Source organism: Anastrepha obliqua, chromosome 3, assembly GCF_027943255.1.
Source record: "Anastrepha obliqua isolate idAnaObli1 chromosome 3, idAnaObli1_1.0, whole genome shotgun sequence".
NCBI classification, from domain to species: domain Eukaryota; kingdom Metazoa; phylum Arthropoda; class Insecta; order Diptera; family Tephritidae; genus Anastrepha; species Anastrepha obliqua.
This window is the reverse complement of record NC_072894.1, coordinates 130,515,957-130,649,623: the sequence shown is the minus strand read 5'-3', so window position 1 is coordinate 130,649,623 and position 133,667 is coordinate 130,515,957. Positions and strand designations below refer to the sequence as shown.

Below are 133,667 nucleotides of genomic sequence, written 5' to 3'. Positions count from 1 at the left end.
CGGACGCAAACACCGGACATTTAATTTCAATTCTTGCAGGAGCTGCGTTTTATAGGCACGCACGTCAAGATCCTCACGTGAATTTTTCCACGTAGTCGAAGCGCAAAGCCCAGCAAGTTGAGCATGACGACGACATTTCGGCATTGTAGTTGTTGTGGTTGTAGCAGCATAAACATTCCCTATACATATACGGGGAATGCTGCTGAAGTGACAGTCCCTGGTCGGATATAAATCGGGCTCGCTCCGGTTACGTAGAGCCGACTTTCGCGTCTTCTTCAATACTTCACGCAATGAACTTCGCGAAAAGATTAATTTTGTTCCCAGAAAATATCCTCAATTTAGAAGCGTTGTTCTAGCGTCAAACGACTCACGATGGCTTGCCAAGCCTTACTGAACAGAAATGTTAACACAGTTTACCATTTTCAAATGTCAAATCATAGTTATCGATGTCGATAGTTGGCATGCAGGTAAAAAATACATAGAAATATTAAACAAAAAAAATTTTTTTTTGCGAAAAAAATCTGTTGCATGCAATTTTTCCGTCTTCCTTTAATTTCAGGATGTTTTGTAGAGAGTATAAATTTTTGTGATGAAATTTTTTTTAATGCACAAAACTCAATTAAAAAATACAAATTCCAGTAACAGATGTTATTGGTGAATGGATTGCGCTATCGAGAGATGATTAACGATTTTTTATGGCCGGAATTGGATGGCATTGATCTGGACAGAGTTTATTTTGAACAAGACGGCGCTACGCCACACAAGCAACGAAGCTATTGATCTTTTACGGGAACAGTTTCCGGACCGTGTTATCTCTCGAAGAGGTGATCACAATTGGCCACCGAAATCTTGTGATTTAACACCATGTGACTTTTTTCTTTGGGATCACGTGAAAGAGAAGGTCTACGCCAACAGCCCAGGGTCGATTCAAGACCTCAATGATGGAGTTCGTGAGGCTATCGAGGACATAGGGCAGCCACCTTGCAATTCGGGTATGGAAAATTTGATGAAAGGGATATTGTCCTGTAAGCGTGGTCGTGGTGGACATTCGCCTGATGTTAATTTCCACTATTAACGGCATACCTTCCTCTTTAGAATGAAATAAACACCCGATCATTTATATTAAAAAATAGCATTTTTCTTTGAATATAAAAATAACACCTCTGTTTACTTTTTCTATATTTACTTTTTCTGATAATTTTTTTTTTCAAAAACTTAAGCAGAAACTACAAATTATATTCATATTCCGGCTTTCATCCATTTTGTCTTAATTAAAATGAAAAATTACTTTTTTGTGTAGTTACTCCTTTGCCTATGGGAAATACCGCAGAGTCCTGTTTTCGAACAATACAAAACATATAAAATAAATAAATTGCCATTACCACCAAAAACATCTCAACTCACACAACTCAAATCAAAAATATTATTAAAATTCAAACCAATTTAGTGAAGCTATTAAAAAAACGTAAAAACTATAAAAAATATAAGAAAACAGTGTTTATACACATACATATACACGTAAATATAAGTAGGACTAAAACGATAATAATAAAAATTAAACAACAATAATGGAAGCAAAGAACTGTACTGTGAGCAAATAGAAATAAACTGAGAGCAACAAAAACAAAATAAAAAATTATCTCGTGCAAAAAACAGCACAAAATACAAAAATAATTTTATTTCTGTTCATAAGCAGCAAAATGAAAATATAATAATAAATAAATAATGGAGAAATATGAAGGTAAAAGTAAAATGAAAAGCTGCACGCAAAAGCGGGCAATTGGAAATGAATATTTTGCAAAAACAAAATAATAATAAAAAATGCAGCGCAAATTTATAAGAAAACCAATAAATATGGTAACATGAAAATACCTACACCTAAAATTAATTGGATTTTATCTTACCCCTTTTACGTAATTTTTGTTTTAAGAGTAGACAAGGAATAAACGAAGTTGAGACTGTAAACGTAATTAAAAAAGGAAACAACGATTACATTTTCAACAAAAAGTTGCAGCAATCAGTTGAGAATAGCAAAAATTATAACAAAAAATAGTAAGAATTAAGTTATTCGTTAAAAAAGTCGATGAGAAACAATTGACATAACCTAATTTTAGCAACAAAAACATTTTTTAAAAAACGAAAACTTGAATTGATTAAATAAATAAAAATTACAAGCCACAACTAACAAATTTCAATAAAAAAGTAAACGAAAACTTGCAAACATTCATCCTTCAAATGCTCTTGAAAACCTAACCTAGAAATATACGAACTCAATAAGTCCCGAAAGGCAGCACAATACTTATATATTATATATGTATGTATGGATTATGTAAGAGTAGTGTTTATGTTTATTGAAAGCACGAAAAAATTAAGCTGCAACAATAACAACCTTGGAACAAGAGTATATTGAAAAATAAAACTTTTTCAACAAAAAGTAAGGGAATGACGAAATTAATTATCCAGCTAGGAAAGAAGCCCAAATCAAAATTCATGTTATTTAGCTATGCGAAATTTAAGAAATTGTGAAGCGAAAACCAATAAAACATTAAAACAAGAGTCAAGTGCTGTAAAGAGGAGGTAAACGCTGCTGAAGTGATCTCAGCAAACCAACAAGAACGGCTTTGAAAAAAAGAAGCTTTGACATAAAAAGACGAAATGTAATGAAGCAGCAAGCAAATGCATGAAATCACAATTGAAAACTGAAGAAATAATAAATAAACGAAAACAATAAAATACTTAGAACACAAACAAATAAAAACTAAAACACAAACTAAATACCAAAAATTAAATAAAACTAAAAATTTATTGGAAGCAAAAAAACTGACTTTCTTTTATTTGATTACACAATTTTAGAATTTTTTTTATTTCTTACACAGCAACAATGGCGTAGTATTGCTGAAAGAGCATAACGCGTTGACCAGTTTTGCTGAAGAAGCTCAACGTCCAGTGTATCTGAATTTTCTTTAAATTCCATTCAGAGGTTAAAAGGGTCATAGTAATGGGTGTTTGTACCGTAAGTGCCAAATTTTGATGAGCTATAAATCTGCTGTTTGAGAAAAAGTTATTTCCTATAACCCGCCAACGTCTCTCTTTTCCACATATTTTTAAGATTTTCATGCACTTTTCTCAGAAAGGGTGTTTTTTAGCTGCATAAGAACTATCGACAGCTGAGAATGGCAGGCTGTGTTGACAATTCTGATCAGTAAGTTTTGTAAAGTCATCATGAATTGTTAGAATTTAACGGCAGAACAACGCTTCTGAATTGTGGAAACTTACTTTGAAAAAAAAAGATCTGTTCGCGAAGTTCATATGGCGAAGCGTAGAAGAAGGCGCCGAAATGGCGTTTCCTCGTTGTCCTTCGACTACATGGAGAATTTTACAAGGACCTTCGCTTACGTGTTTATAAAATACAACTTGTACAAGAATTAAAGCCAAATGCTCAGCAGCGTCGTATTTTTAGCGGTTGAGCTCATTTAGATTTAGTATTCAGATTTATTGGGAAAAGTAGTCAAAAATTGGACTGATCGAAAGGAGCCTTGAAAATAGGTGAGTACAAATGCAATACTTGGTTCATTTCCATACTTTTATATTATAAATCAGACCATTTTTGAGTTATGAAATGAGACAAACAAAAATAATTTGAAAAACTGATATCGGATTTCTAATTAGCGACTGAAAAAATCGCCAAATAATAATTTTTGTTAGCTTAGCGCATAATAATTTGCAGTTAGATAGTGATCACTGGACCCATTTATTCAAAATCCTTTATTTTTTTTTAACTGGAATATATGATTATAACGTAGGGCTTACGCTACAGTTTGCAGTCTCTGTCAATTTAAACTTTTGAAAAGATTGGATTAAAATACCAAAAAACTAGTCCGACACTAGACTTATGAAATTAGCTGCATTTCAAATCTGACATCAGTGCACGTGAAAAATAAAAATCTGCTACATTTTCAATTCGCTAAACAAATGAGGCACATTTTTCCTTGCTTTTATTTTTATAATAATTTTATTTTTAATAATCCAACTCAAAACAAAAGCAATAAAATTGGTTTCCAATATAAAGCGGAAACAGCACTAATTTCATAAATACAAAATATATTTTCAAACTTAGATCAAACTTGCAATGTTTCAACATGACTTAATACTTTTTCAAAATTTGCCATCGAAATTTTTTTCGTGTTTTTTTCTTTGGGAACCCAACCTCAGTATCTTAATCAGCGAACTTCAACTTCAATATATTCTAAGTTTCAGACTGATGTAAAAGTATTTCTCAATTTCTTTTGTCATTTTGAAATTTGAAAATTTAAAGCAAAAAGCGAATTTCAAAAATATTTCAAACTTTTTCCAACGTGAATCTATTAAAGGTGGTATCGGTAAATAAGCTGATTTGGTTTTTCTCTTTCGCCCTGCCCATGTGGCTGTCAGCCCAGAATGACTTTTTCTCAAAATTTTTTATCCGCCACTTTGTATAGAATATGTTGAATTTTGAAATCTAAATCTAAACTAGTGCCAGATTATAGAAACATTAAAGCTTCAGCATCCTTTTCGAATTTTATTTATTTCGAATTCATCAATTTGACTTTTGAGTATTCCAAAATACCAAAATCGGCGGCACCTCTTTAGAATTAGTAAATGAATTCTGCTATCTCGGCAGCATAGATCGGCGTACTCTGCGTAAATCGCTGGACGACGGCACAAGAGCTGTGTTGTAAAGGGTGGCAGCCATTTTGTTTTGGTGACATCTGTCAAACCTTTTGTTTATTATTCAGTTGTTTATGCCAAATCATCATTGCAAGTTACACGATTGAACAGCACGTTCAAATGATAAAACTTTATTATCAAAATGAGTGTTCATTAACGCAAACGTTGCCCGCATTGCGCCCATTTTTCGGTATACGTGGTGGCCCTTCCAATTTCTTATGGCCCTTATTGAACCATATGGACCTAGACGACATGTGGTTCCAGCAGGACGGCGCTACGTGCCACACAGCAAATGCCATTTTATTCCATTTCAACATCTACCCGCCCCTATTGAAAAACCCTTTATTAGAACCCCTAAGAGAGTCGCAGACCAGCCTCTGACTTGGAGATGGCGACAGATGGATGCAGACGCGCAGAAAGCAAGCTATTCGTGGAGTGAAATAAAATTTCTAAGTTCAAAAAAATCAAATTATTATCTGTTTGTTGAGGCCCTATGTTCCAACTAGGAACCACGGGAAAAAAATATATATTTATATATATAAGTTTTAATAAAATAATGTAAAAAAATATAAAAAAATGTTCTCGAGATTTGAACGACATATTCAATAAACCACCTTGAGTACCGGAAATCTATACCTTTTTAGGTTCAAAAATATGAAAATTTTGATATAAATACATTTCGGACCAGCCATTTTGAAATTTGAAAATTGACAAATTTCGAGTTTTGTATTCTGTGTTTTTAAAAACTTCAGCTCTTTATAATAACTCAACGACAATCGAACAGTCAATTTACCGAGTTTCAAATAGACCGCAAAGTTTTTCTCAAGTTCGACTACCATTTTGAGACCTCCAATTTGGATTTCGAAACTTTATATAGAGCAAGACAATCTCTTCAACCCAGCTCTACAACCTCAAGCACAGCTCTACACACACCTACTAAATCAGCTTTTATATTTTCGATTTCTTTCGGACATTGCATTATTAGGCGCCTCTTAATTCATTTCCATAGTGAAACAAATTTAGAAGACGCAGCCACTAACAGACCGTTAACCGGCTCTCAGCGAACTTGAAAGAAGCAGCTGATTGGCCGACGTAGTTTGTTTACGAAAACGATATACGAAAAAAAGCAGCACAGTCCTTGCTCATCTTACTTCGATGCCGTCTGAACAACGCCTGATTGGACGAGTGTGAGAATACGTGTGTGTGAGCGAGCAGAATTCTGCTACGGAGAACTCGGTGACGTGGTTACTCTCTCAATTTCGTTTTTTACCATAGCTGAAGGCCACAACTGATAATCTATCGTCCATGACTCATTCCCATATTACCATACCGAGCGTAATAAAAATGCAGTTATATATTTTATGCCTCTGTGTTTTAATAATTCATCGAATTTCTTGATTAATAACATTTTTTCACATTATTTAACTTATAATCGTGTATTTATTTATTTTTCTTTTAATTGTGGTTTGTTATGTGTTTTATTATATCCTGTCCATTTTCATGTATTTAATACCATTCTAAAACATGTGGGTGTGTATATGGTGTGTGTGTGTGTGTGTATGCATACGGTACACAAAAGCGCATTCGTCGATACACACATATGTAAGTGACTTTTTTATAATTTTTTGTAAGTTTTGTTTTAAGCTAGTTTTACTTTTTCGGTTTTTATCGCTCTAGCAATTAATTGCATTTGGTTCAACTATTTATTTTTAATAGCTAAATTAATTTGTTGGTATTTTTTAAATTTTACCAGGGATTTTTAACTTTACTGGGTAGTTGTTGTTCTGCAGCTGTAACACTAAATACAATTCTTTTTATCAATAATAATTTAAAATATTATATTTCTAGTAACGAGTTCATTTTCCTTAAGAGTGACAACTAAATAATTTGGATCTTCACTTTTTTTGTTAGTTTTTTAAGTATTTTTCGTTTATATTTTTCAATGCATAACATTTTGTCTTTCTTTTCTTTTTTGTTTTTTGTGAATAGGTATATAAACATTTTATTCATTTTATTATCATTTTTGGTTTTATACTTTTAGAAAGTAATTTTTAAACACGTGTTGTTGTTGTTGATTTCTTTTCAAACACATTTTAAAAATAATATTTATATTATCTTTTTGTGTAGTGATTTACTATGGGGCTTATTGGCTCTTGTTGTTATTTCTGTCTACTTGCCTCCGTAATTTTGCGGCTGAGGCATTTTGCATACAAACATTTTATATAACTAAATTTTTCTTAATTAGCCGTTTGCTTATAAGGGAAATTTAAACAACGATTTTTATGAAAATGAAACATTTATGTTAATATAGAAATTAATTCAGACATTTTTCGAAGATCTTTTAATCTTGTCGGAACCCTTTTCTATGTTAGAATCCTGTCACTGCATTATTCTGCACTCCCTTGAGACCATCTGCTTGGAATAATCACTCGCTGCAACGTCGATATCTACGAGCAAATTTATTATTTCAACTCTCTCTCTCAATTTTTGCTTAGTCAGTGAATAAAAAGCTTTTCGCTCAGCACAAATGTGAGGCTCAGAGCAGACGAGACGATTTTTATGCGAGCATAGAAACCAATAGTGGCGGGTATCCACAAACTCACCATTGCCCATGAAACCAGTTTGTAAACAATTTCAAACGGTTTAAGTTGCATTGTAGTTTCTGTATTGAACTGAGCTTTCAACTTATTATTTTTTATAAAGTACTCTTACGTACACCAGTGGCATACTTGTAAGCAAACATTTTAAGAAACGACAAGTGAAGCATACAACTCTTAGGTTAGGCTAGATTGAATTGGCTGCCGATAATTCTAGCCCTGAAAAACTTTTTATCTGCCTTAAACCGGCTCATGGAGTCAATGCGTTGATAATCATTTAAGAAAAGAAATTACTGCAGATACTGGTAATTGGTCGAGTGAATATGGCTGGAAGGGAAAGTTCAGTAAATTATGCCATTTTATATTCATCCGGAAACTGATTTCGACATAAAAGAATCAGCCTTGTCTGCGACTTCAAAAAGTTCAAAAGTTCCATTCTGATTGAGAGCTGACTGTAAATGATCCCGCTTAACAAATTTGGGGCAAAACAATTCCGTCGTACGCGCAGAGCCTTAGCAGATTGTTTTCAATTATAAATAAGCTTTGAAAATGAAATGAATGAAACTCTGTGCCCACATTTTTAGTTGTTTTAAAAATACTCTCGTCAGAGGGTGCGGTCGTTTATCATCGCATCATTCCTGATAATACTAGCAAGGGAGATTGAGTCTAAGAACAATCTAAGGGACCTGTGCCAGCTTGCGACATCTAAAGCTTAGCAAATTTTCAATGTGTGAGAGGCCTTAGCAAAGATTACTTGATATTGGCTAAAAAGGCGCGGTTGATCTAGGCGTGCGAACTTTAAAATTAGTTCCAAATTTTTCGTAAACTTTAGGCATTCCAAAAATTAGTCTGAATGATTGTTTACGAAGTAGGACTTTAATTTGTTTTTAATAAAGAGACAAATTCAGTACTCTTTTCCATTGTTCGATTTATAGTATGTAGAATGAAATGACTAAAATTTTGATAAAAAGTGGAGTGTGAGATTTTAGTGGAATTTTAATAATTTGTGTGTGGATTTTCGGTGCATTTTAGCTCATTGAATTGGTAGGATGTGAAAAGTGGTGAATACAGAGTTTTTATTATTAGAGTTATGCCTGCTTTAGTGGTAGGTTTTAAGAGCTTTAATCTTTACTTCTTCAATTAATTTTCTGTTATTATCAAATAGCTGTTAAGTTTCTCATTTTCTACACATTAACATTTTAGTACGTAATAAGATACAAGTATGTATGTTTATACTTTTTGCTTTGTAAATTTTATGTAGCTAAATTGATTGGGTGATTTTGTTGGATTTTGAGGCCGCAGCTTAAAACCTTAAAACGCATGTTCGTTATTAAATTTATGCTCACTACTTATTGTATTCGATTTCTTCTTTCATTTAATTTGTATGCGGCCAGTATTACATAAGTCTACAAGTATAGATGTGTTATTTCTAATTTTTTTACTTGATTTGTTTTTATTAGAAAAATATTCTTTAGTTCATCAAACTTTCTACTACACACATTGTTTCTTTTTTGTTGTTATAAAGTTTTGAATTTCATTAGTGTTGTGATTTTTGTTAGCTACTTAAGTGGTTATTTGTAGTTCAGAGAAATCTTATGAGATGCTAGGAAGTGTGAAAAATTAGCAAATGATTGTGCTAGGGATTTGGTTTCTTGAAAATGGAGCGTTTTTATTAAAATAACGATACAAAGTAAAGTAAGTGCTTCTTAAAGCTGACTTGGCTTGTTTACAGTACAGAAGTAAATTTTGTTGCCTGCTTTTAGGCGTGCATCGAAAATTCGCTACAATCATGGTCATTAAACTCCTATAGTAATTAATTTTTAAATTGGGTGTTTAAGCACCTCTTAAGCCTTGAATGGGTTTATGAAACAATTTATTGAGGCAGCAACAAACTAAGGGCGCTTGTTTAATTGCAGCAAAGAGGGCACTTTGAGCCGCTGATATTAAAATAAATATTTGGTGAACTGACTCTTGCCTGTATTTCTCATTGCTAAGAGGCTAATAAGCTAAGATGTTAATAAATTTTACTCAAATTTAACTAGAATGAGTGTCGCTAAGAAAAACATATTGAAGAAGCTCAAACCCTATTTTGATATCTAAACAGATTTCGGGGATAAAGTTAAGAACCTTTTAGGTTCGGAAAAATCAAAATGGTGCGCCTTATGACGGATTGAGATCCAGGCATTGCAATACAATTGAAAGTTTTTTTAGACAGCTTTGAAGTGGATATATTGTTGAATAGAGTTACCATCACATTTTTAATAAAAAATATAAGAAAATAATTTCATGATTAGAGGAATAGTTAGAATTCAGTGGAAATATAACATGTTTAAGCTTTCATTATAGTCAAGAAATTTGAGTAGGGTTACCATAAATTAATAATACAAAAAAAAAAAACTAAAAAGTAATAAAAGTTTTGCAATATGGCCATCGAACGAAATGTATTTAAGATTGTAAAAGTATTTTTGAGAGCAGTTGCCTCATAGCTTTGATAAAAAATTTTATTACGGGAAATATTAAAATGCAATGCAGCTAATGAAAGATAACAATTTGCAATTTGTATTAAAAAAGGTTGCCAGCTAGTTTTTGAATACGAGAATTGGTTTTGGAAAAATTACAATATATTTTAGCCAACAAATTAAAAGGCGGAACAAACAAGCCATGAAAAAGTTGTAGAAAGCTTCGAGAACTGAACAATTTATGTAGTTGAGGAAAGGGTTGTATTAACAGATTTAACTAAATTTAGTTATTTTAAAAGTAATAATAAAAAAATCTAGTAATAAATTGTTTAAATTTTTAATTAATTATTAGATTATATGAAAATACTTGAAATGAAATAGGCTATTTTCATTGAATTTTTTTATGAAAAAGGGTAAATTAATCAAAAGGGTCTTTTTACGTTCAAGGAGGAAATACTCATTTATTTTACATCTGCCATGCCTGACAAGTGGATAAGTATAAAAAATAAAAGAATTGCATTTTTCTTAATTACAATGGCACTTGTTCAGAAAAAATTATGCTCCAATTCGTCGAAGCAAAGCGAACTGATCAGCTCGAAGGGAAGTCTAAAAGATGTATGTATTGAATTTTTCCGTGTGGCAGACCTTTGCTATCGATCACTCTATAGTCGTTTATACGTTAGCGAAACGACACAGTCTTATGTCTAGTCAAATACAGTCCTTTAACCATTTGTGCATCATTCGACGAAATAATTCGCGAACAAAAACTATATCTGATCACCAAGAAGGGAATAGTCCACGCGAACAAAAACTACCAACTATCACCAACAACGAAATAGTCCTCAATAAATTATTTTTTTCTTAAAGTTTGAGGAAAATAAATAATTTTAGTAATCCTGTAACATCTTTTACCTTAGAACGAACAGTAAAAATCTTGCCGACTCAAAGTATTTTGAGTACATCGCACATTTCGACCGTTGATGCAAAAGCGTTAAAACTGTGGCGAGTTTTTGTGCTGGTACAGCAACTTACAGCTTATTTTAATGCACGAAAAACGCCAAAGGCCAGAGGCAGTGTGAAAGAATGATCACTAAGGAAATTGGCGTTCAGTAGTAGGCCAGTCTAATTTATAGGATAGCATAACTTGCTGAATAACAAATTAGCCAATGCAGATGTAACTTTAAAAAGCCTAATATTTCCACGTAATACGAACATTTAACACAATTAATAATTTCCTACCTCTAAGCACTGCGAACCTACTTCCTTAAGGGAAACTATTTAGAACCTTTGAGCATAAACGGCAAATCTTTAGTCTCAAATGGTTTAGTTAAAAAAATCACAATTAAATTTTGCCATGCCAATAATACCCTCCCACACAAATGCGACTCGCTCGAATAGGCCTGCAATAACCAAAAAATAAGAAACAAAACACAATTTGCTTTTTTTATTTTCTCTTTAAAGGAAATAGTGAAACGTTAGAATTTATTTACACACAAAACTAATCTCGTACACGCTTTTCATTGTTTATTTATCATTTTTTACTAAATTAAATCAAATGTTCACTTTTCGTTTAATACTAATAAAATTAAATATATTTGCTCTTTTACGCATAAAGTTTTAATTTTTGCTTTGCTTGCATATTATCACTACTAACTAACGAATAAATTCCATAAAATTAAATTATTAGTAGAATTTCATCAAAGTGCTAGTTAGATGGGGGTGAGGGGATGGGTAATGTATAATTTGTATAATTGCATAGATACATATTTATCAACATTTCAAAAGAACATAATAGGTTGTTTGTTTTTGTTTTTTTTTATACACATGATTTTTGCTTACCGCAGTTTGCATTATTTAAATTTAATTCTTGTTTTTTGTTTTCCTTTTTTCAAACACTTAAATAAATTTTGTTTTTCTAATTTACACAAAAAGTACAGAGCGCGCATAATAAACTGCATTTGGTTGAGTGCAGTGAGTTTCGATTTTTTTAATTTTATTTTCTTTTTTTGTGGGTAAAGCAAAGTTAAATAAAATAATTATTAAATGAAATTTACAAAAACTCGAAAAATAAGGAACTTTTCTTTTCTTCTATGTTTTAAAGCTAAACTAATTTAAGTGTAAAAATTAAAGAGAATAACTACGTAAATAATAGCATAGTTTGTGAGAGCAGGAAATTATAAATAATTTTTTTTCAGCATTTTAAAATTTTTTCATTTGAAATTCTAAATATTAAAAAAAGAGAATACCTCACACATACATTTATACATATGTGTTTATAGACCTATGAACTACTTGTGGTAGTGTGTCTGCTTGAACCTGCTTTGAGTGAGCTGAACGCGTTGAAGCCATGTGAAACCTGAGTCTGCCACAACGTTCAGGGCACAAAAGCCCACCAAGTTACACAAGGAAGTGCTGATAAAACATAAACGAATAGTAATAAACATTGAAGTAACGCCTTGTGATGATACATAAACATAGAACGGTAATGTAACATGATTTTTTTTCTACTTTTTGGGTAAATCTGCCGGGTCAATGAATGCGGAAAATTGCACCCAAAATGCGTTTGCCAATTAAATAAAACATAAACTTATTAAAAATTCACAGCGCTATTTCGCTTAGAAAAATACACCAGATTCACACTGACGTGGAAGCTAAAATTGAATGATTTTCAAAAACAGCGATTTTCAAACCACACATCTTGTTTAGATGCTGAAATTTATCACCTCACTGTCATAGACTTGACACGCTGTTCACTACAATTACAATGTTAGATACTTAAGAAAAGTTTGCACAATTTGTGGATAAAATGTCGCAATACTACATACTTGAAACATACATACATACGCACATATTAATCATAGTCGGATGCTTATTAACTTTGCTTTGGTTTGTTCGTTGGGCTTAGCAGAGTAGAGTAATTAATTAAAAAAAAAATTTAACAATAGAAGCTGCTGCGAAATATTATATGTAAAATTTGAATTATTTTCAGTTTTTTTTTTTTTTTTTTTTTTTTAAGAAACAAAATTGCAACTATCAGATAAGTAAATAAGTGGCAGATAACTGCATTCTACTGAGTTGAGCACAACACTGCTACATTTAAATTTTTTAGTTTTTGCTTTAGCTTTTTTTTTTTTGTTTTGGTTTAAACACATCTCTACACTTTGACAAAGCCGAATTTAAATCATTATTACCAGTAATAACAACCTAAACTGAACCAACAAACCAATTTAAAAAATTTACAAAAATTAATTATCGTGTTTTGAAGTTTTTGCGAATTTTGTTGTTCTTGTTCGGTCTCAGTATATCGATAGCTTAAAATTGTTTGAAATATTTTTCATTTTAGAACCATTGCACTTGAGAATGGAGTTGAGGATGGTGAATATACTCGTATGAAGAATAATTAGACACAAAAGAAATTTAAAATATTAAAATTAAAAAAAAAAAATTTATATTTCAAAAGCTTTCGTTTCATAACAAATTGTAAATACTTTAAATTTATGTAAGATACAGTTAACATTGCCTCCTCGAAATTAGTGCACGTAAATTTGCTTTTGTTCGTGTACCATTTCTGTCTGTCTAAAACTAGCGGCATTAACACCGAATTCTTTGTTTTGCTACGCGTTCCTTAATAGTTTTTCCCGGCGCGCATTTAATTTTCGTAAAATTTTCGCCCTACCAAGTCAATGCCACAGGTGAACCTGAATTGGCTTAACCCCTTCAGACCTGAATTATTGTTAATGGATAATAAAATTATTTTTTTACTAATTATTAGTAAGAAGGACATCATAAAAACAAATGTGTGAAAAATCATACATATTTATTAAGTTTTCCGAATTTTTCGGCATGTGCACAATTATCCACATTAGGTCCCAAATGTTGTCGACAAAATAAAATAAAAATATTATAAGGCTTTAAACATTATGTGCATAATTCTGCACATGAGGTCCGAAGGGGTTAAAGATTTAAAAAGAGTCCGTTTTATTATTTTATTTTTTTTATTTTGAAAATCAGAACAAACCAAAAATAGTGACAAATTCACGCCTGCTTCTGCACCAGGGCATGGGAACTTCTATTTAAAAAGCTTCAGAAATATTAGTACACTTTTTTAGACATTTTCAAGTTTTTAAATATTTTCCAAATATCTCAAGTTTATTTTTATCACAAATTTAACGTATTTTTATGTAAAACAAAAACCACCAACGCCTGCGCATGCATAAGTAAACGTGAATGGGTCTAATGATATAAACAAAACTTTGAATGGCTAACCGCAGGTTGCGTTTTCTCAGTCCCACTTCACTATCTTCACTTTTCATTTCAAAACAAAACAAAATAAAAACAGCCAAGCCGGCTCAGCTTCGTCCCAACCCTAAAGCGTTGCGGTTCTAAAATATTACAGTTAGCTTCAAGTGATGCATCAGAACATCAAAGAGGGGTGTGCTAGGTTAAAAGTGATTGGGTGTGTCAATAAGTGGTTGGCTGCTCAAAGATTTTTATCTCTAGTTTTCTAAAATGTTCGTGATTTGTATTTCTTTTTGTCAAGTAAGTGATTTTGCTTTTTTGCTTGTACAGTGCATAATAATGCTAATAATCTTTGCCTACTTCTTAGCACATTTTACTATACTTTATTTATTTTCTTTTAGGTTTGTTTCAATATGTTTGTGAGTTCCATTTAGTGTTTGCTTTGTTCTAAGTTTTTTGTGTTTGTTTGTTGGTGTGACACCAGATACAGACACAATTACAATCATCAATATAATTTTGTTATTTTTGCATTTTATACGTTTAATATTTATTATTATGTTTTTCATCTTTTCTTTTCTTTTCTTCAAACATTTTAGATTTTAAATTTTAGGTTTTCATTTTTCTTTGCTTCTTTTGTATTCTTACTTTTTAATTAACACTACTCTATATATTGTAAATATAAAGCAATAAGCGTCATACATCCTTTGCGGCCGCAACGGCAACACTTTTAACATCGTTATCTTTATCATCTTTGTTTTCATTATATTTAGCTTTGTCTTCAATTTCAACTTCTACCTCAACATCTCCCTCTTCGTCTTCATCTTCATCTTCGGCTTCAGCTTCGACGTCAACATTAGCGGCGTAATTCTCGTGCACATCGTCGTTTCGTCCAAGTCCTACGCTAAGGGCAACAGCAGCGGCAATGGGTGCGGCAACATCGGCGGTGTGGTTGACAACAACGGCGGCAGCGGTGGCGGCAGCAATAACAGTAGCGCTTGCTTTAGCTTTAACGGCTGCAGAGGCAGTAGCTTCTGTCGCCGATTTAGGATAACCAACAGCATTCACATCAACTATTTCGATGGTCTCATCAACGACATCAATTGCATTCGAATTTGTTATTGCTATTGTTGATTTTGTTGCATTTGCTTTTGGCAACTATGCCGTTGTTGTTGTTGTTGCTGTGCTGGCATTCGTTGCTGATGCCGCAGCAGCTGCAACTGAGGCGTTGACGGTGTTCGCATGCGGTGCATTGCTCGCATTGCACTGTATGAGGCCACTGTGCTGTTGGTGCTGTTGTTGCTGCTGCGTAAAATGATGCGCCACCTGCTGCTGCGCCGCGTGATGATGTGCATGTGGGTGCTGGTGATGGTGATGGTGGTGATGATGGTGATTATTATTGAAATTCAAGTGCAGAGCTCCCGCGCCGCCATTATTGCAGTTCATTGCTAATACTGCCGCCCCCGGGCCCGCTCCTGCACCACCTACCTCAGCATTTTGTTGTGGCAGCGCCGAGGTGCAGTAGCGTGTCGCCGTTTCGCCGAATTCGCCGCTGCTCAAGTCGCCCAATATGCCACCAATAAGGCCACCACCGCCGCCAAAAACAACCGCTGCTGCTGACGCATGCGTATTGTTCGTTTGCTTCACGTGCGCCTCCGGTTGTGTGCAAATGGGCGGCGCTCCCGCATCGCCATCGATGACCGTTGTGCCCGTCGTTAACGTTGCTGACTGCTGCTGCTGCTGTTGCAGTAAATTGACATCCTCTACTCCCGAATGCTGCTGCTGCGAGTGGGCGTATGTTGTTGCCGTAGTCGCGCCGCTGCCGACACCGCTGCTGCTGCTGCTGCTATTCGCTATACCACTATCAGTTGTGGAGCTACTGCCGCCACCACCACCGCCGCCGCCACTACTGCTGCCACCATCCGTCGTGGCTGTAATTGTGGACGAAGCAAGCGAGCTCTGGCCATCGTCAGTGAGGCGTAACGCCACCTCCAGATCGCGCAATACGTCCGTCTCCTTCTCATCGATCAGTGTGAAGCGTCGATGCAGAGCGGTTAGGTGCGCAAATGTCAAATTTAAGTGGGTGTGCAGTCCCAGCAGCGCAATTTCTCGGAAATGCGCCGCATAGAGATGAGCTATCACATGAAATTGCAAGCGTAGTATTTTGCGGGCAATCGATTCAAACGAACTTGGAAATTCGTTGGCATATTTGGTTGGGAATATCGACTCGTCGCTGACTGTCTTTTGCGTGAAGGTCATCACATAGTCGATGTATTGGGGAGCGGCGACGCGCGTCTTCTTGCCTTTCTCATCGAACCATAAGTACGTTCTGCGGGTGGGAGAAAAAAGAGAAAATAACATTAAATAAATATTCAGACGAAAAATGCCTGTCTGATATTGTAGAAAGCAGTGCGAGTTCTTTGCATACCTGTTGCCTGGCCCGGTCATATCCGGACAACCAGATGGCGTACAAAATTCACTAATAGTTCCATATACCAAATTTACATGCTCGAATAGAGCCAGAGCTGCAATGGTAATAAAGAGAAAATATATTTTATTTTGAGATGCATGGCGTGTAGAAATAATTACAAACATTGAAAATTTAGTAAAAATTATTATAACTGTGTAACATTTTTGCTATTCTGTAAAGCGTGAAACAGTGATCGACGGTCAATGGCGCAGTTCTGATCATTGCATAAAATTACAAGCAAAACAGTCTTCATCTTCTTTTTTTGACAGGCACCGTGTGACAGGTGTGTTATGTTGTGAGTGCCCTGGTCTTTGTGCTTGAGCGCATTGGAGAGGTTGCTAGGCCAAATTTAGAATCTTAAGGTAACAATAAAAACAATAGAATATCGACAAAAAAATACAAAATAATATCTTTGACTTAATAGGTCTATGAATAAGTTCGTGCGGTTTTTTTTCGAAATTTGAATTTCGGATCATTCCCATGGCTTTTAAACGTTTGGAAATGGTTGATTGATCAACTCCCAAAGTTTTTGCAACCTCTTCTTGCGTTTGAGCCGGATCTTGATCGAGCAATTCCTCCAATTCGGTATCCATGAACTTTGGCGGCGCGGCCAAAATCACCACTTTTAAAGCGTGCAAACCACTTCTGGCACGTTCGCTCAGCTAGAGCATGCTCACCATAAACTTCCACCAAGATACGATGACTTTCGGCTGCTTTTTTCTTCATATTAATTAGAAAATTTATAATAACAAATATTTTTAATAGATTTCTTAGCTATAATATTGAGAAGTATCTAAATTTGTACGATATTTTATAGACGAGTTTCAATGAAATTTAATGATTTTTTATTCAAATTCATTGCAACAGAAAAGAGCGTTCTGCAATCAGGTGATTTGAGCGGTTGGCATTTTTAAGTGTTTTTACTTACGGATCTGTACAATGGTTCTGAGCGCTGGTGAACGATTGATTATTACAACAAATTTTGCGGCAAGAAATCAATTATGTTTGTAGATTTATAATAATTTATATAATAATGATAATAAATATTTGCTCTTCAATCCTAATAAAAATTATTTTTGCACATTTTATTGTATTTGAAAAAAAAAAAATAGCTAATGTTTGGACTATTCTTTGTGTATGCATTTTACAACAGTAAATAGACATTTGCACATCAAAACCGATTTTATGGCAAAAATGAAGATAACGATTATTATGTGCCCTAAAACAGTAAAGCTTCAGCCCAATGCGCTCCAGAAATCGTTAATTTTGCGTTTATTTAAAGCATTGAATTTTGTTTCCATATAAAGGTGACAAGGTGCCTCCCCGCAAAGTAAAATTTTCGATGCATTTGAACTTTAAATTAAATTCGCCAGCTAAATAGTTGCGCGTCTATGTCACGCAAAATGTGTAAGTCTTTGTTCAAGATCGAGAAGTGATCGTGACATCATGCGTGTAAACTGGCATCTGTTTGTAATATGTAAATTAAAAACGCAATTCCTCTAACTCATTTAATAACAATAATGGGCCGCCATCAGCACGAATGATGTATGCGATGGGATGGCAACCGCCGATAATGACGGATGGTTAAACACAAAATGCTGTGATTGCTTGCTATCGGGTGATGTAACCACAAATAGTAGGGTGGAACTAATATTCACAACAGGCAGATAAAATATAAATGCTAAAAATATTTGCTTCCAACAAAAGCAGTATTATTTTATTGTCAACGTATGACATAATAGATCATCATACCACCTTGATCAAAAAGATCCCGCGACTACCGCCAGGTGACGCTCTAAGTCAATTGATTTGAGTTTTGTTTTTCACAAATTTAAATCCGAAAGTGAAAGAAATTAACAAGAAATTTATGCAAATTAACAATCAGAAAGCTGGCAGAGAGCTTGAGCATTGCTTATGGATTCGTTCAGGTCATTGTAGTCAATGATTTGTAAAGTTGATCCCAAAAGACAGGTCCTTTCATGAAAAAAGTAACTACGTTGATATCGCCAAAGACATGATTTCCAAGGCTGAATCCGACCCAACCTTCATCAAACGCAGCATTACTCTATCAAAGACCGAGCAATCTTTACCTACCTAAAGTAGAGGCGTGATGGTTGCCTTTGGGAAAATATTTTGAAGCCAAATTGCGATACCGAGCAAGATTGCTAAGCAAATTTTTTATACTCTTGCGATGTTTGTTCAGATTTCCAATTAACAATAGTAGCACTTTGGCCACAAAAACTGGATTATAAAACTATTTTTACTAACTCAAGTGACTAAGTGAATGCGTCACTTATTTATTAAAGATTTTTATTGCCTAATCGAATGTTTGATATTCCACTTAAGCGGTTATTGCTTGTGACTAGCGATGTTTTAACCTTTGAAAAGATTTCGTAATTTGTTTATTTCTTAACTACTTATTTCAAATTTCTACTTGAGCACTTACTATGTGACGCCAGCCATTCGTTATAGTCCAAGCCAGCTGGAAGATCCACTAAGGCTTTGAGATCGGCTTCAGGTAGCTTACGTTCTAAAACGCTTTCCTCCAAATATAATTTGGTATCTGTTGAATTTTGATCACCATCGCGCTCCTTACGACGCGCTTTTCTGTAATAAACAAATAAAACAAAATGCATCTAATTAGTAAAAAGTTGAGAAAGGGCAGGAAGTACCCACTTGAGTACAAGAACAAATTTGATAAGTGAACACAAATGTAAGCACGCCAACAGATTACACTAGTTTGCAATTTTTTTTTTTTACAATAATTTTATTTATTTCAAAAAATTTTAAAAATGTTTCTATAGATTTTATTTATGTTGTTTTTTTTTTGTTAGTTTAATTTATATACTTTTTAAATTTTTTAATCATTTTTTTTCTTAATTTTTGTTCATTATTTTTTTTAGTTATTCATTTTACTATTTAATAAGTATTTAATTGTTGCTGATCGGAGGTGGCGAGTGGAAACTACTTGCGTTACGACCAGACAAATCTGGCCATCCTACAATCTGAAACAGACAAAAACCCTTATAAGCCTTTCGAAACACGAACTAAGGCATATAATATCTCTTATCACCGGCCACTGCCTTTTGGGCACTCACGCACGTCGGCTCGGGGTTCCTCAAAACGACCTGTGCAGATACTGCGAGGACGAAGATGAGGAAGTATCGAGCAGACATTTGCTGTGCAGTTGTCCCGGTCTAGCCAGAAGTCGACTCGTTCTTCTAGGCTCTCCAACAATTGACAATCTTTCAGTACTCTCGAACCTGAAAATCGAATCTCTCATATAACATAATGAGCTCTAGGGCAACACAACGGACCCAACTTGTGGTCTATGTGGCACTCCGATGCGGGGTCACCCTTAAACCAACCAACCAACCAACCAATTGTTTATTTTGCACATTTTTTAATGTTTCATTTTATTTTTATAATTTTTATTTATTTTATTTAATTTTTAAAATTTTTTAATTTTTTTTAACTTTTTTTTTACTTTCATTTATTTTTTAATTTTTATAATTCTTTTAAATTGTTTTTATTTATTAACTTTTTATTTATTTTGCTAATTTTTTATTTTTCGTTTTATTTAATTTTTTTATTTATTTTTTTAAATTCCTTTATTTAATTTTTTATTTCTCTATTGTAATTTTGTTTTTTTTAATATTTTTTTCTAAATATTTTTTTTTAATATTTTTATTTTTGAATTTTTTGTATGCATTTTTTATTTAATTTAATTTAATTTCATTTTTTTTAATTTAATTTAATTTTTTTTTATTTGATTAAATTTTTTTTTTACTTTTTTTATTAATTGTTTTTATTTATTTTTTAATTTTTTTCTTTTCCTAGTTTTTTTTATTTTTTTTTTTATTTTTTAATTCTTTTTCGTTTTCTAGTTTTTTTTATATTTACCCATATGTGGGCTACAAAAAGTGAATATTTTGCGATGAAATTCAGCCAGGACTGAGTTCTATCATCCAGAAGCACACTCAGAAAATGTTGTAAAATTCCAAATAGTTTTTCTTTTATTAACTATCGAAGTTTTTTGCAGCGCTTGAATAATTATCACATTTCTCGTAAAGTAAGTATCCGATTTAATTTAATTTTTCTTATTTAATTTAATTTTTTTTTTACTTTTTTTTATTTAATTTAATTTTTTTTTTTTTAATTTTTTTATAAATGTTTTTTTTATTTATTTTTTAATTTTTTTTTTCTTTTTCTAGTTTTTTTTATATTTTATTTCTTTATTTAATTATTATTTTATTTGTTTTATTTGTGACAATTATTTCAAAAATTGCATTTTGTGCTAATATTTCGATGACGTTCCTTTAGAAATAATGAAATGTGAGTAACCTCAAAATAGGCTGAAAAATCCAGGTTTTTGTTTTTCGAAGTATAATTCTTCTGTTAACTAGTATTAACATTTAAGCCAATAAATCAAGTACGAACACATTTTTTTACATTATCATGGCAGGCTAATCGATATGGAACCATTTACCGTGATAATTACTTTATAGAAACTAAAGTTTAATCTAATTTTCACCATCATTTTATTGATTCTAATGAAAATATATACATTTATTATTAAAACTTTAAACCCACCACACCTGGCACTTGTTAGCTTTCCAAACGCATAACATAGCGATAAGCAATTATCTATGCGCGACATTTTCACAGTCATCAATTTTGCTAAAGTATATTATTTTTTCATTAACAAACGCCTATAGGCGCAGGTGATTGCGGTTGCTAAAAGTGGAGTACTTTTTTTGAAATCCAACATTTCACAGCAAGAAAAAACGTATGAATGAAGTCCATTTACCTTTCTGCCAACCACTTAGGCAAACACAATTTGAGGTGAACAAATATCAGACAGGTTTATAATTTTTTTAAGTTTTTTATAAGCTGATAAGTAAACAAAACTTCTTCATTTTGCGAGTATATAAGAAGTGGTCACTTGTTTTGGAAAATTTTTAGAGGAATCAAGTATTTGATTAGAAGTGTGCTAAATCGCGATTATTGCTAAACATAAATTGGAAACGATTTTTTATCAATAAATTAACTAAATCCAGTTCTTTGATTTATGATCTATAATTTTTTTGTTTTTATGATAAATTTTGCCCAGACATCGATCTATCAAATATTAAGGAGGTAAAGAATGGAGAACAGCGACCGAAAATGTTTTCCACCTGGTTTTTAAAGGCTCAATCAGATTTTGTTTTTCAACAGCAGACTACGAAAAACGATGTTCTGCTAAAAGGATTCAAAGATGCACGAAGAAAACTATGATGCCCGAGAACGCAGTGAAAATACCAAATTCAGAAGCAGCTTTCTTCACACACAGTACGAATAACTCTCCAAAGGAGCGAACATCTGGCGAAGTATAGGGTGGGCCATGTAAAATTTGTTTTTTGAATCGGCTATAATAAAAAAAAACTTTTAAACCTTTTGTTTTTTATTTTGAAGATTGAACATTGCCATTTATGAATGAAAACTAATATCGTTCAAATGACTGCCACGACTGGCTTTACAGTAGGCCATTCGATCAAAGCAATTTTTAAGCACATTTTCGATTGTTTGGGCTCCAATTTCATGAATGGCAACTTCGATTTCGTGTTTTAAAGCATCTATCGTCTCTGGATGGTTCGCATAGCATTTGTACTTAACGGCTCCCCACAAAAAAATAATCCAACGGGCTTAAATCACAGTTCCGAGGCGGCCAATTGATATCGCAATTTCGGCTGATTATTTGGTTTTCAAAAAAGGTAGCCAAAAGTTCGAGTTTAACTTTGGCAGTGTGACAAGTTGCACCATACTGTTGAAACCAAACGTCGTCCATGTCATCCTGTTCAATTTTTGGAAACAAAAACTCGTTGAGCATGTCACGGTAAAGCTCGCCATTTACTGTAACCGCGGCTCCTCGCTCATTTTCGAAAAAAATGGCCCGATGATGCCGCCAGACCAAAAACCGCACCAAACAATGACTCGTTGGGGATGCATTTGCTTTTCTACAGTAACGTGTGGATTTTCTAAGCCCCAAATCCGACAATTTTGCTTATTGACGTAGCCACCGATGTGAAAATCAGAAAAGAAGAAGAAGACTCACCAATTTGGAAATAGGTTTTTAATATTTCCCAATTTTGTTCAAGCGTATAGCGTCCCATTTCGTAAATGTCAAACCTTTAAGTAAATTATGAACACATTTGTCATTTGTGTCACCATTCTCAAAAAAATAGGTGGTTCAAAAAGTAAACGCTATATGGTCCACCCTGTATTTTCCTCCTTCGTCAAAAATGATAAGCGACTGTAGAGCAACACATGATGTCACTTCAAGCACCATTGCACTGAACAGTTTAAGGCAGCTTTTAAAAGCCTTTGCAATAATAGCAATGCCATATTACAAATGGATCGCAGCAATTCTGACAAAATATATTAGTAGAGCTAAGCAATTGGCTTGTTTCGAAATTCCTACTCCATAAGTCAGAAGAAGCATGTTAATTTGTATATTAGGTACTTGAAAAAGTTACAGATCGAGGCAAGCAGGGTACCCTAAAGGGAGAGGACGGCTTTTACACACAAAAGAAAATATGTATGAAATATATGAAAAGAACCAGCTTCGTGCCAAATAATTCAGTCCTCTCACCCAGAAAATAAATCGTATCCGAGCCACCTCAGGTGTATTACTTTCATTCACCTACACGATTTTCTTCAATTTTCACCAAGTTTATAAAACGAATAATAGGTTTTATGTGTGTTTATAAACCATATGGCCTTTAAGTGAGATAACCTTCAATAGCCTCTCCAGAAACTAAGCTAACTGCGCCACGAAAGCAAATGCCCCTTCGCAATCAAACTCAAATAAATATATTTTGCTGTCTCTGCACTCAATAAATAAAGATTAGTACACTCAGCAACAAACACTAAGACATATATTTCGCATATTACTTCCCCACTTCCCCTCTTTAGCCATCCTACTCTCGAATTATTTATATTCGAATCTAACAACCACTCCCTTTTGTGAATGCCCTTTTTCCTATATAATCAAAAGGCACTCAAATGGTGCACAGATGCACCTAGAAATGCTTAAAGTAGGTGGAATATTTCAATCATAAAAGTATGAAAACGAAACACGCAATTTTGTATGCTGCTCCTTCTTTTAGATAAGCGTTCTAATACCCACCTTTTGGCAGATTTTCGCGCGCGTAGAGTACGAAATATTTTACGCTTTTAGAAAGTTGTCCTAATTTCAAAAAAAAAAAAATTGTATTTACAATTTAAAACACGAAGGTCTGACCAGCCTCATTCGCCAGGAAATGGGAAGTGCGCCCATAAACCTTAATTTTTCTAATATTCCTATCACTTCATTAAATCGCTAAACTCACCCAGCTACGCAGAGTATTGTTTCGACCGAATCATGTGCGTATCTATAAATGCTGCCGATGGTCTCACCGATTTTCATCGGTATCTCCGTAACCTGCCACATAAAACGCACCGTCTTCCACAGACATTTAACCACAAACGAACTGGCTGCGTTGGCAGGACTTTTATGTTGAGTAACACCTTTTCGCGCTGTGCTCGATGAAGACGACGGTCTTGGTGCTGCTGCCTTTGTTGCTGCAGCAACTGCTGCCGATGTCTCCGAGAGTGCTGAGGAGTAAGTTGATGAGGAAAAGGATGATTTGGCACTACTTCCGCTGCTATCACTGCTGGAGTTATGTGTCCAATGCGCGGTGAAAGTGGTGACAGCTGGATTGAATGTTACCGTTGACGTGGCGCCACAGCTAGTGGTAGGCACAGAGGCGGCGTAAGAGTGAGTGGGAGCAAAAGTTGAAGTGCCAATCGGTGTTGTTTGTGCGCTGGTGGCACTTGGCACCACTGATGGTGGTGATGATAGTGACGGTGTTGAAAGTGTTGTGTGTGCCGCCGAATTTTCAGCGAAATCTGTCGGTATTGTGCTTGTAGATGCAGTAATAGCCCGGTGAAGTGAAGTGGCGGTTTCATCGGAGGTCTTACTGTTGGCCGAGGCGAAACTCATCGATGCGAATTTAAGTTTATTGAAAAAGTAAGCTTTTTTTATTTGGCACTCAAGGTGGTGATATTCTTTTATTTTATATTTCGCAGCTTGTAACCATTTATTTACGCTTGTAAATACATTTTTTTTAATACTTTTTGGTGTTTCTTACATTTTAAAGTTTTATTTTTAATTTCTTGTGGCACTTTTTTAAATTATATTATGTACTAAATATTTTACAACGCATTTCAACTTTTTTTATTTGCTTAAAATGTGCAAAAATCTTTGGTGGGTAGTATCGCCAGCTGTGCTGCAATAAAATTTTTATTTAAAAAAACATATTCGTCATAATTTCAGTTCACTGTTTGTGGAAGCATTGCCTTGAAAACAACTTCCTCTCAATTCACTAAAATTTCACACGCGCGCTTCCATGGGTTGTACAAATCCACACACATATACGTATAAGTCCAAATTTAAACACCAAATTTTCGCTTCTTTTTTTCGGTAAACTTTAGACCCAAATTTTATTTAATCATGCCTCTTTGCACTTACGCTATTAACTAAAACGCTCAAATAAAATTCAAATACAAAAGCAGTAAAGTTAGAGAAAAAACGAAGAACGAGCATTTCTTATCTGAATCAAAGCCATAAAAAAGCACCGCGAGTTGTCGCAAGTAATGAGTAACGAGCGTCATGGGCCGAGGGCCACTGTTTTCCTCAGGGGGTGATTACTTTAAACGAACTATTATGTACAGGTTAGTTGGCAGGTTCGTCGCGCACTGAATGAGTGGCGCAATTCGAGCGCTCATTGAGGCCTACTCCAGTCTTCCCCATTGATAATAAAAGTTGTGGTGATGGGTGGAGCATTTCGCATACACTACACTATCAGCGACCGTTATGCCCCTAACAGGATAGTAGGGGAAGGAAGGTAGAGAATCGGTGCCGAATGTGGGAAAGCGCACAATCATGCCCATCAATAACTCATACAACATAACACACACACACGCAGTGACATAGTCGCATTGCTAGTTACTAAACGGTAGCTACGATACACAACAACTACGTGCGTTGTACTACATGGCGTATGTGTAATATTTTTACGTTTGAAAACCATTTTTTCTTGCTTGCCTGCGGTTTGAGTCGAATGTAGCGTGGTCGGTCATCGCCAATCCGCGCTGCCAGCGCACAAAGTTCCTCCACGTCTGACCGTGAATGTACGATAGAGTGTTTGTGTGGCCATGCCAACGAGTGATATTGACACACCGTCAACTTTAATAGTAGTGAATAGTAGGCAACCATAAGTGCTACAATTACCCAAAAAACAAAGCGAAAAAGGAGGAAAAAACAAAAGCCAACTAGCAAACAAAACGCACTCGTAGATACATTCAAATAAACATTAAGACATACATACATATATTTATGTAGCTGTGACTCGAGCAATCGCAAATTTGAATGGCACAGCGAAGAGGCAGCGGCAGTTTCGGTATTACTTTTTGTTTCTTTTTTGTTTTTTGCTGCTTGTTTATCATATCAGCGCAATTATTTGCCTTCGTGGTTTTGCCGATATTTTTGCCATTCTTTGTAATTGTCATGATTATATCTGCCTTTTGTTCTGATAAACTGCCAATAAATCGTCTGTCATTTGCAGCCAATTTCGGTGTAGTACCGACACAAAAACACTTTTGTTTATCAAAAATATGGAGTAGGCAATGTGTAGTGGATAAAATAAAAAGGCACAGTCGTAACTGTAAGGGTTGGTGCATGACCACCATTTGGTCGATTGCGGATTCGACGCCCACTGCCAAGATAAAACATTAAATGATTTAAAAAGGTTTTCCCAAGAGCAGTTGACCCCCGACCGGGAATGCCAAGCAAGCCTCATAGTGAAATCTGCCAAAGTTTCCCTTGACAACCATATTTTCTTTCAAGAAATATCAGTTTTGCGACCTCCTACTTAGCAGAGGAGCCGAGGGAGGCATTGTAGAGTTAAATACTTCTGGATTTTCCAAAAGGGCTTCGAAAAGTCAATTACGAAGCTTTTAAAATTTTCGAAATAAGTTTTTTTAATGCAATGCACTTCAGCTTTTGAAAGTTGGCGGATAAAATACGACGAAATATTTTTCCAGAGGTAGTGGGGAACTGTACTTTGAAAAAATACGCCGTTCCATGTTTGGGGTTGGGTTCAAAAAAAGGTAAACGCGTACAAGCAAAACACGTGCAAAAATTTTGTAGGGTTAAAGAATAAGGTTCCACCGACTTCGTTGGCTGCGTCATGTTGTCCGAATGGATACAAATTCTGCGGGTCTGAAAGTATTGGATGCGGTCTCAGCTGGTGGTAGCAGAGGAAGAAGAAGGCCTCCTTAAACACGGCCAGAATCGCTCAAGCGCCAACAGAGAAGCTTTTTAGGGTGTCACAGCCGTCGCTTCGTAAGGAGGATTTGACTGCACTTTTTAATATGACTGAACTAAAAGGTATGAACTTAAGCGATATTTGGTTTCAGCATAAAGGTAGCCGAAGACTCACAGACCCTCAATCAATCGATAAAATATCGCACTCTAAGTTCAGTAAATGTGTTTTCAGCCATCTTGGCGAGGTCAGTTCAACATATATTTGATGGAAACCTCACTAAAGTCAATGTTATGCAGAATCCAGCAACGATCGAACCTTTGAAGGTAATATCGCCCCTGTCGTTCGTGGGATCGAACCAGATAATCAAACCAAATCGCGCTTCATAGATATGTTTATGTTTCCACTTAATAGACTTAATTTACTAGAAAAATTTACTCTTATACATATCATTTTATATATTTCAAGAATAAGTTGAACCACCCTTGTAACACATACCACTCCCATACCATAACAATTGCTTTATTTAAACTACGAAACTGCGTCAACTTGTCAAAGGTAATTATTCCAGCAAAAGTAGGATTCCCTTGTTTTATGGTACTTTTCCTAGCTCAGCAAAAATTTAATTCAAAATCAAATAAACACAACGTTACGTACATACTTGCATACATTTATAGATAAACATGTAAGATTATTTGGAAGAAATATGTCTTTAGAATTAGCGAGCCACAGACGAGTTGCACGCAAATTTATTGTTCAAATCAAATCCAGCTGTCAGCAAAAATGTAAATAAACATCGGGAGCGAACAAGCACAAAATGCAAATCTTTATTGACTCAAGCAAGGAAATAAAAAACGTTTTAAGCATAAATGTTTACATTACTTTTGCATTTGGAATAAAATATGGCAAAATGTCAATCGGCATGGAATCAACAACATATTGCCGAAATCAACAGAGTTGTGCTAAATAACCAATTTCTCCATTTATACCAATAACAATAAGTGATGGCAAGCCGGCAAAAAAAAAAAAGAAACCATAAAATGTGTTTTGCTTATATGAAGAAGGAAATCTGAAGAAGAAAAGACCTTTTTAAAGCGAGCGTGTAAATTGCGTAGATGACATTTTATACAAATTTAATTTATACATTTTCACAGGTAAATAAATAAAAAAACATAGAAACGAGAATGAAAGTAATTCATGCAAAATTGTATTAAAATCGATATTTATACAATCAATACTGGCAATTGAGGATAGAAAATGGGTTAATAAATGAAGGGTATTTTGAAGAATTGGATTTGGGGTGTGACGGCAAAAAATACGGAAGACTCTTCAAATAATCAGGCATACTTAAATACTTATTTGGCTAAGGTACTTCATGGCATCAAGGATTGTTAGCATTATAGTACCTCTCAATACTTTTCAGACTTTTTAATAAAACTAAGAATTCTGCTGAGGGAAAATGTAAAAATGTCTTTCAACTCAACTCAACTCCCAAAATTTTTTCATTGCCAACCGAGTCAGCGCATTAATTAAATTGTACTCCATAGATAAAGGCAATGATTGGATTTTTTAATGAAGCCTTAGTATACTGAAGAAACTGACTTCCTGTTTTAAGAGAATAACTCTCATTTGTACCACACTTTATATCTGACTCAAAGATTTCCCAACAAACTAGCGAAAGCCAGACAGATTTAGAGAAAATTCCTACTATAGCGGCCGGTGATACTTACTGGTGCCAACCAGTACTCACTTGTTATTTGGAATCCGAAAATAAGCACCAAAAAAAATTTTTTTATTGGTACACTTTTGTTAAAAAGCATAGCAGCTTAACGCCAGAAATTATTGTACGCTCTTATAAAAAATTATGCCTGAGCGATTAAGTTCTGCGGTTCGCACGATCTGTTCCAGCATCAGGTTAGAGAAGTCACACGACAGCAAGTCACCCTGTCTGAAACCTCTTTTGGTATCAAATGGCTCGGAGAAGTCCTTCCCACTTCTGATGAGGCTGCTGCTATTGAACGTCAGAGCTTCATATGAAATAACTATCACAGCAACAACAGACCAATGCAATAGAACTGAATGCTTAAAGTGCAGAAACCATAACAATCATACCGTTAAGCTAGGCTAAGCTAAAGGTAAAAAATGTATGCGCCTATCTGTGCACTCCAGTTTGGTGCGCTACTTTGAGTTTCGTACCGATGATGACATTATTAACACGCCCACGCGCAGTTGAACAAAAGCCACACAGCCATGTACAAAACAAAAAAAATGAATAAATACCCCAGATGATATGATTTTTCCGAAATTGTTGCTTTTTTCTACTCCTTCCTCTCTTTCTTCACCGTTATCGTCTGCACATGCGAGTGTACTTTTTGCCCAACTGGGCCATGAATATTTATTATTTGTTGTAATTTATTCCCTTAACGGTCGTAGGCAACAGCAACGAAACAATAAATACAATTGTGTCACAATGAAAACAACAAAAAAACAATAGCAACTTTAACAATAGTAGTTACAACATAATAAGAGCTAGAGCAGAAATGTAGTTTGTAGGTGTTGAGTTGGATGAAGTGAGGTAAGGTGAGGTGATTTTAGGCGAGTGGAGTATAAGTTGCTCACGAGGAAGCTGAAAGCAGCGCAACAACAGAACAGAGCAACTATTACTAAAGAAATTGTATAGCAATACGTCTGACAGCTGGTGGAGCCAACAGCCTGCCTATCTGCATGCAGGCAGCAAGTATGGATGTATGTATGAATGTATGTGAGGTAATGAGTCAATATTTACTTATACATACATACAACATAGAGCGACTGTGCACAATTTAAACGATATTTACACTGGTGTCTAGAAAGCCGTATTTGCTTTAATGCAGACAATTTTCGTGATAGGATTCTAATTTACTTAAATACCCACTGTAAAGTAAGTAAACTGGGAAAAATTAGGCTACCGCAATAGTAAGGCTGACAGAATATGCTGCTAGTTGGCTTAATTGTTTAATATAAGCATTTATAATTACATTTCATGTAAATAAATAAACAAATATTAATTACTTACTGCCAGCGCCAAAGTAATCCAGAGGGCCAAGAAATATATTTTGAGGTTAACCAAATTTCATTAAAAACCATGAACTTCAAATTGACTTTTACGAATAGAGTTAACTAAAGTGCTGAACAGGAGATTGTGCGCAGGAAGGAAGGCTGAATAATTAAGAACGACACAAATCGATTTTGATAAAAAAAAAATTGGTAATTCTAGTAAGATTTTCTATTAGAAATTGCAAAAATCGATCTTTCAGTGAAGTACAGTCGAAAATTGGAATTTTTGGGCTATTAGAGTTCATTAGCAAAAAAAATTATACCTATCTATGTACAAGGTGGCGCAAAATGAATCACCCTATCGAAAGATTTTCTAATTTGTGCAAATGGCGTCGTACGTCAATCATATTTAACACTCGTGAACAAGATAGTTGCAGTATACAAGCTAAAAAGCAAGCGTGTAAAAGTCAAAATAAATATTTCCATCACTCCAAATGTTGACTTTTTTTTTCAATAATCTAAAAATGCAGTTTTATTACAAACTGTGAAAAACAGATCAATGCTAAATAATTTAACAAGATATAAAAACTTAAAAAAAAATAAACTTATAATTTACTTATTTCGTTTTAATATAGGCAATGTAACATTTCTTAAGGTTTACTAAGAAAAAATTTTTGACAATAGTCTAAAAGTATTAAAAAAAAACATTGGATGATTAATTTTGAATTCGTCTTATTCAGCTTCATTTGTAGTCACAGAAAGTAGAAAATCGACATAAGTCACTACGTGAACTAAAAGCTCTTTGGAAAATCGCAGGCTACTACTTTGAAGATATGGACGTCAAAAAGGAGATTCAAATTAACCCATCAAGTATGTAAATTTATCAATAAGCACTTAAATTCATAGCTACTCCACATAATGACACATAAGTAATTGTCATCTTGCTATCACCCGTAGTTGTTTGTCATAATGAAAACAGAAAGGAAAACAGTAGCAATGCTCAGCATATGGAGACTAATTATTTTTAACTGTGAACAAAATTTTTTTTTGTCTGCCTATTTTCTCTGGCTATACCCGCTCACCTCCTCGGCTTTCCGCGCTTCCCACTCCTACTGCGACAGCATAGCTTATCAGCGAGCATATGGTCGCTCCGTAGTCTGGCCGCCACATGACTGCCGCCAGCACTGCTGTGACACAAAAAATAGGTAAATAACTCACACAACAAACGAGAACAAGGCACAAGCATACAGGCCTACAAAAAATTCTCAAACAAGCGAAGCAAATGCATGGCTACATACCTGTACATATGTATGTATAAGAATACACGAGCATGACTACAGGCCATTCTTATCTCTGCACGCATGAAATGCAAAGCGCTCGTAAATTGCAACTAACCGAAGGAGTGAACACGAGTGGGCGGGAGTGGACACGGCTGTGGTTTGCTGCTTTACTCCAGAGACGCAACAGCTTGACAGCACAGTGATTGGCACCTCAAGGTCCTGGCGGTGGTTCACATGCAACACATAACATATGACCAATATATGTAAATGCATACGTGAATGTGTGTGTAATAGATTTGTATAAACTGATTTACATGAAAATTAATAGGGAAAGCAGCTGCTCATCGATATGTATCGCATGTTTGGTATGCGTCGAGGCACAAGTGTAAAATGTGAAATGCATTTTTGAAACGAAACAATGTCAGCAACAAATGTACAAGCGTGTGTGGGTGGGGAAAGGGTATGGATGGATGGTATGTGCTGAGCAAAGTTAAACTACACGCAATTGCATAACCTAAAAATAAAGTGAAAATTTAATTAAATAAAATTAAATGCATAACATATTTTCACTTTGAGTCGCGTCTTAACGTCACTACGAAATTTCGCTAAAAACCTGTTGGCTCGACTGTCAAAAGACTTGCTCATATTTTGCCGCTAAGTATATAAATAAATGCAATTATTAACTTGAGGAGTCTGGTTTATTTCCATGAAGTCTTTAAGACAGCAGCTCACAAACCAGTTGCAAGCGCTTATATCTTATTTTACAACAAATAATTTGCGCAAATTAGTGAAGGTAGTAAAAATCGAGTATTTAATGTATTCTTCATTTCATGCATACTTCTTATTGTGATGAGGCAATACAGGGAAATACTGAAAGAAAATTGGTGTCGCATTTAGCACGCCAAAGCGTATGAGTGACGCTGGCTGAGTGACGTGAAAAAGCAAGTAATCGTAACGCGAAATATTTGCTGGATATGGGAGGGGTTTCGAGTACTGTGCCGAAACGCTTTAGGGCTTAAAACTTTTTTTTCTGCGCCTGGCAACTTCTGTTTTTCTAAACCTGTGGCATGCACGTGAGTTTTGAATAATTATTAGTATTTTTTTTATTTGTTTTTTTGTATGCATTTGTTCAAATAATATTGCTTAAATGGAAACAATATAAACACCATCATACGTTATACGCATCTGTGGTCACAATCAATAACTACTAATACTCAAACTCCTATCTCTCTGGCCCACATTATTACAAAACGTTAAAACACAGAGGTGCACCCAATAATAGCACAGCGACATTTTGCAAGGTCTTAGCTGCCTATTTATTTAAATTTAATTGTTGTATTTTTGTTTTTTTGCTTTGATAAAAATGTAGGTATATGTACAACAACAAAGGCTATATAACTCACAGTTTCACACTTTGTGCACAATTTTACAAAATTCAATTTTGATATAATTTTGTTCAAGTAACCCAAAATTCGAATGTTTTTCGATACTTTTTTTTCTTTTCTTCTTGACGATGTTATGCATTTTCTTCAAAGACGAATGCTCGATATTTGTTTGTGGAAGAAAATAAATGGGCTCTTCTGCATACCCAGAATGTTCCTAAAAATTCCAAATTTTGATGAAAATTGGTGTAATTTTTTTTTAAGAAAAAATACAATACGAAGTTTTGAGTAACATAATTTTGTTTGTGGTATAACCTACATTTTCATTAAAACAAAAACAAAATTAAAAAAACATTACAAAAAATATTTTAAAAATATAAAAAACATAAAAAAAAATATTTAAAAAATCTAAAAATAAACATAAAAAAAAATATTTAAAAAATATAAAAAAGCATTAAAAACACTATTTAAAAATATAAAAAAGGAAAAATATAGTCAAAACTCGCTTTCTATTGTTGTGAGCCCCTCTGTATGCTTAACTTTTCCCTTCATTAATCAAAGATATAAAGCAAATATAGAATTCTCGAAACACTATTTTCGACTCACGCGATTATCGCTTACGACAATATGGCTATAGATGTGTTAGTTTATTTATAAAATATTCGCAACTAAATCTTACTGAAAAGTTAATGAATGACAAATTGTTTTGTTTGAGGAAAAGTGCTTCATAAAACCTTCGCGAAAAAAATACTAATTAAAAACATTAACGATAGCGGTGACTACAAGAAAGCAGCTGCACAGATGTTGCCAATTGCTTTGAAATTGACAACAAAAAACAAACAAACAAAGATCAGAGATTCATATCGGAAAACACGCGCTGTAAAATAGTAATTATTGAAATGATTTTTGAGAAAATGAGCACAAAATCGAGATACACTTGTAAACTACAATACACACAAAGTGACACTTTGTAAAGACCCAGCAGGGAAAGCTTGAAGTAGCGAAATAAATTTCTTATACAGCACTAGTACGATTTCGCTGTTCAGGCACACCCCGAAAATAAGAATACACCACATATTTACAATTTTTTTTATATATATACATAGTTCATTCTATATTAGAGACCTTAATAATCCAAGTTTAAAATCTTGTAAAAAAATTTATAAAAATTCATCGAAATTTCAAAATTTTTAATCAGAATTTCTTAAAATAAATTTGTCAGCCTAATAAGCTTCAGTATAGCAAAGTGCTCTAAATTTTCTTTAATTTTTTTAAATTTTTCCGCGTAAAAAAATTTAAACTGGTTCGGCATTAATGAAAAAGGCCTGCGAGAATAGTAGTTAACATTCGTCGAATTTAAGACTAGTTCCGAAGCACGGAAAAATGTATGCAACCGGGCATGATTGACTCTTCCTTGGACAGCATTCCATGAAAAAGAAAAATTAAACGATTTAGTCGCGGTTCTAAATTCACTAGATACAACCCAGTACAGTTACGGTGGACTTTCCTGCAGGGCATTGCCCTGAAAGCAGTGACAGTTCAGTTTGACATGACAAATGGCGTAGGAATGATTCAAGGAAATAGCGAGCAATAAATACAGACAATGTAAATATCGAAAAGCACTACACGCGAACGCGTGAGCGATAGGAAGCCAACTAAAATACTGAAGTACTTAAAAAATTGTACAGGGGTATTGGCGTGAAACAATCGCATGTTCTCAATTCGAATATTTATTTAGCATTATTTGTAAGTAATACTAGAAGGTCTGAATAAATATTAAGAGATAAGATACCAGTCATGCTTGTGTCTTTTAAGGGGCACGGACGCCGACTTACAGTGCAAAACATTCTTTTAACGCAAAAGTAATGGAAACAAGTAGCGCAGAGTTTAAGTTCAAGCGAAATCAAATTTACGATACCCAGCGCACTTTTCAAATAATATTTACTTGAAAGTAGGCGCTGTACTTCCCATAAGCGTATTTCTTTAACTTAAATGGTATGTTACAGAAAATGTAAGAATATTTGCTTTATTTACTATAAATTTTTTTTTTACACTTTTGAAAATTACTCAATGTTCCGGATTTTCTCTTTTTCAGTAGCATTATATTTTTGCGGTCTAATTTCTTGTGTTTAAAACCGTTATACGGCGCTATAAGCGTCGAAAATTCAATTCCTCTTAATGACATCCACCCGCCAGACTAGCGGCACCGACTTTTACATCTATTACTTTAAGACTAATTACATTTAAAATGCAAATATGTACACGAATTTTTCAATTACGGTTTTTAAATGTCACGCCTTTCGCCAATGTAATGGCAGTAACTCACGGGTAATATTTTCATTCGCACGACTTGTTTTGCTGAAGAAAGCATTGGGTTAGCGAATAAGTTCGTAGCGTTTTTATGTTTTGTTTTATTTTACAACGCTTTGTTTGCTGTTTGGTAAATGGTGAGTATTTATTCGATATAACTCTTTCTGCCCTACAAATCTACTATATGTTAACAGTATTTTCGAATTACTTAATTTTTTAATTTAGTTTTGAGACTTAAAAATGAAGTGCGCCGGAGACAAAAATCAACATTTTCGACACCTGCTTTTCTTTGATTTTCATCGAGGTCAAAAAGTTGCCAAAGCAGCCCGAGACATTAGCGACGTGTATGGAGGTGTTATAGACGATTATACAGCACGGAAATGGTTTGCGAAGGCCTTCTGAATTCGATGAAGAAACTCTCAAATCACTTTTGAAAGAGAACGGCCGCAAAACCAGTGGTGCATTGACGGAAAAAATTAATTGCGATCATAAAACGGTTCTCAATCACCTTCATTCAATTGGATTTATCGAAAAATTTTGTGCCAGGGTGCCTCACGAGCTCAACGAAAAAAACAAAGACAGTCGCCTTCAAATTGCTTCTCAGGATCTCGCCCGCCATCGACCAACACGCAGTCACAAGCAGCGCTTTTTGTACCGAATCGTCATGGGAGATGAGAAATGGGCCATCACCTTCACTCAGGTTCTTCAAGTCAGTTAAACTAAGTTTAAACGCCCATTTTCCTGGCCACCACCACAGTTTAACTGGCACTGAAAAACCGGCTCTTAGGAAGTTTGATGCTTGAAACTACAGATTATTTTGATTTATTTCCATAATACATAGTATACAATATTTAAATTATGGAGCAATGACTAAAGTAAAATCTTTACAAGAAAGAAACACACTACAGAACCTCGTCAAATAGTCTAGACTTCAGGATTTACATTGAATTAAAGCTAAAAAAAATACAGAAAGTCTTCTATCATACCCGACTAGAAATTGTGGTAAGGAGGTGATTAGGCGCAAATAAGGCAGACAGCATTCCAAATTTGCGCCTCATAAGACAGCCAAACTAGGCCCAAGTCCCGAAAGGTATCGCCACACATCTGCGTCATTAGGCGCAGGTTCGAAAAACCGAACTTCGGATGCCCTTCTACAAATCAGTTAAGGATTCCAATTTATGCCTAAGTGAGACACAGCCACAGATTTTCGTGACCACAACCAAATTTGGTATTGTTCTGGCATGCCAATCTTTGTCTTGCCTAACGTGGGCCTGGTAAGCTAATAGTGAGGCGTGCCTCAGTAAGGCCTGCCTAATTCGGGCCTAACTGTAATTCTAGTCGGGTACTTGCAAAGCGGCGCGGATATATATTTTATTTCTTATACGTCGTATAGTTCTTTTTGTATTCAATAACAACAGACATTGGCGACTAACGTCAGTAAACATTTGCATTAAAGAAATGACAGAAATGCAATATAAAAATATATGAAGAAACAAACAAACGTTCAGGTGAACAGATCCATGCCTACACACACAAAGAATTGAAAATAAAAAGTTTAATATTTTAGATTGACACAAACATGAAAACGCAATGCGGCAGTGATAAATAGAAAACACAGACAGCAAACGAGGAAAAATATTTGCAAGCCCAATGCATTGACGAACTACGGAAAGCAGCAGCCATTGGATGGCGGCAGCACAGGTAAGGTCAACCAGCGAAGAGTGAACGGGCGGAGAGCGAGTGAATACAGGAAAAAATAAATTTTAATAGAAAATTGTTGACATTTCAATTGAAAAACAGCTGAGCAGCAGTGGCGGTAGTGGTTCGCATGACGTACGAGAGCTTTAATTAATGGCAATTGCGTGGTGTCATAAAGGTAAATTGGACTGCCAGAGAGCGGTGAGCAGCAAGCAGTTGAATGAGCGCGCGCACTAGGAAGAGCACAGCTGAGACGCCAAGAGACGCGCAGAGCGGCAAGTGCCCAAGTAAATTAAACGAATCGAATTCAACTAATCAGGCAGTTGAAAGTTTAATTAATAAATACGACAATGTCTTGTGGTTGTGTAAGCAAAGACAACAACGCAGTACAATAGTGGAAGCAGACAAAGAAATTCGAAGAAGAAGTGGCATTAGCTACGCACAGAAGTCAGAAGAAAGCACAAACACTTGTAAACGCTGAAGAGCTGTGTAAGAGCGATTAGCGCACAAGACGTGAAACAAATGTAGAAAATATTGTGTTTATTATTATTTTTTTCACTCTCCTAGGCCTTTTCACATGCACCCGAATGCCGAAGGTGTGGGCTAAAACAAAATAAACGAGCGACGTGTAACATTCGCGACAAGAGAATAATGGCCAAACGAATTATTGCCGAAGAATTATGCGTCAGAGTGGCAAGAAAAAAATAGAAAAAGCAAAAAGAAAAGTAAACAGTGCTTGACAAAAACTGTCTGCATTTGTACAACATTTAATTTACACAGCGGACATTTAATGAGTAATGCCACATGCCGTAAATGCATTCCCTATGTGCCTCCCCACTTTTAATAACCCACACGCTTTGGGAACCTTACAAAATCCGTCCTGAATTTGTCTGCGTCTATGACGTGCGAGCGACGAATGCGGAAGAGACACGTTAAGTTTCATAATTATTAGCAAATATTGTAAGTAGAAGAAAAAATAAAAATAAAAATTGTCGATTCACACTATGCGGCGACGCTTTTATTACAACACGGATATTGGCAATAAAAATTCGAGTGACTTTTAATAGGTTACAGCTTTTATGGATAGCTGTGCACGATATTGGTGTTGGTGAACAGAAATAAATTAGGCCCGAAATGGCTGCACACTTTTTAGTCACTTTTATTAGTATTTTTTTGCATTTATTATTATTATTATTTTATATTTTTTATGAAATGTGATGGGGAGATATGTAGCTCTTCGTAGTAGCAGCAATGACTACCACCACTCGCTTCAATTCGAAACGCTAATCACTTATTTTTTTTATTATTCTTTTCCTGAATATCACTTTTATTGTATTATTGCTCGGTTTGACATTGATTGCACATATTTTTAATTAAAAAAACTTCCAATCCACTTTCTCGCTTAAGTTACTACACTTTTTATTTTTGTCCAGCAATTTTCACCACTTTAGCACTGTAGATCACTTTTTGCTAAACGCACGTTTGCTCTCCAGCTGTGTATATAACTTTTACTCTTCATACCTTAAAGCGTTTTCATTCACTAATTCAACGAATCATATAGTATAGGAATTTTATAGCAGGCTTCATCGGGCAAAGAAATCACAGAACAATTAGCAGCATTATTGTTGTCATTACCAGCGTGAATTCGCACTTGTTAAGTCACGTGATCACGAGGTCTAGACAGCTGCTAATTTTTACTTTTCTATTTTTTCATTAATAATTTATGATTAGGAAATTGAAATAATTTTGAGGCGCTATGTGGTCAGTAATTCAAATGGATTTAGAACTCAAATGAATTAATGTGATTTTCCCGGTTCAACGAGCAGTGATCAACAATTATTAGGTCACGTGATCAAAGGTCTGGACAGCAGCTTTTTTAGAGAGTATATTTCATTGAAATTTTATGATTAGTGAACTGGAAAATTCCCATAAGCACCCATAGATAATATTCCTAGGTTCAACGATTAGTGATCAGCTTTCGCAGGAAAAATTATGAGACGCATTATTAGTGAGTTCAAATCTTTCATGAGGTCACTAGTCACACTTTCACGATCAGTAATATTTATGCTTTTCCCACTTCAAATCACTGATCTCTGCTGTAATTCGTTGTGCGGAGGTCAGATTAAGTGGCCTACGATTGCTGAATTATTGACATTCTTGAGGTTAGTACTCACTAAGCCAAAGAATACAAGCCCCGGGCATACATAGGCGTGTATAAGCTTGTTTTTTTGTATTCAAAATAATAGGATGCAAAATGTCAGAAACATTATCAAAGATTCCGCCACAACAATGGTATGTGGGCATGCTCCCACTAACACTATATCATTCCTTCACCTCCGCTAATTTCCTATTTCCTGTGCATAGGCTTCTTTCTGTTGAACGATCAGTGATCTTTACTATCATCGGAGACAAAAGGAAGATACTTTTTTCGGGGAGCAAATACTTTGACAATTGCTCAGCAAACAATTGTTGTTAAAAATGTTGAAATTTCATCTCTAGAGCTTTAAAACAATTACATTCGTTTTTTACTAGTATTCGATTTTTCAGTATTTCTATTCCGTTTAAAATTATGCCAATCCAATTTAAAAATATATATTTTTTATATATAACATTGAAGCTAAGTAGATAATGGCGGTGCTCAAAGCAGGCGATTTATTTGTTACGCTTAAATTCTCGTTATCACTGTTTTTATTTTAAGACACATTATCATAGGCGTGTAAGTAGCTCAGCCGTGTTCGCGTATAAATTTACTTGCATACATTTCCTTGTGCGATTTTCGCATAATAAAATCTAATTTTGTCTTACTCGTTTCTAAAGCAAAGCACGATTATTACAAATTTCAGTATATTTAAAAATGTCAGCAGGTCAATTTATGCCACCAAGTGATTCATTTCATTTACTTGTACGCGCACTAATATTGTCCAGACCGCATTCGATCGACGGAGCACTTGAAGCACTCTACACTTCACACTTGGCTCAGTAAAGTCATTGTGGTAAACAGGCAACGTGCACATTCAACACTTATCAAGCGGATTTGATTTTCACAGCTTGTTGCCTCTCAGAAGTTTTGTAAATATTTGCAAAATTATGAAATTAAACAAAAAGCACAGCGGCACAGGTAGTACGGTACATTACACACCAGCTCTCGTTACTGCGTTGTTAGTAGATTAGTTTAATATTTTTCTTCTATATGTTTTTTGTTTTTCGTTTTTTTTTTACTTATTCTTCCTCTTATTTTTGTTCTCACGCTGATTTTGTCGCGATCGCCGTAGTTATTACATGGTCGTATGTACCAATAAAGCAACTAGCCGCTCGACCGACCGACTAACTAGCACTACTAGTGTTGGACGCGTTGGCACGGACGTTGAGCGCAACACCGCACTGAACAATTGTTGAATTTTTGCAGCCCCCGCCCTGACAGCTCACAATATTTGCACAACTTCTGATCGCGTGTGTGTGTGTGACACACGCGCGTCATTCAATCGCGATTGCGCTCACGATTAATACTAGCGTCAAACTAGCGACTACATACTAGTACATGCATACATACAGCCTTACATACATACACATGTTTGTTCATAGATCGCTGAGCTTTGTCGCAAACAGCAGTTCTTTGAGCGCCATCAATTTTCTTTTACAGCTAAGCTGGCTGGGTAAGCGAGCCCTCTATCGAATGAGTGGTTAGGTGCTTTAATTGATATGTTATCTTGCTGGCTGTTGATATGTGTATGTGTGCTCAAAAGCAGAGAGCTTTGACTATTGAACATTGGGTGGCTTCTACTTGCAAATAAACAAAACAAAAAAAGTTATTTTTACCCGATGTATTTCCTTTTTATTTATTTATTGTGCTCTTTCTTTGCATTCTTTTCCACCTTTACGTTTTTGGGCTTTAAGCTTCACCATTTACTAACTTACGGTTGTTGTTGCACTCACAATTATTTAAAGCAATTTTAATTAATAACTTTTGTTTTTACGTTATTGCTATTGTAATGGGCAGCTACCGTTCGATTTATGAGCGCCTGTGAAATACACGACCACTTAGATACACACGAACGCCGTGCTAAGTGAATGACGTAGATCGGCGTTCGGCAATTTCTGAGCGACGTGACCACCAAAACAACAAACAGCAGCCATCCGCAGTGTACTCGTTAGCAGGGGAAACACCGATATTTGCAACAAATATCGTTCAGCGCGCGCGCGCGTTATGACGGCAACGACAATGTCATTACAGAGCACACCATAACTGGTCGACAAGTGCAGCGCTGCAATGCTGGTGTGAACGAGTTTGGCAACGATCGAGGCAAACGTGCAGTCGCCACCAATGGGGCGAACAGGCGAGTACGTACATATATATGAAAATATGTGCACATACTGACTGACAGGCAAGTTCAAATTTGTTGAAACAATTAATTTTAGATTTATACTGCTGCAAGTTTTGTTGTTGTAAACTTAATTTTTGCCTGTCATTGTGTAACTATATGATTTGTTGTGTGGATGACCACAGCTGATCGTGCAACTGATCGTCACTGCAACAACAATCACAAGGCGCAAGCAAGTGACCAGCAAAATGGACATGTGTCCATGTCTGTGTGCATGTATTTTATTTAATTAACCTATACAAGCGAGGAGTAGGAGGAGGCCGTAGCAAGAGAAAAGAAAAAACAGCAGCAAAAACAACAATTATAAAATAAATAATATTAGGTATCGAGCGCTTTAAATGCCTGCTGAGTGACATCAATTGATGATCACGTTGTTTGTGTTGTTCTAGTTGATATTTTTCCATATTTTAGCTGATTCTATTGCTACTGTTTCTGCTGCAGTTGATTGCTAGTAATAATTGCGAATCATAAATTTTGATGTTACAAAAATCAGGAGGAAAACATGCGGAAGAAAGGTTGTAAAGACGCGGTGTGTTGGAGTTTTCAATTTACGAAAATTTATGTAAATTTTTATTGAGATTTATGTGTTTTAGTACTTTTTATTTATTATTATTATTTTTTTTTAATTTTTACGCTTCTTTTTTGTTCTTTTCTCTCTTGTTTCTTGTATTTTAATTTTGATTTCATTTTCGTACTTTTTCTTCTTTATTTGAGGTAAAAATTTTTTTTTTATTATTTTTATTTACATTTTTCATTTGTATTTTTATCAATCACTTCAGCAATCTACATGAAGTGACACGTTTTCTATAGTGTAAGCAAGCAGAGATTGTATAATTTTCAAAGAAAATTGCAAATCAAATATTTATAAGGAAACGAAATTAATTGCCCTTTTTTCAAACTACATCTTTATTGTAATTTATGCAGCCTATATGCATCCTATTATTTTTAATTGTTATTTGTAAATAATTAATATTAAAAACTCAGAGTAAGTTCACACCCTCACTCATTTAATACAAAGTGTGGATGTAACTGATGATTTAGATGATATATATTTGTATATAATTGGCACCACGATTCAGATTGTATAACAGTACAATCTAAAATTATGCATTCAAATTTAAATAATCAGTTTTCTATAGAAATGGTGTGATTTATTTATGAGATGCAACGTTAGTGAAAGTTTTAAAATAAAAAATAAAAATTAGAAAAACACAATTTTTTTCACACAATCCTGCCGGAAATTTAGTTCTCAGCAGCAAAATTTATCGACATAATTCTTAATTTAAATAGTTAGCTTCTACATTCGCTTTACAGAAAATACATGTAATTTTCTACGTCAACACGGAAAATGTCTAGAACAAGCCTTGTAGAATCAAGTTTTCATTTGAAAATACAGGGTGGCTGATGAAAGCCGCTACCAAAAAAAAATTGAATAACTTTTTTTTTTTTTAAGTTATCTGTTCCATTTTTGTTTTAATTTGCAGATTGATCTTTAAAATTTATTAAAATGGATAACTTGGACACGCAAACAAAAATTTGGATAGTCCGCCGCTATCACGCACTGGAGTCCGTAGTTTTGGTACAGAGAGAGTACAGGCGGATGTTTGGCGGGGATCCCCCGAGCAGATGGACCATAATGAGACTGGTGAATAATTTTGCTGAGCAAGGAACAGTCGCAAGAAGGCCTTATCATCGAAACCCACCAGTTCGGACGGAGGAAACGATCGCTGCTGTAGCTGCAGCTATACAAAGCAATCCAAGGGTTTCAACAAGAAGCTTATCTGCTCAACTTGGTGTCAGCCGACAGTCTTTGCAAACAATAATGCACAAAGATTTAGATTTATTTCCCTACAAAATTCAAATGGTTAACAAACTGAATGCAGCAGACTTGCCGATTCGCTTGGAAACACGTTAAACTGCCTTTTCATGTCTGATGAGGCCCATTTCGATTTAAACGGCAATGTGAACAAACAAAATTGTCGAATATGGAGTACTTCTAACCCACAGATACTCCACGAGACGGAATTGCATCCTCTTCGCGTGACAGTGTGGTGTGCGGTTTCTTCACGCTGTATTGTCGGGCCTTATTTTTTTGAAGAAAATGGTCCCCTCGTTACGGTTACTGGAGACCGTTATTTGAAAATGCTGAAAGAATTTTTCTATCCAGAACTACGCCGAAAGAGAATTCCTTTCAACTCTGTGTGGTTTCAACAAGATGGGGCAACGTCTCACATAGCCCAGACTGTTATGACAGAGTTGCGACGAAAATTTCCCAATAAACTGATTTCAAGAAACTCCGAATTTCGTTGGCCCCCCAGATCGCCTGACCTTACTGCACCTGACTTTTTCTTGTGGGGTTTATGTAAACAAGAAGTTTATAAAACAAAGCCAACAAATTTGGATGTACTAAAAAAATCCATTCGGGCAACAATTGCGACTATTCCTGTCGCAACTCTCAAAGCAGCAATGAACAACTTTTTACTAAGATGCCGCACTTGTGTCAACGAGCATGGGGGGCATTTAAATTCAATTATTTTTAAAACTAGTTAAGCTACATTTAATAAAATTTAATGACCTTCAACTTGAAAAAAAAATAAATGAATTCCATACACTAAAAAAAAAGTTATTTGAGTTTCTTAATGTAGCAAAATTCATCAGCCACCCTGTATTTACTTTTCTCGAGAATTTATTGTTTTTCTTAATTAATTAATTAATTTTTTTATTTATTATTTTGTTTATTTATTTATATTTTTTTCTTTTTTTGATTTACTTTTTTATTTATATTTTTTTCTTTTTTATGTATTTAAAAATTTTTTATTTTATTTTTTGATATTTATTTATTCATCTTTTTTTTTAATTTAAAAAAACATTTTAGGAGGGAAAATTTTAAGAAAAGCACCATCCCTAAAATTGTTTTCTCATGTTTTTTATTAATAGCTGGGACTACAATCAGTATTCCCTACAATTTTCGTAATCGGATTCTCATAACTTACCGAGTTATATTCAAATGCGTGCTGCGAATCAGCGAAAAAACTGTATATCTTCGGCGCTTCGATCAATTCACAAACGGGCGGGCGCTTCGTTACAGCAGTATTTTCCACTGATTTGCTGTACGTATCGGAATATAACTCGAAACTAATTTTTTTTGAATCTATTACCAAGGTTCACACACTTCCATTATTGTATACGTATAGGAGTATATACAGGGTTGGCCATATTAAACTGACCCATGTGATTATTAAAAAAATATGGAAAAAGAAACATTTTTTTGTGTTTCATTGTGAAAAACATTTAATTTAGTTCAAGGAGATTCGTTTACATCACTTTTTGAATATGATATCGCGCAAGTGGTCGCCCTTAGCACGTATTTGGATATGTACAGGGTTGCCCATCTTAAACTAACCCATGTGATTATTAAAAAAATATGGAAAAAGAAACATTTTTTTGTGTTTCATTGTGAAAAACATTTAATTTAGTTCAAGGAGATTCGTTTACATCACTTTTTGAATATGATATCGCGCAAGTGGTCGCCCTTAGCTCGTATAGCGTAATGTGCCCGTTTTTCGGCGTTTTCCATAGTTTTGGCCAGCGTCTCGGCCGATATGGCGGCTATTTCCCGTCGGATATTGGCCTTAAGTGCGCCTAGTGTCTTTGGCTTGTTGACGTAAACCTTAGATTTCAAATTACAGTAAAAAGTTATAGGGTTACTCAATGGGTCAGTTTAATATGGCCAACCCTGTATGTACAGTCGTAAGGGGGTGTCTGTATGAATATACGTCGCATCTCAAGCTTACAATTTGAATATTGACCTTGATACACTCACGAAGCAAAAGTGTAAAACGCGATCAATATTTCAATTTTTTTGCCACGCAATCAACCTCAAAACCACTATCTTTCTATTGTCAAGAGCTATAATCCAATTTGCCAGAGCCTGCCCAACTACGTTTCGTGTTGTCCTTTTATGACCAAACAACAGAAACAGGAGCAAAGGCAATGGCAGCAGCAGCAGTTTGCATGTCATTTCATACTTTGCGCCATTATAATCCAGATGACCTTTCACTCCTTTATGCGCAATACAGTTTATGCTTTTTGAAGCCAATCCTTAATATTATGTCCTTTTATTTCCAGTGCTGTCCTGGCGTTCGGCTGTTAACGGTATCGCATATCCTGTTTAAATGTCGTCTTGCGTAGCAATTTATGTAAACTCTGCGACGGAAATATGATATGGTGAGCTACACGCGCACCCATACACTTACACGTTTACGTGAAAGGAGAGCTGCATAATTGTGGTTTTTGCTGTTTTTCTGTTCAATTTTCTTCTTTCTTGCCGTCGCTGTTGGCCATATTTCTATATTTTTCTTCAGCTCTTCCATTGTTTCAAGCTTTCACGAGGTTCAACGCGTTGTGGTTCAATCATTTTCGTCATTTCGTCGTGTTTTACAAGTATTGATATGCAAATTGGTGTGTGTGTGTGTGTGTGTGTGTGTGTGGGCGACTATGAATAGGTGTGTATGGGTATGTACGGGTCAAGGATACCAGCGCCATTAATTATTTGATTTACGACTTTGTCATTGTACACAGAAGAATTCAATTTTTTATAATTTCTTTTTGCTGTCGGTCATTAAACGGATGAAGAATATTAAGTTGACAAAGGTGAGTGGTTTTTCTTGCTTGTAATGCAATTAGAAAAGTGGAATTGTGTAATGGTGTATTGTACTTGAGAAATTAGAATTTGCATTGCAGATTGAAAAGATGAAAAAGAAATAACTTAAGGATTACTTTGTTTAGCATACAAATAATCTAAAAGACGCTGTTCTGACCTGGTTGTGAGTATGAGACTGAAAGGTTTGGCAGGAGCAGTACTGGAAGATTATATGAGTCCTAGAAATTTAGAAAGGCGAGAGAAAGGCTTGCCTTCACTTAGTGCTTAGCCGGTAGGCACTTCGTTGAATTCAGTCAAAATACTTTAGGCGGTTACTGAGCCCAGCAAAACGTTTCTTAAAACGGGATTACATTTTATTATTAAATAAAGTTATTATATTATATTATATTAATTATAATAAAGTTATTTAATTGAAGCAAAAAGATCAGAAATTTTGGTAAAAATTATCAGAAACTTTTTAAAATTGGATCAAAAAGTAACGATGTATTAAAAAAATGTAAGTTGTGAACAACTTTGAAGAAAAAAACATTAACCCAAATACGACACACTCGGGAAGGTAGGTTCTGTAATTTAATTCCGAGTGATCTTCATGGAAATTGCTATTGCATTAAAATTCACACCAAAATAAATTACAAAACCTTCCCAACTAATTGGTGAAGATTATATGTGCCAGTTTAGGTTAGGTTAGGATAAATTGGTGCACACGCGAGGGGCCCACTTGCGCAATGAATCAAAATTCGTCCATTGTTATGCCATACAGAGAAAAGACAGAGCAAAAAGAACCAAACTGGAGAAAGAAGGAAGAAGGGGTTTTGGATTGTAGTAAGACGACCAACCGTGGCTTATTACATTCCCATTAATCGCTTAAAGCTACTAATGAAATTAACCAGGTGTATGATGTTTAAACCCACAATATCCGCAGGTGTCCCCAAAAAGTAGGAGCCCAGATGTCTGAATCTTAGAAGAAGGTGCTGAGATGATGTCCCTTCACCTTCAGACAGCTTTTGCTGAAAGGACTTGGGGCAATTCCAAGATGCACCGCATGAACACCTAACGGGCAATTCCCGATAAACTCGAGAAGAGCTGCGGCTTTGTTAGCCTTGGAATTTCCCTCGAGCGTCCCCGATCTACCCGTGGCTAGAAAGATCTGCGACTTTGCATGTTTGCGCACTAACACAGCGCTCGCTGAGTTTACGTGAGGCGCATTTTTCCATCAGTAGACCACATGTTTTTAAAGGAACCCCAATCCTCTAAATCCTCTGACCAGGGTCCCCTGTCTAGCCAGCTCATCAGCTCATCAGCCAGCAGTTTCCCGCTATGCCACTGTGACAAACTACCCTAATATTGAAGTATTCTGATTAATTCGTCTCGTCTAATTTCGAACGCACAAACAACGCGTGCAGACTCCTAATTGCCGCCTGCGTATTTCTTTATTTTATTTATTTATCGTAGTATCATATGTGCTAACTGATGTAGAGAAAATATCTACTAAGACTTGATTTTAATTCAGCTGATTGAGTGTCAGCGTAGCTTTTTTAGTGGACATCAGCCAATCGCCCATGTCCAATTTGACCCAATTTACTTTTTTTTGGCAATTAATGCTTCAATTTTAATTTTCTGTTATATTTTTACTTTTTTATTTATTTTCCTTTTGCTTTTATGCACCATCAACACAACAAGACAATTCACTTCCAATTTCGAGCCATGCCGCACAGAACAGAGTCAGCAAACACGTCGTACAATTGAAATTTGTAAATTTAGCGCAATGAAATTCGCTCGTACATGTGCAAAAAATAAACAAATATCAAGCAGAAAACGAGTTCTTGGAAATTAAATAAATTAAGAAATCATTCTAAGACAAAACAAACAAGTTGGCGTTGAAAGAAGCGATGCAGTTCATAGAATTTTGTAGCAAATCGTTATTTGGCGAAAATCATTTAATAGTAAATAAATATAAGAAGAAAAAATGGAAAAAGTGATATTCGAAACAACAGAGGGAAGATGAAATCACTTAAGAATAAAAACGCTGACTAAGGCAAATCAGCAACGTCAAAGTCATACGACTTTTAACGGATTTGACTGAATTATTCTGCGGAAAGTTTAAAAATTGCAACCAATTAGTCACTGATGCACAGGCTTCCCCTCTTTCGGTCACCAATACACACAGCGCAAATTGCCAAAGGAGTGATTATGAAATATTACTTGCGCGTATTTTATTCGCAGGGCAAAAACAAAAAAATCGCCGCTTGGGGGGGCTCATCAAAAAAACAATGCATTCACATACACACTCATACATGCCAATGTACTAAAAGCAAAAACAACATGTAAGTAAGTAAACAAAAAATGCAATAACAAAAACGCCTGCTTCATTACAGTGAATTGACAAAGCGTTCGCACGGCAAAATTAATCGTCGTCGTTGAAATCCCGTTGGGACGTTATGACAAAACATAAAATTAAATCTGTTATAAAAAGGGAAAATTAATAAAATTATGCACAGAGTGGCACGTACCAAAGACAACAACAACACCGAACAAAATCAAAATAAAACGGCACACATGACTTAAAACGTGTTTGTCAAGCGCACCTTAGTTTGTCTGTAGCGATGAGTCAGCGTCAGCACCCCACCCTGCTGTGTAGAAAGGGGGGACACACCGAGTTATATGCGCGATGCCGTAAGCCAAAGAGAGCAGGTAAACACATGCGTGTGCATGTATGTATGCAAACGGAAAAAAATGCCGTTAACTTATTCAACATTTAAGTGGCCAAACGCGCTCCCTCCTTCCCATGCACACAAGCGAATGTTTGTTTAAAAGAAATAATACCACAAGTATTAGCTCATCCTGCTGAGCTGGTTTGGCAATTAAAACTTAATTTGTGAAATTACTCGCAAAAAACAAGCAATAAAAAAATTAATGAAAAAAATTAAGTCATCCATTTTGATTTGGCAAAGTGATTTTTAATATACTCTATTATTTTCTATTGCATCGATGATCGCATCCAATAGTGAATGGATGGTCACTCTTCCTCCCATTCCAAACTAAGTGCAAGCAATTAAATATTTTGGATTCGACTACAGCGACAAAATACATTTCATATAAACCTCAGTAATTTTTTTGACTGCTAACGATATGAAGGCCGCCACTTCGAAATTGTAGGCCCGCGATATCTCCATATCTCTATGATAAATGCGTCTATAGTAGTTTTATGTTCATCAAGATTTTTTTGTCCGAATCGCAGCAGTGTTAGCGGATGGCAATTGGCTAGGAAATCGCAACAGTTTTAAGCAGCACAGCTTGTCGACTTGGCAGAACTGTCAACAGGTTCGTCTCAAAATCGCTTACATCGCAAACAATCAGCAATTCCATTGGTGATAAAAACTGCTTAGCGTTCCTGATAAAGCCTCAATTGAGCGTAAGCAGGGATTCGCAAGTCTATGGTGCCAGAGGAGAACAAGTGAAATGTTCGGAAACCAGCTCAAAAACTTCTTCAGCGCATTTAAAATAAAGAATACATAATTGGTGCGTAAACTTCTGTTAGGTGCTTGGCCGAGCTCCTTCTCGTATTTGTGGTCTGCGTCTTGATGTTGTTTCACAATGGAGGACAGTTTAAAGCCGACTCCGAACGGCAAATAATTTTTTATTAGAAGCTTTTCGATGGCACAAATACACTCGGAGGTTTTCCATTGCCTGCCAAGGGCGACCGATTTTAGAAAAAAAAAATTTATCATTTTGCTGCGCATTTAAAATAGTGTCACACAATTTTGAATGGAAACAGATGACTCGGAAATATTTATAAATAAATATTTTCGTTCTAGCCAAAACTTGGAAAGTGGAAGCTTTAAGTCCTCCGCACGCTTTTTAAATGGAACCTTCCACACCAGCTCAAGTTTTTTAAATTAAAGCGTTCATTCTAACTCCAACTTTTTAAGTGAAAGCTTTCAAAATGAATCATTTTTAATAAAACAAAATTTTCTTCTCACACACATAGACACCTCTTTTCGGAACTACATATGTACGCTTTCAAACTCTTTTCAACAAAAACATATTGCCGCAACTTCCACTTCAGCCCAAGCTCTATGACATTTTCATAACAAATTTTCTTGTAGCACGCGTAATCATTGAGAGTAGCCACCTATCTAACGCAAGCACTCCATGTCGCAGTTTCAGCGCCTGTCTCTCATAAGCGTTAGCGCTTAGAAAGCTTGGTATGTAGTGCTAGCTTAAGGTTTCATTTAGTATGAACCGCACCTTGTTAGAACTTCACAGTTTACGCTTGGCTAAAAGAAAAAACAAATATGTAAATTTCCATCGAGCTGGGCATTTAGAGCTATGACAAAACTAATTAGAAAATTAACCACTCAAGCAAGAATCTCTAGGCCACGCGGTCAAATCCACAAGCTGGAGGTAAATATATAATTTGAAACTGTGCTGCGCTACTTTACGCTGTTACAGCATCCCACCAAAAATAGCTAAGCAAATTAAATGAAATAAGCAACAGAAAAGATGAAATTGTAATGTGGAATAGAAGAACGAAATAAAGCAAAATTTAAATGTATGTCAAAGTGTTTCACCTTTACAATTATATCCGCTTGCCTGAAGGTACTCTATATGGCTAAGCACTGCAGCACAGAAAAAAAGCTGAGTTAGCGTTGTACTGGTTTCTGGCAAAAAGTGGACGTTCCAACGGCATTGTTAATGAAGGTGATTGGCGAGTTGTAATTGTAGTTGTAACCGTGGTAATAGATCTTGCAGACTTTGTTGTGCTTGTTGACGTTTGCAACAGTTAGCGCATGCGCAACGATCTCACCACAACGGAGTGGAGTGGTTGATTTAGAACACAGAAACACCAGAAGTCGCAACGACTTTCGTGCTCGAATTGAGAAGCGAGTCAAATTTAAGGTAAACAAAAAAAGGTAGCGGGGAGCAAATAATTCCACGTTGAGAAAAAACAGATACGCGACAAATACGCGAAACAAAAAAAGGTGAAAACAAAAAACCGAAACGGATGGGGTTTTTCAAATAGTCTGACTGCAACAGCTGGCCAATAATATATTCTGATGTCTAAGGTGTTAGCGACTAAAGCGGATTACTACGTCGGGAAAAAAATTACACAGATCAGCTGATTTTATTGTAATAAAGAGGATGTGATATAATCTTGTTTTTTTTTATTTTTTATGGTTTTTTTCATCGATTGCAGTGAGGTAATGCGCTAATATATAAAAAAAGGGATACCAAATAAAGCAACTTGTGCTGATGAGTTAAAAATCACGCGACGCTCAACACGTTACAGATCCTAGTGCAAAGGTAATTTTGTAGTTGTAATAATTGGACACTTAGAAATTATATTATTTATAAACCGGTTCATGCCGAGCACCTCACCACTGAAATCCACAACTGCCCTCTATAAAACCCTTTTACACGCAAGAGTAATCAAGCGCTGCGCATTTTCACGACAGAAGAGCAATAAAAAACGGGGATATACCTAATTCGAAATTCTGGCTAATTTTCCCCCAACAACGTATCAGGCTATATATTGTCCATTCCATCTGGGGTATTGAAACGTAAAAACCAACAAAGTATCGATTTTTTGCAGCAGTTGATTGGATTGGACGGAGTTATTTAGAGCCACCTAATTATGTTTTTTTTAGAGGTTAGGTTTTCAAGATGAAATATTTTATTTAATGTTATGGCCAAGAATTTAGCTTTATTATAAAGATAAGGGTTTGCCATTATGTTTTAAAAATGATTTCGGGCAAGTGGCCGCCGCGGCTGGCTCAAATAAATTCCAGCCGAGAGGCCCAATTTTCGACCACTTTTTGCAGCAATTGGGGCCGTATGTCAGCAATAACGCGCCGAATATTCTCTTCCAAGACGTCAATCGTCTCGGGCTTATCTGCGTAGACAAGCGACTTCACACATCCCCACAAGAAATAGTCCAGCGGTGTTATATCGCACGATCTTGCAGGCCACGCCACAGGTCCACGGCGCGAGATAATGCGCTTACCAAAAGTTTCCTTCAATAAATCGATTGTTGCGTTGGCTGTATGGCATGTAGCGCCGTCTTGTTGGAACCAAAGGTCGTCCACATCAACATCGTCCAATTCAGTCACGAAAAAGTCATTAATCATGGCTCTATAGCGCTCTCCATTGACTGTAACATTATGGCCGGCTTCATTTTTAAAGAAATATGGACCAATGATTCCCTCTACCCATAGAGCACACCAAACAGTGACTTTTTGAGGATGTAACGGCGTCTCAGCAATGGCTTGTGGATTATGTTCACTCCAAATGCGACAATTTTGCTTATTGACATACCCATTCAACCAAAAGTGAGCTTCATCGCTGAACAAAATTTTCTTGTTTTTTTTTCGAACCGAACCATTATTTTCGTAATAAATTTGCGCGATTTGCAAACGTTGTTTAGGTGTAAGTCTATTCATTATGAAATGGCAAACCAAACTGAGCATAAATCAAGTGACAGCTGTCGAAAAGACCATCTACGAAAAAAGTAGTGCCAACTTGAAAACCTAACCTCTAAAAAAAACACCCTTTATTAAAAAAAAAAATTGTTTAAAAAATAAAAAAAAAAATAAAAATTAAGTCGTCAAATATCATGAATGTAAACAAATTAGCCTCACTAAATCCTAACTGTCTTTCTGTATGCCTTTCATTTCACTCTGACATCACGCCGAGAACTTTACACTCGCCTGCCTCGTAAAACTTGGCCCAATAACCAAATCCAGACATTTAGTAGTTGCTGCTATTAACAGACTGCTGATGACCAGCGGCACTGGCAAAGCAACTACAAATGAGCATAATAGTTTTACGATCTGGCTCATAAATCAAAACGGAACGAAATAAAGCGCAAAAAATCGCCACAGCAAATATCTATGAGATAATCTTTTTTTATGGAAAAGCAGAGTGTTGCGGCAGATAGCAAAAATATTAAAAAATAAAAAGTGAAATAGAAACAGCGACAACAAAATCACTAACGATTTCAGATGTATAGCGTAAACTGAAATTTGTTACATTGTTTACCGCTGCGATTATAAATACAATTGGCATTTAAAAATGCTGTAAATATCGATGTAATTTTGTGTGTACATACTGAGTCTTTTGTGCCATTTTAAAGGTAATGATTTCATTTTGAGTATGATGGAATAATACAAAAACAAGGAAAAAAAATATTAGTGACATAAAACTTGTTTAACCCTTCTGTACAAAACATTGATTAACACCTTAAAAGGTAAGACTTCTATGGAATTTTTTTATCATTATTCGGGAAAAAATGTTTAGAACTGCCTTTGACTTAAACTTTATTTTTGAAAGTTTAAATGCGCTCTTCTCGTAACGGTGTCTTCAAAATTAGTGATTAGTTTTTTTTTTCTAAAAGCGGTTGCTCCACGGCAGGCAATGGCAAACCTTCTTCTGCCATAAAAAACTCCTCATAAAAACCATTTGGTAAAACTGTAGGACCCTGCATTTGTGGAACAACATCAAGACGCACACCCCTTAACAGAACTACACGCACCAATTATTTATTTTTATAATAATGTTGCTCATTATTATTTCATTCATGGCATCATGATTTACAGTGAGTCACAAAAGTTTTCACATAGTGAGCTTTTCTTGCAATACTTGCAATGTTACTATGTCAATTTTTTTCGTTAGTTTTATATCAATCAATCAATCAATCAATCAATCAATTCGTAAATTCGTTAGTTTTATATAAAAATATAGTTCAAACTACAATAACAAATACATTCATCAAATTCTCAATAAAATTTCAAACCTTTTACTCTGAATTTTTTTTGTTTTTTTTTTTTTTTGTTTTTGTAACAGCATGCTAGTTTGAAGTTGCAGAAAATTCTCGTTGATTTTTAATAATCTTTTTTTACTGACTGTGTTGTGTATACTCTTCCACACAACGTGAAGCGAGATTCTATAAATAAAATGAATTTCTGAACATTTTTCGAGAAAATCAGCTCAGATAATAAAAGAGTTTGAGCTTAAAAAATCTGGAGGTACGTTCAAATCGATTCAACGCACGTAAATTAGGGTGGTCCAAGATCCTATGGTAAAAACTCAAGTTGGATGTAAAAGCCAAGGGACCCCCCAATTCTTTTCTATTTGATATAAGAAGTAAAGAGCTAAATTTTCAAGGTCATAAGTCACTTGGAAGGCAGTGCTCAACGCTGTTTGTTGTAGGAAGTTGGTTCTTCTTTGTTAAAGGTTCTAAGTCCTTAACACCAATTAAGTAAACACTGTCCGCCTGACGCGTCTTAAGAGCAGTCATTTTGATTGAAATATAGTTCAAACCTGAAACAAAAAAAGGCGTTAATTACCCGAAAGTATGAGTTTTTTATAGAAATTTATGAAAACTAAACGTTGTTGAGCACTGCCTTCTATATGTTCTAGGGTGCTAAGATTTTGCATAGATTATTATTTTATTAGATGTAACAAAATGAGAGGGTCCCTAGGTCTCTAAAAAAAACTTGAGTTTTTTGGACCACCCTAACGTAAATCTTAACATTTTTCCAAAATATTTTGGTGGTAGTGTCGATATATAAAAAAAAATTTCAAATCTGATGGAAAAACAGTAAAATCGCATAATTTTGTAGTAAGTGAAAAGGAAATGCCTTTCCCTTTTTTTATTCGCTTGGAATCACCAGTCGACTTCGATTCACCCAAAAACAAGCAAAAATCGTAAATATATTAACTGATACAGAACTGGGATGAAGAGATCGTAAATTTCACAAGAAAAAAACACGATTAAAAAGTTATACAAACAAAAACAAAAACAATTTATGTAAACGAGCGTGTAATTCTCGATTTGTTTCTACAAAAACACAGCTTCAGGTAACACCAACTGAATAGAAAAAATATCACGATTATTTCATCACTTCTATTCAACAGCTACGAAGTGTGAAAGTAACGAGAAGAAATATTGATTACACAATTATTAACACCTAACAGGACTAACAGATTTCATAACGAGGATGTAAGTGCGTTGGTAAGTTCAACAAAGTTTCCGAGAAACAAAATCAAAAAACTTCAAGTGCAAAAAGAAAATAAATCCATAGAATATTTAACTCAGGAAAACTGAGCAGAGAAAATTAAGGCAAAAAACCAAGAGCCGAATATAGAAAAACTATTGGTAAACACGCAAGAAAAGTGTGAGAAAAACTTTGAGTGGCAACAGTAAGTTTGCAACAGCAACAACAACAACGAAAAGCATACGAATATGAATCAAAGAAAATATAGTTGGCATTGCTGGCAAAGGGAGAATGCCGCCGAAGAAAAAGTAATTACCAACTATTGCTAACTGTGCTGAGCGGCAACAACAGCAAGTAACAACCAAAAGCCAAGCAACAATTGAAAAGAAAAAAACAATGGCCACAAAAACAATAACAGTAGCACAACAAGCCGGCAAAATGAGTTACGAAAGTAATAAGTCACGTTATTGGCGTATTGCCACAGCTAAGAGCCAAAACCAAGTTAGCAAGCAAAGACTGCAAAAGTTGGGACGTACAATAAATCCTTTGCAAAGCGCTGAGCCACACCGAGCGCCAGTCAACCAACTACATCGTAGCGAAGCCACCAAGTGGTTGTGGCATGGTGACGGCACAAATACTGTATTGCAGGCCTTCCCTCCCCGCGTGCAGTGAAGAAGCAAACAAAAATAAAGCAAAAACAAAAAAGCGACGACGAACGCAATAACAAGTCAAGAAAATCAGCGCGAGTGAAGGCTGTTGCTGATGCAATGGCGAAAAGTAGCAATAATAATTCAGATTGCTGCAATAACAAAAAACAAGTCATCGCTGCCGCTTGCTAGCTTGCCACAACTCATATACGAGTTAGTTGTACGCTCTGCTCGCATGTGGCATGAATGGAAAGTGCGGCACTCTGCCAGCGGTAGCAGCAACAGCAATACCAACAACAATAAGGCACATATGTGGCTTTGATTTCGCTATCGGTTGGTTGATAGTTGAACTTCCTGTTGCAAGTTATAATGTTTGTATGCGAGTGAGTGAGTGAGTGAGTGAGTGAGGCTGCCGCACGTCGATCTCTTGGTGCTCCCTTAAGTGTGTGCAGCAGCGCAGATTGCAAAAGCAGGCCATTATTTCTATTGTTATAAGTAATGTTTTTGCCATGTTGTTGTTTACATTTGTTTTTGTGTTTTCTTTTTTCTATCATTTTTGTTGTTACTGTTACTGCTATTGCTGCTGTTGCTTTACTGTTTATTAGTTTTTGCTTTTGATTGCCGTTGTACAGCGCAACTTAACTTATTTAATAACCGCAAATAAATGAGCAAAGTTTGTACCTCAAGCGCCACCGAACGTCTCAGCTCCAGCCTTAGCCGCAGCCAGCGCCCACAACCTTCGGCTGTCGAGGCAAACGCCAAGGCATGAAAGGTTGCCTCTAGTTGCCAATGAAAGAGGAAGTGCTACAGCAGCAATAAAGATTGTGCGAGTCTTGAGACAGGAAGAGGCCATAAACAGTACAATGCCAGCAATGGAATTGATTCGAACGGCATTCGAGGCGATGGCATACAACTATAACAACTGCGTTAATATGTATTTATAACGCGATTACTTTTGCTATTTATTGTGTTGTTATTGGTGAAAGGGTATTACTTTAGTGAGTTTCGCGAGGTCAAAATCTCGGTAAGCTGTATAGAGAAACAGATTTATATTTATATTTTAAGTTCGAAAAAAAATTTACCGAGCACAATTCCATCCTTTTTAATCAAAGAAAAAACCACTTTGTAGAAAGAGAACGGATGTAAAAAATATTGAGGTTGATGCTTACAGTTGCCGGATATTTTACTAAAAGCAATTTATTATCGAATATTGCAGGGTAACCTACTTTCTGGCGCATGCTTTCAGCGCGTTGTGGAATACATCCAAGGATGATAAATTTACAAGGTTTGCTCCTTACCTATGGTGAACAGGAAAATTGTGAGGGGAACTTCGGATGCCACGTCATATGGGAGATTCGGCAACCGAATTCTGCACGATCATTTCACACAAATTCGCGCACTCATCCAAACGCATATTCACACACTCGTCCAATCAGTCGGCGTTCAGACGGCAACGAAGTGTCATTGGTTGATTTTTTTTCGTATATCACCAACGCAGTCAAAATTTTTTTGTAAACACATCCCAAGTGACGTCATTTCATCAGCTGATTCTGCACAATTCTCTCAGAGTCGAACATCAGTTCAAGAACACACCTCTAAAAATCTTTTCACCAAGGAATATACCATACAGTGTGGCAAAAAAACCGGCTCGTGTATCAATCCCTTGTTCGAACCGAAATACTAATGTGGCATATTTTTTGGAGCAGTATCAAATCACTTTATCGATGTATACAAATGGCCCAGACTTCTTCGATTTGCCACTTCTCTGCTCGCTACGGTTGGGCTCTTCTCGATTGACGAACAATTTTCAGTGAGGGCAACTATACCTAATACCACGAACTCTAAGGCTGCTTCTTTTCTGATATTCAGCAAGCTTCAATACTAAAACTCATTAAATGCTTCCAAATTTCATTTTTGGCAACTTTTTTCCAGTACTGCCAATATATGTTTGCTTATGCCAGCTGGTTCATCTATTCCCTAACGCGTGGCGAATGGAAGGAAATGTATTCGATCCGGTACCGATGCGGCGAATTTCGCTGCAAGCAAAATTTTGCGTGATTGTTTCCCTCAGGTTCAAACCTCCGTGCATGGATCACCAAAATGATAAAAAGGGTTTTTTCTAATAGCAATCGCGCCTCAGCAGACAATGTCAAACTTCCGAGTGTATTTCTGCCATGAAATAGCTCCTCATAAAAACCCATTTGCCATTCGGAGTCGGTATAAAAGAGCGATTTACGGAAGAAAAAGTTATCGAGTCATATCCAATACAATTTGGAATTTCAGCCTTTTTCTCAAATATTTCGTGGCATAAAATATTATCATCTCTAATTAAAAAATGTCTGACTAAGTTGAGAAAGTTAGTCGTTGGAACACTGAGCTCCGGTGAAAAAATATGTTAGCTTTTTGCTAATTGTCTCGAAGCAAAAGCCCTGCATTCACATAGGTCAAGTGTATAACGCCTTGAACCCATTGGTGTGCTCAGGAAGGTAGTATTGATAGTGAGTTTAGGCTGATTCTTCCAACAATCAATAGAACTAAATATACTTTGACAAAAGCGGCACAAAGAGTGGCATTTATCAGGAGCTGAACAATTGTTACAAATAATTTATATTTATTATTCACTCATACATTTCTATTTATTTATTTCATTTATATACTTCTTTTCAAAATAGCCAACTAACACAAATAAAAAAAAAGCTTTGCGCAGACGAGTGGAAGATAAAAATAGTTTGTGCAAAAAATTAGCACTGAAAACAAATATTGATTACAACCTCGCCAAGGCGAATTGCAAATAAAAAAGTTATTCATATTTTGCTACCTTTTAACGCTAATTGGCAACAAAACACGTCTGGGCAGTAACTACAATTAAAAGTAAAAAAATTGTAGTTACTAGATTGACTTGAGTTTTGAATAATTTTCATGTATGAAGAAAAAAATGAAGCTATGAAGAAAAAATAGCAAATTTTAATAGCAAACACTAATAACCAAATAAATAGAAATTAACAAACAGCAGTTAGCCGTGCAACAACAGCATCTGCTACTGTGGCCGTTAACGACTGCTGCTGTCTTCGAAATCTTCCGCGAAGAGTCAGTCATAAAAGTAGGCAATAACAATTACAATTGAAATTATGAACTACCGTAAGCAAATGGCCTAACTGACACCAACAATAAATGGCTAAATGCTTGGCTGACTGGGTGACTGGGTAACTGACTGGCGGCTAACTGCATCAGCAATCAGCTACCAACCACTGCTGACCAACTGCACTTGACAGTCGCTTTGGCACACCAACTGATGGCAAGGAAAGCCGGAAAGCTAGCAACAACAAGAGGAACACAGCCACGGCAGCCACCATGCGGCGACGCACAAAAGCGCAAGTCAAGTTCCATTGCCGAGGTGAAAAATTATAAAAAATCGCACAAAAACAAATGGCACCAACACCACCACTGGCAGACAAACAAACAAAATTGTTAACAAATGAGTAACCAACCACAAAAGATGTGACTGAGCATAAAATGGCAACAGCAACCACAACAATGCGGATAGCCTCGAAGCCAACAACAATAGTGCGCCAGAGGGAGAAAAAGTGAAAAAATAAAACTGAAGGCAAAAAATGGCACAAAAAAGTACCAGTCATAAAACGCGGTCTAACCAAATGGGAAAAAATTAAATAAAAAGTACTGCGAAATTCCAACAGTAATGACAACTGCTGCCGTTTTAGTGTTGCTGTAAATACAAAGCAAATAATGTGAGAAAAAGCATAGAAATCTGCAAATATAGAAGAAAATAATATAAAAAACCAAAAAAAACTTCGATGTGTTGTTACCCACGCACCTGATAGCCGTGCAGTCAGGCCTTGATGCAGTTCAAATACCCGGCTACTCTAAAAGAAGTTCGCACAACAGCACTGCGGCACTTGTAATTAGACCCACAAAAAAATAAATACACAAATACCCGCAAGTAAAAGAATAAAAATAGTAGACACACTTGAATATGAGTACTCATAGCGCTTGTTGTTTTTGTTATTTTTGCTATTTCATACGCCTGCTCACCCAGTTGTATGCGACGATGCACAATAATCACCAGCATCAGCAGCAGCAGCATCAGCAGCAACAGCGCGGCGGCTCGACAGCCAGCGGCGCTTTGGGGGCAGTCAACTTTAATTGAATTACCAAGCCGCGAGGTGCGGTTGCCACAGTTGCCTAGCGTCAGTCGTTGCGTTGACCGCTTTAAATGCGAGTACGTTTGTATCTATGCGCATACATTGCGGCTACTTTTGTCTGTATGTAGTTCAATGCCTTGACTTTGCAATTTAAAGGCAGTTAAAAGTTCAAAGCAACGTTAAATGAATGAATGAACCTCCATTACTATCCTCGGTGCCCGGTTGAGGTGGGCAAATGCTGTTGCAGCAACCGTTTGACAATTTATTTTACGACACTACATTCATAACTTAAAACATAAAAGTTAAAAAACAAAAAAATACAAATGAAAACGACGAGCGCAGGTCAAAATTCAAGTCAAAAGTTTTGAAGCTTCTACTGAAATGTGATGCAATCCTTTGAAAAGGCTTTTCACTGCAGCCAGCCGTCAGCCACCAGCGCGCTTTCTCCGCTTCATTTTATGAGACGCTCTAGATTTGAAAATAACGGCACTACTTAGAAATTTTACAAAAGGCATTTCTGAAAGTTCAAGACTCCAACAGCCTTGCATAAAGCCAGCTTGGGAAATCTGCTGTTGTGGATTTTTTTAGTAAAAGACAAGTAAAGCCTAAAATAGTTGCACATTTTCGGATCTACTCTGAACTACATTTCATCGAGGTAGGTAGGTAGGTAGGGGAAATGGTTGAACTACCACTCGGCGCTCCTCCAGTAGCACTAAAACGTAGTTTTAATACCATTCTGAGACCTCCAAACAAGCAGATATCTACAGCAAACCAGAGCTATTGTAATGGAGAAAATTGATGGGATTTAGGTTGGCGCACATTTCATATGCAAAAGTAGACCTTTTCTAATTCGGACTCCCCTTAGAGTACCTACACTGGTATAAGAGCAGAATAAATAGATTAGATAGCATTTTTTTAGTAACGATTCCTCCTCGACAGACAATAGTAAACCGCTGATACTCTGCCATAAAATTCGTCTACTACCAAATGTACGCTTTTGAAATTGAAACTCACGCATAGATGGCGCTAACTGCCAATGTATAAATTTTCAAGACGACAAGTTTGTCACAAATGCATGGCGCATAAGAGCAATAATTACACCGGGAAGCAACCAAAAAAAGACAAAAATCCGTTAGTATAATTATGAGACGGGAAATGCTGTAGAATATTGGTCCCTAAACGTGCCAATTTTTTTGTAGTGTACTAAATATTTTCTAGCTGGCCTTACTTTGATCTAAATGAATTGAGAAACCTCTTATAGAGCTATTCTGGCAAACAATATTGCCTTTAAGAGTCTAAACTAAAAATTATTAGCGCATATTTTTGCGAAACATTTTAACCAAATATTTTTCGCCAATGTGACTTATTTTGACCTTCATTTTAAAAAATCGGAAAAATATTTAATTTTTAGACACGATGGAGGGTTAAAATATCCCCGGAAAATTTCAGCAGGGGCCTGCTCAGGCGAAAACAGTGTGCCGTAACAGACAAAAGTGCACCATTAGTTTGTTTATTTCATTTTAACCCTCAATATTTGAACCCTAAATATTTTCCAGGTAGTAATTTTTCTTGACGACAATGCACCAACATTACGAGCAAAACGTGCCAAAGACATAGTAGAAAGCGCTTAGCAGAGAAGCACTACTTCTTGCAAGATGCCACCAATTATATTTTTTATAAAATTCTGGCTTGTTTTCATCGACTGGGTGCGCAGGCACTTCGCTTCTTAAATAATGTGAAAGAAGGTACTGATGACGGAAGATTTTTTAACGAGGTGTTACAAATTATTTGACTCAAATATCTTCCACCATTTCCGAACAAAGGGTAATTTTTATTGGAAAAAAAATCCGTTTTAAAAAGTGCACACCAAACCAAGTAAGGGCTTAATGCTCTCCAATAGATTTGCAAAATGATAATTTTCTACTGTGATTAATAACATAAATTAATGAAATCATAAATATACAGACTTGAAAAATTAATTAAATGGAATTTAATTATAAAAACTTACGCCACAAGTCCGCCTAGAAAAGCGACTGGTCCGCCACCGATTAGGCGTATCTTCCGATGACACGAATCGAACAACGAGGTTCTGGTTGGTGCCTGTGTTGTTGGCGACATTGTAACGACCGATGCGGCCGATGCAACACTGGAGGCGTTCGAGTTGGTGCCGGAGGTCGCGGTGCTTTGTGTGCTGCAACTAATATTGCTCGCGTTACCTACACTTGCGGCCGAGGCAGAAGCGGAGAGCGGCGCTACAGAGAACGCCGATTGATTCGATGACGCCGTCGAGGAGGCGGTCGAGGATGACGAAGATGATTTCACCAGAGGTGCTGTGCTTCCAGTAAGCGAAGCGATTTCAGCTTTTAAATAGTTATTATTATTGTTGTTGTGATTACTGTTGCTGCTGCAAAGTTGATAGTTGTTGCCAGCTGGCGATTCGTGCTGCTGCTGCTGCTGCTGCTGCGACGGTTGACCGTTCACTGTTGCTGCAGCAACCGACGCCGGTACATAAACGTGTTCCACCACAGCAGCGGCGATTAAACCATTCGGTTTCGAGCGCCCTGTTGATGATGAATTCGTTGTTGTTGTTTTCGATTTTTTGATACGCTTAAACGAAATGAATGGCGTCGATGACAAGAGGCTTCTTGCAGCTGATATCGGTGTGGACGCTGCTACACTTGTTGCTGTTGTTGTTGTTGTAGTGCTTGCTAAGTGTTCTTTTGCGGCCGAGGATGATGTGTTGATTTTCATGCCCTTGGCTTGAAATCGATATCCAGTAGTTTGTTTTTGTTGTTGCTGCTGTCGATCATTGAAAAATTTGTTAGATGTTTGCTTTTGTTGTTGTTGATGTTGATATTGCACTGCAGCCACAGCCGCAGCCGCCGCTGCTGCCGAACAGCTGCCCGCCTTCACTCCGACGGCGCTCGAGCCGTTCGTAGAGCCACCACCGTTGGGGCCGTTATTGACGTGGAACTTTTGTAGCAATGGACTCGTCGAATTCGTACTCAGTTCCACGATGTGTGTGGGCGTTCTCAACATAATTTCAAAGGTTTTTGTGCACCTCGAAAAGAGGTTAAATCAAGTCGGATTGGATTGAAGATGAAGCTGGTGAGAGGACCACAAGATTGAGACGCTAATTCGCAGGTAAACGCAAGGGCAACCGTCGTCCCACTTGCGCTGTTATTATTATTTTATGAAGTCTTTCGTTGTTATTATTATTCTTTGTTTAATTTTTTTATTTTTTTGAATTATTAACGAATGTTTACTTGGTTGCGCACTTTTTATTCCATATCACACTTTTCTTTACCTTTTTCTTGTGCGATGCCGTCTTTATCGTTGGTTTGTTTTCTTTTTTGTTACTTTTTTTTGTTGGATTTATTTTTCCCATTGAATTGTTAGTTGTTGTTTTTTTGTTTTTGTGTGCGTGTTTCTTATAAATCTTTGAGAAATTTTCCAAAAACAGAACTAAAGAGGAAAAGAAGTATAAGGAAAATTATTTTGGCTACAACAACGTCTGGGTCAAAAAGTCAACGCTTTGACTTTGTTGAATTCTTGAGCCAGCCGTTTGATAGGTCATTCATGTCATCATTCATTCATGCGTCCATTAATGCAATGACCTCGCTGCTTCCTTCCACAAACCAACCATTGACCACCACCATTAGTGGAGGTCAGGTAAGTAACAAATAAATATAATTTTTTTACATGCATTTATTTTTAATTTTGTTATGAGTCACAGCACCCTGTATGGCCGCAGTTTGTGATACTTTGTTTAATTTTTTTTGTTTTATCTTTGTTTTTCTGCATATCATTAGCACAAAATTTTGGAAAATTTATGCTAAGCACAAAAACAAAATCACACGAAAAAAAACAATAACAAATAAGCGCATTCAGCAAACGAAATCCGATAAGTCAAAGCAGAACGACGCTAGTGGGAAAATTTATGAGCTAGCTAAGTGGAAGTGTCGTCCACCAACTAAGCAAATGTACTCGAAAAAATATACCTGTAGGTGAATATTTCGATAAAGGGTGCCCTAAAAAGTCCTCTAATATAACCATGACGATCGCTTGACGAAAATTCGATTTTTCGAATTCGATTTTGAACTCTACAACCGAAATTCAAGCACTCAGAGCAAGAGAGCTCAACATTTTCGAAATTTTAGAAGCTTTTGTGAGAATGATGCTTTCGACATGGTTGTGTTAGGACCCTCAGTTAGGCGTAATATGAGCCGGCTTGAGTTAGAATTTGGACTTCAAGCATACTGAAATGTGTTTGAGGATGTACAGTGGTCCGAATGCATATATTTTTCCGGCCAAATAAGATGGTCAAGCGAACAACAATAAAACAATAGAAAATTAAGTAAAAGATTTTGGGAAAAAGCATGTAAACAAACAATTAAGGCACATAAAAAATTAGAACAATGGAAAAAACTGCGTTAATTTAACAAAGCCACACCAGCAATCACACACGGTCGGCCAAACCGTGAAACCAAAATCCGCTTATTTCTTAATGGGTTTTATTAGCCACTTAGTAATGTAAAATAATTGTACGTTACTTTTTCTGTTTACTATATTATTAGTTATTAGTTGCTTTGCCAACCGCAAGTTTTGCTTCAATATTTCGGTGATTAAACGAACAACACAAACATCACAACAAACAGTACTAGCGACGGACGGAACGGAACTAAAATCCCAGGGTCTGTGTGACTAAACAAAGTAACTGACTGACTAACTGACCGACTGATTGGTTGACTGCTCATGACTTACTAAGTACACGTTCGATCCCCTGAATTTACGTGCGCACATTTTTATGCATTTAAATACATTTGCGCGAAATGAGTGCCACTAAATCGCACCATATTGTCGAAATGGATTATTATTCGTATTCAAAATGGGTAATTTCTCACAGCAGTCGCGTCAATTGTGATCGTTTATATTATGGAAAATTTCGCGCATTACAGAACCAATAAAAACCGCACACGGACGGACTGAAGCATGAAAAATATAAATGAAATAAAAATATACAAATTACAAAAAAAAAAAAAAATAAAATATGCACAGACCAGCAAAATAAAAGCCAGCATATCGCTCATATAAATCGGCATTCGAACAACGTAACTGAAGCAAAACATTTGTGGAACAGCTGTTGCTCGATCTCTGACCACCAACCAATCTGCGCGATGGCCTCAGTGCGTCAGCGTCACATTTGCGGTTTCAGTTGTTGATAAGAATGTTCGCTTGCATATAAACTATTCACATGCATGCGCATATAGGGATGTGTGTAAGTGCATATGTATGTGGTACGTAGTACTTTGTATTCGCTCATAATCTTAAAACTCAATTTCATGCGCTTCAGTTGTTGCATTTTGTATGGAAAATTATGTAGACATTTAGAGTAGGATTACATACTAACTACATATATATGTGTATGTATGTGTGTGTATGTTTGTATGTACACATGTGCGCCAATGACCAGCCGCTCTGCGTCGACTGACGCATCGGCTTTGCGTGCGAAACAAGCCGAGCGGCACAGTGCGGAACGGCCGAATAACGCTGATAAAGGGCCTTGAAGTCGCCACACCGACCAGCCCAATGAGCCACTAAGCCAGATAAAGTAAGTTGAACTTTCAAGGCGAAGTAACCAGTAGCAGTACTTTGCAAGTATGTACGTATATACTTTTATTATTTCTTTAGAGGTCACTTTAGTTGCTTTGGAAAAATTAGGCCTCGAAATTAGAACAATCAGTGGCAACACGTACAGCTAATGGCTACTTATGTATGATTTGTAAATTTCATGACTCATCTCAAAGATATTGCAGTGTAATGTGAAATGCCTTACTCGAAAGAAAGATGTATGAAATCAGAGTTGGCGCAGGTGGGTATAGCGACCGTTTTAGAAGGTTTTTTAAAATAATGATTTTAAGTGTACTTTGAATTTTTTCACTTTACCCGGTTTGGCGAAAAAATGCAATTAGTTTCCACATGACACCCGACATGACAAGCGCTGAGTATCTAATTCGCTTGGATAGCAAATAATTTTTAGATAAGCAATTATTGTATTCACCTTATACAGTTGTCATCCAGGGGCACCACGAGGAGACAGTATGGAAAGGAACAAAGATCGTTTTTGACATTTGGAATGTTAAATATATAAACGCACTTTGTTTTGTATTTCAGCTTCCTGGACCCCCTCTCTCAATAGGCCTATCAATAGTAAATTCCCACGATATGATTTGCCCGAAACCCAAGCTCTAACTGCAACAATGGCTAGTGAACGAATATGAATCATATCCCTGGTAGTGCCTAAAACATTAAGTGATAATATGATGTTTTAGACCACTGTACGAAGTTTTTATCCTCTCACGTAAGAGATGTCCAGATTCGGGCCACTATAAACAACCTCTATTTGTTACGAAAGGCTGCCGCCGTAGCCGAATGGGTTGGTGCGTGAGTACCATTCGAAGAACGTAGAAGATAAAGTTTTTTCTAATAACGGCCGCCCCTCGGCAGACAATGGTAAACCTTCGAGTGTATTTTTGCCATGAAAAGGTCCTCATAAATAATATCTGCCGTTCTGAGTCGGCTTAAAACTATAGGGCCCTGCAATTGTGAAACAACATCAAGTCATACATCACAAGTAGAAGGAGAAGCGGGGCCAAACACCCAAAAGGATTATAAGCATTATACTGGAAGTTTAGCTGGTACGCCAAGGTATAACTATTATGCCCTCTACATACTCATTTCAGTACTTCATTAGATCAAAACGTTTAAGAAAAGGAGGTACTCTTAGAATGCTCTTTTTTCTAAACTCTAAAAGTGCATCGTGCCACTTCAAAGGGTTTCTTACTCTTTTGGTGAAAATAAATTTTCTTTAGGAGGCTTGTAAGCTCATTACTGTGAAATAAAAAATGTTAGATATTTATTATTCCTCCTTAATTTAAGTAGTATTTTTTTAACTTTTCCAATATCGAAACTAACAAAGTTATGCTGATAAGCCAACTCTAAAAGAAAACTGAAAAAAGTGATGTGAAAATGGACGTACAGAAAACGCGAGCTTTGTTAAAGGTAGCAACGCTGAGCATTGTATAAAAAAAATGGCGCAAAAACTATTATTGCATTAGGTTTGCAGTTGACAAAAGACTGTGTGCGATGAAGTTTCCCACCTCTCCGCTGCGCTGGTATGTAGAGAAGATTGCTCTGATTCAATGAATAATTTTTTTTTTTTCTTGAGATTCGGTTTTGGTTCGACTTTCGCAAACTTTTCGGCACCATTCATCTGCTTCAATATTTTACTATTACTACTATTTTTCTTTTTTTACATACATTTATTTTCTAATCAACACCGTCCATTATAAATCCCTGATTGCTCACCATTCATTTCTCCCTCAAACAGTGGTTCACCTCATAAGACACTGTAAATACAATAAACGTAATTATTTCACCCCAAAAATGCGTCAGAAGATTACAGCCGATAATGATCCATGTTGGCATTTTGCCCTTTCCAAAAAGTAGCTACGAACAATTGCAAGTGAAACGACCGCATTGCATTGCATTGCCTACTCATTAATGCCAAATATACAAAGTGCAGAGGGAATTTTCTGCATTGAGGCATCGCATGCATTGAGGCGCTACAGCAGCTAAGAAGACAGGGAAATCACGCAGGTTTCTTCGTGGGCATTTTAGAGTAATTTGATTTGAAAACTTGCGCAACCTTTAGAGAATTCCAACAAAAAAAACAGCAATCAAATAAAATGCAATAGAATAGAATGAAGGTCAGAGTTTGGGTAAAATAAGAAGAGTGTAATTGTGGAAAAAGAGTTGGTGAGCAAAATTTTTATTAGTAAATGCAGCAAAGTTCAAGTGCAAGTGGAATTTTCTATTAGGCATGCAAGTTTCCATGGCTCGCAAATTTGGCAAAGATTCAAGAAAAAAATTTGAAAAAGGAATAAAAAAATTAATATAATAAAACATGAAAGTGTTGCGCCATAGCAGCTGCTGCAACTACAGCGCACAGGTACGAATCGATTTTGCTATAATGTAAACTATCATCAAACACACATGCACCAATACATATGCATGCATATGTGCAAATGTTCCGCTCTCTTCTTGAAAGCTGGCGCGTGCTTTTAATGCGAAAAAATGTTGGCGTTGCAATTGAATTAAGGAATCAAGTAGAAAGGCCGAAAACCGATTGTAACTACGTATGTGGGTTTTGCTTTTATTATTTTTATTCATATTTTATTTTTAATGATAGTGTTTGCGGTGTTTTGCTTAATTATAGCCGCCGTTTCTAAATTCCACGTACAATCGCACGCGCACCTGGGGCGTTGTTATTTCTTTTTCGTTCATTCCTTCATAGCCGTACTACGCGGGTTCGTTCAATTTGTGCAACTAAGAATAAATATTTATTTAGTAACACTTTTTTCATTGCTCTCTTCTATTGCACTATGGGTAGAATTCAACTTCCCTAGAAAAATCTTGAAAAGTTTTGTGAAAACAAAAACTTTAAACCATAATTTAATAAAATAATCCGAAAATTTCCATGTGCTTACACAAAAATAATATTGGCTTCACATTTCCATACTCAAGTTCATATCTGAAAAAAAAAACTTAAAAAATGCTCATCATTGGCAGCTGTTGAAAAATGTATTCATTCAACCCTATACAACTGTGAATTTTTAAGTGTACCCGACTTAAAAAATTACCAAATTTATTTCTTTTATTATGACTATTTACTTATTATTTCATTCGCCAATCACATGACTAGGCTTTTCAACAGACTTTTGGAAAGGACTACTGAAAATACTTGCATACTACGATCATGGGCATTGCTCAACAGCTAACGGGAGCTGGTTCATGCTCTTCCCTACGAAAACAAGTAGTCACCGGGTCGCAAGGCCTCAATTCATAAAGGGGACAGTACGCGAATTAGAATATATTGGGTAGTCGAAAAAGTCTTTTCGTATTTTGTCAATAGATGTCATTGGAGTCATCTATCTCCAGTGCTACCAATCACATTGTGTCATATTATATGGTGTTAGAAAGGTGACATTTTAAGCTTCATTTAACCAAAAAAAAATTAAATTCGGACAAGTTGAAAAAAAGTTATAGCTGTTCAAAAATGAGTGAAAATAATGAAGAAATTCGCTATATTTTGAAATGTTTGTATAAAAAAGGGAAGAATGCTACGCAAGCCACCAATGAAATTTGTGAAGTTTACGGAGACGATGCTGTATCAGTTCGTGTAGCACAACAATGCTCGCTCGCTTCCGTTCTGGAAATTTCGATGTGAAAGATGCACCTCGCTCCGGTCGACCTATCGTTGAAAAAGTCGATGAAATTATGGAAAAGATTGACCAGGACCGTCACATAAGCTGCCATGACATCGCCAAGGCACTAAACATTCAGCCAGGATTGACGCCTCGAAAGGTTATGCTGTGTGTTTGGTGGGATTGGAAAGGAATCATCCACTATGAGCTGCTCCAGCCTGCTCGAACGATTGATTCTACACTTTACTGTCAACAACTGATGAGATTGAAGCAAGCAATCGCAAAAAAACGGGCAGAACTGATCAGCAGAAAGGGCGTCGTCTTCCATCAGGACAACGCTAGGCCACACACATCTTTGATGAATCGGCAAAAACTAGGAGAGCTTGGCTGGGAAGTTTTGATGCATCCACCATATAGCCCTGACCTTGCACCATCGGACTACTATTTGTTTCGGTCAATGCAGAATTCCCTTAATGGAGTAAAGTTGGCTTCAATAGAAGCCTATGAAAATTACTTGTCGCAGTTTTTCGCCGAGAAACCACTAAATTTTTACACTGATGGAATAATGTCTCTAGAAGAAAAATGGCAAAAAGTGGTCGACCAAAATGGTACATATTTGGTTTAATAAAGTTCATTATAAATATTAAGAAAAAGTTGAAGTTTGATTAGATATACGAAAAGACTTTTTCGACTACCCAATAGAACCTCAACATTTTGACAAGTCTTTTGTATATTTTTTTAATATTTTTCAATTTTTTATATTTTTTAATTGTAATTATTTTTTTAAATTTAATAATTTTTTAATTTTAATTATCTGTTGATTTAAAAAAATTTTTAATTTTAATAATTTGTTGTGAAAATATAGTTTACTCGATACTAAAGATTCAAACTTCATATTTTGTACAAGATTTATAAAAAGAGCATCAACATTTTTAATTTTATTTTTTTTTTAATTTCAGTATGTTCCCATTTTTAATAATTGTTTCTATTCATTTTTTTTTATTTTTAAATTTTTTATATTTTTTAAATCTAATATTTTTTTATAAAATATAGGCCGTATAATATAATAAAGGCCATATTAATCCAAACTTCAGACTTTGTACAAGATTTATAAAAAATCTACAAAATTTTAAGATTTTTAATTTTAATATTTTAATTTTATTATTTTGAATATTTTTTAATTCAATTATAAACCATTAACGGACTTTTCTAGCAGCTTCAAACTTGCACTCTATTGTACTAATTTAAATTTAAGGGGTAAAAAACTGCGCGGCAACTTTTTAAGTTTTGATAAATTAATCAAAGTAATGAGCATTAGAAAAAAGAAAAATAGTCCAAACCGGTAAATGTTGAGGGGCTATAATTTTTTCAAGCCCTAATGGCAATGGCCTATCCTCATCTGAACAACCCTTTTAGGCCAATGAAACGAATAGCTGCTTTAATAGCTGCTTTTCCTGCGCTAAACGCACTACTTTTTTGAATATCAGTCGGTGTCGCAGAGTATCACTTATTTTTCTAAGGTAGCACATTCTGTACATCACTCACTACATCAACTACTTTGTTGTTATCGAAAATCGGTACGGTCTTAAAATCTGCAAGTATCCCATGTTTTAATTTTTTTTTTGTTGTTTCTTTTTTTCTTTTGTTTTCTTTTTTTCTTTACTTTTCCTTTTTTTTTGTATAAGTTTTTTGAGCCGATTTTCCTGACAGTGAGCATCGTAAACTCTACCTAATATCATCTCGTATATCGGCCTCCTGTGATGCCATAGCGCGTGTGGTGCCCGCTCGCAGCATGATTCTGTAGGCAGCACGACTCTGCGTTCTACGGCAATGTGAAATTTCTCGTCAAAAACCCGTCTCTTCTTCGACAGTGGTACACAGGGACCGAAAAATGTGCTCCTGTTGTGTGCGCAGGTAAATTTGTTGAGCAGTACTGAGAGGTGGAACGAGCGTGAAGAGGCGAATAAGCTTGTTGACTCTTGCGATTGCAATTTTTCGACATTGAGTATAAATGCAAATTTTTTGCTACGCAGGTTCTCGGATCATTCATAAGTATTTCTAAAACTGGAGATACTTTAATTCCGTCAATTCATTAGAATCAAAAAACCAAAAATATTTCGTTAGTACATGGATAAATCTCGTTACTGGACGAAGGAAAAAAAAAAAATTTAATTTGAATTTTTGACAGACTTTGAACAAAAAAACACATTTTTTGGTCAAATTTTCGTCATGTGTTGGCTCGAAAAAATTAGTTGTAATAAAAATAAAAAAAAAATCCTTCGTTCAATAACTTGATAATGTTATTCCAAAGATGTGTGCAAAATTTGAACAAAATCGCTTCATAACTTTTCGAGAAATCGTGTCCACCGACTTAAAAAATCGAGTTTTGAGATAAACGCGCATACCTGCGAAACGCTGCGCTGACATGGCCTGATGGGCGGAACTTCTGAAGGGTCTATCTCGTAGAATTTTACTCGGATCAATTTGAAATTTTAGGAGAATATTTTAAACATATTATACTATTTAATAAGACAAAAAAAAATCGATTTTTTGAAATTTTCAAACCCACCTAACCCCTTAACCGAAGTTTCGTGGGCATCGCAAAGTACGATGGAAGTAAAGTATTATCATTGAAAAAATGTCAGCCCATCAAAATTGAGTTTTAGCCGGAAAAGCGACGCATTTTACCCACAGTGCAATGTTATTGAAAGCATATAAATCGAAAGACAATTAAATGAATGTTTTAAACATATCTGCGCATACTCACACTTACCATTCAACCCACTTTGTATACTTATGCGCTCCTATAAACATCTCCTACCACCAAATCTCCTATCACCCCACAAGCCGCATAGAACAAACAAAACTTCTGATTTTTTTTTTTTTTAATAGAAAGGCAAATGCTTGTGCAAGCTTACAAAGTGAAGAAGTAGAAAACCATTTGTGCAAAACATATGTACGCATGTATGTTTGTAGATGAATTCGTCTGATTGTATGCTATGCTGAGCAGGTTTAATTAGCTGTGACAAATGAACTGAGCGGAGCTCAGCTCAGCACAGCTGCGTGCGGGTACAATGAACGCTCCACACTGTTTGTTTTCACGGGATGACTTTGCAGATCCCGACAAACCTAAGCAACGTCTTTGTCTAATTACTCTCTGTGCATTCTTAACCGATTCGCTTGAGCTTTTGCTGCTCGACAGCTCGTGATTTTTATCTAAATAGCTTGAAAAGGAAAAAAAAACCAAAAAAAAATTATCCACACTCGCTTGTGTGTACAATTAAATCATTGGCAATGGTGGCAAGTTCCAAATTGTACAAATGAAATAAAAGTTAAACAGAATTATTTATTTACTTTTTAAGAGTGCAAATGGCAGCGACAAGTAAAATTTGAGAAAATGGTATTCATTAGTCAAAAGCATATGTATAGGATTTCGCATGTGTATGAACTTTCACACAGCTACTTTAGTCTTTCATACTCCAACGCGTTAAGAATTCTCGAAGCGTGCTTTATTTTCTATGCGGATGCAATGCATTGTGCTTTTGTGAATCGCCATTAGCGCGGGTTTGTCCAAGTTAGCATTTATGGCGGAAATGAACGATTGGTTTTTTTCGCTTACAGCTACAATTATTTGCATAAAAACTCAATTAAAAAAAAAAAACATAATCGTTTTAATTAGTAACAAAACTATATGAAGATAGCTTCTGGAAAATATCAAACATGCCCATAAGCTCGTTAGCATAGAAAAGAAATAAAAGCAATAAAATACACCGTTAGTTAGGCGGCTTGCACTCAAATGAAGTCAACATATTTTCTTTTATTGAAATCGTTTTGAAAAGCATTGTAGCGAAGGCAAGGCCGTATAGTAAAATAAGTTAGATTAAACCTACTTTTATTATCTCTGCCTTGCCTAGTTATACGGCTCTGAATTGGTTTACAAAATTTACAGCAAACATGTCGCTGTGCTTATGCGAGAGCAGGCGATTGCTCCCCAGTACACACAGTAGCGATGGTCTTTTGGTAAATAGCATTTAACGTGTGCTGGAGTAAATAGCCACCACAGCATTACATCGTAGAGAGCAAAATACACGCAAGGGATCTATCGCTCTTCTGCATTGCATTTCGTTTGTCCTGTAACATATTACGTATGGAGGCAGGAATGGAAGCCAAAAGCAAAAATAATAATTTTGCAAAAAAATTCTATTTTGCGGGATGATGTCATCAGCTTTACAACTAGGCATTTAAAAAAAATATATTTAAAAAAAGTTTAAAATAATAAAAATTATAAAAAAAAATTGAAGAAATATTTATAGTTAAAAGCCGCAATAGCAAAATGTCACGTGGGCTAATATTGTTATCACCTCTTATCCTTTAAGGCTCTTCGAAGGTGGCATTACGCTACTGTAATGGCATTTCAAAGTGGAGGTAAAAAATGCGATATATTCATTAGCCACCAGTCAATACCACTGCGGCGAAAATGAAAACTCGTGTTTAATGATCCAATGCAGAATTGAAAGGAAAAGCTCACGATTCCATTCGAATAATAGGACTACGAAGATGAGGCACGCTCTGGTAGGCCAATCGTAAAAGTTGTATTAAATCGTGGAAATCAACGAAACGGACCATGATATGCGCACTTTTTCCATTGCCCAAGAACTCAGTTTTAGTCAAAAATCTGTTTACCTAAATCGAATAATGCTAACTATATTAATCTCAACGCCCTAACATTTAGTTCTAAATTAATTCACTAATTTTTTGTTGTTTATTTTTTGAGCCCACAATTTCCACTAAACACCCGAAAAGGCATTGATTAATCTGAATATTCTACTGCTTACTGGACAAAGCGCGCTTTTCGAAATTCAGCAAAATTAATATTTAAAAGACAGTTAAGTGCTTAAGCATAAGTAATTGTTGCTGCCGAAGGAAGCTATGCTGGTTTTTTGTTTGTATACAATTTTTAAATGTCAAGCAGGCGTGATGCATATGAAATTAGAAGACTGCGCTTCGCTGATAAACGACTGTCAGAGCCGATCGACTTGTCTTATGCTTATGAGCACAGTCGAGGAGAAGAGAAGCACGGATTCGAAATATGCCCAACAACGAAGGTGGCGACAACTAAATTTGTTGTTGACGTTAATGTAGTCTGCTTGTCCCGCCTCTATCGTGCCACCTACCCTCTCAGCGGCCTGCCGTCATTAAATTATTTCAACAACTGGCTGCTTAAAGGTCTGACAGCCTCAAAAACCAGGTAGGTAGGTAGGTAGTAAGACTGATTGGATTGTCTGTTGCCAGAAAGTTGTTGTACATCTTCTCGCGCTACCAACAAGACTGTCGTCTGCACTCGATTAATGCTAATGTGCATGTGATGAAGCTTGAAACTAATTTCCATGTCGGCATACAAATATCGGTATGCATGTGTGTGTGCTACAAGCTGCGATAAGTATGAGCTATTTACACAAATCAAGTGTTAACAGCCGAAGGTATTGCGAGGCAAGAAGTTGTCTATGGCTACGTATGTGGATGAAATCGGAAGACAACTGTGAGAAGTAGTTACTAATATATTCGAAGTTTGTTAGGTTAATGAATTTTACACAAACTTAATTTGACGAGACATCAATAATAAAAAGAAAATCGATTATAGTAGGGCATTGCACGGTAGAATTTTAACGAACCGGGCTGTATGAGAGAAAAGCGAGAGAGAGATGTACAAAAATAAGTATAGAAATTATGCTAAAAGTTGGGGCAGCCATATGGAAAATTTGAAATTAATTCAGTTTGGGGCGGATTACTAAGTTACAGAAATTGTGCTTTTCAAATAATTTATGCTGGATGGGAAAAAGTACAACACGCGCGCCTAACATTAGGGATAGCTAGTGTTGGAAGGGGTATGTGCATGACAAGGGACAAATACTTAACAAATTAGGTATTCTATTTTTTAGACTCTTCAAACCCTCAAACCCTTTTAGAATCCTCAAAAGCATTCTTAGAATAGTTGTGTGGCATTTCTGGTAGCAACAGAACAAAGTTTTCCACCCAAGGCAATTGGATTCGCGTGGAAGAACTTTAAAATTATGGAAGTAAATTTGGCAAGCATTTTTGTTCAATAGGATTTGATATTTCAATTTCCCCAATTGTGTAGTAAGAAATGCCTAGAGAGTGCTTCGCCTAATGTTTAAAGATCAAAGATCTTGGTGCGTGATTACCATTCGGAAGTGCACAGGTTCGAAACCTCGAGCATGAAGCATCAAATGATAGTATATATTTTTTCTAATAGCGGTCGCCTCTCGACAGGCAGGGACAAACCTTCGAATGCCTTTCTACCATAAAAAGTTCCTCATAAAAAACCATCTGCCGTTTGGGGTCGGCTTAAAACTGTAGGAGGAGGAGGAAGAGCTCGGCCAAACACCAAATAAAGTGAGTAAGCGCCAATAGTATATTTATTAATAAGCAAACTTATCGCCCTAATTTAAAGGTGACTTATAAATTCGATGATTGGTACGATTTGAGGACTTGAGGCAAGCAGATGTGGAAAATCGGGCTATCATTGACAAGTACACATTTTATACGTAAAGCCCTGATGAACGACTCATTGCGCCCATAAACAAAAAACGTCAAAATACTCTGGAAGATATTTCATTCTGGTACAACAACAACAACATCTCGTTTGAAGTTAATGATCTACGCGAATCAGCTAACAACTATTACAGCCTTCGAAAGCAATAACAAGATCACAAATATCGTCAAATGCTTAAAAAAGTCCATATTAATCATGTGATCGAAGCTAGTTTCTATATGAAATTTTATAAAACTACCATTTGGAAAAAAACTATAGTTTCCTTAAAACGTCTGCTTTTTTTTACATTTATGATCCTAAAAGACCCTTTGAAAATCATTTATTTAAAGAATTAAATTCTTGATAAGACAGGGCAGTGTATCGACATCTAAACAAATAAACCTAGGAAAGTATTTGAAAAGATTTTCAGTAAAATCCAGTCAATGGTTCCTATTGTTTTGGAGGGTGCTGGTTAGACACACTTTTCCCATCAATTCGACGATTTAAGTTCGGGAATCGAGATATCGAACATTATTGATGGATCGTCTACTATGATGGTCCTCTCAACATGCTCAGAAACTCAGAAAACTTTCTTATAATAGGCGCGTTCATCCCTTGTTATGTCTTCTGCTTCACCTCCAATTTGTGACGTGAGTCTTCGTACTGACCTGTGACAAATTGCGGGACCTACAGTTTTATGCCAGCTCCGCAACGCAAATGCTTTTAATGAGAATGTTTTTCTATACCACTAATGAAATTGTAAGTTTGCCTTTGCTTGTCGAGGGGCGACCGTCAATACAAAAATATTTTTTCTTTTTTTACAATTTCATGGCTTTTTATACTTATTCTATATACATATACAGTGAAACCTCCCTTAGGCGGACATTCACCGTCAATTAACTTTTATTCGTTCACGAGAGAGTAATTTGTTCCGATACCTTACAATTGTTTGGGAAAAAATGTCCGCTCAAGACAAATGACCGACTAATGGAGCTGTCCGTTAGAAGAGAATTCACTGTATATAGTATACATATACTTTTTTCAACAATACAGGTGCGCAAATATCTACTCGTCACTTCCTAAATTAACCTGGCAGCCATTTTACTCCCTAAAACACTTTTACAACTCGATTTACAGCCATTTAAAACCAAAAACTCGAAACAACATTTCACTTTTGTTGACCCATTTGTTGGTCATTCCGCAAATCCATAAACCAACCAGCGAACTCACCAACCGGGCCAGAGCAGCTAACCCAAATTTAATTAAATTCACCAACAGCTGAAACAATCTATGCCCCACCGTCCATAGCCAACTAGATCAGGCGCCAACAGCTAACTTCATCCTTCTTCAGTTCAAGCTCCAAACCACTTCTTCCCAACAGCTATGTTGACATGCTCGTATTGCGCCATATAAAAATTTAACAACAACAAAGAAAGTGTTATAAAAAACTCAGTGGTGGAGCTGAGCTGTGTCGTCGTCGGGAATTTATTACTTTAATTAATCTGCAGTTTATAGTTCACCACAGCCAGCGCAGTGATGAGTCATAAAGTCCTTTATTGGGCAATGAAACACATGGAGAGGCGAAATGACAAAAGAAACATGGCAACGTGGTGTTTCTGGCGATGTACAAGTAGAACAGCAGATTTTTTCCAAGAACGCTGCCCAATGAATGACAGTATGGGGCATGAATGTGTGTATGCACCATGCGGCTAATAAGTGGAACTTTGTACAAAGGTAAGACAAAGTAAATTAAAGTGTGCGCTGCAGCAAACGACCGCGCACAGACACTCACACATACACAAGTAAATCATCTTTTCACTGCAGTCATTTGGTCGCTCACTCAGTCGGCCAGAGTTGGTCTGCATGCAATTTCATTTGAGATTTATGACTGCCATTGGACGCAAGGACGCACAGCAGTGACAACTAAGAAACAACTGCATAAGCAAAAGCAAAAACAAGATCACAGTGAATGAACATGGAAACCAAGGTACAACTGTGCATTGGTGCTGTAAAAGTTGGTGTGACAATGGCCGCGGGAGTTGGGAAGCTGATGAGAATGAACTGCATACTTACATTCTTTCGCATTTTTCTTCACTTTCCATTAACTTCCCTGAACGGTTAGACATTGAATGTGGCGACCATTTGCGGGTGTTCGCAAGACAAATGTCTTACTACCCACCGTAATCGTGTGCAACAGATGCGCTAAATTGACTGGGAACCTACCTAACGGATGAGTTAAATGACTAACTGAGTTCTCAAGCGGTTAGGCGACGAAGTACTCTGTTGAATGACAGGCAAAAGCTGAAAAACATTATGCCCAGCAGTGGTTGAAATTGGCCCAGTCAAGACAAGGTTGCAACCGCAACGGTAACCATAGGGAAAATGATAATTGTTTTCCACCAGAGGAAACAGACAATAAAGTAACAACAAATTTATTAAGCAAATTAGAGTAACTGAGTCGCTCAACGAGTGTTGTCTGAGCAACTAAAGATGCCAGCCTGCTGGGTAAGCAAATAAAGGTGAAAAGCTTGCGACAAAAGCCATTTCATGGAGGCAGATCCATGACGGCGGCATCGGCCGCGACGGCGCTTCGTGAAATGTCTAACCACGACGCTTGCAATGACAAAAGATTGACCTATTAAATTTCCCACAAATTACACCAATTACAGGGAAATAGTAATTCAGCGAAAACACAACAATGAAACAGAAGTAACAATAAAAACAAAAACTTAGAAGCAATAATTTCTTTACTGTAACAGCAGCAGCAGCGCTGTTGCTGGTGTTGTTGGTAGTGGTGACGTCTTGCAGCTTTCCGGTGGAAGACCAACAAATCAAGCAACCCAAAACGTCAACTGTAAACCATCAACTATCAACCGCCATACCGACGATTAAGCAACAAACTAAGTGAAAACCGTGGCGGAATTACACAAAGCAACAACAATGGCAACCACAAGCAAAAACGACAATTTGTGCTACAAATAGAAAGAAATAAAAAGAGAAAAAAATCAGCTCGAGCAGCGGAAAAATATTATATTGCATATTTGCACAATCCGCAGCAGATTCAGCGAATATTTATGTGGGCTGTGAGTATGCAAGTGTGTGTGTGTAGGTGTGTGGGCGGTCGGGCTAACACAATAGCAAATGGGGAAAACGCCAGAAATTATAAAAGAAATGAAAAAATCAAACGTTTCAAAAGCGTAACGCAAAGCAAACTGTTGTACCTCTTCTTCTTCTTCTTTGCTGACAAGCAATGCAAGGAAAATTAGACAAAAGGCAAAATGCGAACGCGAATGCGAAACGACTGTTGAAGAGATCATGAAATATTAAAGATGTGAGGAACGAGCGGAAAAACAGCACGCAGATCGCAAAGTGGAATGAAGTGCAAAAAACAATTAGAAAAATGCAAGAAAACAGCGACCAACTGGCCAAGCTACCGCCCACGGTAATTTCGCAGCCGCACAAACGGAAGAAACCACAAAAGGCAGCAGCGGCGATTTGGGCATCGGGTGGTGGGCGGTGGGTATGGGCGGTGGATATGCAATTTCTTTAAAACCAGCAAAGAACTGACAGAGAAAACTGCGCAACTCAATGCGTAAATTAAAATGGAAATCGCTAAAAATTCAAAATGAGAAAATTTTTATGAAAAATTAATTTTTTTGTTTTACAATAAAACAATAGACAATAGTGACGAAAAATTCAGTTGCAACGAAAATAGATTTGCCAGTACTAACAACTGCCGAGCGCAGGGCGCGTTGAATGGCAGCAGGGGGAGGGCTGGGAGTGGGGGAGAAGGGCTGAGCAGCGCAAATTAGAGATTTCGCAGAAACAGAGATGAATTATACAATAAACAGCTCAGTATGGGTAGATGTTTGTATGGCCGCGTGTGTGTGTACGTGTCGACTTTGTGGCTGGATAAATGATTAGTTAAGGTAGGCGGCGGTATGCGGTTGGTGGAGAAACTTTGCGAAATTTTCACACGCCGCTACACATTGCCACACAGCACGAACACACACAAGTCAGTACACATGCAAGTAAACACTTATTAATTTTGTAAGACAAAAAACGCTGTACTACTTTGCTGCTACTGAAATGTATTCATCAGTTATTTTCCTTGTAAGCAACTACTACTTTTTGCAACAATTTTCTCGCACTCTTTCGCTTTGATGTATTTTTGCAATTTTTTTTAGCGCTTCGACTAATTTGCAGTAATTTCGCCTTTAGGTTAGGCAAAGTGCTCAGCGTAATGAGGCGTTTGCGAACAAAATAAAACTAAAAAAACAAAGAGTAGTGAAAAGAAATCTCTACAAAGGCGTTAATTGAAGTGCAAATGTCGTATGACAACACTGAGGTGGCGGGGGAGAAAGGCGAATTTTCGAAATTGCGAAAAACAGTCGATGCTTGAAGGTGCTGCTGAAACAATAAGATGCTTGTTTGTATGTTCGATTCATATGATATAATGTGGGAAAGCAAATAGGTCAGGGTGCTCTTAAAAAAATGTAAAAATGCATGAGGGTATGAAAGCTACTACTCAAAGCGATTCTTTAATACTAAATAGCACAAGTAAAGTAGTAAAGGTGAGTTTGAAGTTTTTTTAGTTGTGAACTAAAAACTCTGTGGACTTTTAACCCTCCGTTGGGTACCTGGGTCTGGCCAAACTAGCTTTATCGTGGACGTGAATTTAACATTTCCATTATAGCTAACGACTTCAGCTTCCAGGTAGTTTAATTGTCTATCGATTTATAGGTAAAACCTTTTAAAAAAATTAAAAAAAATGTTTAAGCCATTTCAAATAACCGAAGATATATAAGATTTCGGCTACTGGAGTACTCTTAAAGAGTCCCCCTGAGACAATCTTTATTTGCTTGAGCGCAGGGTTAACGATTTATTGTGCTCCAGGAAGAATACTAACAGTCCAGTCTACATGGAATCACCGAAAACGAAGAGGTTGTAAATATATTTGAAAACACCAAATTTATATTCCGATATTTTACTTTTAAAACCTAATTTTCCATTTATGGAACAACATCAAGACGCAAACTACAAATATGAAAAACACCCAAACACCCAAACAGGGTGTAGGCGCCAACATTTTTTTTTTTTTGTTTTTACTGATAAACTTTAAGCTTTCGGCAGAAATATTTAGATAGATAGACAGGGGTGTTTATTCTGATCACGGAAGAGACCTCAATCGGCAAAGTTCAATTAGTTCACCTCGCTGTGAGACCTACAGAAAATTAGCAAACGAACCGAAATGGGACCTCCATGACTGATTCAGAAAATTAACAGAAAAGTTGCTGATGTAACGCCTTTACGATTTCAAAAATTAAAAAATTATCTTATATATTACAATGGTTTGTACGTTTGATTGTCACAGCAAAGTATTGGCAAAGTAGAAAACAAATAATGAATTCGCCTTGTTTCATTCTGTGCTGACAGCCATGTGGACACGGCGATAGCAAAAAACCAAATCAATTGATTTACCGACACAACCTTTAATAGATTCACCTTGAACATAGGTAAACACTTGACTTTTCAATGAATAGTTTTGAAATGTACATTTTATTTAGACTTTATCCAATTTCATTCAAAGTAAATAGAATGGAAGAGAGAGTGAACAACGACAGAGCTTTGCCCAGCGTCAGTAATTTATAGTCGAGGCAAAGTTCAGCACACGATTTTGCGGTCAGCATATTTTGGCTCACTTGCTGGCGCTTGCGATAAAAATCCTCTTATGAACTTCCAGCTCATGATCTGCAGAAATGATCTTCTAAGCATTTTCCAAACACTGGTTAGAAAATTAGATTCAAATATTATATCATAGTTAATCAGTATTTGTGTAGTGTAGTTAGTGCCAGTTTGACCTAAACATGCAAACCCCATAGAGGCACCAAAATAGTAGCCTATATAGCTCTCCGTGTCATTAACTCTTCGTATTTAAATTTCTAAAATCTGCACATTTGCATATACGCACATATCATTAGCGTCACTGTCTTGGCGTTGAAGCATTTAAAAATTAATTTATGTTCGAAAATCTTGTCCCAGTAAGAGCAAACCTCAAAACTCATTAAGCGAAATTTCACTTTCTTCGCATATGGAAATGTGGCTGACTCACAACCAAATCGTTTGCAAATACGGCTACTTTTACTTCCACTCTTCGCCATTCTGGAATCTATGAATCATCGTCAAATCACTGGCCTCTCTACCTCTCGCACACTCGCAGTAGCCAACAGCTTATCTCACTATTTCATCATCTAAATTGTCGTGAGTGCCTTCATACATACACAGTTATTCCCCCTCCTTATCTTCTCGTTATCCTGCCAACTCATTCACGGCAGTAATTACATTAGTATTGACACATTTTTTCGTAATTATTGCTGTCATCATTAAATGCGGCGCTTCAGATATTGACTATATTTTTTATTTGCTCTGTCATTTTTGCACAAGAACAAAGAAGCGGAAGGAAAATTCCTGCAAAGCGGCGAAAAAGAAGACACTTTGAGTGCCGTTATGGGGCGGCTGCTTTGTGCGCAAACGAATGAGCTAAATAGTGCGGACATAATCCGGTAAGTTCCGGCCTTTATGTTGCATAAATACACAAGAACAGGATAAACAACAAAAAAAATCATAATAATAACAACAACAGCTAGCAAACAAAGCGTATAAGCTAAAGCAAACACGTGTGCAACTGTCCTTTTGGCACACATAACAGGTAGGCAGATAATGATAAATATAATAAAATGAAAAGGAAGCAAAACACAATAAAAAAATTTCGCAGGTTTTTATTTTCTCATGCTTTTTTCATAATACGATTATGGCTCTCCCCAGTGTTGCGCTTGGGTGTTGCAAGTGGCAAGTGGCAACTTCCTGCGGTGTGCGCGCACAACACTTCCTGCATTGACCTTCCTTTGCACTTAGCCAGCGCTCAGCAGCTGTCAGCCAGCCAAAAGTGAAGGCAAAAAACAAAAAACAACGATAAAAATCGTTAGGCCTTTGTTAGGTTGCCAAGCAACTAACCAGCCGCTATAACCACTGCCTCTTTCTTCTTCTTTCCCATTACCAATTTCCTTTATGCATTTTATTGCCTTCCTGTGCCGCTCTATGCCACTGGGACTGTATACAGCAGCTCTGCGGTGCATCAAATACGGTTTTTGAATTCTTGTTAAGCTAAATTTACAACTCATCAACGCTGTCTCAAAAACCCAACTATCACTTAAGTCATGCATGCTGCGACCCGCAACCTATGACCTGTGAAGATTTGAAGAAAATATGAACTAGGGAAAAATATGAATTTCTTTTGAGTGCGTTTTTCGGCGTTTGAATGATGGTTTGGATATTTGGACTACCATTCTATTCATAGTCATTTTAAAGTAATTTCTATTGCTTAAGAATTTGTTTTATCTGCTTTGCTCTTCACTAAGAAGATAATACAATCTGTGGGCTTTTGCTGACCTTATAGTTGGAAATAATTATTTCAATTTAAATGTTTTTAGAATTTGAATAGCGCCTTCCATCCACACCTCTCTAGCCGTTTCCTAGCAGCCAAAACGCAAGGAAGATATGGGAAAACGGAGCGAGTAACTTTGGCTGCCACCGAGGGCTTGGCAGCAGAATTCTGGCCGCTCATTTCACGCGTATTCACACATTCGTCCAATAAGCTGTTGGTCAGACGACAACGAAGTAAATTTTTTTGTTCGTACATCACCAACACAATCAGTCTTTAAAAGCCGGTTAATGGTCTGATCTTGGCCACCAATTCGCCACAAATCTTTTCCACATACCCAAAAAGTTACAAATATTTTCAGTGATGCGTTAACTTTTTCGTACCCACGCTGGAGAGAGTTCAGAATTTTTGGCCAAAATCAGACCGTTAACCAGATCTCAATAATTTCAAAGTAATCAGCTGATTTGCTGAGGTAACAGGGGTTGTGACAATGGTCACACAATTGAGATTGTGTAGGTGGTATAAGAAAAAATCAACAATGCCTCTGCATATTACTTCATTGCCGCCCGAAGTACAACTAATTGAAAGAGCGTAAGGATACGTGTGAAACGGGCCCGTACAGTTCTGCTTCCAAATCCCCTGTAACGTGACAACCAAAATTACTCTCACAATTCTGCATCAGATGCCCGAACCTTGTCATTTGCCATCCTCTTTCATATCTGGTAATTTCATTTCAAATGCATTCACAGGTTTTATGGCAATGGCTCACTGTTCCATTCTTGCGCAACCGCACTTCCCTTCGCACATTAGCCCATACTCCGCTCTGTTTTGAGTGCACGCGCTCACTCTCCCCCTATCTCCCCGAATCACTCGCTTGCCAACTCGTTTAATGTCATTTTTTCGCCCCTGGATTGGAGTGCATGTGTGTGGCCAACAACTAAAGTGTGCTGCTGATGATTGTTTAGTTAGTTGGCAAGCTGGTTGCTTGGCTGAATAGCAGTTTGCTCGCAGCAATTTGCACTATAATGTGATATGCGTCAGCAGCGGCAGCATGTGTGAGAATATGTGTGGCATGCACTCAGCTTGCAACCCGTAGATGCCTCCACAAGCATACCTTTTTACGATATTTGCGCTTCCCAAGCAGGCAATCCGCTTTTCGCACAACACAAGAGTCCCTGCACACAGTTCGAGTCCATGCTTCCGCCCTCTTTTGGCCCGCATGTTTGTTTGCCTACTCATCTGTCGCTCAACTTTCGGTAAGCGTATGAGTGAGTGTCCGCTTATGTGTGTTTGTATTTGTTTATCACTTTGGCAGTTCGCCTATTTTCCCTCTGTCCATTTTTATTTGCGTTCCTGACATTCCGGCGTAAGTTGCCGCTGCCGCTGCTGATGCTGCTGCTGCTGTGGCTGACACTGCCACTGCCATTAGTCACTAAAACTGCTGCTGGTATGCGCTTCGCGTTGTTGTTGTTTTATAATTTGTCAGCGCTTTACTACAGAATTCCTTGCCAAAAAAACAGGCGCACGAAATCAAGCAGCAGCACATCAAACAATTCAATATCGGAACTTCCGATGACGGCAGCAAAATCGCAACAGCAGCAAGCGAAACACAGAGCAACAACAGCTAAAAGCTGCAGAAAATAGTCGATTCGCGTGCGTTTTTCATATGTATTTACGTTTTCCTGCAGTTTTGTATTCTTTTCTACCAGAGCTGCAAGTGACGGACGGACGGGCGAACTGCCACCATTTTTGCTATCCCGCCGCGATATTTTTTTCGCGTATGTCGGTTACAGCATTGATGTTGTTGTTGGCATCGCTGTGCTATCGTGTTATTATTCTGCGCTGTTTTCAATGTTGTTGCTATATTTGCTGTTGTCACACGAAACCAAAAAAAGAAGACAAACACAATAAGTCGGGCAGGTGTCACCAAAGAAACACTTTCGCTTCATTTTTTGTGTCGACGTTTATGGTTGTTTTTTTTTCTTTTTTTTGTTGTGTTTTAAGTTTTATTTTTATTCTTTCTCGCTTTAATTGTTTTGGTGAATTAACTTTTGCCTTTGCCTTTGCTTTTGTTTTTGTTTCTGTTAATGCTTTTTGCATTTATTATATTCCATTACTTTTTAGCTTTTTTATGCTATTTTTAACACTTACAAAACACATAGCGCGAGAAATACACGCAAGGAAAAATAACAAATACAGTAGGTTCTGTTTTTATGCGGCTTTTTTTTATGCGGTTTTGAAATAGTGCGGTTTTTTTTTAAATTACAAAATGCATGTCGACCTATCGGGAATTGTACATATAAACAAGATTCTAAACCAGCTAAGCAAAAACTCATCACAGATTCATGCGGCCTATGGAACGTATCTATAGTTATAATATGGGACTAGTGCCCTTTTTTATGCGATTTTATTACATTATTTCAGATTTATGCGGTTTTAGCATTTGAAACGTATCTATAGTTTTACTATAGAACTAGTAGCTTTTTTTATGCTGTTTTTTTTTATGCTGTTTCTTGCGGAACGTATCTACCGCATAAAAACAGAACCTACTGTATATGTGAAGAAATTAAATCGCCATACAAAATGTTCCAAATGCCAGCACTACAATGCATATTTAAAACGCAACAAAAATAAGTGACAACCACTCGGGCAACGTTTAGGCTTTGGCAGCTGAACAGCTGAGTATTCAGCAGCGCAAATTACCCACAAGCAAAAAATATACAAAAACAAAAGAAAAGCCAACATTTCAGAAACATGCGACAAGTTTCCAACTTTTGCTGATTTTGCTGGTTTATGTGGTTGTCGCTTGTAATGTGTATTAAGGCTAAAAAGTACTAAAGACCATCAACTGAAGTTTGTGTTGCACGATAAGGCGTGGATTATAAGCAAACAGGGTGTTCTACAAGAGATGCCGCAACTAATGACGTTTGAACGAATTACAGAAAACTCAGAAATAACACCACACATTTTTTTTATTGAGCATAAGAATAACAAGACTGGATTAATTTAGGTTGCGCTGATAGTCCAAGTGTTGCCTTCACATAGTCTATGGTTTTACCAGAGGCATTTACGGCCGTTGAACGTTGATTTCATTAGCCAGAATTTAAGACACAAAATAATTTCTGTTCTGTGTGGCGAGCTGGAATAGTCCTTACAGTTATTTGTCTTACGCTGCAAGCCGCGTAACTCCAACAGAAGCCTTGAGTACTCGCTTTTCATGGATAGTAGCCCAGGTATGATAGATAGGTAGGTGAAATGGTTGAAGTACCACGCTGGCTGTTCCAATATCATTATGAGACTCCAACAGGCAGATATCTACAGCCAGGCAGAGCTGTTGATGTAGTGGAGAATATTGATGGGATTTGGGTTCGCACACCGAAAAAAGGAGCACCCAGTAACCTTAATCGTCTTGCTGACAAATCCGAACTTTTACAGAGAAAGTGCTCAGCAATCTTCTTCCCGGAAAGGTCCCCACAGCTTCTTTAATGAGAGTTAAATGGTGAACCAAGCATTTCCGCGTGTGTGCCGATAGTCCAATGACCAGTAAGCACAGCTGCGAGTTTGAAAATTGAATGGTGTGGAGTACCCAGAACTTTCTGAGTCCTCCATCTATAGCACATGAAGGAATGGAGCTCCATCCTTTCTGCCCTGTCCTAAGAAATAAGTTGTACAATTCCCCGTTTAACAACTCTTAGGAGGATGCCGATGACCTGGTAGGAGGTCCCTGAGGCCAATTCAGTCCTCTTCCTGGCAAGCTTATCAACAATTTCATTTCCCTTTATGTCCTGGATCCCAGAACAGAGAAATGTTACCTGCACTCCCAAGAGACTTGATATCCTCCTTACAAGAGTTGACGGGTTAGTGAGCTTGCTGTCATACACAAGGATTTGCATTTGATTTGATTCATGTAACTCTACAGCCTTCCATTCACTTTCACACCCGAAGGTACTGTTGAGAATATACATAGATCAACCTGAAGTTCAATCCATGTTTAAATTGAATGGCATATTATTTAGCCAGCGGAGCGAGAAACGAACTAAAAGAGACCATAAAACGTGGCGTGCAAGAAATAATTTTGTAGCAGCCAAATTTTAATTGTAAAATACAGCAAATAGAAAATAAGAACAATAATAGAAAGCTTGAAGAGAAACCTGTGGTTTAGCAAATCGTTATAAACAAATGGTTCCGTTTCTTATTCATTATTGTTTTTGCAATTAATTGCTTACTTTACCCCAATAGATATATGTAAATATTCGTGTCGAAGTCGCTAAAAGCAAAACATTGCCAAATTGTAAACAAATACCCTCAAAATGTAAACAAGTCTGACATCACTCCACTTAGCAGATCTTTTTTCTCAAAAACAATTACGAATGGCTGCTCTTACGAATGAGAGCTCATGAACGAAGCCGCAGCGAGTGGCCACTGTGACACACATTTTATAAATCTTCTTAACTTCCTGTGCCATTAGGGGTGCAAAAGGCGCTGTAAGCATACGTTTTTCTTTCACTCCGAACAAGAATTTTGTTTATTCCTTACAACCTCACCTGTATAAGACACGAGCATTTACACGAGCGATAAATGTGTGGACAAGATCAGCTGCGTTGGGAATTCTGTATCTTTTCTATTCTTATATAGTACATTCTTGTTTCTTATACATTCTTGTTTGTTGTGTATACAATTCTTACGGCAGGCGATCGGCACGATAGCTAAATTTGTGTTCGTCAGCTTTAGACATCTGACAATTTTACGAAAGAAAGAACTTTTAGACGAAACGAACTTTTACGTCTCTTTTTTGAAATACTAAAAATTGCGTTTTTAGCAATTTTTAAGCACTGTAAGGCTGATAGGTTTCTTACTTATGCACCTACACAATGACAACGATACAAACATATTGTTATTGCTTTTTAATTAGTTTAGCTTGAGAATTGCTGAAAAACACGCACTCATGGGCAAATTAATAGATGCAAGATATTTTGCCCATTTTTGACTACTTTTCTTTTGTATTTTTAATTTTCATTAGGTTTTAATAAAAATATAGTTCATTCTAAATTAAATTATCGTATAAGCTAAAGTTTCAAACTTTCGACAATTTTTCATAAAAAATTCAATTTTTTTTATCAGAATAAAAAAAATTATTTTCGCAGTTTTATAGCCCAGTAAATTTTATCATAATAAACAAAAGTTTGAAGTGCCTCAAAGTTCTGGTTGATTTTTGATAATTTTTTCCCTAGCGGTGTTACGTTTTTTCTCCATAAAGCAATGCTAGGTGGTTTTATGGAAGAAAATTCTGTACTTTGTGCGCAAAAAGTTAAAAAAAAAAAAATCTTCGCGATTTTTCAGGGACTTCAAACTATATACACTTTACGAGACTATTGGGCCATAAAACTGTATGTATATCCAGAATTTTATTAGAAACTCTGATTAAAAATTGAAAATTGTGAAATTTGTTAAGTTTTTGTGAATTTTGTACACAGTTGGAAGCTTCGATTTATAAGCTTTTTGTAATACTTGTCTATATAATAAAAAAAATTTTAGAAAAACAAAATTTTTGAAATTTCAGAATTTTTCTTTGTTTGAAATTCTGGTTACAAATGTTAAAATTTAAAAATTATTTAAATTTTTTTGCATTTGTATAAATTTGAAGCTTCGATTTATAAAGCTTTTTTTTTATTTAAAAAAATTAGGAATTTTTTCTTTTTATGAAATTCTAATTAAAAATTTGAAAATTTTTTAGAAATCCTGATTAAAAATTTTAGAAAAAAAAATTTTGTTTTGTGTTTTTAGAAATTTAGGAAAAATTTTTCTTTTGAAATTCTGATTCAAAGGTTGAAAATTTTGAACATTCTTAAATTTTTAGAAATTGTATACAAAATTGAATCTTCGGTTGATAATAAGGTTTTCGTGATACAATGAAAATTTTTTAGAAATCCTGATTAAAAATTTTAGAAAAAAAATTGTTTTGTGTTTTTGGAAATTTAGGAAAAATTTTTGTTTTGAAATTCTGATTCAAAGGTTGAAAATTTTGAACATTGTTAAATTTGTACGAATTTTATACAAAAAAAATTACAAAAAAAATGTTTAATTCCAATTATAAATTTTTAAATTTTGAAACTTGGTTCATTTTTATAAATTTTTACAAAAGTATTTTGTTGCATGAAAACTATTGCGAACAGTGTAAAAGGCTAAAGTGACTTAATTATGTGAGCACAAGCGTCTGTATCTTTTGCAGTTACGCTTAAAACTGTAAAAATAAAGTGAGAAACACAAAATTTGCCGTAATTTGCATATGCGCCACCCTGTAATAAACGCAGCGCACAATATAACTACAGTGTACCTCAAAAGTAATCAGAAATATTCTTTTCAAATAAAGAAGAGAGTTTTACAACGTAATTATTATTGCCATTTTGGGTTCAAACACATTTTTTCCCATCCATATAAAAACTTTGATGCGTTTGAAAAGTGGAAAATAATGGAAAGAAATATCTACTAAGAGCGGTAGAAGGTACTAAGAGAAGTTAATAAATGTAAAGCATGTGCCACTGAATATTAATTAAGAACCAAATGGCATAACTTTGTGATCAGAGCCTACCAAATTATTTAATTAGTATTTGATATTTATTTAAAAGTTTAACTAATTTATACGTTTCAATAAAAAGTTAGAACGCAGTAATAGACTAAGGTTTTGAATAATAAATGCAAACTGGAAAACGTTGATGGTATTTTCTGTACCAAAAACTATTTGTCCGAAAACCTTTGTGATGCACTGTATAAAGTAATCGACAAAAAATAAAAATAGAAATAAAAAATTACATTTGCGATGTTTTTCAAATGGTGCGTGCTCTTAATTTTATTTGCTTTTTTATGCGCAATAATTTCCTTTTAAGCCCATCTATTTTTATGATGCGCAGCAGCATAGCATTTATTTTCGCGCGAAACTTTTAGTTTATTTAATAGTAGCTGTCGGTTGAGTAAACGAGTGAATGAGTGAATGTGCAGCCAACGGCGCAAAATTAAATGGTTTAAATTCACTTTGCCTCAATTTATTTTACAACTTTACCAGATTGCAGTCGTATGCTCGCTAGTTCAAATAATTTAAAATGTCTGCCATTTCCACCAATTGATTTTCGAATTCATGAAGTAAAATTAAAATTTGAAATTTTGCAATTGCTTGCTTTTTGAGTGACAGCTGAGGAAGTACGAGCAGTGTCAAACGGCAAACCGTTTGGTTGACGAATCTGACGTGTCCCTTAGCGGTAATTTGCCAACGGCGCTGTTGCGCGGTAACCTTCAGCAAGTTCAATAACCACCGTTTGCGCCGGAAAGAGCCGAAAATGCGCACATTGGCCGCAGATGAAAACAAAAATCAAAACTAAAATCGCATGAACAAAAATACATATATGAAAGGAACATTAAAGCGGAGGCCAATCCACTCTGCTAATCAGCCATTCGCAGGCCGCCGAGTCTTGACCACCAAATCTTGTGCATTTCAATTTTGATTGGTTTTAATTTTGTGCGATTTGTTTGCTTTTAATGTATCAAATTAAAGTTCAAATTGATTAACGATCTTTCTCACGAAAACTAATGATTTTCGGAAAGACTTAGACAGACTTAGAAATTGAAATTCAATAAAAGCATTAAATTAACGTGCATTTCAAACATTTTCAATTAAAAACTCCTGCAGCACATAATAATTTGTTTCTTTCGTTTTTCTAACTTTTCATTATTGTTAATTTTTAGCAAAACCAGCTGAATCGCCTCGCAGACTCTAATAAAAACAAAAACACAGATTTACTGTGAATATGTACGTTTGTAAGTAAAAAAAGAAAAACAACAGCGCCTATCTCTAAGTGCGATCGCGCCACTTTTTGCCAGCATCAACGCATTTACACACACGCACACAATATTTATTGCAAACATATTCGCTGTACTAACAACAATTCTTGAAATGTTCAAAACAAGTCGTCATTCAACCAGTTAGTTAGTCATTTACGCACTAATAAAATATTAATAAGAATAATCAAACGTGTAACTAAGTTGAGATTAAATAAAGCACAAAGAAAGAGGAACCAGCTAACAACTTCCCTGCACGATCGTATGTTCCAAACTTGTTTTTGTTGCTACTCGCCGTTAAAGGTCAGACAACAAATCTTGAGGAGCGGCTAAAGTAATAACAACAAATTCACACTCACACAAATTGCTTTCAATGCGCTTCAAATTGCCGTCTCTTCACGTCACTAATTCTATATCTATATATTTGTATGCGTGTGTGTGTGTGTGGTTGCGCGTGCATATGATCACACGATCAGGTTCGACTTGCTAGGCGCCTATGGGTCGGTCTGTATTTTGTTCACACAACACACACAACGACAACGATTGTTGCAGAGGTCCGTTCGAAAATCACCGCAACGCACCAAACTTGAGTTGAGAACATAAAAAACTTTGTACGAGTACAAATGTGACCAACCAGCTGGTTGCTTGACGATTGGTGGAAAATAATAATAATTAATGGTACCGATGCGAACAGCACACTAGTACAAGATAGGCCGTTGCTGTTGAGGACAGTGGAAATATCTTAACAAACAACTTGGGAAGGAAAAGTAAATTAAAAACTTTAAGACTTAGTATTTTTGTGAATATGACGTTCGGCCAGCACACACGAAATAAGTTCTACTAAGGATCCACATTTGCAAAAAGGCTGGTTGATGATTGTCGCACTGTCCTCCGCGTTATACACTGCTGGTCTTAGGTTAAACGCACCATCGTTTTTTTTAAACAAAATCAATTATTTATTATCATGCTTGTTCTAATTGTCCAAAATGCTTTTCTTATCAAAGTGCGAATCTTGTTCGAGAAAAAAATGCTGACAGCTGGTTGATTTGCGAAAAAATTACTGTACATTCGGAGATTATAGAAATTTCTATGGCAATCACACTGGTTTTCGGTTGGTCATTGAATTAGACGCAGCTTAAATTTCTTCGTATTGCGTGGACAAGTGTAAACTTTCCTATTGAAAAAATATCAAAAATAAACAAATAAAGTGTATTCGAGCTACATTTGAAGAAAAAAATGGGAAAAGCTGCCGCTTTGAGCTTATTGGAACGTAAAAAAGTAGACTTTCTTCACTCGCAAGGAGTGTCCAATCGGAACATTGCCAAACAAATAAATCGCAGCTCCAGAACTGTTGACAGATATTTAAAGGATTCAGAGGCATATGGAAATAACTTCAAAGGGGAAAAAGGCACTATCAAAACAAGCAGTACGCCAAATTGTTAGAATTGCTTCGAATTCGACTAAATCTGCTGCTAAGATCAAGGAATTGGCCGGAGTAAAAGCAAGCTTATCAACTGTTCAGCGTACGATCAGAAATGCAGAACATCTGCAGCGTCTAAAAATTAGGAAAAAACCCCCTTTGAATGCAATACGCAAAGAAAACCGGCTTCAATTCGCGAAAGAATACACGACGTGGACTGTCCAATCAGACACTCGACTAAATGATTGGCGTTCAGTTGTATTTATTGATGAAAAACGATTTAATTTAGATGGCCCTGATGGATTTCAATATTATTATCACGATTTGCGGAAAGATGAGCTATATTTAAGTCGCCACCATAGCCGAGAAGGGGGAATAATGGTGTGGGGTGCTATCACGTTTAATGGAACAATTGACTTGATTTTTGTCGATCAAAAGATGAACGGCGATCGCTTCAAAACATTGTTGGAGTCCGTATTTCTAGAATTAAAAGATCTCTTGGGGCCAATTCTTTGGATTTTTCAACAATACAATGCTCCTATTCATAACTCTCGAGTAGTAAAATCTTTTATTTCGAGTCAAAACGTTAATATCATGACCTGGCCACCATATTCTCTAGATCTTAACGTAATTGAAAATGTTTGGGGCTGGCTAACACGGAAGGTATACGAAGGAGGAAAGCAATACGAAGATAAGGAAACATTAACTGCAGATATTAAACGTGCTTGGAGCGAGATTTCCTTGAACTACATAGATTCCTTGTATCATTCTATAAAGGACCGGATTTATGAAGTTATTACTAACAAAGGAGGCAGTACTCATTACTGAAATTTTTATTATTTTTTTTTTCAAATAAATCAAATAGTAAATTAAGTTAAAATCCAAATACTTTTCTTATAAAAATTAAAAAGCAAAGAGCGTCTATTCTAATGACCAAGAAAAATTCGCCTTATTTTGAGTAGCTTTAAGAAAATGTTTGAAAAACACAATTTTGTTAAATATGTATAATCATTTGAATATTATATTTAACGTATAATTAAATAAGAAATGTTTTTGCATTTCAACTTCTTTTCTATCGTCCTTTAATAAATAAATATGAAGCAAAGTTGTATGCAACTAAACGTACGTCTAACCTAAGACCAGCAGTGTATGAGCCAAAACCTGCGCTCAGTACTTGCACATCAGGGATCACGGCGTCAACGAAAAGGCGGACCTCTTAGTGAAACACGGCGCTATGTTGCTATTTCACGTGCCGAATCCGTGGATATTAATATGGAAGACAAACACAAACTAAATGAGGTCTTGTCCAAGCATCAAAAAGAGCTCCCAAGTTAGATGGATGGAGAGGCGGAGATGGTGAGACGAGACGACATGCGAAATTAGCAAATCGTTATGGCTCACCTACAACTTCATACAAATGTCAACATTGATAAATATGAAACGACGGGACACCTGGAGACTCAAGGCAGTCATAACTGGCTTCCGGTCAGTCGGGGAACAAGAAGCCAAAATGGGCATCAGATGAATAGTTGTAAACAATCATAGAAAAAGGAAACGATTTTCCATTTGCTCTGTGAATGCCCTGCCTTATGGAAAGAGAGAATGTAAACCCTGGGCAAACCAATCTTCGAAAGTCTCGAACAACTGTCTGAAGGTCAATAGATATAAGTTGTTTATACTTTTTTCCTTTTACCACCATACTATTTGGAAGGAAATTGTTTTTGAAGCATTTTAAATAATTAGTTCCAATATGATTAGTAAACATTTCTCGAAATTAGTTTAAAATCAATATTATTTTTTCTTCCCTGGCTCCACAACAGTCACGTCAGATATAACAACTCACGAAAAATAGCTGTTTTGAAGTCTTATTTACTTTGAATAGAATAGAAAAACTAAACGTTCAGAAAAATCTCAGAATGTTCAGCAAAAATCGACTAGCAGAATCCAAACAAAAACTAAGCTTTAAGAAATACTTTGCATCCAGCAAACAAACATAACAACGAGTCTTTTAATTTACTTTCAGTGTTGGTTGATCTTTTCTATGCCCGGTAGCGGAAAGATAAAATACTCGCACAAAAGATATCACGCTAATGACACAACAGTGCCGCAAGTAACAGAAACAAGGAAACAGCGATGGAAAGAGAGCAAACACTACAAAAAAGAGCCGACGGGAAGATCAAAAGAAAAAAGCGCTGCGGAATCGTAGCCGGAGCACGTAGAATGACACAGAGTGCAATGCAAACGAGTGTTGCTAGCGGTTAGATATAGCAAAGAGATACGAGTGCATAGCGAATAAACTTGCAACATGGCAGGTGGTATGTGCCAGCTCGTAGTGCTGGCCTGGGTAGTGGAACGCACAGATGATCGGTCGGCGCATGAATAGAGGCGGTGATTGCAAGCGAACGACGATAATCCAAGGGCGAGCGCAGAGTGAGGAGCAGCGATTCGTATGAGCTTGGAGCGTGTGACTGAGTGACTGACTGACATGTAGGCGCAAGAATCAACACACTGACAGATATAGAAATAAACAAACAAACAAATAATAAAAAGTAAACGATCGAATGCTTGTCAGCGTGAATGTAATGGAAAAGCAACAAATCGGCTATGTAGTTGAGTGGCTGGAGCAATAAGCGATTGACTGCACAACTGGCGGACGGAGTGACGGGGTGACATTATAAACTATATAGTGGTAAACAACGAATGAGTGGTGGGTGCGATTAGCCACCCGCTGTCGACTTGCAATGTTCAAAGATCGAAGCAATGCCCTTTGTTTGGCGCTGGTTCACCAGTACGCCAGTTCGCGCCTCTGTCCTACTCATCGATCGACTGATCGACAGAATGAGTTTGCTTGACGTGTGTAAATGACTGCAAATCAAAGAGCATGCAACGCGAAACTCCCCCACACACAAATAACCGCTACAACAGCTACAGCAAGCGCACTGGAAAATCACGAACAACTCAGCAAATAACAGCGCCAAATAAGCAGAAATGTTTATTTTCATAGGCGAAGTGTTGCTGCAGTTGCTCGCAGCGCTAATTTTGCTGCTTTAGCTGCTGCTGCTGTCGCTAGCTACAACAACAATACTTTTGTTGTGGTTGCTTTAGTTATTATCGCGTTGCTGGCAGTCAGCTTAGCAGTTGTAGCTGCGTTGTGCCATTATTCCAATTCTAATTGTCAGGCAGGCAGCCAGCCAGCGAACAAGTCAGTCAATCAGTTAGCGAGACGAGCCAGTTAGTCAAACAGTTGGTTGATTGCTGGTTGGCCGCAGCGTTTTGCTTGGTCGCGCAAAAGCGAAACAGGAACGCTACCGAGCGCTAACCAAGCGCGGCAGAATCCACAGCAATAACAGTTGCAGCAAACTAATACGAGTAATAAGAAAAATATTATTAGCAAGAAACAACGATTACAGTCGTAATATTAGCAGTAGTACTACATAGAAGCTGTGGAGAAAAAATCGATGTAAACTAACTGAATATGAAACCGCTTAGCAACCGAAAAACTAATTCAAAATGCAACACACACAAAATGAAGAGAATGGGAAAAATGTTGAATATGTATGTTTGTATGTGTGTAGGTATGCGAAAAGGTAGAGGAAAATCGCTGAGTAGGCAGTGAAAACGCCAAGCACAGCGCGTAAAATCTCAGCCCTGCCTTGCGGCCAACAGTCAGTCATTAAGGCAGTGAAGCAGGCATGCAAGCAGTCAGCCAAGCGATGAATCAGTTAGCAAAAAATCAGCGCGATTGTAACTAAAATGGGGTTTAATATGCAATAAATACCAAAGCATAGGAAAGATAGTAAATATCTAAATATTTGTTCGGTATTATTATTATAGCATTTTTGTGCCGATACCAGACGCCCAACGATCTCGATTATATGTGTAATTTTGTTCTTTTTTTAAGCCCAAAGAAAGTTTCCAATAAACACACATTTCTTTGTGACGGCTGAAGAGGGAAAAATTAAATCGATTTTAACATTTCTACAAACACACACACGCACTTACGCGTGCCCTAAAAGATATTTGCGAAAATAATTACGGAGAGTCTAAAGAAAGTGGATAATAAACATAAATTAATTTTCTGTTTGAGTAAATGTGACAGGCAAAATGAAAAATATAAACTATGCCATTTTAGTGGCTTCTTTGTAATTTTTAAAATTAAAAAGATCTTCTTTCGAGCGCCCAAGTAAATTATAACAAAACGGAGCTGCAGTAAACCAAATATAAATTAAATACGAAATAAAGTATTTCCTACGCTGCTGCATTCGATAAATTGTTGCCACACAACTACACTTTAAAATTGTTTAAACGCAAAGTGTTTATCTGCAGCAGTAAACCAAATACAACTGTCAAGACTTTTCAATTCACAGCACGTTTTTCGGTACAATTCGTTTTTGGGGTCACCTACTTTTTAATTTCAGACTTATTTACTCACTCGCAAAGGTGTAAAAGGCGGAAAGCCAAATGATTTTTGGAGAACTCTTAATTCTTTTGGCTGCGCTTTCGGAAAGCGCTTTAATATGAACTATGCTGAGTGGGAATTTTATATTTTCCAGCGCAAATGTTCAAACATAATATTCAATTTATTAAGCTAAGCCGTTAGAAGCATTACAAATGCCTACTTTTTTATATTATAATATTATAGATCGATTAGTTAGTTCATAAAGCGGCATAGCCTCTGAAACAGGTTGATGTTGCAAGCACCTTAACATAAGATGATTAAATAAAAACCACGGTATAGTTAAATTATAGGCACGAAGGTAATATTAGCCCCGGACTCAGATCATTACTCTTTTTCTTAAGTTATTCTCAACGTTTTTTTTCTTTTAAGGTTTTTAATAAGTTAGTGCCAATTAGATTCTTAAACACATTCTCGAAATTAATTTAAAACCAAGACAACCTTGTTTTTTAGTCGAATTCTTCAGTCATGACCAGGCAACAGTCACTTTTCATCTATCCTTTCGAAATCTTCAATGGATACCCCCAAAAAATTGATATGATATATTGAGAAAATATGGTACACGTGCAGAAAAATCACGCCAATCAAGGCGAATGCTACTGCGAGTTTTTAACAACAAAAAAAGAAGCAAAAGAGACATAATTTTTGAGTGAAGAATAACAAATCCCGAAAAGCGAGCTGAACCAAGGATCACAAATGAAAATTACATAAAAATCAAGAGCGGATGCTCTTTCGAGCAGCCAAAGACCAGTTCCAATGAAAGTTAAAAGTGGGTCGCACAGGTTTTCTCTAACACATCAGCGCGTGTATTCTTTTTTATGCTTTTGTGTTCCAGCACACAGTGACATGACTGTTTCCGCAAGTTTTTTGCTATTCTTTTAGCATCACTAAACTCTGCCTACTATACATCGGTGCTCCACTAAAGGTTTTCTTCGAGGTCATGCAACGATGGATGAGTTCACTATCTGAAGATGTGTATTTTTGTGAAGAAGCCAATTTTTATGAAGAAGCGACTTTTTGTCATATTGAACACATATTTGGTGAGGCACTGTACGCCTTAGATAGGTATGAATTTCATTTGCTGCAATACTCAGAACGTTGTGATGCCAGTTGTGTGCGAGCCAACTCTAACGCTTCATCTACGTCAAATCTATCGAAATGTAAAGGCTCCAGTCCAATGCAGGCTTGCTCTTTTTCGCTCTGCGTTATTTTGAAAATTTCTATAGAAGTTAGTAGTAGAATGTCAAAGGCCGACAAAGGCTTCAAGCGAGTGCAGAAAAGCTGCTATTTGAACAACTTTCATACATTGCAGTACATTTCTATTATTTTTTGACAATTGTCGAAGCAAAGCAAACGTTCTTTGGCCTACACTTTTATTCCTTAATGATTGTGTGGCTGTCAATGCGAATGAATGCCATTCGTACAGTTCACTTGCCGACCCGGAGATGGCATAGAACGAAAATAATATGGAAAACATTTGCGTGGTGCTTTTCTTCGCAAGGTACGAAAAGTCAATCTAACTTCAATTAACGAAGTTTTCACACAAATCAGGGCCGTTCTTAGTTTCATGTCAAAAAACAGAAATTTTAGGGAGCTTTTTGCAGAAAATTGCTGTTGATTGCCGATAGGCAGTTGTGGAATGTATATTTTACACTGTGTGTTAAGCCTGACAAATATTTTGTGTAAAGGTGGCAAGCGCAAATAAGCATTTTATACCGTCTTGAGCAGGCACGTTGCTTGAAGGCCAGAAACACCTCAACTAACGGGTGATTTTTTAGCTATTATATTTTTAAACAGTTGGTTTAAACATCCGACGCACGTTTCATGTTTTGTTTCACTGTCAAACATCTTCAGTTTGGTCTATAATTTTACCATGAATCGTCTTACAAACGAACAACGCTTGCAAATCATTGAATTTTATTACAAAACTGCGTGTTTTGTTAAGAAAGTTTAAAGTCGAAAAATTGTGTTCAACGACGAAGCTCATTTTTGGATCAATGGGTACGTAAATAAGCAGAATTTTCGATTTTGGAGTGAAGATCAGCTAGAAGAATTGCAAGGGCTACCAATGTATTCAGAAAAGGTCCCAGTTTGGTGCGGTTTATGGGCTGGAGGTATCATTGGACCGTACTTCTTCAAAGATGCTGCGAATCGTAACTTAACTGTGAATGGTGAGCGCTACCGTGAAACTATATCCAACTTTTTTTTGTCCAAAATGCAAGAGCTTGACTTGCATGACATGTGGTTTCAGCAAGACGGTGCCACATGCCACACAGCAGGCGTAAAAATGGACTTGTTGAGAGGCGAGTTCGGTGAACATTTTATTTCACGTTCGGGACCTGTCAATTGGCCACCCAGATCGTGCGATATAACGCCTTTAGATTATTTTTTGTGGTGCTATCTTAAAGCTCATGTCTATTCAGACAAGCCTGCTTCAATTAACGCAACAACTTTAAAGCATTTATATGTGAGATGCCGGCCGAAACATTGGAAAGAGTATGCCAAAATTGGACTAAGCGGATGAACCATTTGAAGCGCAGTCGCGGTCAACATTTGCATGAAATAATTTTCAAACATTAAATTATATGGACTGTACTATCGATTTAAATAAAAATTTCATGCATTTTTCTGAATTTTACGTGTGTTTTTTTGAAAAACTATACCGCACGGGCTTTTTGACAATTTTGGCAATTTATTTGTATCATATTTAATTTGAATATTTTTTTATCAAAATATATACAGTTAGTTCACTCTCCTACAAAGTTTAAAATTTTGTGAATATTTAAAAATTAATATTAATTTCACACAACTTAATTTAATTTAATATATATTTAATAACTTTTCATCAAATTTTCTTACTTTTAGTCATACTTTTCAACATTTATAACGAATGCCCGACATTTTTTTATATGTCTTTTGAAATTTGCACGAAGTTTAAAAGTAGGATTTTGTAGAAAAACGAACTATATTTTCATAAAAAAATGCTTAAAATAAATAAAAAATAAATAAATTGTCACGGCTCGTCAATAGGTCCCTGTGTTACAGTTAATCAACCCCCAATTCAACTGTCCTTCACCGTATAATATTTTCCAATCTTTTATCTACCCAAATCTGGTACCCTAATTACAAATACCATTTAATGCTTATCCAATCACTTTATTTCTCATTCCACACTTTACGTCACATTTCATAATTTTTTATAGCAATTTTTCATCCTTCAAATATTCACTTCAATCACACTTTATGACACTCCATTGACATGCATTCGAATTTCTGCCACCCCTGCGCCCCCAGCAATCGGCCAAACTCAGCCAATACATCCGCCTATAACACAATTTTTATTAGGATGAAATATACATTTTCGTAGAGGAATGAAAAATCCGTTTCCTCGACAAACAATCCAATACACACACAGACGCACGCACACACATAGTACGCCATCCCCATGCACTGCCATGAATGACAGCCAGTTCGCCAACTTGCCGTACATGAGGCTTGAACAAGTGGATGGTGATTTGAAGGAAACACGTCAAAGGCGACGTTATTTAATATCTGTGCAATTCAATCAATTTTTAAGTGGCAAGTCGGTATGCATGTACCTGTGGGTAGAACCACAACCTAGCAACCAACCTTATTGTGGGCACAAGTACACAAAATGGTGGTTGAAGGTGTGTGTTAGCCGTTGAGTTACAACTCATTGCATTTCCGACGAATATTTATTCCTCACTTCCTATCCGCAGCAAAAGAATGATGTAAAGTAATGGAAAGCTGTTGTTACTTGCTGTTCAAACTACCCGGCATTACCAGCTGTATGCAGATTCTTAGTTGAGTAGCCATTGGATTTTATCGCTTTAAACCGCTTCCACCCGCTGAGGCTGTGTGCCCGAAACCAGCCGCATCCTACGAAAGCTACGTAAATCGTAAATCGTAAATTTGTGCTTCTTTCATTTCTTAGCGCACTGGTGAATATCTAATTTCCTGTAAACTCCACAGACACCACCACACAGAGCCAGCTTCCTCGTCCACAACGACGATAGCAAGAACGAAAATGGATACGATTATTACTGTGCCATCAACGCCATTGCCTTCTCCAATGGGTTGCTGCTGAGTGACGGATGGCGTATGTGACCGAGTGCCTTACAATTGCAAGCAACGCGGCAGTGGCGGTAGCAGCAATCGAGTCTAGTCCAGACTGGATTGAATTGCCGTTGCCCACTGCGAGAGTGGCGCTCAATCGTTTAAACATTCGTATGTATGTATAGGTGTTCACACAAGCATTTGAATGTATGCACAAGTGCAAATGTATTTATTGATTGAAGGAGAGTTTTCAAGTGCATTTCTTTGTATGTTGGCTGGCTCCTGCTTGCTCCTTTCCTGACTGGCCCGTTGACAGCCCGCTATCCAGCTAGGCGAACCGCTTGAACGCCTGTGGCTGACACAATTACGCCAACTTCTGCTCGACACACAGGCACACACGTACAAAGAGCAAGCTCGAAATTCGAGATCTTGTAGTGGTCACAATTTAAATAAAAAAATATATACATATACACACAAACAAAATTTAGACAATAAAGTTAAAATCTAAATATTTGTGCAAAGAAGGAAGCAGCGTTTCCAGTCAGGTTCTCAAATGACTTGAAAGATGAGGGCGATAATGGCGATGATGATGACGAGGATTGTTTGCATATTAGCATACTCAAACACACCTTGGAAAACACACTAAGTTGACTCACTCACTTTTTTAAAGTCGTCGAATTTCACAAATTTTGTGACTGTTTAACAATTTTCTTCCGATTCAGCAAATTCTTGCACACTACTCAACATCTGGTTTGCACTTTTCTCACATCACACGAAGAACGTTTCACAAAAAAGCGTTCGAATTGCACTTTACTAAAGTATTGTCGTCACTCTGTTGTTTTGTCACATAGACGTTCTGCACGGCAGACCGCTTTTCAAAGCGTAAATTGTCGTTTGTGCGTTCGAAAGCCACAACAGTGAAACAGGTCAGGCCTGTAATGTTCGAACGTCCAACTGTCTGTCCGACCGACTCAACGACCGACCGACCAAACTGAAAAAAGCGAACGCACTACTACCGGATTCATCCAGTCCGTCCAAAAGAAATTTTCATACTGAAACAAACAAAAATGTTTGGCTTTGAACAACTGAACTGAACTGTGCTGACGACGACGGCCACGACAACGACGACGACGATGGCAACCACTATGGAAATCATCACAACCAGCCGCTAGCCAGCCACAATAACCATCCGACAGCCACTCGGTACTGCGTTGGTGTTGGTTTAGCATCGGTATCGGCAACATTATGGCCGTCATCGTCTAAACACAAACACAAAGGCAGTGACGGTGACTGAGACGGCGACGGCGACGCCACTCGCCACTATTTATGGCAACGTCTTCTGCGGCTGCTCTGCTAATGACGTTGGAGCGCTGACGTACAGTGATGCAAAATAATAAAGAGATTGGTAGACAATTATAAATGTTTTGGTGGATAATTTTACAATTTTCAAACTTTTAGAGATTTCTAAAACTTTTATGTTTTGTACATCTGAATGAAGCGAATATTAATTTGGGTATTTTTTGATATTTTTAGGAAAAGGCTGTAATTTGCTTTAAGGTGACCACTATCGCAAAAGAGCTCTTGCCAATGGCTTCTATAAATTTATCCTATATATATTTATCCTATTCTTATGTATATAGTAAGTATATTATATATTTATAAATGACTTCTTTGAGAGTCAACAAAGGAAAATAACAAGGTTTCGTCTTCTTAAAAAAAAAAAAAACTCGCATTTTGTCTATTCTGTATCGTGTCATAATTTTTTGATTTTTCATATTGACTTATCTTGAACCAGATTTTAGCGGATTGGTAAATCAAAATATCGCAAGTAATACTCGTACTCAAATATTTGTCTTATGCCTCCCAAGTTTTTTTTTCCTTTTTCGGTTGCAAAAAAGCAGAGTAGCCAAGGGCAGTCCAGCCGTTAAAACCTTTCCTCATCTGCAAAAAATGCGTGTTTCAGCAAATATTTGCAGATCTTCACAGATTGTAGGGCGACAGTTTTGTCGAAAAGCCAAAATGCCCATTTGGTACATGCCATCTCGAAAATGGCGACTTGCCCTAACAACTATTAAATCGTACACCTATGTATGCCGCAAAATTATAAACAAACTACTATTTTTTTACTACAGCAAAAACCATATAACCCAAAGTTTAACTTTGTACAAAATTGATGATTTTTCCAGACACTTTCGAGTACTATTCCATTACTACAGATTTTCTTTTGCTATGAAGTTCCTCCTCCATTTTATGCTCAACTTCCTCTAAGGGCCAGTCGATTATTTTCATTCGAAGAGTCGATTATTTCGTTCTGTTAAGATTATTTCATTCTGTGAGAAATACGAGTAAGCAGAACACTTTATTCGTTTATTCGGCAAAAATGTTATGTACTTATAATTAAAAAGCTGAACAGGCATGAAAAGTAGGGGGAGCTCTGTATAAATCCCCAACCCCTTTCCATTATCCAACGTGTATATTCTATTTCTATTTTATTATTCTATTAAAGTAATCGTATGCTGCAATTTATTCCTTATTATTGAGTAAAATTTTCCGAAATATAATGGCATTTTTTTTTTGAAAGAGCAGCTAAAAAATTTAATACCAGGAAAATGAGGAAAATGGCTAACTTTTATTTAATATTGACTTTTTCATCACAAAAATTATATCTTACCCACTTCGGTGTTTAAATCAATAGAAAGAATCTTTACGTACCTGAAAAAAAGAAAGAAAATGTGATTACTTAAATACTGAGAGGAAATTATGTTGTTAAAAGAATAAGACGTAAAAATAGCCACTATCAGATACATAGATCCCACGACAAACTATAGCAAATCAATATATTGATAAGTTTAGACTATTTTTACTTGTCTTATTTATATATTTTTTATTTCCTTTTTTTGTTAATGTTCATTACTTTTTTTATAAAATTATAACTCATTATCAAACAAAACACTATATTGTTCCAATTTTTTAAAATTTCAAAAGCTTTACATACCAATTCCACGGTTTCTAACTAAAATTTCTAAAAATATTTTTGGTATGTACACTATATTCAAGCTCATTGTGATGATGTCTGCGATTTTTTTTTCTAATTTTGTATAAAATTTGAAACCTGGATTTTTATGACTACAGTTTAAAAAAAAACTAAAATTAACATTCAAACAAACAAAAACATAAAACTAGTAAAAATGTAGATGCTATAGTTTTGACACGGGGTATAGTTGAGATTTTTATTCGGTGCTTAGATCAATATTTTGTACCGGGATAACTATTAATAAATATACTGCAAAAAAATAATAACTAAGTGAATGAAACAAAATGTATACAATTACTTTAATACTACATTTAAAAACAGTTAAAAATTACACGAAATAAGCCAGTCATAATAACTACAACCATTAATATTGGCCGTGAAAGTCGAAATAGAGATTTTTCAACTAATTATGGATATATACGTAATTATTGTAGAAGCTTAGGTTCATTTATAATTTTTTTTTTCAAACACTTCATTTCTGATTTAAAATACCTCTGCAGAAAACTATGTGATGCCATCGTATCCCACTGTTTTCCAAAAAATAAAATTTTGTAATGTTGTTCATGTTATTCTTATGAAGTTCGGGACCTTTAAACCACCATATTCGTGTGCTTTCACACAAATCCAACTCGCTTGTCATTCGCTTCATAATGACTGCAATCACTTCCATTGCCGTCTCAATCTAAATTTCAGGCACTGCCGCTTCTCCACTTCTAAGCAATAAGAAAACCAGTAAGACCAACTTGCCAATGGACTCTTCCTTCTTTCCTGATTGCCAGTCGCTATCAGCTACTTACCCATCAACGGAACGCGTTTCACATACTAATTCTACAAAACTACACTTGGCGAAAACTGCAGCCATAACAGCAACAATAAACACCAAAACTTTTATAGCGCAAATATACAACAATTGAATTCTAAAACTTAACAAAACGGCAGAAATAAGCAAATAAAAATTATAAAAACAAATGGAAACGCATTGCCGTTGTAGTGTGAATAAATAAATAGAGAAGAAAAGTGGTGCCACTGTGCGACCAAGAACCGAGTCATGGGCAGCAACTAGAGAATCAACGCCACTGGAATATTAAATACAAGCACAAAACACAAAAACAGCAACAAAAAACAGAGAAACTTTGCATACAAATAGAAATCCATTCCAGCTCCACTTACTGGCTAGCTGACTGCAATCAAAACTCTACATACACGCATACACAGAGTGAGAGTCAGAGAGTGCATTGAAAGTAACTGTGTTGGAGCAACTTATGGGAGAACGGAAGAGAGCTGTGCATGCATTGTTGTGAGGCAGTAAATGGCAGCGACCACTTGTTTAGTTTGTTTTTACTCGTATTACAGCTTTGGCCACATCAAATGGCCTAGTCATATGGTTTCACTGCAGTTGTGTATCATTGTAGTCATTATTACCTTGCTGCTGCTGTGCTTAGCTTTACCGTTCACTGCATTGCTGCTTACCATTGTCTCTCTGAGCTATGTAGGGATTTCACACACATACATATGTACATACCTACACATGTGTGTGCAAAACAGAGTTGTTGAGAAGCAATGATTTTCTTGGGGATTTGTAAAAGCCTTAAGCGCGCGATCAATACTCGTAAAGCACGTGATAGCGCACGCAGATTTGCTTGGTTTTTTGTTTTTTCTTGTTTTGCTAAATAAAGCAAAACTTCAAAATACGCTACAGAATTGCAAACTTTTTCTTTGCATACATATTTTTGCTCCCCATACAAACGAGTATATAGTGAAAAACTACCCACAGAATACTGAAACCTGAGCGCATTTTGGTCAGGGACTTTGGACGAAAATATAGCTTTTAAAACCCGGAATACTACAAAATGAACCTGACTAAAATTAAACATAAAATTCTTCAGATAGGTAACTTAAAGCTATCATTATTGAACATAAAAACTTCGTCGCACATATGCATACACATTTAAGTATATACAAATAACTGTTACACATTTCTTGCATCATCAATTCTCATATTTCTTCCCCACACAATTTTTTTTAATATTCACTACTCAATGAAAAGAAACACACATTTTATGATAACCATCAAAATAACGTTTACTATGTGCCCATAAAAAGATGAGATAAATGGTTACAACTATAAAAAAAGCTATATAAAAAGAAAAATCATATGAAGAAAGAGATTAACGGCAAACGAGCCAAAGAGTCAAGATTACCATTAATACAATAGTGCTAAATATATGTACAAATACACATAAATACATGACCATATGACTATTTACTGGTCTACATTTGTACATGGGTACAAATGTGTTCACCTATGTACAAGTAGATATGTAGGTACGATGAAAAAGCTGAGCAAGGCAGAAAAGGACAGACACATTAATGATACCGGCTGACAGCTGACACTTGCTCAACTAAAAATGTACAATAGTAAAACTGACAAACTTAAAACCGGAGTTAGAGAATTTTCGACGAAAGTGAAAAAGCCTGCGGACTCAACCTCTGTGAAAGACAAGTAAAATGGGAAACAAAATTAACACAAAAAAGCTTGAGTTCCATAAATAGAAATGGTGACAGATGCAAAGACGAGAGGCATGCTTCAATTGCACAGACACACAAAAAACAACATTTTGAACGAAACGCGACTCGAATGTATCCCAGTGAATTTGTTTGCCCTTGAGCCTGAAACAGAAGTCAGTATTGGTAGATTGGCGCGAATTTTGAGATACCTAAAAAATAATGCTAAAAACAAGGTTTGAAGACAAGAAATTTCCTTTTTTTACCTAACCATTGCTGATTACAATTACTTTGTTTTCCCTATTTCTAAAGATGTCCGAACGGTTTTCAGTTTTACTGGATGGAATTTTGTAATTTTAATCTTATGCTGAATTTTGGATGGTTGCTGCATGCTCGAAATTTTTCTATAAAAATTTCTGATTAAAAAGTTTGAAAGTTTGGTAAAGATATATATGTATTTATTAGGGTGGTGCAAAAAAAATTTGTATGCTGCCGCCCCCCCAAAATAGTAAAGAATGAAAAATAAAAAGACCCGTATTTTTTTTTTTTTTAATCAGACCATATTTAATGGTGCCGCCGGGGCTTTGAAATATCCCATGTATTTTGCATGGGAAAAAAATACTTTGTCGTAGATTTCATGTAAAAACCTGGAAAATGAATATATTTTAACCGGATAACTCAGTTTCTCTTCATAATTGGTCAGGGAATAACAACCAATTATGAAATAATTATTTTTTTTTGTATTAACTATTTTCATAAAAGTAATATAAAATATTGTTTTTCGATTTTTTCTTAGATTTTCGTTTTATGGGGGCTTTTTGGGGTTCTATAAAAAATAGTTAATACAAAAAAATTAATTATTTCATAATTGGTTGTTATTCCCTGACCAATTATGAAGAGAAACTGAGGTATCCGGTTAAAATATATTCATTTTCCAGGTTTTTACATGAAATCTACGAAAAAGTATTTTTTTCCCATGCAAAATACATGGGATATTTCAAAGCCCCGCCGGCACCATTAAATATGGTCTGATTAAAAAAAAAAAAAAATACGGGTCTTTTTATTTTTCATTCTTTACCATTATGGGGGGCGGCAGTATAAAAATTTTAATATAAATTTTTTCCCATGCATTTTTGGACCACCCTAGTATTTATATATGTCTATATATTATATATTACATTACAAAATTGGTTTTTGTAGGAGCATGAAGTATATTTTCATGAAAAAATTATTAAAATTAAATAATATAAGAAACCAACATTTTTTGCCAATAAATCCCTGTGCTATAATTATTTAACGCAATGAATGAACTGTATGCAGATTTTAGTCCGTGACTGTAAAGGCACCGAAAAATGTACTTTCTTGTGAAACGAAATGCACATATTTATCAAAAAACCAAAAACATACAACACATCACAAATCGCAAAAATGCGCTACGAGGTGTAAAGCATTAAGTTGCATATTAAAACAAAAGTGATTTTCGCCTCATTTTCACTTTATTTTTTACCGGACGATCAACTATTGAAACGATTACAATGCGAAACCACTGAAAAGTTAAAGGAGCTTTGCTATGGAATTATATTGTTTGAAGGGTTTAGCTGTTTTCTGGGGCGGCGTACAAAAGTAGGAAGCCTCTGTGCCAGTACGGGTGCGTGCGTGCGTGAATGCAGGCATATATTGGGGGCCCCACTCAAGCTAACGCGCCTCGCTGTTGCTGAGTTGCTATTGTTTTAATCTTAATATTTTTTATTATTACTATTGTTGTTAGTCATGTTACTGTTGCTATTACAACTTCAACGATGTCAATGTGGGTCTATACTAAAACAGCACGACACACAATGGGGGCAACAGGAACTATTCGAACGAGAAACAATAACACATTTTCTTTCACCTTAATTTTATTTAATGAAATAGCGAGAAAATATACTGCATATCAACAATAACAAACGCACGTACACCATCAACATCAACAATGGCCAAGTACATGGATTTGCGAGAAGCAAAATAGTTGGTTGTGTGTGAGTGCAAGTGTAGGCATAGATAATAGGCGCGCACGAGTAGAAGCTGTAACCGAGCTGGAGGTGGCTAGCAACAGCAGCAGCAGCTGTAACTGCTATAACAACAACAAAAATAATAATTACAGCAACAAACATACAACAAGTTAAAGCGGAAGAAAAATAAAAACATTAAATTGATGTCATTTTCACAAAGTCATCTATATATATGTATATATGGTATTTAATGGGAGCAGCGTGCAAAGCAACAACAACAACAAAATTAGAGAGAAAAAAGCAATTTGAGTGCTGTCAAGTGCCTTTGCTGCTGGCCACCAGCGAAGGCAAAGTAGCCCTGCCATTAAAAATAAACAACAGCATCAGTAAGCAATTCGGCACAATGCGATCGATCAACAAGGCTAAAATGCCAAAAATAGGTACATAACATACAAAAACAAAAATAGCAACAATTATCTGTAAGCTTCTGGGCGAAGAAAGCTGCAGCAGGAGTTGCAACATCAGCAAACAGCAGCAGCAAAGAAATTTAAGCCCCCAGCAGCTGTTCCAGTTAATTTTTGCCACCTCTCTTTCCCTACAGCCTCTTTCTCTTCCTTATAAACATCCTACTTTATACAAACTTTGCACAATGCGCGTTAAAAGCGAGTCAACAGCAAAAGATCGAAGGAGTTTCAAACCACATTTGCCGCATCGTAGTTTTCGCTGAACTATGAGAGAGTGCAAGCAGTTACGTAACTCTGCAAGCAGCACTGTAGCCAGCCTTTCCTTAATCCTTGCTTGGTGCTAGCCACTCACTGCCTTTTATTTGCTGCATTTTCCTTTTAACACCTTTCACGACCATCAACGAAAATTAGAAGCCGCCTGTGAAATGATTAGAACCAACAGCACAGCGTTCGTCGGCTATTTACGCTCAGGGATGTCCGTTATTATCTGCCCCACCAGCAAGACTAATTATGCAGGCAGCCATGAGTCACTTATTTGTGCCCATATCATTTACGCAGTTAGCCAGTTGGTTGATTTCTGCTCTTTACTTTGCTACGCCGCATATTTTTCTAATGAACTGAGGAACTACAATTGACTGTTACGTTCAGATGTCTGTATGTATGTGTGTACATATGTAATTTCAGATATTGTAGTTGTAAGGTTTTTCTCATATTAGCGTGTATCTGCCATATTATTGTTGTTGGTTTTTATTGAAAATGTTACCTATCTTCTAATGGCGTAGGTTGGCTATACACCAGCGAAGCGCCTCATGCCGTTGCCGTTTTGTGCGCTCACTCTCAGTTGATTGTCATAAATAATAAACATCATCGAATGCATTTAATGAACCTGTTTATTTCTCGCTGTCGCTGCTGAAAACCAGAAAAAATAAGGTGCATGTGACGGCAGTCGATCAATGAATTGGATGTTCCGCATATTTTATTTAGATTTGACCGCGCATACTCGTACAGTGGAGCTCGATGGGTAGTGGCTTGTCTTGTCATAGATTTAAAAGATCCCAGATGATGGTGATGAGGATCGGAAATACTCGGGTGATGAATACCAGATAGAACTACGAAACCTATACGGATGGCAAATTCGCGCGTTGATCACTTCAAAGAAGGCAGCTCCTGACAACGGCTTACGCTAAATATTGCATGGAATCAAGGTATGATACGGGTATACAGATTCCGGCAGTCGAAGTGTAACCAATTAAAAAGGCCATAAATTTAGTTTGGAAAATTACTTGTATTCAATTCAAAGTAAAAATGTGTGAAAATAATATAAAATTAAGAATCAATTTACTTTTGCTCGACCACCTTTTACTATGACCTTGAGACGGTCCAGAAACGAATCGCAAGCTGCCCGAATGTGAGTTGCAGGTATTTTGGCCCACTCGCGGACAATGCCTTTTTTCAGCGTCTCGAGACTGGTGAATCTTTTAGTTCGGATCTTGCTCTCCAAAATGGTCCAAAGAGAATAATCCATCGGATTCGCGTCTAGTGAATTTGAAAGCCAATGTGTGGGCGTTATGAAATTCGGAAGTTGTTTTTTAGCCATTCTAGGCTCACTCAAGCTTCGCGAGACGGTGCCGAGTCCTGTTGGAACGTCCATGGTCTGCCACCGAAATGTTTATCTGCCCACGGCTTCAAAGCAACCTCCAGAATACTTTCCCGATAATATTTCGCATTTACCTTGACGCCAGGCTCGATGTAGAGCGCCCATCTGCGGTTACAGCGGCCCAAACCACTACCTGTAGCAGGTGCTGCCAATCGATGGCTTAAATTATCGTATGAACGGTCGGTCAAAGAAATCTTATCGTTTTGGGAGTTTATGAATTGCTCAATTTGAAAAATTTTCTCGTCAGAAAACACAATGTTCGGAAATCGGCGGTTTTCGCCAAGCGAAGCAACTCCTTCGCTCTCTCACGTCTGACTTCTTGCTGCTTTAATGTGAAATCATGCGCTTTTGGATCTTGTAAGACTTGACTTTGAGATCATTTTTCAGTTTGCGGCGGATGCTACGGTCAGATATTTTCAGTTCTTTCGCCATTTGATTTGCACTTCGTCGGGGATTTCGCTCAAGTCGCTTCTTCACTTCACAACAAACAAAAACTTTATTTACTTTAAGGTGCTCGAGTTCACGAACAATTGCTGGTTGTGATTTTCCAGCCAAATATAATGCAATCACACTATTAGGTTTGAAATCCATTACTGATTTTCTTTTTTCGCGTTTACTCTCGGCAAAATACTTCCGCGCTCTTGTAAACAATACTTGGTACAGTGGGTACTAGCTAACAGGCATCAGCTGTGCGAGCAACCTGAAGTTGGTTACACTTCGAGTGCCGGACCCTGTATATAGATATGCCGAGAATCAATTTAAGGGTTAATCAAAGATATGCAATTCTAAATAACTATGCATATAAAGACCAAATACAAATTGAGGTGTTTAGCAGGACATGTAGTTTTTTTTTTTGCTCTTGGCAAATTTAAAGCGTTATCGAGGGATGTCTATTGGATAGTAAGTCGACCATAAAAGAGTGACTACTATTATTGCGTGTTATAGAAAATGCTACAATTTTTCAGCATTTCTTCCAACGGACACATTCTTTAGTGGGCACTTCTTTCAGTACATACCACAAATCTTTAAGAATTTTTTTTTTACTTTTTTCTCTTGAGCGGGCAATCCTCCCATAACACCTTAACCCTCCTATAATATTAACTTTTTTACACTTTTCTCACAAGCCGACAAATCCCATATCCGGAAAAAATTTTCAGTCGCTTAAGTGTTCGCTTAAGAGAGAGTACACTGTATACGTATGCTAAGAAATGCAAGTAGGGAGTTATTATGCTCGGAAAAATAGTTTTTCGCAGAATTGCACTTAAAAAACAAATTTTAAACCTCAGATTGAAGGAAACTGTGATAGCGAATTTCGTTTCATACTAAGCAAGGATAAACTTTTGTTCTCACGGACCTCAGTTGCAAAATTACAAAACGTAGTATGGCAGAAACTATTTTTTAGAATCTTTTGAAAAAAAAAACAACAATGCTTTGGATTTGGTTATACAGTGTAACACGAGAAAGAAAATAACTTAAATGTGAATGAGCGTCTTTGGTTCCCCACAACCTATTGGAGATTAAACATATGAGATGAAATAGCATTAAATTACTGATTTTAGAACTCTGCGATTGAGGCTACACATAACACTGTGCGCCCTAACAAATTCGTGTTCCATTCAAATTGGTTACTTGCGATTTGCATGCAGCTACATGCCAAACCCTAATAAATGTGCTTATGTGTTTGTATGTATGTGTGTGAGTGGTAATATGGCATGTATCTGCAATAATCAACTGCATTGGCCAACGTTGCCACGAACATTCGCAGGTAAATATGTACACGTGTGTATGTATGTGTATTAGGTCGGGTCGATTTGTGGGGAGGCAAAAAAATCGCCCATTGAACGAAAAATCCCACTTTGACCCATTTAGAGTGCTCCAATCGAGTCCAAGTGTATGACCGACCCCCACTAACTTTGGACGGCCGATCCATCCATGCCAGTGGCACACCCCCTGGAACTCCCCTGGGGGGTTCCCCATACAATAATTTCAAAATATCACCATTTTTGGCCTTTACATGAGAAAAGAAACTAAAAAGTTCGACCCAAATTAGGCGACATCAGAATTCGTTTTAGAGGTATGATTCCTTCGGCAAAGTTTCTTATTTTGACCCCTAGAATACGATTTTCACAGAGCAATGAGCGATTTTTAAATCGACCCGCCCTAATGTGTATGCATGTTTTTTGCGGACCATGGGAGGCGCTACCTCGAACAAGTATGTAGATTCAAGTGTGCGTGTGAATGTGTGTCACCCAGATGCTTGTATGCGCAATTTGCTGCAATTGTTGCATACATACACACGATGCAACAACACAAATTATGGCAAATAAAATTGTTTGTAGATACACTTGTTGTTGTTGGTGTATGCACATATATCGGTTGCAAGTTACTGTGAAACTGAATGAATGTCAACTTAATAGGCGAGCAAATAATTTTGTATGTACAGATGATTGTTTAGTTAATATATAAGTATGTGTGTATGTATGTATGTATGTATGTATGTGTGCACAGAGGTGTTAGAAGCATTGCAGTTGCGTGCTACTTCATTCGAATGCGACGACAATTGCCGCACAACGCAAGCATCAATAGGAAAAAATTATAACAGCCAACAAAACGGCAAATGAAATCATAAAAAGAAAAAAACAGCTTAAAATCAACATCATCTCAAGTGCCAATAAGAATTATGGCAATAACAAAAAACAAGAAAGAGAAAAAAATACTGTAACAAATATGTATATTCAGACAATCTGTCATTATTGTTTCATATTTTTTCCGGCTGTTTTAATATTTTCTTGTGGCGTAGTTTCATCGTAAATACATTTATTTGAATGTATGTGTGTGTGTATATTTCTGTTTTTATTTATCGATGGCCTCGCATCGGTTGGTCACAGCACCGGTGAGGGCAGAAGTTGTAATTGTAATTTAGCGCTGCACACATACAAACACACATAAATATAAAGTTTGCGGGTAACAACGCAAAACAGCAGAGCACTCAAACCAGCCGAACTCAATTCGCGCATACTACACAAAACTATATTATGATACCCTGCAGGAAAATCGTCCCCACGACACTGGGGTTCCGTAACCGGAACGATCCGTATTTATGTATATCCGATCAAGGCTTGTCACTTCAGCAGCATTCCCCATATACAGGCCAGTCCATAAGCTCGTGCGTATTTTACCCATAATTTCACTTTTGTACAATTTTTGCATACAAAAAATTATTCGCGGAATATAACGGAACTATTTATATTTTCTTTGATATATTGTGCATTCAACAAGTGATTTTAATCGCGGATAGAAGCAAGTGTTGTTAAAAAATAAAATAGAATCTTCAAACGCGTATAAGAGGCATATTTTGTATTTTTTTTATAAAAGTGGTAAAAATGCAACAACTGCTGCTTCAGAAATAAACACTGTTCACGGAGAGGATACCGTGAATGTAAGGACTGCGCAAAAGTGGTTTTTAAAATTCCGAAGTGGTAACTGCGACGTGGAGGATGCCCCGCACGCTGGTCGTCCTGAAGTCTTTAACTCCGACGCCTTGCTCGAACTGATGGAAGCTGAGCCAAATTTGACAGTCGATATGTTAGCTCAGAGGTTAAATTCATCGCATGGAACAGTTCACAGGCACTTGGCTCAGTTGGGAAATGTTTCAAAGCTGGGAAAATGGGTTCCGCATAGACTTTCCGTCGCCAACCTTCAGCAGAGAGTGAATGTGTGTTCTCAGCTGCTGCAACGGCTTGAAAATGAAAGTTTTTTGAACCGTATCGTTACTGGTGATGAAAAATGGGTCCTTAACAATAATCCTGTTCGCAAACGCCAATGGTTAGATAAAGATGAAACACCAGAACCGACCCCTAGAGATGGCCTTCCCCCAAGAAGATTCTCTTGTTTATTTGGTGAGATATGGCCGGTATTGTTTATTATGAACTTCTGGAACCAAACCAGACGATAACTGCTGATTATTATTCCCATCAGCTATCAAACCTGAATGAGGCACTTAAAAAAAATCGACGGTCTTTAGTGAATAGACGCAAAGTTTTGTTTCACCACGACAACGCAAGACCTCATACCGCAAGGCAAACATTAGGCAAGCTGAACGAGCTCGGATGGGAGCTAATGCCGCATCCACCATACTCTCCGGATATTGCACCTTGAGATTATCACCTTTTCCGTGGATTTCAATCCCATATGAGTAACAAGAACTACTCCTCAAAAAAAACTATAAAAAGGTATATCGAAGCGTATTTTGGCTCCAAGGACAAACAATTTTTTGAGCAGGGAATTAAAAATTTGCCTGGACGTTGGGAAGACATTGTAAATAATGAAGGAAAATATATTATTGATTAATAAATACTTTAAACATCTTTTTTATTAATTTTAAAACCACCTTCAAAAACGCACGAACTTATGGACTGACCGATATGTATGAGGAACGTTTATGCTGCTACAACAACAACAAAACAGCAAAATCGTCTCCAATTGTTCACTAATTCATACATTCAATAAGAACAAGACAGCTAAGGTGGGATTATTAATTGAAATAATTCTTTTTTAGGTTTTCGGCTTGCAGTGTTGCAAAGTTCTTGACTTCTTCGTGTAGAGCAAGAACATCAAATAGCACACATTATGTAAGAATTTTTCTATTCCAAAAATATGGACTTAATTCTACTGTTTATTAATGAATACAAATACTACAGAACACAAAAGATCTTTTAGGTCAAAGTATCGGCCGTTAGGCACACTACAGACACACAAAAACTAATGAAAAACAAAAAAAAAAAGTTTTAAATATATACATACAGTTTTACGACGCCTAACGACGCCTCAGGATGTTATTTGGAGTTTTAGGAAGAGCTATTTCATGGCAACAATACCCTCGGACATTCGCAGTTGCGCCAAGGAGCACTCTTATAAGCAAAAATCTTCTCGATCTCTCATATTTTGGTATTTCGTGCCCATAAGTGGGTTTCGTACCCGAACAGTACCGCAATCACGCGCCAACCCAGTCGGCTACGGCGAATTATTGGCTTCAAAACAAGGTGGCGGAATACTTTTGACTACTGTAAGTCAGCACCGATCAAATACCATGAGGCCAAAGTACAAACCTCCAATAAATCTAAATCTAAAATCTAAGTCAGCACTGAGGACAAGTATAATGCGAATACTACTGAGACCAGACCACGCATGTTTTCAACGACGGGGTAAGTTCACCAAAAATTCCGACAGTACTCGATGACTTTCAGCTCCACTTTTTTCGAACTAAAGAAGAAATGCAATACTTCCTGCTATGCGGTTCTGGCACGTATGCTGTCACGATTGAACTCGAAAATTGAAATATTTACACAGCGGCGAACTGACACGTACTTACGACTAAAGCTGCCATTTTCATGCGCCTCTTAGAAAATTTTTGAACGCTGCACGATTGTAAGTTTTGCATTATGAAATTTCAAACTTTCAATATTAAACACATCTTAGAAATATTAAGTGTTCCCATATTTTTAAGAAAATATTACAGACGCGTGAAGCGCATATTTTCGAATTCGAATTCACTCTCTACCTTTGCTTAAAAATTTACCTACAAGGCACGCATAGGCTCCCACATATAACCACGATTCTGGATAAGTGAGATTTAGTGGGACAGAAAACGCAATGGGTTGCCAGCAGTCAGAGAGGGTCAACAATAAGCCGGTGGGAGCCGCAGCAACAACAAAGTATTTGGGTACATGCGCCAAATGGCAATGACGTCACGATTACTTCACTGGCCCCCTTTATGAGTCTACTGCGTTGCTGTTATACATACATTTACTCGCCTGGCGAAATTTGCCAAGCCCAGTGGGCAAGAGTTGGGCCTTCGAAGGGGGATATGTAATGAAATAAAATGGAAATCAAAATGGAAATGCGCAAAAAACACAAAAAGCGCGCTAAATAAAGTAAATAAAAAAGTAACTAAGTAATAAAAGCACGGAGAAAAAACAATTAAAAAAACGGACCACAGAAAAAGCGGAGAACAAAATACACTTCAAAAACGCGAGTTTTGCAGTAAACCGAAAATAGAAATTCGGCAGAAATGGAATATTAAAATAAATCAACGGAAGATAGCGTGTAATGGGACTACTTCCCGAAAAAGGTAAAATGAAATCGAAATCCATTTGAGTCAATCGGACAAAAACGCAATTTAAAATTAAAAAAATGTTGTATATATATAAAATCTAGAGTGATTGTGATTTATGCGTTTTCGCCATTTACGACGCTAATCCAACGACACTGAATGGGAGTATCAAAATGAGCAAATAAAGAAATGCGAAAGCGAATGAATGGACGGATGGGTAAGCGCAGCAAACTGAGTGCTTGAAGTGTTAGGGCTGGGGAAAGGGTGCTCCATACACACACATGTGCACACCTATGGTTTGCTGATTTCCGCGGCTGTTAAAGACCATCACGAGGCATATGGAAATTAAGGCTGATAAAAAATAAAAAATAAAGCAAATCATAATGAAAATAATACGGAGTAGTACAAAAAACTAGTTAGCGAAATACATACTTACACTGTGGACTTTTGGCAAAACAACGTAAGTCGACTTAGCACTTTAATCCCGTTAAGGTTTAGAATAATGCAATTTAAAACTATTATTTGTTCACATGACTATAAATATCAACATTTTTTATGATTAATTTATTAAACTCAAGGCAAAAGCTGCTGAAGTCAAATAATTTATTTTGTTGAAAAATAACAAATATATTGAAGATTAAGTTGGAAAATGGAAAGAAAAGAAAGTATGGCACGAATAAGTAATAAGCCAACGGAACGACAGAAGACAGCCCGCATAATGAATGATTTTAATTAAAAGCAGTAAATTATAAAAAAATAAGCCTGAAAAATTCTGAGAACTACTCAAAATGGCATCATCAATAATAAAAATAGATTTTGCAATAAAGAACTGAAGATATCTGGCCGTTTTCTCAGCCAACTTCTAACATTGCAGCTCACATCATGCCGATGAACACGTTTTCGATCTCTCAAATGCTTGATAAACTCTCTATAAACTATGAGAGGTTAGTTGATGTGTCCTTCAAAATTTGTTCTTAGGTTCTAAGGGAAGTGAAGTGCAATTAAAACGATGTAAAAAAAGAATAGCTGCTTTGGGTACAGGTATATAAGTCACAGAATAGTAGTCAAATCATTAAAAATGCAGAAAAAAGTATAAATTAATATTTTGTAGAAAATCCATTTGACTTCAATACTGCTGCACAGCGGCTTTGCAGTGACATTATTAACCCTCCACAACGTCCAACAGTTATGGATTCCCGTGCTACCTTGGCCTTTTCAAATAACTGATCCAAATTTGTGATATTCTGCGTACTGAGTGCATTTTTTACATCGTTCCAAAGATGCTCTATTGGATTTAAGTCGGCACTTGTTGAAATTTCCAAATCACCGGTAAATTCCATTCGCCCAAAGTACAATTAAACTTTGAAGTATCTAAACGTACTTGACCGCATCCATATTACCTTCAATACCCTAAATTGTTCCGACACCGTTTCCAGAACTTTAACCGTTTTTTTCTGCCCAAATACCTCGAACTACTTTCATCGCTAAACAGGACATTATCCCAGAAAGAAACATCCCGATTTTCGTATTTTTTTGCATAATCAAGACGTTTTTTTGATTAACTGTCGATTTTAGCGGCTTCTTTCGTGGGAAACGACCATGTAACCCATTTGCGTGCAACGCTCAACGTATTGTACTGGCACTTACGCTAGTATCTCATGCAGTTGAAACTTCTTGTGATATTTTGACCGCACTTTTAAAGGGATTTTTCTTCACATCACGCACTATAGACTTTACTTCAGTCTCATTTAAAATTTTTGGACGGCCTGCACCTGGGCGATTTTCTACTTTGCCGAACTTTTTGTATTTGTCAACTTTTTTTTTCACAGTATTATTGCTTCTGTTGACAACAGAGCCAATTTCACGAAAGGTTTTACCTTCATTGCGAAGCTTTAGTACCAGTTCTCTAACATCAGTCGAAGTTTGTTTACCCATTATTAAAAAAAATAAATAATAGAATTTAATTTACTGTAGACAAAAACTTTTCACTCTGCCGATCGCAACCAAATAAAATACAACGTGAACAAAGTTCCAATGCATCGAAAAAGGAAGTAAACAACCAAATATTATATAACGGTATTTTTTAGCGTACAACATCGCTAAGATGCTACTGATGTACGCTGTACACTTTATTTTGACGCGTGAAATATGCACTAAATTTTGTTATTGTCTTACAACTTTTGTTGTTGTAATTTTTTTTTTGTTGTTTTCTAGTAATTAGTAGAGAATAAATACTAATTTAAAAAACATGAAATTAAAATATATTGTTTTGTTATAAAAGACTGAAATAAAATCCATATTATAAAAAAATGCTTTGTACACTTTATTTTGACGCTCACAGTATTTCCTACCATCCGGACGACCTCTATTTACTCTCGTTTCATCGCTGAATAAAATACACCGCCACTGATTTTGAGTCCAAAACATATGCTCTCAACTAAACTCAGTACGGCGTTGTCGTTGCGAGTAATCTGAATGGACAGGAAGACATGGCGAAATTCAACTTCATTTCATCATTCTGCACATTTTGATATTTTTCTGTCCCTATATATCACTTTTAGTGCACAGCTGCATAAACAAAAAAAAACTTTTTGAACTCCAGAAATTCACTAAAGCGAACCACTAATGACACTAAGTATACTGCTACAACAACAACTAATGGCACGTGCGCCTATCTCCACTTACAGAAAAGCTCCCCTAATATTGGTGATTTCTCCAATCCATTAGGAGGCTCTATAATTGCGTAGCAATAATTACACTGTGGTACAAAAAAAAAAGTTGCAAAAAAACTTTGGATCGGACATGGTGAGGGTTGTAGCTTATGAAATACTGAAAAGAATGGTATGTATTAAATTTTGAATACACCCTCAAAATCTCGTTTTAGAGCCAAAAAACCGTTTTTAGGCATATTCATGTACAAAATACATCGTATCTTTGTCATTTTTTGACGAAATTAAAATTTTTTTTTTCATTTTCCAGCTAAAAGTTTAACCTTTCCAACCGTGAAAGAATTTTTTTATTATCTTTTGAATTCACGGAGATAGAGACCAAAAACTTTCAAAAAATTTGATTTTTTTACTTATTTTTCAACTTTGAGACTAGTTGGTAGCTTTAATTTTATATAAAACATCTATTTTCTCTTACTACATCAAAAGTGTATTTAATTTTGCTTTTAATGACCCCTAATTCAAAAGAATTCGTTAGAAATTATCCAAGGAATTGCGTTTATAAGATTATAGTCACTTTACTAGTTTTACAAGTAATGTGATATTTTTTCTATTCTTACTTCCTCGTATTTTTTTTTTGCATTTTATGCACTTTTCTATACTTTTTCCACAAAATTATCAGTGTGTAGAGTTTAATAATATGTTTATCTGATACTATAGAATAATAATAAATATTTTCGTTACATAGAAACTATAAAATTTATTAATTCCATAAACCATTTTAATCTATTAAATTATCTAACAATATTCAATAACACAAAATATTTTTGACAATGATGAAATTAGTACATTTTAATCTTTCAAAATTTAAAAATGCTTATTTAATCTTTTTCTCTTTAACTTTGAACCGTCTTCTTCGCGTTTGAGCGACCAACAATACTCTGAAAGCAAATTAATAGTGCTTTTCCCCTGAAAACGTTTTTCAACGGCTGTCATTTCCTGATGGAATCTTTCTTTGTCAATCTAAAGTTAAATTAGAGTGTTCTTACTTCTACACGATCCGTCAATGAACAGGCGCCATTAATGCGGTACATAGGTGTGATCCAAGGCAATAAACAATCCATTAACATCTGTACAATAAACAAGAGATTGGTTTTTATCTTCTTCAAAAAGTAGTTTGAAGAACATTCGATCTAAATCATTGCGACCGGAGGTGATCTTGAAGTCACTATCTACCACATTCCACTGCTTCGCTTTGTCTTCGAGAAAATTTAAAATCACGTACAATATCTTTGTAATCTGCATTAGTTATTAGATGGCGTTTAGGTGAATGTGATGTAGAAGGAACACTTTCTGTATCACTGTCTTCACAATCTAGTATATTTACAGATTGGTGATCTTCATTACAATTTAATTGATCATTTACAAGCATTGTGTGCAAATTGTCAATGGCTACTGGCACAGGTTTTGTTACGGTCAGAACATCAGCATATTTTATATTACAAAGTGTTTTGTAATGGTGACCAGTAACATTTGTTTGGCAAAAATAGCAATCTTCTTCTTTATGATAAGTTTGATTTTTCCATATCATTGGACTCAAAAGTTGTAGATGATTGTTATTCTTTTTTGATTTTGCTAGTTTTAATTTTGAAGAACAAGCCACACAAATATACTCTGGTTCATACCATTTACTAGTTACGTATGCGCGGTTAAAAATTTCATTCATTCATACACTAGAACCATTGCTTTATTGTTTTCAAATTTTAAACGATGCTTCTTATCTATAAGCCAGCCGAAAATGTAGCAAAAGCTATTTCGATTTTCGCAAATCATTTCTGATCACACGTTTTTTGTATCTTTAGCACATAAACGACATGACAGTTCCGTTTTATTGATTGATGAAGGAGTCCTATGCTACAATGGAGAAAATACTTCAAATGATAAAATATAATGAGCATAAGTGGCGAATTGTTGCAGATTTAAAAATTTAACAATTTTGTTCGGCATGCAAGATGGATATACCAAAAATCTATACTATTTTTGTGAGTGGGATAGTCGAGCACCGAATAAGTATGAAAAAACAGAGATGCCCTCAATGCATTTCCCTCAATAAGATTGAGGGAAAATTAATTATTATTCTATAGTATCAGATAAACATATTATTAAACTCTACACACTGATAATTTTGTGGAAAAAGTATAGAAAAGTGCATCAAATGCGAAAAAAAAAAAAATACGAGGAAGTAAGAATAGAAAAAATATCACATTACTTGTAAAACTAGTAAAGTGACTATAATCTTATAAACGCAATTCCTTGGATAATTTCTAACGAATTCTTTTGAATTAGGGGTCATTAAAAGCAAAATTAAATACACTTTTGATGTAGTAAGAGAAAATAGATGTTTTATATAAAATTAAAGCTACCAACTAGTCTCAAAGTTGAAAAATAAGTAAAAAAATCAAATTTTTTGAAAGGTTTTGGTCTCTATCTCCATGAATTCAAAAGATAATAAAAAAATTCTTTCACGGTTGGAAAGGTTAAACTTTTAGCTGGAAAATGAAAAAAAAAATTTTAGTTTCGTCAAAAAATGACAAAGATACGATGTATTTTGTACATGAATATGCCTAAAAACGGTTTTTTGGCTCTAAAACGAGATTTTGAGGGTGTATTCAAAATTTAATACATACCATTCTTTTCAGTTTTTCATAAGCTACAACCCTCACCATGTCCGATCCAAAGTTTTTTTGCAGCTTTTTTTTTTGTACCACAGTGTTATGTGTATTGTGCAATGCCATTTGCTGCTGATAAACGCCAAGAAAATGTAACCAATCAAAATAGGGGAATGCATTCAAGTAACGGAAAGGGGAGCAATGGTAGGGCTAACGTTTTGTATATACATATGTACATATATACCTACATGCGTACTTATACAAATTTTAATGTATGCATATGTACAAGTGTACATATATGAACTTTTCTCAAAATTTCAAATTTACATATTGTTTACTGTTTATTGCGTTAAGTGCCTAATTGAGTCTATGTATTTAATTATCCGCTATTTGTAGCAAAATAAGACAACCCTCTTCTCGTGTTTACAACGGAAAATTCTTTAAGGTGCGAAATTCGCAAGAGCATATACATCAACGAAAATTTCAAAAACAACAAAACGATCAACAACAAATGTGAATAAAATAACAAGAAAATATCGGCAGTGGGAGCATTCATGAGATCCCTGTAGGGAATTTACTCCGCTTTAACACAAGTTCGACAGAGTACACTAGTAAGGGGTTAGGTGGGTTTGAAAATTTCAAAAAATCGAATTTTGTTTTTTTGTCTCATTAAATAGTACAGTATGTTCAAAATACTCTCCTAAAATTTTAAGTCAATCCGAGTAAAATTCTAAGAGATAGACCCTTCAGAAGTTCCGCCCATTAGGCCACTTCAGTTGAGCGCTTCGCAGGTATACGTGTTTATCTCAAAACTCCATCTTTTAAGTCGGTGAACACGATATCTCGAAAAGTTATGAAGCGATTTAGTTCAAATGTTGTACAAATCTTTGAAATAACATTATCTAGTTATTGAACGAAGGATTTTTTTTTTGTAATTACAACTATTTTTTTTGAGCCAATGTATGTCGAAAATTTTACTACAAAATGAGTTTTTTGGTTCAAAGCCTGTCAAAAATTCAAATTTTGATTTTTTTCCTTCGTACAACAACGAGATTTATCCATGTACTAACGAAATCCGTTTAGTTTTCTGATTTTAGACGACCAATAATGAGTTATGCTGTCCACGGCAAGAGCATTTTTTTTTTTTTGAGACGTCAAGGAAGATGAGGTACCAAAGGCTGAGTTTTCGAAATTTTTAAATAAAAATTTCACAAAATACTGTTTATATATGTATCTTAGATATAGTGAATTGCTTAAATAAAATATATGATTTTATAAACTAAAAAACAAATAGCCAAAATCTTCTTTTTTGAACCTCTGAAACCCACCTAACCCCTTGACCAGTGTAATTTAGAAACTACAAGTGAAGCCAAGTCCCCTAAAACGTCTTCCGAATGTAGAGAAAGATCAACTAATTGTTTTTTTTTTTTTTGTAAGCGATATTAAGGGTGAGCGTTACGGTATTTGGAGGTGAGGGAAAAAATGCGCATCTTAGGTAACATCTCGATGGCTTTCTGGTTTGAAAATAAATTTCTTAATACTCCAAATATCGTTAAATAACGTAATATGAGGTTACCATTTTGAAACTTAGAATCCAATTAAATGAATAATCCATGCAGTAGACGAGTAAAAAATTACCAACAGGGACTCTGCCGATTAAATGCATACAAACAGGTCATGAAGTGGTTGTTGTGATGAAGGGAGCAGGCGCAGGGAAAGCAGGAAAGCGGTAGGGGCACGTAAAACAGATGTTCATCAGCAATCGAACCAAATACACACAACAACCCACACAAACTCAAATGAATACGTATGAATAGAGCAAAGACACTGCGCAAAATCGAAAATCAGCTGTTCAATGCGGCCACAGCTCGCAGTCACAGCTGACGCCAAACGCAGCGTTAACATCACGCAGCAGTCACTGATGAACTCAGCGAAATTCGTGAGCATCGAAAGATATTACGAACTAACATACACAAACGAACACATGAGCGAATAGTTGTAGTTATAAGAAAAGACGGAGGCAACAGTTCAACCACCAGCTACAGTTGGAAACGTCAGAGATGTGTAACCAGTAAACTAAGCGTTTCTATGAGAACGTGCTGTGCATAACAAATCAAGAGAAAAAGGAGGTAAACACTGCAGCAGAGCTACAGCTGGAAACCTGTCACACATACTTTAATAATAGCAGCGAAGCTGGCTTTGTCGTGGGCAGCGAAGTCGACATCAACTACGTAATTATCACCTCGGTGAAGCAGCGAAGCGGAATTAAATTTTATTCCACGTAGCGAAAGAGAGCAATCGAACAGATGTTTGACTCCAATTGAGAAGGGTTACGGGGGGTATGTGCGTGAGCCAATGCGAATACCTACTTATGTGGATACTTTATCAAGATTTTATTTATCTAATTGTTATTATATAAATATTTTATTATTATGTATTTATTTTATTATTGTTTTATTTTTATTATTATTAATATTTTGTTTAACGGCCAAATCGACTGTCCGGAAATTCTGGAGCAATTCACAGCAGTTTGTAATGAGTCTGATTTAAGATCTAAAATGAATCGCAATGCGGTCTAACGAATCAGAATAGCGAATATAGCTAATAGTTTTTGTGCTGGCATTATTTTTTTTGGAAGTTGGTTTTAACTTTTCTACAAAGTTAAAGAATAATAATTTAAAAAAATTGTTGCGGGCTTGAATTAACAAATACAACTGTGAGTGCTATGTGGACGAGGCGCTAAACTGCTCAGCTGATTTCTGTTTACTTCGTTCTTGTGCTTCTGTGCTGCGTAATGCAAAAATTTCCTGCGCATATGTATTTAGTTTTAGGATCTGACTTATCACAACAAAATAAAAAAGATGTTCACAACTGTGCTATTTTATAAAGATTTTGCTGTTTGACCTGTAACTTTATGAGACTATGGAAATCTTCTAGCCAAATGAGTTTGTAATTTTCATACAGTACACCGTAAAAGTGTGCAATTTTTGATAAACAAAGATTTAAAAAGTTCGGATTAGGCATACAATTTTCAAATAGCTTATTCTGATCTAGAGTTAATACGGAGAATAGGAGAAAAAGGGTAAAATATGTGTAACGCGTACATTTTGGCCAACACTCTATAAACAAAGAACACAGACCTTACTGCGACTTTCGAAAACGAGCATGCGGTTTCTGAAATACTACTAGCAATGTACAGACCTTTACAGCTAGCACAACCTTCCTTAAAAATCTCTGTGATGCAGCACTTCCTGTGCGAATTTCGAGCATTTCGAGTAATGACTTTCAGATTTCTGGGAAGCCATTTTCTCCCTGCAAAGTTAATTAGAAACACCAAGAAAATTAAATATTTTAAGAACTCGAAATGGGTATATGTGGCAAACAAGTGAACTCTTTTTCACAAATATTAAGCCGGAACTGTGTCAACTTTCCTATTGCACACTCTGCATTCTCTTCAATTCAAAATTAAATCTATTACAATCACACAACAAACCACGTCCGGTGTAGCTTAGCTGGTGGCTTAACCCATCATAGTGCACTATATTTTTACCTAAATTGAGCTTAATGAGAATTATGGTGAGTGGCTCATAAACGCAGAGATATAATTGTTTGTACATATGTATGCCCATTTACTCGCTTACATTTGTTTAACGGTTTTATGTACACTGCGCGAAAAAAATGCAGTGATGTGGAAACAATTTTACATGCAAAACAGTAATTAGGGCGATGGGTCGGCCAATGCGCAAACAGGTCGAGTGATAGTGAGTTAGTGGATGCTCTGTAGGTTTTGTAAAAAACAGAAAACACACTTTAATAGAATGTGTAAGGTCACTCATTTATAATACAAAATTTCCGACGGACGAAACAATTATGAGCAAACATATTATTACTTTGGTTATTATTATTAAATCTTTAATTAATTTGAAGACTAAAAGTGCTGCGGCTATTCGCTGGTATTAGCACAAATGATGAAGCAAGGCGACTTGCTAATAAATGAATACTTTTCATTTTTCTTTTTGGGTGCGTTTGCTTATCGTTTCATATCCAAATTTTGAACTATTTATGTTCCTTAAATCGACTCATAAAAGTTAAAGCCGCCTAGAAAACAAAAAGATTCAAACATTACAGAGTCAATTGCGAGCCGAAATGACATATTCTCCAATATTTATTTGTACATATGTGAGTGTGCACTTGGCTTCGCTACACACAATGAGACACTTGGCCAGCAGCTTGAGGTTATTTTTATATTTAGACAACTTGGGGGGGTTGAAACAATGCGTGCAAACTACCAACAAAATTCCACAAAATTGGCAACAAATATCGATTGCACTAGAAATTGAAGAGGCTTAAGAATGGAAGAGAAGACCTTTAAGTTCGGTGCAGTTTCACACCTTTACGGTTGAAATGAAATATACCGCCAGCTAAGAAAATGGAGAAATTGGGGTTGGGAAGGTAGGACTTGTTAAACGCAACATGCGCACAAATTAGTATTACTTCTCAAAAGGACGCAGTAGACAAAGGCTATTACTAGAAAGAGTTAAGGATTAAATTTAAGAAACTTCGTTACAGTGCACTCAGCTTAACGTGAACACTTTGTATTTAATATTGACTACGCTATGACGTGAATGAACTTAGAAAGCTTGAAAAAATATTCGGAAAAATTTACCAAGGCTGCGCTACTGGAGTCATATTTATATCAGATAGCTTAAATTATACCTAAAACAATTTTTTTGTAGATTGTACAAAATTTTTCATTTTTTCAGAGACATTTAATTGGCTTTCTTTATTTTTTTTTAATAATTCCTCTCCTTTTCTATTTAATTTACCTACAAAAACAGGTGACCGTCTCCTCCACGTCCAATGGCAGTGAGATCTGCGTTGTGGCTGCGCCTCCACCCCGCTGTGGCACAGCACGTCCAGGAACATGATGACGCGACGCCGAGGACGACGCATGCAGGAACGAGGAACCCGGAAATATTGAGGTTGACGAATTCGCGGTTGCCGTACCAGATGAGGATGGTGTCTGCGGCACTGAATCTCCTGCGTCCGAGGCTAAAGGCACAGCTGAATAGCGTACGAGTATGGCGCGGCTGACACGATTACCACCCGTCAAATTGGAAATAGCCCAATTCATGGTTCAAATAAAAAGCAAAAAACAATAAAAACACATAAAAGGATGTAGCGCGACGCGACGCGTACTGTGCAAACCGAGGAACTGAATAAAGTGCGAATTTCGATGCAAAATAAATTTCACTGTTGTAGTCACAAAAACTGGTGGCAGTTGCAGCGGAAAAATTTGGTAGCCGTGTCGTGTTGCTGGTGGCGGCAACATGCAGAACCAACAAACCGCACGAAATTGCCAAATACAACTGAACCTTAAAAACCGTCGTCGCATGCACAATACCAGCTGCTCAGTTAGTCAGCCAGCCACCAGTTGGTAGACGTGTGGAAAGTACAAAATATTAGTGGCAATTGATGTTGGCAAAAATGACGCCTGACAAAATAAAAATAAAGTAAAATAATCGGAAAAAATAGAGCACAACCGGAAGAAAAATTGGCTGCAGGCACAGTAATCTATTTGGGTACATTCAAGGAAAAATAAAAAAAATGTATGAAAATAAAATAAATAAAAATTGTTAAAAAATTAATTAAAACAGAAAAATTTATGAAAAAAAAGTATGAATAATACAATTTATTAATAAATAAAAATAAAAAATAAAATTAAAAGAGAGATAAAAAAATTGTTGGAAAAAAAATGTATGAAGAAACAAAAATGTACGAAAATCAAAAAAAAATAATGAAGAAAAAAAAAGTATGGAAAATAAAAAAAATGTATGTAAAAAAATGTATAAAATATAAAAAATATATAAAAAAATGTATAAAACAAATTAATATTAGAGAAAATTTATGAAAAATAATAAAAAAAGTTTATGAAAAATATAAAAATAAAATTATGAAACAAAATAATGCACAATAAAAAATAAATTATGGAAAATAAAAAAAGAATTTATGAAAAATAATAAAAATATCTATGAAAAAGTAAAATTATGACCAAAAAGCAACAAAAAAATAACAAAAAACCTGTATGAAAAATAAAAACAAAAAATTATGAGAAATAAAAAACAAATTCACCAAAAAAAAAAAATTATGAAAAATAATAAAAAATTAAATTTATGAAAAGTAAAAAAATGTAATGATAAATAAATAAATGTGTGAAAAATGTGAAAAATAAAAAACAAAATTCATTTTCATTTTTAAGGGCGAAAACATTTTTTGTTTTTTGTGAAAGCCAACTTAATTGAAAAAATTAGAATAAAAAAAATCAAATAAAATAACAGAAAAAATATTAATATATAATACATTATATTATATATAAATATTATATTGAACTAAACCAAATAGCAGAAAAATATTCATGTCATTGAATTACTTACAAAATCATAATAAAACTATAATTGAATTGAATTAAAATATTTATTAAACTATAATTATTATAAAATATTGAGGAATTAATGAAAAATTATCAAATCAAAAAATATAAAATACATGAAGTAAAATATGTACCTAACATAAAAAAGAGGCAGAAGACATTATTTTTTGCAACATTGCGCATGCATCTTTTATGTGTTTGGTCATGTTTTTACTCCAATTTGTGGTGTACGTCTTAATTTTGTCGTATAAAAGGAGGGGTGGATGAGTCATTCCGCTTGGCCTATCCTTTTAAGCCGACTCCGAATGAGAAATGTTTTTTACTTACCACTTTTCATGACATAAATCCACTCAGAGGTTTCCCAAAGGCGCGACCGCGATCAGAAAAAACTTTGTCAAAAACATGTCGAGTAATATAAATTAAACACTAAACAATTTATTTTGTTTTTTTAACATTTTTATACATTGTAAATAAAAAAACAGGAAAATAAATTTTCACCGAAATAAAAATAAATAAAATCAACTAAAAAATAACTAAAAGAAATCAACTGAAAAAAAATATAAAATCAACTAAAATATAAATTAAGAAAGTTAAAAAATATGTAAGTTTACTTAATGGTAACAACACACGGTACTTAGAACTACTGGTCAATCGGTCGGCCCAATCTCCGGTGGCCGTGGTCGAAAGTCAGACAAAAGCGCATTTTAATGGCGAACAACAACAGAAACAAAAAACACAGCAATAAAATACCTCAAACCACCACAATTTGGGGCAGTTGCAGTTGCACGCATGTGGCTAAAAAGCAACACCTACAAAAACTTGCAATCTGGCTGCGTGGTGGGGAGGCAGTCGCTTGGACCTTCATTTAAAAATGAAAATAAATTGAATTCCGACGCGCCGCATTGTTTCGCTTACCGGCTACATTGCCAGATTTGTTATTGTTATTGCTAGTACTAATGTTTTGTTGTGAGAAAATCAATCTCGTACGCAAGCGAAAGTGATTTCCTAGGCTCTTTTCATTGGGCAACATGCTAGGCCTTTTCACCACTGCATATCTGGTGTATGTGTGTGGATGGCTCCAGTGTAGAACCTCCGGACCGCAATATTTTCTTTGTTGCCACGCTGCTGTCGTCTAATTTAATTAAAGTTTGTTTAATGTTTTCTCAAGGTTTCACACCTCCCACTCACGTTGCGCCTGCGACAAAGTCCAGCTAAATAAACAACAAAGTAACTAAGCAGCTGCTTATTCAGCACTTCCATCTTATTTCATTTTCAATTTGCAAGTTCCCATTTGCAATTGCACAAATCCATAGCTGCAATGCACTGACGTCAACGTCAATCTGCATGCGGTACTTGTTGTTGCAGTTGCAGTGTCATAAAGATGTGTTGCATTGAGTTTGGTCGGACGAGCACAATTGCCTGATGCACTTGGCTGTGCAAGCTCGGCTATGGCAATGATGTGTAAGGTATTATAGTTCTTGTTGTTGTGGTTATTGCATTACAGTTGTTGCGACAGTGTTGAAAACCAATAGTATAGAATTTGCACCACTGCCATCAGACTGATATCCGACACTCGGTGGCAGCAAGATAATACACACGCACACATACGCCTTTGGCCGTCATCTCAGCTGGTCCCAGTGGCGATGATGAGCCTCGAATTGAAGATGTGCCTCTGTGGCAGCCACAGCCATATGGGCATATGGACGTATGTGACATGTGGCATAATTCGGCCACACATACTGATGTAGGCATATCGAAACACACACACACACACACCCATCCTTATGCACATATGGATCTACTTGTGCACATAATACATCACTCTTAGTCCACTTTTTATCTGGCCTCTTCCACATTATTGCAATTTCTTTATTATTCTTGCTGCCGCAAAGGATTTTCTGTGTCACCGTTGATGGCTGGCCTCTTTTTTCCATTCCGTTTCCAATTATGCAGATTATAAATAAATAGACATGCCAGTGATGCCCCGTGCATATGTATTTGTGTTGGTTTGGAGTGCAAAGAATTTACATTTTACTTTTGTGAGCTAATGAATTTTTAAAGAGGCAAAGGACATTTTTTTCCACAGTCGCAAGCTGAGTGAATTTGAGTGATAGCTTCTATTTGAATGAATATGCAAAAGGCAGTGCAAAAGGTTAAGTGGTTGGGCAGCGCATGGCGCGGGGAGCTGAGGCAACGGAAGTCAAAGAGGATGGTAAGTAAATATTCATGTTAGATAGAATTAGAAATGTGAAAAACCTTTTACCAAATATTACGTGGATTTCTGTGCAGCCATGGATGCTTATAACAAAATAAATTGGATTCAAAACGAAATTAATTTAATTAAAATTTTGTGCAAAAACACTTGAATACATTTTTGAATAAATACTCGCATGCTGGCGCATTAAAAGTGAAAATCAGTTTCAGCACAAATACATTTTCATCTGTGTTAATGTTGTTGTAACAACAGTTGTTGGGAAATCTTCCCATGAACTTTTGGGGAATGCTACTGAATTGAGAGTGCTTCACTGAATATAAAGTCGATGCCTTTCGGTATTTTACACCCGATCCGACGGCCAGTGGCTCTCAACCAGTTTTATTACCCCAATTTTGAACGAAAACGCCTTCAGGCCTAAGAGTCAACAAAGGCGCTCTGCCCTTATGATCACTCTCAAGCTACTGGTATTGAATAGGTATGATGCTAATGGGCCAGAACCCAGCAGAAGCCAATACTATTAGAGATCCGAAAGAGAAAATGGCCATTGACTGGAACCCCCAGGGAAGCCGCAGATGTTGGAAGACCAGCGAATACCTGGAAACGATTGCTGGAGACAGATACCCGCGCCATGCAGTTTAGCTGAAATGAAGTTAAGAGATTGGCGCAAAACAGACCCGAATGGAAGAAATTCGTTGTGGCCCTATGTTCCACACTGGAACTCGAAGAATTTATGGTGTTGTTGGTGTAGGCGCACCAACACTCATAAAAATACGTGGATTCCCTTAGAAGCGCTAACAACTTAGCTGAATATGTCATTGGCCTACTCGGAGCAAAAAATAAGGAACAGATCCGCCAAATTCAAAGAGAATTTTACTGATAGAGGAATTTCCTGGTCCAAATGCGCTGGCGTCGAAAATCCTAGTTTTGGTCGGACTAGACCCATATTCAAACCCAAAAACTACAGTTGGCCCATTAGATGGTGCTAGGATCGAAATATTTATCAAAATCGTATGTCTGGCCCGATTTATTTTATATTCAAAATGCATACGTACACATATTTTACTTACATGGAAAAGCATATTTCTTCTAAGCATTTCACGTTAGGCGACGCTTGACGAGATATGTATTTAGAAAAATCGTATTTACTGAGCGACCTTTGATGATCGGAAGCACTGGGCTGACGCTCTGGCATAAGTGACAGTTAACATGACGTGATGGTTATACAAAATGTCCTGGCGTCTGTAGCAGGCAACTTCATAGCGCAAAAAATTGAAAATGGTTTTAGTTTTTAAGAAATTTTATTGCATTTTTCTATAATTTCTGAGAAGCTTGCGCCGTCACCTTATTATCTAGTGCTGTTATTTTAATCGACTCTTCAATTTCTTTCCAAGGCAGTTAGTTCAAGCGCTCAAGCTGCACTCCAGCATCATTTCTATCAAACAACTTTACGACTTCTTGATGAATATTTGATGCTACTGGAATATGTTAAGTATGAACTTTCAATTTTCAATTTTGTTCTCTAATATTTTCAAAAGCAAATAGAACATTCATGGCACACAAACGGACACCTAAGCCAAAGCACCTCTGATTCACAAATCACTAGGCAGTGAAAGTTCAATGAAGGTTGAGAGGAAAGCCATTAAACTTAAATAAATAAAAAAAAAAGAACTAGAAAACGAGAAAAATCAAATTTATTGCCTGCATATTAGGGACAGATGCGCGCACGAGGTCAACGCATTCAAAACGCTTAAGCGCCGAGCGATGAGCTAAGGCGGTATGCCGAGGATTACTGAATGTGAATGGCGGATGCCCTTCAGACAAGTGAAATGACAAGGTAAGTATGTATTTATAAATAATAGAGCAGATATGGCGGCGCAAGTGTTGAAAGCCTAGCTGATATTTCTTTTGAAGATTTTCAAGGCGGTTGCAGGAGGCAGTTTAAATATTATAGTATTTATGTAAAAAAGTTGGCAGATTTCGCTTTTACCGAAATCAAACTTCAATTATGTCTACAATTGAATTGAAAAAGTTTGCAAGCAATAATTATTTTATGAGTCATTAAAAATAGTACGCTGAGCAATAGTCAATGTCAGTCTGAAATCCAGTTTAATCAGTCAACGCCTCAGTAAACAACTGGTTTGCAATAATGAGCCACAAACAAAAACGATTCAGTTCTTATTGATTCTATCTATAATTGTTTTCTTGTCGATGTACTTGTATCCATGTCTCCATGCATCGCATGCAGCCATTTAACCTTTTGAAGAATTATTAAATCTCGAAAATAAGGAAAATCTCTTCTTCCATGTACTTGGACTGCATGTGTATGTGTGCATATGTATGTACGTATGTACGTGCCTAGCTAAATACAATCTACAATTAAGCATTTAAAAATCCATGCGAGCAGTAATTCTGTGTAATTAAGATTACACTGATAACGGCAACCTGACGGCTGGCAAATTAATCAACTCGGCTGTGCGGATGAACGCGTTAAGCAAATGGCTACTAGAACGCTTTGCAAACCTGACAGCGCTGATGACTAGACTGTTCGGCTGCCCACACTCGCTCGGATAAATGGAAATGATAATTAACATTAAATAATTTATTTAAATAATTCAATGCTCAACAATTCAACTTACATTCACAATACGCTGGCACAATTGCGATTATCGCAAAGCAACAACAACAAAACAATACCAGCAATAAATGTAGAAATAAAAACAGCAATCACGTCTGTTTACCACCAAGTCAATGAACTGATAAAACTCATACTGCTGTTTTTGTTACTGTTACTGTTTCTGGTCTGAAGCTGAGACTGAGACTGCGACTGCGTCAATATTGTAACTTACGCGTATTATCGTAAAATTAGAAATAAAGTATGAATATTTGAGCGAAAATAATTGAAAATATCAGTTAGCAACCATTGTTGTTGTTGCTATTTTTAATTAGACTTTAGAGGTGGGCGGCCGAAAGTATGTATATTTGTATGCATGCAGCTGAGTTAATTAGCAGCTAGTTGAGCAGCTGGAAATAGTTCTCGCATGTCAATATTGTCACGGAATTGAAAGGCAATAGAGATAAAATATTTCCGCAAATATGTATTGAATGGCAGGTAATTGGCGTTAATTGTCTAAAACTTTAAAACTAGAGCTGAGCGTTATTCACCTAAACAAGTCGAGGGAATGATAAATAGACTTTTAAACAATGAAACTTGGGTGTATGACTAGCGCAGGCGAAAGTTAAAGTAGGGCGGAATTTTATTATAAATTTATATTAAAATCAAATTAAATAAATAATTGGCGCGTACACTTATGTATATTAGGTGCTTGGCCGAGCTCCTCCTCCAATTTGTGGTGCGCGTCTTGATGTTGTTTCACAATGGAGGACAGTTTGAAGCCAACTCCGAACGGCAAATGGTTTTTATGAGAAGTTTTTTTTTTCTTAGCAGAAATACACTCGGAGGTATATTACTTATGTGAAAACAATAATGAAAATTGTTTTAATTTCCACAGAGTAAT

General features: G+C 36.1%; 1 protein-coding gene and 1 long non-coding RNA gene across 11 annotated transcripts; one reads left to right on the top strand and one right to left on the bottom strand.

Moving 5' to 3' along the window:
- Positions 1–14,359: 14,359 nt before the first annotated feature.
- LOC129241174 (MOB kinase activator-like 2) lies at positions 14,360–131,653 on the bottom strand. 10 transcript variants are annotated; one of them, XM_054877370.1, is made up of 7 exons: positions 131,494–131,653; positions 131,220–131,404; positions 103,081–103,121; positions 61,375–62,831; positions 18,916–19,076; positions 16,428–16,524; positions 14,360–16,328 (listed from the first exon to the last, which is right to left on the bottom strand). In XM_054877370.1, exons 4-7 carry the CDS (start codon positions 62,403–62,405, stop codon positions 15,158–15,160), a joined length of 2,460 nt encoding a protein of 819 aa, XP_054733345.1. In that variant the 5' UTR covers positions 62,406–62,831; positions 103,081–103,121; positions 131,220–131,404; positions 131,494–131,653; the 3' UTR covers positions 14,360–15,157. The 10 variants fall into 10 exon arrangements, with proteins under 10 accessions (XP_054733345.1, XP_054733347.1, XP_054733346.1 ...); XM_054877372.1 differs by having other exon boundaries at positions 131,220–131,391; XM_054877371.1 differs by lacking the exon at positions 103,081–103,121.
- On the top strand, positions 53,483–56,243 carry LOC129241176 (uncharacterized). Its single transcript, XR_008582126.1, has 3 exons — positions 53,483–53,587; positions 54,121–54,422; positions 54,480–56,243. It is a non-coding gene; the product is annotated as an uncharacterized LOC129241176 (long non-coding RNA).
- Positions 131,654–133,667: the final 2,014 nt, after the last annotated feature.

Coding starts and splice junctions, on each gene's coding strand:
- LOC129241174 (XM_054877370.1), bottom strand. CDS start 62,405: ATGTTGAGAACGCCCACACACATCGTGGAACTGAGTACGAATTCGACG. Junction 19,077..61,374: donor TTTCTAGGCGGACTTGTGGC/GTAAGTTTTTAT, acceptor TGTTTATTACAG/AAAAGCGCGTCGTAAGGAGC. Junction 16,329..16,427: donor ATGACCGGGCCAGGCAACAG/GTATGCAAAGAA, acceptor TCCCACCCGCAG/AACGTACTTATGGTTCGATG.